This window comes from Miniopterus schreibersii (assembly GCF_964146895.1).
Source record: "Miniopterus schreibersii genome assembly, chromosome: 2".
Lineage (NCBI taxonomy): Eukaryota > Metazoa > Chordata > Mammalia > Chiroptera > Miniopteridae > Miniopterus > Miniopterus schreibersii.
The window spans coordinates 79,026,184-79,170,362 of NC_138102.1; the positions used below are offsets into that span (position 1 = coordinate 79,026,184).

At 38.6% G+C, this 144,179-nt stretch overlaps 1 protein-coding gene across 1 annotated transcript; it reads left to right on the forward strand.

Annotated features, from left to right (window-relative positions):
• Positions 1-589: 589 nt before the first annotated feature.
• Positions 590-96,298, forward strand: FOXO1 (forkhead box O1). Its single transcript, XM_081129104.1, has 3 exons — positions 590-1,610; positions 90,966-92,321; positions 93,043-96,298. Exons 1-2 carry the CDS (start codon positions 978-980, stop codon positions 92,301-92,303), a joined length of 1,971 nt encoding a protein of 656 aa, XP_080985230.1. The 5' UTR covers positions 590-977; the 3' UTR covers positions 92,304-92,321; positions 93,043-96,298.
• Positions 96,299-144,179: the final 47,881 nt, after the last annotated feature.

Consider the following 144,179-nt stretch of genomic DNA (forward strand, 5'->3'; position numbering starts at 1 on the left):
GCCTCCTAGCAATCAAACACTGAGAAGGCGAGAGGCTCACAGAAACACTCTAGAATTATCAGAAAATCATAACAGATTCAAAAAGAGGGAGAGATAGGAGAGAAGAGAGGGAGGGACAGAGAGAGAGAAAAAGGCAGAGCAGGAAAGCGGAGAGAGGGGAGAGAAGGAGGGAGGGAAGGAGGGAGGGAGGGAAGGAGGGAGGGAGGGAAGGAGGGAGGGGGGAGGGGGAGAGAGGGGAGGGGGAGAGAGGGGAGGGGAGGGAGGGGGAGAGAGAGGGGGAGGAAGAGAGAGAGAGAGAGAGAGGAGGAGGGAGGGGGAGAGAGAGAGAGAGAGAGAGAGAGAGAGAGAGAGAGAGAGAGAGAAGAGAGAAAAGAAAAACACCCCATTACCCCCCACCAACACTTGACTGCCTCCGGGAGGAAAACAGGCCCCTCCCAGGTCGGCTCCCACTGGCTGCCCCGGCGGCGGTGCCGCGCATTCATTGGCCGCCAGAGCTGTCAGTCAGGGGCGGGCCGGCGCGCGCGCCGCAGCGGGCGGGGGTGGCGGCAGATCCCGTAAGTCGGGCGGCCGCGTAGTAGCTGCCGCCTTTGCTGCCGCAGCCACATTCAACAGGCAGCAGCGCCGTGGTCGCGCGGCCCGAGAAAGCAAGCGGCCCGCGGCGTCCGTCAGTTTTCCGGTCCGCGGGCCCTGTCTGCAGGAGCGCGGCGCCGGTGCTGCCCGGGCCCGGCGACCCTGGCCTGCCGTCCCGTCGGTGCAGCGGACCCGGAGGAGTCTAGATATTGATGGACTCGTGAAGTTAAGTTCTGGGCTCGCGCTTCCACTTCGCTGCTCCTTCCTCCCGGTTTCCGTCCGCTTGCGGCACCGACCTCGCACCCCAATCTCGGACTGGTTCTTCGTGCCCCCTCCCCCTTGGACCCCGGTGCTGCGCTCTACCCTTTCTTGGCTCTCCTGTGGCTGGGGGAGGGGCGAGGGTCACCATGGCCGAAGCGCCCCAGGTGGTGGAGATTGACCCGGACTTCGAGCCGCTGCCGCGGCCGCGTTCGTGCACCTGGCCGCTGCCCAGGCCGGAGTTTAGCCAGTCCAACTCGGCCACCTCCAGCCCGGCGCCGTCGGGCAGCGCGGCCGCGAACTCCGACGCCGCCACGGGCCTGCCCTCGGCAGCGGCTGTCAACGCCGACTTCATGAGCAACCTGAGCCTGCTGGAGGAGAGCGGGGACTTCCAGCAGGCGCCCGGCTCTGTGGCGGCGGCGGCGGCAGCGGCGGCGGCGGTGGCGGCGGCCGCGGCCGCAGCTGCCGCCACCGGGGGGCTGTGCGGGGACTTCCAGGGCCCAGAGGCGGGCTGCCTACACCCGGCGCCGCCGCAGCCCCCGCTGTCGCAGCACCCGCCTGTGCCCCCCGCCGCTGCCGGGTCGCTTGCTGGGCAGCCGCGCAAGAGCAGCTCGTCCCGGCGCAACGCGTGGGGCAATCTGTCCTATGCCGACCTCATCACCAAGGCCATCGAGAGCTCTGCGGAGAAGCGGCTCACGCTGTCGCAGATCTACGAGTGGATGGTCAAGAGTGTACCCTACTTCAAGGATAAGGGCGACAGCAACAGTTCGGCGGGCTGGAAGGTGAGTTGTCACGGGGCTCATGGCCAGACAGGGAAGAGGGTATGCGGGGACCCCCACCTGCGCCTGAGGTCTCGGTGGGGCACATGAGGAGAGGCTGTGCAAGTTTGCTTGCTCTAAAAGTGCAAGGCGTGCGTGCAGGGTTGATGTGGGTGGTGAGTTTGCCTGGGACAGATACAAGTGTTCGCGCGCTCAAGTGAGAGGAGTGGAACGGGGAGCGGGCTCGTGAGAAAAGTACGCCAAGAAGTGGACATCAGAGCAGGCGGAAAAGTTTGCCAGTGAAAGGAGAAGGTTCACTGGGAGCTGCTCCCTCATCCACAGCCCACGCGGACTTTTGCGACTGCACCTTAACCTCCTGAGGGGGTGAGGACCGCTCCTTATGGACCCTAGCGCGCGACCTCCCAGCCTTGGGCTGTGTTGGGAGCCGTTTCCGTCACGCTGGGCGGGTATGGGCCCAGCGAGGGGCCTCGGAACCCTGCCGGCAGGGAACTAGGCTTGCTAGTAGAGAGGATAGACCCGGCGCGAGCCTGCCTATGGGGGTTGGCCTCGCAGTTTTTGGAGGACCGTGTGCATTTTGCTTTGTTTTGATTTTATCCGGAGTCGCCTTGAGTACAGGGAACCGGGCGCGTCGAGCCCGAAGTAGCGCATCCGACAAGTGCAATGTGGTGGCCACCGCCTGCGGAGCGGTGGTACCAGGCTGCCGGACGCGAGTTAAAGTTCAAGTGTGACCCTTGGCAGGGGCGGAGGCAGAAGCTGGCGACAGCCTGGGAGGGGCTGAGGGCGCAGGAAGCGAGAACCTTTAAAGAGCCAGCGCCGCTTACGGCCCCGCCGCGGTATAGCGCGGCTAGCACTTCCCTACGCTAGGAAGTGCCTCTCACACTTCGAATCGCCCAGGGTCCCAAGCCTTTAACCAGGCACGGAGAGGCTACCTGGGGTGACCCGGACTGGGACGTGTGTGCCTTTTCTCTCCCTTTGTCACCTCAGTGTTACCACCGACCAAGAAAGTATAGATCCGAGAGCCTCATCCTGACTGTGCAGGCAACATAATGAAGATAATCATAATCTTAATGTACAGCATAATCTTTGCTGCGCAATTGTTACACCAAGGTGGTTTTACATACATTGCCATCCCTGTGGTTATTGTGTGTCAAAAAAGCTAAGTTATTCACTTCGTGTTGAAGTTCCTGGAGAAGGAAACAGGATTTTATTTTTTCCAAAGTGTGTTTTAAAGTAAAATAATCACTTAAAACTTCATTATTAGGCATCCATGCAATTTACCAAGTGTTTCAAAAAGGAGTAAAGTACCTCCTTAGTAGGTTTACAGTTGTGAGTACTCAAAACACAGTTTACTCTTCTGTTATTATTTACTAATTGTATTATTTTCCATATGAACAACGGTAAGCCTACTTTTGTCCCACCCTGTATTCTTTTAAGTCACAAAATCAGGATTGTCTGCCAAATCCAATTTCACTTACCCTTTGAATTTAACTGGTTACTTACTCATTTTTCCGTACTACTTGAGCTATGATAAAGCATTTGCCACTAAGGTTTTGTGTGTTTTTTTGCCATTTAAAGCACAGGGTGTACTTACACCATTCTTTTACGTCTTTGGAAATGGATACAACAACCTATTTAAGCTTGCTGGAGTGCCTTTCTTTAAAGGCAGAGAAAGGCAAAGTTTTGGGATTATTTTTAGTTTTGCCTCTCAAATGGTCTTTAAGTCAGAGTATTATTATTAAACTAGGAATATAACTTAAAGTTTTAAGCTTTAGTGCTTAGTTAAAAAAAAAAGATAAATCCAAATCATCCCTTAACCGTTTTTATTAGGTTCTTGTTCTAATTTTCTTTCTTCAAGTGCAATTATAATTTTATCATTTTAAAAAATTTACTTACCAGAGGTAGCAGATCTATTAAGTATTAGTTAGGATTATCTGTCCAGATTTGAAGGCCCAGTGGCAGGTCCCAGTAGAAACCTAGTGGGGCTTTGGAAGGGACCAGACTGCCATTCTCAAGTGAGTAAGTGTTTCAGGTGTAATCAAGAGTCAGTTGGTGCAAGTCAGATTACAGCAAGTGCATTTTCACTTTGAGTAAAAGGGTATTTTAAGAAGAAAAGAAACAATATGAAGTGTTCTAACTCATAACTAGTCTTCTGGTTAGAGTTTTCATAAAACTGAGTTACTTGTTAAAACCAAGTTTCACTCAGATCTGAAAGATTCTCCTGTTTTAAATATTCACAAAAGGGAGAAATTCGGTTCTAAAATGCAAATCAACCCAAACTTAACTGTTTTAGGACTGAGGAGAGGCTGCTTAGGAACACGTAAGTATTTCCTGTGATTTACTATTGGGAATTAGATTGAATCTTTAATTAAATATAATTTCTTGTGCTTTACTTCCTACGGCCTGCCTGAGAATTTGAAAGTAATTTGCATGGACAAAGTAGTTGGGAAGCTGTTAAAGAGCTCAAAAACTTCTAGTTCCTTAAATACTGGTTATGTTTTTGAGACATGCATTTTGTATTTGTAGGGATGGTACCTTAAATCATCTTTACACTTGTTTAGCGTTGGTTAGAACTGTCATAAGGCTACAACAAAGTAGAAGGTAAAGCTTTTAGAAAACCCGGGATCTTTTAAACCATGTACAGTATTTATAAATAGTGAAACTTCATTCCCATTACCTGTTTTTTTCAAATAGAAAGCTTTTTAGAGTTTGGGAAGTAAAGTGTGAATTCTGACTTTTTTTTTTTGGTAAATGGCAATTTTGAATTGGCTCTTGTTTTTTATTTTGATATTATTTGCAGTACTTAATTAGGTTAAAAGAATGCTTCAACAAGGCTCAACACATGTTAAAGAAAAATTTAAATTGTATTAAGAAGTAGCTCAGATATTCTTTATTTTGGAATGAAGTTTCTTTAATTTAGTCTGTGAAGTGAGGGTGCACTTTCTTGCATTTTAAAATAAATATTCTGTAATTTGGGTTTTCAAGCTGTAGGTGAGTAGTTTAATTAGCCACAGAGATCCCATGGAAGGAAGATGGCTGCTTTCTTGCTGCACAGTCACATTTGACTTAAAGAATCCTTGGTGAAGCCACTTCTAGTTTGTTTGTTACTGAAATTACCTTAAGGAAAACCTTTTTTTACAGTTGAGTGAAAATTTCAATATATACATTTGAAGGGAGCATGAGAATTAAAATTGGGTAATGATTATGCAGCCAAGTATATCTTATTTGCTAAAGACTGAAAATTGTCTGGAACTGATGTAAACATGTCATGATGAACTATTTTGTTCAGAAATTCTAAAATAGATGCCAAGTATAAATATCTTAAGTGAGACTCATAAGAACTTTATTTTTATTTTACGTATTATTATTTTTTTTAATCCTCACCCGAGGATATTTTTCTCCATTACTTTTCAGAGAAAGTGGAAGGTGGAGAGAGAGAGAGAAACTTTGTAGTGAGAGAGAAACATTGATTGGTTGCCTCCCACACACGCCTGGAGATCCAGCCTGCAACCAAGGTACTTGCCCTTGGCTAGAACCAAATCTGGGACCCTTCAGTCTCCTGTCCGACACTCTAACCACTGAGCCAAACTGGCTAGGGCATTTTGCTAAAGTTTTTGTGGCAAACTTGGGGAGATGTGTCAGGAGGGGTGGCTTCTATTTTTGAGTGATACTGAGCTTTTCAAAATCTTTTAAGTGCAAACATTTGAATATTGGAAAGAAAGGTTTAAAAGTTCTCATGTAAACTTTAAAAAAGATTAAAGTTTTTGGATCCCTTTCCATAATTACTGAAAGGCTATCACATTGGCAGTGGACACAAATATCGCTAGTTATGCACTGCACAGGGAATCTGAGCTTACATTGGAAATGAAGATGAGAGGAGATAATACTCAGTGGTTAGTTAGAATCCCCAAGGGGCTGGAAAAGTTTTTCCTGTCCTTGTGCTGTTCATCCAGACTCCTAAACTGCAATCCATCCATCCTCCCTCCCCTCCCCCCTCCCGTTTTCCCCCTCCCCTCCTCTTTTTTCATTTATTACCTTGAGAGAAAGAGACATCAATTTACTGTTCCACTTATTTTATGTATTCATTCATTGGTTGTTTCTTGTATTATGTGTCCTGACCTGGGATAGATACCACAACCTTGGTGTATCCAGACGACGCTTTAACCTGGCTTGGGCCTGCATGACTTTCTCAGAGCAGCTATCTGTATTCGCCTGGAATTCCTTTTGGAAGCCTGAACTATTTGTATTTTTCTGGAACACTCTGCCCTTGGAAACTACCCAGTACCCTGGCATCATGGGAATTTACTTGGCTGGTTTTTTTTTTGGTCAGTGTGTGCTGTAACTTTGGTGCTTCCTGGAATCCTCTTGGACAGGCAGCATATAAACCCCATGGTGATTGGAGAGAGCAAAGGAGTTTGCAAATGTAGGGAGCATCAGTGAGCAGAGAGATTTAGTCCTGTTTCTCTGCAGTTTAAGATTTGCCTTGGCCCTCATAGGAACAATTTGCAGAGATTTGCCCAAACCTGGGACCTCCCTTGGGGTCAGGTAACCATCTTTTTTCTGTGGATATAAAATTCTGAAGTTGGTGTGGTTCTCATTTGTGAAACAGAGAGGACCAGATGAACTTGAAAAATGTTTATTTTGGTGTCTAAGGGATGTAGGTTTGTATTTCAATGGATATATGATATACAAATGTACTAAAGTGGGGAAGAATTCTCCCTTTTTGCTAATTCCTGATAAGGATAACAAAACTGGTCAGTGGCACAGAAATTCTTTGCAGAGAATTATTTCTTGTTATTTGTGGTCTTCTAAGGAACATATGAAACAAAATAATACATTTTTGTACATTGGCAACTTCTTACTGTTCCATCTTTTAGAAAAACCCGTTTTTTACTGGTATTTCATTTTACTTTGCTTAGTCTTACCGTTTATCAACCTACCTGTGGGTTAAAGCACTGTAAATACCGAGTCTTGGGTTGAGTTCTTGCCACTTGGAAGGCATTTGGGCCGCCTTCCTTTTTTAAATTTCTTTTTTGTTTGTCGTCTGTCATGTAGCTTTGATACAAGCTAAAGAAAATAAAGTTTTTTATCTTTATTGTTGAAAGTATTACAGATGTCCCCCTTTTTTCGCCCATTGACCCCCTCTACCCCACTCCTGCCCCCTCCCCAGACTTTCACTGCACTATTGCCTGTGTCCATGGGTTATGCATAGATGCATATAAGTTGTTTGGTTAATCCTCCCCCCCCCCCCCCATTTATGTCAGTCTGTTCCATGCTTCAGTGTCTCTGGTCTATTTTGTTCATCAGTTTATTTTGTTCATTAGATCCCACATATGAGTGAGATCATGTGATACTTGTGTTTCTCTGACTGGCTTATTTCGCTTAGCATAATACTCTCCAAGGTCCCTCCATGCTGTCTCAAAGGGTAAGAGATACTTCTTTGTTACGGCTGCATAGTATTCCAATGTGTAAATGTACTACAGTTTTTTTATGCATTCATCTAATGATGGGTACTTAGGCTGTTTCTAGATCTTAGCTATTGTAAATTGTGCTATGAACATAGGGGTGCATATGTTCTTTTTGATTGGTGATTGTGGCTTCTTGATGTAAAACCAAATAAAATTAGAATGCTATATCTGCAACAACTTTTCAGCTTATTATTTAGTAGTTTTCACCTTAATGCATTACTTAAGGACATAAATTCAACATGTGCCCTTTATTTCAGGCTGTATTCATTACAGAAAAAAAATAAAGTGAGACAGCTGTGTGATAAGCTTCTGTAGTCCTAAATTCTGTCTTTTCGATGATTGCCGAAGCTGCACTCTTTATGGTCAGTTAATCACAAAGGCTGGCGAGGGAGTGTTTGATTCTTCCCCTTTCTCATTTTCTGTTGACCATCCCCTTTGTAGAAATATTTTCTTGTCTTGGACTCTGTTACATTGTATTATCCTGATCCTCATCCATCATTCTGACTTCTCTGATTGGTTTACTCATGATTTTTCCTTTTCCTGTGCTCAGTCATTAGTATACCTTGGGACTAATTGTGATCTTTTCCCCTGGTCCTTTCCTTTTTTTTTTTTTTAAATACGTGAAGATATTTTTTCCATTGCTTTTCAGAGAGAATGGGAGAGAGAAAAAAAAAACATTGATTTGAGAGAGACACACCGATTGGTTGCTTCCTGTATGAGCCCCAACCAGGGCTGGAATCGAGGCTGCAACCGAGGTACGTGCCTTTGGCCAGAATCGAACCCCAGACCCTTCAGTCTACGAGCCAACACTCTAATCACTGAGCCAAACCTGCTAGGGCTCTGGTTCTTTTTTAGATGACTTACCCCTCTATTGTTCTATGTCTCAGGTATCTAAAGGCGATAAGTGTCCTACTTTTACCTCAAATTCAACATGTCTAAACCCAAGCATACTACATTTCCTCTTCCTCTCAGATGAGGTTCCTGTCTTGAGTTCCCCGGTTTGGTTAATGGTCTACTTGGCTTTTTGTCTAGTTTTCAAACCTGGATGTCCTCTTCACTCTTCTTATGGGTTCAGTGTCCCCCAGTCTGTTAACTCTGCTTTCTTAAAGTTTCTTGAGACTTTCCCATCCTAGCCTCCAACCATTCCCCTATGTTAGTTCTTTTTAGCTCTTTTTTTTTTTTCTGTTAATCCTCACCCTAGGATATTTTTTCCATTGCTTTTTGGAGAGAGTAGAAGGGAGGGAGGGGGAGACAGAGAGGGGCACATTGATTGGTTTGGTACCCTTTGATCCTGGAGCCTAATGCTCTAACCACTGAGCCCAAACTGCCAGGGCCCCTAGGTTAGCACTTAATTCGGGCCTAACCCATTTTGTCCCCCAAATTTGGATCATCTGTGCTTCTACTGGAAATTCCACAAATTTTGCTTAGTCTTCAGTGTGCAAGTTAGTTCCACCAACTTTTATTCTTGGCTTATGCTGAAAAGTAGTTTTGCTTTCCCTAAGTGAATGCCTGCTAAACTCTTAATTCATGCTGCTGTATATTATAATATAGCTTAAATGTGTGCATGTTTTAGTGTCTTAGTTATATTGTAAATATATGGTTGGGGGAAAATTTTTTCTTAAAATATGTGCCTTTTATATTTCAGCTTCCTGTGTGTTCTACATGATCATAATCTATATTATGTGAACATAATTTTATTACTATAACTAAAGAACAGTGATGTTATTTTAAAGAGATGGTCAAAGTATTTTTTCCTGTTTGTTGAATGATTATGGTGTATAAGATGTATAAATGCATTTGAATGACAGAAAAATTATTCAAACTTGGATCCTTTAGGGAAGATTAGATGTGACATGTAAATAACTATGATTCGTGATAGAAAGGGTTTAAATGCTTTTGAAAAAAATGGACTTCTGTGTTGGTCATTGAGGTTAGCCTCTCCCAAGATTTCATTATAAAATTTTTCATACTTTCAGCAAAATTGAAAGAATTCTACGTTGAACACCCATATACCTCCCACCTGGTTTTGCTACTACCATTTTGTTATACTTGCCTTATCATATTCATGGGCACATCCATCTTTCTATCCATTAGTCCATCTTTTTATTTATTTATTTATTTATTTATTTATTTATTTATTTATTTATTTATTTATTTATTTATTTTAGGGAGAAGAAGAGGGAGAGAGAAAGAGAGAGGGAGAAACATTTATGTGAGAGGGAAACATCGATTGGCTGCCTCCTGCTCAAGCCCCAATTGGGGATTGAACCCGCAATCTGGGTATGTGCCCTGACCCGGAATCAAACCCACAACCTTTTGGTGTATGGAATGACACTCCAACCAACTAAGCCATACTGGCCATGGCAGTCCGTCTTATTTTTTAAATTTATTTTTGGAATGATGGACTGTCATTCATAAAGACATGAAAATAGGGGAATGTCAGTTTCTCTTAGTGATGGATACATAAATACAGAACATTTGAAAAGTATAGGTAGGAAAGTCTTCTCAAACTGAACTTGGACTTTATTATGAAAGTAATATTGTGTTGTAAGACCAAATTTTTCTATGAAATTATATCTTTGTTTTTGTAATATAAGAAATTATAAAAATAGGATTAAATTTTTAGTTTTTTTAAGTGTAACTTAGAAACACCGTCATGTGTAAACATAGAGCCATGGAATACATTTTAAAGCAGTAGTGTACTGCATTTTAAAAAATTTTATTTTTCAATTATAGTTTACATTCAATATTACTTGGAAGTATACTGCATTTGATTTAAAACTGACATAGAATTTGGTAATACATGAAACAGATTACATAGTTGATTGGATATGAATAGTAGATATTTGCAAAATATTTAGCTATTTGCTTGGTGTTTCTTTAAAATTAACTTTCATGCCCTAGGAGCAGAGTGATTCACAGAAAGAAAGATCACTATTAAACATAATTCTTGTTTTTTTTTGAAAAATGAGAATTTCTGAAGTTGAATTTAGCAATCTCAAAATATACTTAGGGTAATTGTGAAAATTATTTAAATTTTAAAATATCTTTTTAAGTCAGTATATCAGTTTTAATATTGCATTAGCTAAATATTAGATATCCTTGATATAATAGATCTTTATCCACTAACCCAAGTATGTGAATAAAGGAGGTTATATTAAGATGCTTCAGTGGATGGAGAAGAGGTTAAATTTGGGTAGGCTAAACCCAAAATTGATGCCAAGCAAACACACATAACTGACTTATTCAGAATACTTGGAGTGAGTCTGACTAGCTTATAGGGAACTCTTTTACTATAATGGTTATACCTGTAGTAGCAAACTACATTTTATCTAAAAGGTACTGTGCCTAGGGTTGGGGGACAGTGAAACAAAAGTAGACTGAATAGCCGATTATTGTAAGGTTTTATTGAATGTGTAAGTTATCTTCCACATGGGCAAAATAGCTTTCTAAGCACACTTGCTAATGATATGAGGGTAAACTAGCCAAACCAACTAGGAAACTGTGGACTTGGCTAATCTAATTTTTTCCCATTATTGTTTGTAGATCGAGTAAAGTTCAAATTGCAGCTTGTCTTTGCTCTTTTCATGAGAGAAATGAAATCTAAAACATCATCCTTCAACTTGTGTCTCATCTTGGTTCTAATGTTGAAGGGGAGAAGTGTAGGGTCTTATCTCCCTCTGGGAGGAGAGGCAGAAGTCAATTTGTAGATCCCTGGGAAGACAGGTTATTTCTCCCATGGGAGCTTGTCCCTACTAAGTCACATGAGTTCTTTAATTCTTGGATAGTGGATGGCACATTTGTCTTCTCAGAAGAGAATGCCATCTCTAAAGCTGTGGCTCATTTTTCTGCACTGCAGCATCTGTGACCTGGGATGTGCTTCAACAAGCCCTGTTCTGTTCCTCTTACTCACCTCTGCAAGCCACATGTATGGAAATCTTGAGGCTGCTACCTTTTTTGAGTGTGACTTGGTTTCATCATCTCTGTATATTGAGACCTAAAACAAAAACACTTTTCTGCTATGATTAATTTTCCCTCCAGATGATATTTGTCTTAATTCAGTGTCTTTCTTTGTGTGCCTTAAGTTACAGAACTGCTGCCCAATTCATCTGATTAAAACAAAGCTGTGATGAGTAAGGAGGGGGGAAATTTAATTAAGCATCAGGGTTGAGAAAAAATGTTTTTCTGTTTAGAACCGTCATCCTGAAGTTGTTACCGAGTTGCCTTTCCACTGCTGGTGAGGGGCCTCATTGGTTTGCTGATTTAAACATTTGAAAGTAGCTAAGGGAACCTGGCATCAGGAAGGGGAGGGGACCTCAGTGGTTGCATCTTTGTAACAACAGTAAAAAAGTCTCAAAGAGCACGATGATCTCTAAGTCTTATTTGGACTCTAGCCTGGAGGAGGAAGAGGAGAACCAGTTTAGATTATGTGGAAAGATAAAGAAGATCTTGTCAGTAGCTTGTTATTTCTCCAATAGTTATCTGAGGCCTGGAGGCACTTATACATCCTCAGTCCCCCCTCCTCCCCTCATTCCAATCCATTTCCTTTTTTAATCTAGAAAATAAGTGCTTTTCCTCCACCAGTATCATGCCCCCGTAGTCTTGTGTGAGGTGGATTTAGGGAAGATCTATCTTGTCTGAGTGAGAAATCTCTGCAGACAGAGTGGGAGGGAGGGTCTTTATCTTTGCAGTGATGGTGATGAGGGAGAGAGTGGAAAGAGAGGGCTTACCCTTCATTTTGCATCTGAAAAGAAATGCATTTGGATTTTAAATTGAATTTGCAGAGATAAATTATAATTGGATTACATAATTCCTAGGCTTGTAAATATTGTGCCCTTCAAAGCTTGAAAACAAAACCACAGTATTTGGGGATGGTCTATACAAATAAATATCAAATACCTCAGACTGTTTGGTTGCGTGGAAGCAAGGTCAAACAAACTGGTTTTTGCATATGGTTTAGCTAGAGACTCTTATTTTGGCAGATTCTTGGGTAGTGACCATCAAATGTGGATTTTATTGTACTAATTTGACAGGAAAGGAGTATTTTTCAGCTCTTCTCATATAACCTTAAGTGTAGGATTGCATTAAGGGAAGTGCATTAAAATAGGTGCACTCACCACAATTTTAAAAAATTTATCTTTATTGTTGAAAGTACTACAGATGTCTCCTTCCTTCCATTGATCCCCTCAGGCAAATCTGCCCCCCCCCACCTTCCCCATACTATATTGTCTGTGTCCATGGGTTATGCATTTATGCCTATAAATTCTTTGATTAATCTCTCTCCTTCCACTCCCCCACCCCCACCTTCCCTCTGAGATTCCTCAATCTGTTCGATGCTTCTGTCTCTGGATCTATTTTGTTCATCAGCTTATTTTGTTCATTATATTCCACATATGAGTGAGATCATGTCACTCACCACAATTTGTATCATAGATGATACAGCTTCTTGTTTCTGTGAGGCTTAATTTACAGAATCACTAATTTGTCACACCAGTGAGGGTTCAGTGTCAAGTTTCAGCCAGTGGTTCTGTGATTTGAATAGAGGAGAAACCCAGTTACCTTTAGGGAAGTATTACATCACCTGTCTGCAGCAGGGGACCTCCCTCTCTGCAGGGGGCTGAGGTGGAGGTAGCAGAGGGGTACTTGAAAAACTTGTAACACTATCAACTGAAGTTGTTTGTGTCCTCAGCACCAAGCTGTGAGCATTTCTCTAAATTTTTTCTAATCCTTTTCTCTGGATGGGTAGATATGCATGCCATCATGACATTTGCATACAATGAATGTGAAAGCTTCCTTGGGACATCCTACTTTTATGTAATCTCTGACAATTGATCTTTCTCCTTCAATCTTTGAGAATTTAACTTTCTCTTTAGTGGCTCATGATATGTGCATACATTGAATGTGAAAGATTCCTATACTCTTATCCTCTTCTGTTACCTGTGTGTCCAAGGTGGTTTCTTGAGCCCTTTTAGAAGTCATGAAATAGAATTATGTAGTGCCTGGATTTCTAGTTATTTATATATAGATGTGTGTATGGGTACATATGTATGTACTTTATATGTAATATATTAATATACAGGGTGGTGCAAAAGTAGGTTTACAGTTCGTATAGAAAATAATACAGAAATTAATAAAAAACAATACAAGAATGAACTCTGTGTTTCGTGTACTCACAACTGTAAACCTTCTTTTGCCGTACTCTGTTTTTATTTATGCGCATTTGTATTAACTAACATGCAGGCTATGGATTATGATATAATACTGACTTAAACACAGTATTTGATGGCTTTATATTTTATTTTTTATTATTTTTTAAGTCCTCACCTAAGGATAGTTTTTTCATTGCTTTTCAGAGAGAGTAGGAAGGGAGGGCGGGAGGAAGGGGGGGGGCATTGATGTGAGAGAGACATTGATTGGTTGCCTCCTGCATGTGCCCTGACCATGTGGAGCCTGCAACTGAGGCATGTGCCCCTTGATGGGAATCAAACTGGGGACCCTTCAGCTCGTGGGCCGATGCTCTAACCACTGAGCCAAACCTGCCAGAGCAATGGCTTTACATTTTAGAACAGACCATCAAAATGGTTTTGATTGCTATTTTTCTTTTCTTCTGAAGTACTTGAGATAATTTAAAAATTAATGTTAAGGAAATTTATTAGGGTTAAAAATTTCTGTAATTAGGCATGTGTTGATGCTGTTCACATCCTTGTTTTGTTTTGGTTTTGTAATGGATACCTCAGCTGTGATCACATTGCTCTGTAGTAGTTCTGTAATACTGTATTCCAGTATTGCTGGGATGTTTTTTCAGGGTGTTTTATATTTCTTGAAATGCCATTTTAACACTTTTGATAATGACAAAACATACGGTAAAGTAAATAAGTAAAAGGAAAGCAGAATTCAGATTATTAAAAAAAGTTAAAAACACTGTTTTCACAAACTTCAAGAATTGCCCTGCCTGCAATAGTCCCTCACCGTCTGTCACTGCCCTTTCAGAGGTGGCCCTTGTTTATGATCTGAATTTCTCACTATGGTGGCTAACTCAGGAGTATTTCTATAAATTTTTTTAAAAAATATGTTTTTATTGATTTAAGAGAGAGGAAGGGGGAGAGAAAGATAGAAACGTCAATGATGAGAGAGTCATTGATCCGTTGCCTCCTGCACACCCCTGACTGGGGATTCAGCCCGCAGCCAGGGCATGCGCCCTGACTGGAAATTGAACCTCGATCTCCTGGATCCTAGGTCGATGCTCAACCTCTGAGCCAGGCCCAGCCAGGTGAAGTAAGTATTTTTAAAGCAATCTGTTCAGTTTAGTTGAGTTTCAAACCTATTAATGAGTAGTTTGAATATTAAAGTTTGCCATTTCATTCCTTAGTGTGATTGCTTTATTTTAAGCTAAAGGTGAAGGATGTGGGAGCTATAGAATAAAATGGAGAGAATTTTATATTGATATACAGATGTAGCTCATATTTATGCTGAGTGCTTTTTCTCTACTAACTATGGGCTGGTGAATGTTTGAAGTTAATTTCAGAATTCATTACCTTTTGTTTGTATACCTTAGAAATTGTATTGCTAAGAAAAAAATTAAAAATAATTATTGTGTCATGTGTTCCCATTGAACATTGTAAATGTTCAAAGTGTATAACATTGTAAATGTGTATAACACAAGATGTGTTCTATCAGATGTTGAATGTATTCATAAAAATACCCTACTTAATTTCTTTCGTGATGAAATTGTGGAGTCATTTTAATTAAAGACAAGTTGTTTTTTGATGGCTATGACTCTTAGACTAACCATGACTTCCACCTTTTATATAAAAGGCAAGAATAGAAAAGGAAAACTCTTTAAATCAAAGAACCCGTGAGCTGAGATCTACTCCTATTGGCAACTCAGGGCCTCCAATGAAGCCTCGTTTACACTCCCCACCCACATTTGTGTTTCAAATATCTTTTAAGCCTGGGAGGAAAAAGTAATGAAGTCCGATGGCTAAAATGAAAACTTAAAAATAGTTCAGATTCTATGGTAATGAATGCATCTAAAGGGTTCCTATCATGACTAAATTGTTTGTGATCCTTAACTGTGAACACACCCCTAGAATTTAAAATGGAGACTCCCTCACCCCCTTTAGTTCCTTTCTTTATTAAGCTTACTAGTGTCCATTTCAGGAACTCACTTAAAAAAGTGCTATTGAATTTCATTAAGCAAACTGCATGGCCTGCCTTTTGCAAAAAACTCATCACTTTTGGTGATTTGCACCTGCTCTCTCAGGCTGCTATCTTGTTACTGTGGCCTGAAAGAAGTTAGCAGCCACCTTCCAGAAGGACCTGCATAGGACACGTAACATCATGATCTCACTGATAAGAGCAAAATGACTTGTTCAGACCACATTTATTGTGCAAAGGAACTTGAAAGTTACTAGGACAGCATACCTGTGTAGACTTACAAACTTCGGAATTTAATGCTCCTTCTAAGATTGATTGATTGATTGATTGATTGATTGATTGATTTATTATTATGTCTTGATTTCAGAGAGAGGAAGGGAGAGGGAGAGAGAGATAGAAACATCAATGATGAGAGAGCCATTGATTGGCTGCCTCCTGCATGCCCCCTACTGGGGTTTGAGCCCCAAACCCGGGTATGTGCCCTGACTGGGAATTGAATCTCGATCTCTGGGATCATAGGTTGATGCTCAAACGCTGAGCCACACCGGCCAGGCTCCTTCCATGTTTTTTATTAGGTTATAGCTTTTGGATTTTAGTTACTTATTCTGGCTATAAATATGTTAATAGTATTTTTGTTTGGTCAAATATGGGGCATGACTTTTGACATCTTAGTTGGCTATGCCTGGGAATCTGACAGCCTTCAATTTAAATGGAATTCTCTTGCTTTGTTTCCTGTGATAGTGTGGGAAATACACATTTGGCTGCTTCAACCAGAGGTGGAGGAAGACAGGAAATAAGTAAAATTGGAACACACAGAGGGTATTAATTATTTCTGCTGGGTGTGGTTTAATTGGCATGCTTTTTATTGGAGTCTGAACCTACTAAAGTAGTTAATGCAGAATACTAAGAAAATGCTATAATATTTAGTTTTGTTTTCTTTGATCTGGACATGACTAGCTTGACATTTTAGGGCCTTTGAAACTGTTTTGAATTTAAGTACACATGGTAGAAAGAACTAAACTCCTTGTCATGCCTTTCTGTGATGCTTTTACCAGTCCTAAGTATGCCATCAGCAGCAGAGAAAGCTGCTTCTCACTTCTCCCATGAGGGAGGAGAGGATTTTGCTGCTACTGACTAAAAGTTTACATGTGTGATTCTGTTTCCTGAATCTAATCAGAACCACCATAAAAAATTACCCCTTTTGAATTGTCATGAAATTCAGGTATCTAAAATCTGATATAGAATGAAATTCTTTTTTTTTCTTTTTTTTTTTTAATATATCTTTATTGATTTCAGAGAGAGGAGAGAGAGAGATAGAAACATCAATGAGAGAGAGTCATTGATCAAGCCTGCAACCTGGGCATGTGCCCTGACTGGGAATCGAACCCCGATTGCCTGGATCCTAGGTCGATGCTTAACCACTGAGCCACACCCGGCTGGGCTTAAATATATCTTTTTATTGATTTCAGAGAGAGGAAAGGAGAGGGAGAGAGAGAGATAGAAACATCAATGATGAGAGAGTCATCGATCAAGCGCGCAACCCGGGCATGTGCCCTGACTGGGAATCGAACCCTGATCGCCTGGATCCTAGGTCGACGCTCAACCACTGAGCCATGCCCGGCTGGGCTAGAATGAAATCTTAAAGTCAGTTTTATAATATTTCCCTTTTAAAGGACACAAAAGTCAACTTTTGCTTTAACTGCTTTAAACAGAAAATCATGATTCCCTTGCCTCCCAACTCACTCATAGACTTGCTTTTTGTTCATTAGTTGGTGTTTTTTAAAATTTCCCATCTAAGGCTAATACCCAGGGTACATTAGTTAAAAATGTAGGCTGTAGCCTTATCTGTTTTGTTCTCAGTTATCCACTAATTGTAGAATGCCACGTGTAACCTTCTGTGCTTTTGAGAGTACACATCTAAATGGCTCCTATTTAAGGGCACTTACTTTTGATCATCTCCTATATTCCTCCCTACTTTTTCAACTCCTTTGCTTTTTACTCCTAATTTTTAGCCCCCTCATTTAAAATATTTGGTTTAAATCAATTTCTCCCATATGTTAATATAAATTAGGTGAAAAGTTCCTTTAAAGGTCATTGCTGGTCACTGGTGTGTTCTGCTCTATTGCAGCAACCCTGTTGTGTTTACTACTGCCATTGGGAATGGTCGCTGAATTACTAGTAGATCTAATCCCGTCTAGAAGTTTACATGGAGAAGATTTACTGTCTGACAAGTTGCTCGTATAGGAGTTATCTTAAAGTGCTGGCATTCCGCTTTATTTCCTAGTTCTTGGGTTTTGGCTCAAGGGCTAAGTTTATTTGTGTAATAGAAGGTATGAAAAATTGTGCAGTTTTGAAACAAATTTTAAAACTACCTCCACCTCCTGATATAGGAACCATTTGGAGATTTTGAGAACCCACTGCTAAAAGTTTATTTCTGTATTGAGCCTATGTTCACCTATTATTCCTTTTGTCCCACATTCCTGGCTTGCTTCTGGTTCTGAGTTTGGGAGCTACATTGAATTAGCTTATTTCCCCTTCAGGTACATGAAGCCAATTCCCATCATTAATCTTTTCCTAGGTAACCAGTTCTAAGTCCTTAATGAACCCTTCAGGGCACTAAGTTTTCTATATGTTATCAAAACCCAGAACCCCAAAGAGAGTCTGTTGTGGATGGGGAATGGCCAGTGAAGTACACAGAGGGGTGGTAGTACCCTGCTGTGCTTGCTTCTCGGACAGCATGCTTCTGGTAGTGTCCCTTGAGAAATCCTGTGCTAGCTTTTGGATGCTGTGTCACCCTTTGACGTAGAAGAGAGGTAAGAGAAATCAGGGCCAGTAAGGCCTGTGTGGATTGTAACCAGTGTTTGGAGGATGGTAGTACTGTGCTTCACACTGGGCATGAGCAAGCTACAAGTCCCACATTGAGCAAGGCCCATAAAGAGGAAATCTACGAGGGAGTGTGACTGAGGGGAGTAAACTAAATGGAAGCATCTCTGTATTGTAGCCTTGTAAGCTAAAAACCTGTAAGTATGTGTTTGCCTGTCTTGAAAGGTATTTTTATTAACTTTGGTTTGTACTGGTAGTAGACAGGGAAATGAAGGAAACACCTTTTCTGGTGTTGGATCATCTTAATGTATAGATATAAATTTCCATTGAATCTACACTCACAAATCCATCCCATTTTGTGATGTGTAGTTAACCTATATTTGGCTTTTGGGAGGAGAGAACTATACCAAGGTGCAAGATGAGTAATTATAGCCATATCAGCATTATTCTGGGTATATAATGTCATCAGCTGTTCTCATAGAGCTAAAAAAGTGTCTGTACTTTTCATTGGTGAATTGTGAACTCTCTTTTTAGCCCAGGGGTAGGGAACCTTTTTTCTGTCAAGGGCCATTTGGATATTTATACCATCATTCGCAGGCCATACAAAATTATCAACTTAAAAATTAGCTATGAAAAAAAAGCTCCTAGATTTATTGAATTTTGAGTCCCGCCTGCAGTTGCCTTGGTAGGGCCAGACCAAATGATTTTGTAGGGCTTATACAGCCCGTGTGCCATACGTTCCCCACTCCTGCCTAGTCTAGTTTAGCAAATTCTGCAACCTTACCACTCCATCTGTGTTCATTGTGGAAATTATTAACTTTGAGACTGGTGATACTGACTGACCTCACATTTTAAAGAGTTCGTTTTAATTTCTGGCCTAGGACTAGAGTAGTCTCTATATTAGTAACAGGAGTTAAAACCAAAGGGCTTATGAGTTTGTGCTTTAATAAGGATGAAAGAGAATGCTGTCCCTGTATTTTGGGTGAATAATTCCATAGACAGACATTTTATCTGTTGATTACATAGATTCGATCCAGTCAAACCAGGCTTTTTGGAGTTGAGATCTCCAATACTAAGGGCTATACGCTCCTATAAACCACTTGGAAAGCACCTGAGCTGATGCTGAATGTGTAACTTGGTACATTTCTTGAGGCTCAGTGGATCTTATGTCATGAATGTTTCACCCACTCCACTGGGTTTGGCCCTCACCCACTCTTTGGCTTCTAGTTGGTTGTTCTTTCATCCTCCCATTTCATTTGTCCCTCCCAGTAACTTTTTCCTAGGCAGCAAAGTCCCTATTCTCCTTGTTGGTCAGCATGAAAGCTTTATCTACTTGGCTGCCCTTGGGGTGAGCTGAGATGGGAAAGGATGAGTATTCTGTCTTAATCACAGAATGATGGGGATGAGTATGTCAGTTTCCTCTGTCTCAATTTCCCCACCTATGATTTTGGTCAGTGATAATTGGCTAGCCAGTGCCAGTGTCTACAAAGCATTAGAGATCCTTGGTAGATGTATATTCTCTCACACCCCTGGGAGGATGCCCCTTAGATCAGTAGGGTGTTCCAGAACTGATATTGGGGTCATTTCAGAACTATCAGACTTGTCTGTAGTATTTGCTTTTTATAATACCCTTATAAACTAGCTCAGATCTGTAATTTTGCAGTAAATATTAGGAGTCCTGGATTCATTTTCTAGATTGGTAACCTTGTAAGTCATGTTTAGAGAAGTCATGTCACTGCTGTACTAGCTTCTTCATCTGTAAACTGGGGTTAATGATACTATTGGGAAGTACTCGTAGGGCAAGTTGAGGTGCTCAGAGCAGGAAGCTGTATAATTATGCCATAATATACATTTTAGCATTAGCCAGTGCTAAATACTTAGACTTAAATAGTTGGACTTAAAATTCAGAGTTGTTCGGCCCTGGCCAGTGTGGCTCAGTTGGTTGGAGTGTCTTCCTGTACACCTGAAGGTGGCTAGTTTGATCCCCCATCTGCGTGCATGTGGGAGGCAACTGATAGATATTTCTCTCTCACATTGATGTTTCTCTCTCTCTCCCTTCCCCTCTCTAAAATCAATAATAATAATAATAATAATATTAATAATATATTCACAGTAGTTGGGCTTTCATTTTTTGTTTATGAGCTTGATTATATGGAATATTTTTAGATAAAAAAACATGAATCAGAATCAAAGAGAGAGCCAAAACACCAAACTAGATCTAACTTTCCTATTATTTCTGCAGCAGGTTGGATAAGGGCATTCTGGAAGACTTGTCTTATGTTTTGGAAGAACTTCTGGTGATTTGGAAAGATACCTGGCTATGTGAAAAGGCGGAATATAGAATTGTATGTAAACTGATTCAATCCTGTGAAATATCTGGAAGAAGATATCCCCAAATATTAGTGGTAGATTGTTTTTGGATTGTATAAATATGGGTAATTTGCCTGTTGTTTATAGTTTGCCTTTTTACATTTTCAACCAACAAATAACTTTTATTAGAAGCACTAAGGTTTTTGAAATGAAAATCAAGTTTGTGGTTTTTTGCCCTTTCCTCCTTGAGAGAATATTGGATTCAAGCAAGTGTTGATTAGTTATACTGTTAAAGGGAAGAGAGGAGGACTGGAGTTAGACTTTATATTATTTCATCGCATGAACATATAAGGTAAATATCATTACTATCCCCATTCTTACGTGAGGCAACTGAAGCACAAAGTTAAATAATTTGCCCAACATCACACAGTAAGTGATGGAACCAAGATGCCAGTGGGTTTTTATTATAGATCTCAGACTCTTAACCACTTCACTTTGCTACATCAGAGAGATGATTATCTTTGGAATCTTGGAAAAAAATTGGACTTTAAATTTAAGTTGGAAATACAAAGGTAAAATTAACCAGTAGATAATCAGTTAGTTAACAGAATCTAAACAATCAATGCACATACTGACAATGCTAAGGCAGACATTTTGCTGGCTTGTCTAGCTAGTTAACTAGACTATTAAAGATGAAAAATGACTTTGATAGAGTCCTTGGGTTAGTGAATTTTCTTGTGTTCTGAGGAGGAATACATTTGTGATGATGATTAATGAGCAGTTGGGAGGAGTGGAGTCAAGTGGCCCAGTCATGGCTCACAGTGTGGCAAAAAGGAGTTGCCCCATGCTTTCCTCACCAGCTAAATGGTGGGCTCTATATTGTTTCACTCTAGGCTCTGTTACCCCTCCACTTAACTGCTTAGAAGGAGGAAAAGTACTTGCTTTCACAGGGAGATGGATTTAGCCTCTCGATGCTGTAGGGGTTGGCAAATAGAACAAATACTGGTCCCATTTGGACAGAAAAGACTGTTCTTGGTGAGGGTAAGCTTCAAGAAGGCTACTGAGCCCTTACTTAAGGGACAAGAATGAGGTAATGTTCTTCAGCTGTCATCCAGAGTTTATGAAGCTGTTCAGTCTTGCCATTTGGAAGTATCTCCACTGCGTGGATAGGAAACGGAGGCCAAGGGAGGCCATGTGACTTGCTCCAGACCTCCATCCTGGAATTGGTGGGAGTTGTGGGATGCCAAAGCCCCTTCTTGCTAACATCAGTTGGCATGGTTAACTCGGAGGATTCCCCTTGCTGAGAGAGAGGCTTTGGCTTTGCTTTTAAAGAAGCATGAAGAGGAGAGTAATGTGATTCAGAGGCATAACCAATGTCACTCCAATAAATTCAATAAAATTTTTAAAAAGTCATGTTAGCCTACAGTGATTCTTTCAACTGTTTTTGCATATGTTGCTTGTATGAAGTGGTGGCACGTTAGATTTTTCCTGAACAAGTAGTTCCTAATGGTTAGAGTTTGTGACATTTTAGCATGGGATTATGTAGAGGGTTATTAATATTTGTTTTATTAAAGTAGTGAACTTTCCGTTTATGTAAGGCTTCTTGGGGCAGTAGCATTTAGAACCTAGAGTATTGTCATCAAATCCGTTCAAGCTTGTTGAACTTAGCAGAACTTTGGATAAGTTAACATTAAATACTGGTTTTGTCATCCGTAAAATGAGAATAGTCCTTCTGGGCTTGTTGTGAGGGCTAAGAGATTGGGGTTTGCCTTGTAAGAAGATAAAGCTTACTCTGGCTCCCTGTCTTTGGTCCATTTTATCTGCAGAGATTTTTCAGATAGAAGGGATAGGGAGAGGGGGACAAAGAGAGAGAGAGGGAGAAAGAGAGAGAAAGATCAATGTGAGAGCAAAACATGAATCTGTGAGAGCATTTTGCTGCCTTCTGCACACTCCCTACTGGGGATGGAGCCTACAATCCGGGCATGTGCCCTGATGGGGAATTGAACCAGCAACCTTTCAGTGCATGAAGTGACGCTCATCCAACTGAGCCACACTGGTTAGGCTGGACTGTTAGCTCTTTAGGGCAGAATTCTTTCCTTCTCTTCCCTGGTCCCCAGAAACACCTGAGTGTAGTACCTCTGATAATGGGCATGAAACAGACATTTAGAAAGAAAATAGCACATGACATTTTTCTTGAGGATGTAAAAACAATTTATTTCATATTATGTCTTCCTTATATCACTTTAATATTCCTTTGTAAATGATGGTGATCATATTCATGTTCTTATTTGGCTTCACATGTTTTTCTAGGGCAACCTTTTAAACTACCGAGTCCTTAAGCGATGTGTTTCACTGTTATCATTGTACTAACCTAAGCTAAATTCCTAAAATTAGAAAGGAAGAGAATCTTCCTCAGTGTTCGGCTATTCTCTACCACTGAACCATGCTGATAGAAAAACACATTTCAAGAATTAAAACACACAGTTAAAGTGGGCAGACATATATCATTGTTAAGTAATGGAGTGGGTAAAAATGTGTATTGCAACTTGGAAATGACCCTAATGTGTGGTTTCAAAATATTTATTCTCATTTGTAGTTAATTTACATATAAACATAAAAATTTTTCTGGTAGTACAGGTTATCTGAACCAAAGATTTGATAGTTAATTTCATAAAGTTAAAAGTTGCTGAGGAGTGGTTAAGAGCTTGGGTTTTGGCAGTCACATTGTAATGGTCGAATTCTGTCTGTAGTACTTAGCAACTTTGTCACTTGGACCATAGACGTCACTGTGCTATAAAAAATGTAAATAGTTTTTTACAAGTAAGAATTTAGTAAAATATGAAATGTTTTAGTGCAGTGTTTGGCATGTAGGAAGTGTTTTATAAGTGCATAGAACAGAGTATGTAAAAGGAAGAAAATATGAGAATGACATTTTTTGAGTTGGTTAAAATTTGATAGCTAGGAAGACTCAGGTCAAAAATGAAATCCCACCTTGGGCCTGTTGTAAGATTTTACGCTAGCATCAGTATCCACTGCTTACTGCCACTGCTGGTAGAAGGGCGGCTAACTGTGTAGTTGGGAATCTTTACATTTGATTTTTGTATCTAGACTTCTTTCACTTATGAGTGAAATTCTTATCTATGCGTGCTTCCTAATCTATAAATTGGGGTAATAATGATTGAAGGTTGCTATGAGAACTATATGAGCTAATACACGTAAAGAACAGTGCCTGACACATAGTAAGTGCTCAAGAAAGTCATTGTTTATAATTACTGTCATTTATTCAGCTTGTACTTAATGCCAGATATTGTGCGAGGCTTGTTGTAGGTGCTATTTCATTCTCACAGCAACCTTTAAAGATAAATATCATCAGGAGACCCAAAGTTAGAAGAACTTGCCCAGGATTATATAGCTTGTTGTGGCAGTTGTAAGTGGGAGGAGTTTAACTGACCCCATTGCTTTTTCCAAAGATGTGAGCTCCTGTGAACCTGTGAGATGCGTATATTGGGTCCCCAGGGAGGGGCAGCAGTTAAAGCACAGTGCATCTGAATGGCCAGGACCACTCTCAGACCCTCGAGAATGGATATAGGGTAGGCCTTCAATGGAGGACCAAGGACTGGTGAAGCCATCACCTTTGTCAGAAGGGGTATGCTTGATGGCTGGAGGCCCTTCCTACAGAAGGGACTAGCTGTGACCTACTGTAGGCGGCAGTGATCAGAGGTGAGAAATCTAGTCCAAGGTATTGCCCAGACATGACGTCTTCTAGATTTTCATATATATACAAATACTCTGCCAGAACTGTTGTACAAATATTTTCATATAGTCTTCACAGGGTATTTGTTCAAGGATTATAAACCTCAAAAATTTCTCTGGTGTTTGACAAACAGATTATGAAGCCTGAGTAAAAACAAAACTGACTGTGGTGATTTCTTTATTCCTGAATATGTAAAATGCCTCCTCCTCCTTCCACGGATTGCAATATTAAACTGTAAATTAAGTCTTAAAAGTTGCCTTGTGTGTTAAAGGACTTTTGATTAGAAACACTTAATTTAAAAATTTCCTACATATTAAAAGAAGTTTGTAATGGTTTTGTGAAGCTGCAGGTATTTAGTAGCCTACAGAAAAATTCTTATCATCTTGAATTCACAACTTTTTCCTAGGTATTGAGAAAACAATTTGTCAGAATCAATATTTTTCTAAACTTTTCTTTTGGTTACTTTATGTGGAATTGGGCTGAAAGGGTCTTCTATAAGCATTTCTGATGCCTGTTACTTCATTTTAGGCAGATAGAACAATGCCAGGTGCCCCATAAAGTAAATGATTTATATACTTAATTGATTGTGACCCATAAATGTTGTGAGTAGGTTTAGAGGCTTAAATTTTAGTGAATGATGCTAAATTGATGTTGAATTTCTAGTTTTTGTTTTTGTTTTTTTAAAGAAATTAAGACCAAAGCCATTTTTCTTAGTAATATACCTAGAGTGACTTATAAATTATACATTTCCCCCTGCAGCTTCTTAAGGTTATATTCAGTTTATTGAACATGGGACTGCTCATTTGTTGATGTCTAAGTATAGCAAGACAATTACATATGCTTGTATGTGGTTGTATAGACATGAAACAGTTAATTGCTGAGTCTTCTGAAAATTAGTCCAACAACAAAGCAAGGCTTTGTGGTGTCACTGGGAAAATTCTAAGGGGACTTTGCCACCGTCACTTTTATTAGAAAAGTGAAGCTTCTTTAAGTTTCACTGTAAAATTACATAGCTATGGGATATCAAGCTTTGGTATCCTATCACATACCTATTTGTTATGTGGGTAAACAGTTTGATGTTCAAGAGCTATTGTCAGGTCCTAGATTGCAAAGGAAACTTTTCATAATTACTTTAATAGTGAGGGTTTTTACTTGGTGCAGTACTTTGTAACCTTTTTTTTTTTTTTTAACCTCAAGTGCTTGGCATAGTATGTTTAACAGGCATGTCTACAGATGTGTGCCTGGGTTAGTGTTACCAAGGGGGCTGCTGAGGGAAGTTTAGTTCCTATAATTGATTATAAGGAGAGTTGTGAGTTCTTTTCTTTGCCATTCAGAGAGTTACTGTGGCTAAGGTATCTTTTAGGTATGGAATGGATATCCATATTCATATTTTTTTCATAATAGCTTTATTGAGTTATACTTTACATACCATTCAGTTAACCCATTTAAAGAGTACAATTCAGTGCTTTTTGGTATATTTAGAGTTGTGCAACCATCACCACAATCAGTTTTAGAACATTTTCATTACTTTCCCCCTCACCCCACAACCCCCCCCCCCCAAAAAAAAAACAAAACAAAACTAACCATTGCCAGTCACTCCTCATTGCTCCCTTCCTTCCTGCCCTAGGCCACTATTTATCTACTTTCTGTCTTTATGGATTTGCCTATTCTGGGCATTTCATATAAACAGAATCATATAAAATGCAATCTTTTGTGACTGGTTTTCACTTAGCGTAACATTTTCAAGGTTCATTCATGTTGTAGCATGAGACAGTATTTCATTCCTATTTGTTGTCAAATAGTATTCCATTGTATGGATATACTACATTTTATTTATTCATTTATTAGTTGATAAGGATTTAGGTTGTTTATACTTTTTGACTCATGAATAATGTTGCTAAGATCATTCATGTACAGTTTTTTGTGTTTTTTTTTGCATGCATGTGTGTGTGTATATGTATATATATTTATTTCATTACTTTTGGCTAAGAGTGAAATTGCAGGGTCATATGGTAACTCCATACTTAATCTTTTGAGGAACTGCCAAACTGTTTTCCAAAGTGGCTGTACCATTTTATATTTCTATCAGGAGGCTATGAGGATTCTAATTTCTCCATATTCCTGACGACATTTGTTACTGTCTGTTCTATTTTAACCATCGTAGTGGTTATGAAGTGGTATCTCATTGTGGTTTGTTTTCCATTTTTCTGATGGCAGATGATGTTGAGCATCTTTTAATGTGCTTATTGGCCATTTGTATGTTGGATAAATATCTTTCAGATCTTTTACCCAGTGTTTAATTACACTATTTCATTTTAATTATTGAGATTTAAGAGTTCTTTATATATTCTAGATATAAGTCTCTATCATATGATTTGCAAATAATTTCTGCCATTCTGTGGATTGGCTTTTCACTTTCTTGGTGGTGGTTTCTTTTTCTTATTTTTCCTTAAGTTCGAAAATACACATGAATTTACCATCTTAACCATTTAAAAATATGTTTTTATTGATTTGAGAGAGAGAGACATCGATGTGTAAGAGAAACATTGATCGATTGCCTCCTGCTTGCACCCCGACTAGGTATCAAACCCACAACCTGAGTATGTGTCCTGACGGGGAATTGAACCAGGAACTTTTCATTACATGGGATGATGCTCAGCCAACTGAGCCACACCAGCCAGGGCATCTTAACCATTTTTAAGTCTATAGTTTAATAGCATTAAGTACTGTCACCATCCATGTCCAGAATTCCTTTCATCTTGTAAAACTGAAACTCTTTACCATTGAGTGATAACTCCAATATCCCCCTATCTCCAGTCCCTGGTAACTACCATTCTACTTTCTGTCTCTGAATTTGACTGTTCTAGATACCTCATAAGTGGAGTCCTATAGTATTTGTCCCTTTGTGACTGATTTATTTCACTTAGCATAATGTCTTCAAGTAGATATAGCATATAACAATTTTCTTTTTTAAGGCTGACTAATATTCCGTTGTATGTATATACCACATTTTGTTTATTTATTCACCCATTAATGGACACTTGAGTTGCTTCCAATTTTTGGCTACGGTGTACTGCTGCTATGAACATGGATGTAGAAATGGTGGTGGTATTCATTGAAGTACAAAAGTTTGCAGTTTTGATGAAGTCCAATCTACTTATTTTTTCCTTTCATTGCTTGTGTTTTTGGTGTCACGTCTAAGAGACTGTTGCCTAATCCAAGGTTACAAAGATTTATGGTGACATTTTCTTCTAAGAGTTTAATGGCATTAGTTTTTACATTTAGGTCTTTGATCCTTTTGAGTTACTTTTGGCATATAGTGTGAGGTCACATTCATCTTTTGTGGTATGGTTGTTCTAAACTTATCCTTCAGCTGTTAGGTCTGCTTTGGTTATGCTGCGAAATTGGAGCATAAATCTTTTTAGCAGGGATCCCTTTACCAGCACAGCCCTTATTCACCACAATGCTGCTACTCCCACCTTCAATAGGACCCCAGGCACTGCTTCTTTTGGCCCCACAGGCTTGAGAACTCTGCAGCAAATACTTTGACAATGATTATTTTTGCATCTTCTTTGTTTTCCTTTATTCATTATAGTGGTTTCATTCTTTCTCACTTACCCTCTCACATTAGTAAGGCTCTTTGGGAATCAGAAGTCACACCTATGTGGAGACATTGCCTCTTCTGTTCTCATTCTTAACCACATTCCAGCTGAGTGGTGCCAGGAGGGAATCTTGATGTTGTACCTTAAGACAGCTTCCCTTCCATTTGAGAAATTTAAAAGATTTAAACATAACAAAGTGTTGTTGCCAAAAGCATGTAGCCTTCACAATACTTAAAGGGGAAATTTTTTTAGGCACTTTTCTTGTTTACCACACCAATCATTAAATGGCAAGCCTTTCCTGGTTTTCTCAATGTTGAAAAATAACTTTTGCTTTTTAGTAGGAACAAAAACAAAACCAGCATAGATTCTTTTTAAAGGATTCCCTCTGGCATGCATGTGTATATAAACTACATGCAGGTTTTCTTTATAATTAGAGATTCTCAGGGTTTCACTTCCCTTTGCTGTTTAAATTAACAGTACTTGAATTCCTAGAACAAAATGCCTAACATTTTGGCAGGTCTGGGGTTCCTGGTTTACCTCATTACATATTAAACCTTTTTTTCGTATTTTTTTGGAAGTGGAAAGGTAGAAGATATTATCATGTTTTTAAAAAGTGATGAGTGTTGTTTAGTATGTAAAAGTTTTTTGTTTTTTGTTTTAATATCTTTATTATTGAAAGTATTACAAATGCCTCCTTTTCCCCCTATTGATCCCCTTCACCCTGCACCCCCCTCCCCCTCCAGGCCTTTACCACACTATTGTCTGTGACCCTGGGATATGCATATATGCATAAAAGTTCTTTGGTTAATCTCACCCCACCCACCCATGCTTGCCTTCCCTCTGAGATTCGTCAGTCTGTTCTATGCTTCTATGGTCTCTGGATCTATTGTTCATCAGTTTATTTTGTTCATTAGATTCCACATATGAGATCATGTGATACTTCTCTTTCTCTGACTGGCTTATTTCCCTCAGCATAATACTCTCCAGGTCCCACTATGCTGTCTCAATGGGTAAGGGATCCTTCTTTTTTATAGCTGCATAGTATTCCATGGTGTGAATGTCCAAGAAGATGTTTGATATTATTTTAGTCATTTTGAACTTACAGAGACTTGTTTTGTGTTCTAACTTGTGATCTATCTTTGAGAATGTCCCATGTGCTTTTGAGAAGAATGTCTATTCTGCAGCTTTGGAGTGACATGTTCTGTAAATGTCAATTAAATCCATCTGATCTAGTGTGTCATTTAGAGTCACTGTTTCCTTGTTGATTTTTTTGTCTGGAAGATCCATCCAGTGAAGTCAATGGGGTGTTAAAATCCCCTACTATGACTGTATTGCTGTCGATCTCTCCCTTAAAGTCCTCCAGAAGTTTTGTGTTTTTTTTGTCCAGGCTGTGTGTCTTTTGTTCTGAGGTGTGTCTTTTGTAGACAGCATATACTTGGGTCATGTTTTCTTCTCCATTCAGCTACTCTGTGTCTTTTGATTGGAGTACTTAATTCATTTATATTTACGATTATTATTGATAAGTGCTTATCTATTGCCATTTTATTTCTTTATGCCTATGTTTCTCTTTCTCCCTATTTCTACTTCTTATTGCAGCAGTCCCTTTAACATTTCTTGCAATGCTGGTTTGATGGTGATAAACTCCTTTAGCCTTTTTTTGTCTTGGAAGGTCTTTATTTTACCATCTATTTTGAATGATAGACTTGCTGGATAGAGTAGTCTTCGTTTCAGATTTTTGCTTTTCATTACCTTGAATACTTTATGTTATTCCCTTCTGGCCTGTAGAATTTCTGATGAGACATCAGCTGACAGCCTTATGGGAGCTCCTTTGTAGGTAACAGATTGCTTTCCTTTTGCTGCCTTTAAGATTCTCTCTTTGTCTTGAATTTTTGGCATTTTAATTATGATGTGTCTGGGTGTGGGCCGCTTTTGGTTCTTCTTGCTTGGGACTCTCTGTGCCTCCTGAACTTGTGTGACTTTTTCCTTGACCAGGGTAGGGAAGTTTTCTGCCATTATTTCTTCAAACAGTATTCTCTAGCCCTTGCTTACTTTCTACTTCTTCTGGCAGCCCTGTGATGCAATGTGAATATTGTTATGTTTCATGTCCCACAGCTCTCTTAAACTGTCCTCTTTTTTTTTTAACCCTCAATGGAGGATTTTTTTTTTCATTGCTTTTCAGAGAGAGTGGAAGGGAGAGGCCTGGGCTGTAACTGAAAGTTCTTAGCACACTATATGTTAATGGAATTGAATGCTGAGCATGAGAAAAGCATAAACTCAGTTCTTTGTTCTTTCCAGAGCCTTCTTGACTCCTTGTTCCTATCTGCCTTCTGGGTCCTCTGGTTTCATAATGATGTACACTCACTCCCCTGGCTCTCATTTATTCACCCTGAATATCTCTCTGTAGGTTTCTCTTAAAGAACCCAGTGCTCGAGAAAGGGCCCACATGTAGCCAAATGTCCCACAGGGAAACTGGATCTCCATATGGTCTCCTCCTAGGTTTAAACTAAGGAAGGCCCACAACCAAGTATGTGAAAGGAGGGGAGGGTCTTCATATATTCATAGGTTGTGAATGAAGTTGAAGGTAGTTCAGTACCTATTGTTAGAAACCTCTTCAACGATTATGGTCTAATTGTAATTCAGTACATTGTTGAATTCAAATATTGAGCTTTTATGGTATGCAAAGCTGGCATATAAAAATGAGGTTGTTACACTTTGGGACATGGTATAACACAGGTGATTGTATTCACAAGGTACACTGTTATGATCAACATGGTAGACCATCGGTAGCCTCACAAAGAATCTATAATTAGTACTCTGAATTCAGGAGAGAGGTGAATCTGTTTCAGAGAAGGCAGCTGCGGAAACTTTGGGAAGAAGGTTGAGCCTGCTGGGCTTAGATGTTTGGAGGTATTGACACTGAACAGTGTTTTGTATTATTTCAGTTTACAAAGCACTCATACTTTCCACCTCAGTTATCTTGAACCTCAGTCACCCTGCTGGTTCCCATCAGCATCTTGTCTGTCAGTAGGCTGAAATCCCCATTTCACAGATGAGGAACTGAGCTTTTAACTGAACAGTGACTTGGTATAGCTAGAATTTGCGTCTAAATTTCATTTATCTCTTTTTCAGGAAGTAGTAGTAGCATGAACAAAAAAGCAGAAGAAAGACAAGCTCATATAATATGACGAGTTCTTCAGGATTGTGGGAAGGAATGGTGAAGAGTGCAGAACAGGGACAAGAGGGCCACACAGTTACAAGGTGTGTTGAGACAAGTTGTGAGGGAGCCCATGAAGAAGGAATCCCTCAAAGGGCTTTGAGCATATGGTTTTTTAAGAAATTGCTTTATTGAGGTATAACTGACATACGTAAACTGCACATATTGAAATTGCACAACTTGATAAGTTTTGACATTATGTATGTATTTGTGAAACATTACCACAATCAAGATAATGAACATCTATCACCATGAAAAGTTTACTCATGACCCCTCAAAGGGCTTTTTTTTTTTTTTTTAAATGTAAGAAAAACTTTTTTTTGAAATATTTTCAGCAGATAAGCTTAAAGAATAATAGGAAGAACTTCTGTACATTTTTCATCCAGATTCACCAGTTTCTAATAATTCCACATTTGCTTGTATTCTTATGCATGTGTATGTAAATTTATATAGACATACATTTATACACACTTTTTCCCAACCCATTCAAGAGTAGCTGATATAAGTGGTTGTTACTTTATTCTTTAATGTTTTCAGTGTATATTTCCTAAAAATGAGGCATTTCCTGTGTATCCATAGTACAGCTATCACATTCAGGAAATTTATCATTCATACAGCATTTTTCATTCTGTGTTCCAATTTTGTTAGCTTCCCAATATTGTTCTTAATAGCAGCTTTCTTTTTTTCTTGTACAGGATCCAGTGTAATCTCTTTTGATTTGAACAGTTCCTCAGTTTTCATCTTTTGTACACTTGACAGTTTAGAAGAATACACACACCAGCTATTTTATAGTGTCAAAAGGTGTTGTTGTTTTTTGCCCTAGCTGGTCAGCCCATGCCTGAAGCATCCTGGGTTTGATTCTGGCCAAGGGCACGCACCTCGGTTGCGGGCTTCATCCTGGCCCTTGGTTGGGGCCCATGCGGGAGGTAGTCAATCAGTGTGTCTCTCTTACATTGATGTTTCCCCCCCCCCCCAAAAAAAAAGCAAAGGAAAAAATATCCATTGAGGATAAAACAAAATGGTTTTTGAGCAGGCGGGTGGATATGACCCCTCTAGGCTTGGGGAAGATGAACAGGTGTGAGACAGATGCGGGGGTGGGGAGAGTCAGGCAATGGCCTTGTTGCTCTGATTATGAGAGGCCTAGGTGTGTGGAAGAAGTACTGACAAAATTGAAGAGGTTGTGAAACTTTAGAAGTTTTGGATCTGTGGCCAAATGAATTTCATTGCATTGCACATATTGAAGTCATCCTTGAGCACATATTGATAGCTGGAACCCTCCAAATTTACATGGAGGAAAGTTTGTCCTTTTTTTTTTTAATTGGTTTTTTTTGCAGAGAGAGAAAGGGAGAAGGGAGTGAGAGATGTAGACATCAGTTGGCTGCCTCCTGCACGCCCCGTACTGGGGATCAAGCCCACAACCTGGGTATGTGCCCTGACAGGGAATTGAACTGGTGACTTCTTGGTGCATGGGAATGACGCTCAACCAACTGAGCCACACTGGCTGGGCTTGCCCTCTGGTTTTAAGAAATTAAGGGTGATGCCAACTTGGGCAGAGTCTGGTGTACATAGTTTTGGGTCATGGGTCATTGTCTGCAAGTGAAATGCCTAGTTCCCTCAACTCTGAGAGCACATGGAGAGTTTCACGTTGAGATTGGGTTTTGAAGGACGAAAGGTATGCATGGGGTTTACAGCTTTGTTATTTAGCCTAATTATTATTTCTGTGGGCGTTTAATAGTTCACTAGGTGCATGGAGTTACCTCTGGATCTTCTCTATCTAGTAGATTCAAGAAAATTCAGGAATCTTAATTGGCATGAAATTCTTTTTATAACTGTTGTGATACAAACAACATTGCCAGGTATAGGGTAGGAAGTCTGACAGCTTTAGAAACTGTTATATTTCAGTTTTTTAAAATGAACATCACTTGTGTTCAAAAAAAGCACACTTTTTTATATTTATCATTTATATTAAGCCATCATAATGGCCTGAGATTAGTTATCTCACTGGTTCCTTTGCCAGGAGATTTGATAATACTGTGTCCTTTAAAGTTTTTACAGTGTTTTAAGTAATGGGATTGATTAGTTAAAAATACATACTATTACCAGAATATATGGTGGCTAGGCTTAAAAAAAGTTACTCTATATCAATAGAATATATTATAGAACAGATACTTTCTAAAATAGTCTTAGGTTTTAAAATAAAGAGTAGTAAAGATGAAAAAGGCTTTTTCCATGGTCCCTGGTTGGGCGTACCATTTAAACTCTCTTTTTTCAGCGTCAGCAGTTATAAAATAGAGATGATAATCTGTACTGTCCTGGATTGCTTTTGACAGTGTGCATGCTAAGGCATGTCTTCAAATGGTAATAGGAAGGTTGTTATCTCTATAACGTACCTATCACGAGCCATGTTTTGCTTTAATTTGCACTTAAACTATTTTAAAGAGGCAATTGCCTTATGTAGAATTACCACAAGATCATATAAATACTTTCTTCCTCTTTGTGAAAAATTAAACTATCTTTTTAATTGAGTCTAAGCTAATGGAGATTTAAGTATTATAAACTCTGTTTGTAGAATTTTCTGTTGGCCCACACATGGAATTTTTGCTCTTATATGGACACTTATTGAACTATATTCAGAATTTGCTGGATTTCTTGCAAAAGTAATTCATTGGCATTGGAGACTACAAGCAGTATATATTGTTGATTATCATATTTATTTCACTATCATATTTATTTTATTTAGCAGAGAGGAGATCCCTTGAGTTAAGAGTTTTTGAATGACACATTTAGTACCTAGTGATTAGTATATTTGTGCCATGTCAAATTAGTTTTAGGTCATAATAAACAGTTTATCAATACACTGCATTTATGATAGTCATGGTAATGCTTTTATTTCCTTTTTTTGTGTTTTTTGCTTGAATCTAGATTAACACACTACATTTTGTGTTTCTTTTAATTTTGTATGGTAATGCCATTGCATTAAAGCTTTACTTTATCACAATAAATAGTACTTTCATGATTTTTACTCAAATCTATCCAATTAAAACTTTATAACTAGACTTTGTTGCTTTCAAATAACATTTGAAGCCATGTTTTGTAATGGTTGGCAAAGAGCTTTAGAATTATAAACACAAGTCTTCAGTGCTGAAACTGATGTTAAATTCTAAATTTTCTACCTAATGGATTGCCAGAAGTATTCTTTGTTCTATACATAAAAAATTGTATGTATAACTCAATGAGATAGTCATTTCTATTACTGAAAATTCTCATCGAAAGTTATAATCACATGTTTCTTTACATGTTTACAAAAATGGTACTAGATGGGGAGAGTGGGTAATTCCATACACTTTGAAAACTTCTGAAAAATAATCCGGAGTGGAGTTGATAAACTTTAAAAAGTGTAAAACTCATACAGTGTCCCCTGCCATGTGCCTGGCTAACCACTGTTTAATTTATGGTGAGATGGTTACTCTGGCCCTATGATTCCCAGCCCTGCCCTTTAGTCAGAGTACCGTTCTCATAACACAATCAGTACTAGAATTTTATAAGTGATAGGATAAGGTGGGCAATATCTGGTAAGTGATATTTGGTTATTGTTCTTTTATAGTACAATTTTTAGATGTTATAAAGCAAAGCATTACTGTAGGTTCTGCTAAATTTTTATGAAGCACCTGTATGTAGTACAGTATTTCTGTATGGTCTTAGGAAGTTCATGAGTGATATATTTTTACAGTAATATTATTTGTTAACAGCTTTGCTCACACTACTGACCTGTTTTTTGTTAATGGCATTATCGTGCTATGATACAGTAACAGTTCCCAGGTACACAGAATCTTAGAATTGAGAGTAAGTCACACCCCATTTCAGCATCTCCTGCAGAGGGTACCTAGTCCTTGTTTATCTCCGTTGATGGGGAACTTCTTTGTAGTTTGTAGTCATTCTCTTCATGAAATGCACTTATTTATCAGTCTCCTTCTTAAAGTGTGCTAATAAAGAGCTTACCCAGTCCTCTAGCTATGATGTGGCCAGTTTTAAGCATAGTGGGACTTTAATTTCCTGTCATCTGGGAATTCTTTTCTAATGCAACCTAGGACCCTAATAGCTTATTCAGTATCTTTTTTACTTTGATGGTTCATATAAAGCTTGCAGTCAGCAAACATTTTTTTGACTACTTCCAAACATATTTTCCTCAGTTTCCCACATCTTTTTAAAAAATAACTGTTGAACTTTCAATTTTATCTTGAGTTTTAACCCAGAGTTCTAACTTATCACTGTAATTTAATTCTATTTTTGATTTTTCTTTTTTCATTTTGCTTCTTGTCATTGGCAAGTTTGCTGATCTGGTCTTCTGGGTATTCATATGCTACACAGAGATATACATATAGAATAAAAAAGGTTTGTTAATAAATCAGCAACAGTAAGAACTAATGCCCCCTGTGGTTCCTGCTGTCACTTAAAAAAGTCTGTGTTCATGGAGTAGCCTATCAGTGGATTAATGTCTTTACGGTTGTATATATTTTTTAATATATATTTATTGATTTCAGAGAGAGGAAAGGAGAGGGAGAGAGAGAGAGAGTTGAAACAGCAGTGATGAGTCATTGATCGGCTGCCTTCTGCACGCCCCTGACTGGGGATCGACCCTGCAACCCAGGCATGTGCCCTGACCGGGAATTGAACCATGATCGCCTGGATCCTAGGTCGATGCTCTACCACTGAGCCATGCCCGGCTGGGCTTTATGGTTGTATTTTTGATAGTTGGAGAAATGTATTTCAGTATAATGGTTGTGTTATTTTTCAGAAGTCAGTTTCCCTTTTACCTGTATTGTTTTTTAACTTTCCCATTGGAAGATTAAAGGAAAGGTGAATAAATGCAAATTAGGTTGTTTGATTTACTAGTACTCTTGATTAAAGTTATTTTTTCAGCTGAGATAACTATATAACTGCTTAACTATTAGCATACTTAAAGCCATATTAAATGATTGGCATAGGCTTAAATCTTGAATATAACTCTGGAAGCCCTGGGGAGTCTCCTCCTATCTGGGGAAATTTCTTAATGAGCACCCTTCCTCCTCCATGTTTACTTATAGCTCTAGTAATTCTTTAGGAATGAGCAAAACAGGAGGAAACCAGAGAGTAATTTTTAAAGAATTGAAATTTATCTGTAACAGTAATAACAAAGAGCTAACTTTTTTTTTTTTTTTATCACTTTGTATGCTAAGCATGGAGCTGTATACTTTCTGTGCACCATCTTCTTTCATCATCACAACAATCCTGAAATAACTATCTACTATTAACTGTTTTACAGTTGTGGAAGTGGGCTCAGGAAATAGTGAAATTATATGGAATTGGCAAAAGGCTTGGCTACCTTTGTTTAGATAGATATCTTAAAAAAATTTTTTTTTTAATGTTTTTATTGATTTTAGAGACAGGAAGGGAGAAGGAGAGAGATAGAAACATCAATAATGACAGTCATTGATTGGCTGCGTCCTGCACATCCCCCACTGGGGATTGAGTCAGAAACCTGGGCCGGTGCCCCGACTGGGAATTGAACCGTGACCTCCTGGCTCGTGGGTCTATGATCAACCACTGAGCCATGCTGACCAGGCTAGATAGATATTTTTGACTTGGGAAAGGCAAATTCACCTTTACCAGAAAAGAAAGAAACTGCCTGGGTGAGCTGGCACTGCAGGAGTGATGTGTGAACTGGGACTCGGCCAGTTCAATTAACGTTTTTTCTCCTTTTTCTTTTAAACAAACACCTTTTCTGTACGTCTCTTTACACAGTTAAGAAATTTGATATTTTTGTTTTAGAGTAAATCTTTAATGGAATATAGGCATTAAAATAAATGTCAAGTTTATTAATAAGAAGAAATTATACAAATCTGATATAATATTGTATACAAATAATCACATCATGTCAAAAAACAGCATTAATCCATCAGATATCTTTTGAGGAGAGTCCCAAACATTTGCAGACAACTCTCACAGAGTGCTCTAGGGTTTTTTAACCTTTAAAAGACGGCATTTAAAAGATAGCATCATACAAACTCCATATATTTTCCAGGATCAACTGTACAAATAATGGTTTCTGTCCTTTTGCCTGTAAAAAAGAATGTATATGCTTAGGTTTCTGAGTATTTAAGGAGTGGGAAGAAACCTGTTTTTGTACTGCTTTCTGCTGCTGGAATGCCAATGGAAATAAAAATCAAGCTTAAGTTGTAGACAGACTAATGAGACTGTTCCCTCTCTTTGAAGGAGAAATTAAGGCTTAGATATTTTAGGTAGATAATGTAGTTAATTAAAAATATCAACTGCCCTGGTCAGTGTGGCTCAGTTGGTTAGAGTGTCATCCTGTACACTGAAAGGGGAGGGTTCAATTCCTGGTCAGGGCACATACCTTGGTTGCTGGTTTGATCCCAGGTCTGGGTGCGTACGGGAGGTGACTGATCAATGTTTCTCTCCCACATTGATGTTTTTTTCTCTCTCCCTTTCTAAAATCCATTAAAAAAGCATATCCTTGGGTGAGGAGAAAAAAAAATTTGGAAAAAAAATATCAACCTGGAATCAAGTCCTGGTCTCTCTGTTTTTAAGGTTCTTAGTTTTATCTTTATTGTGCTATTATCAGATTTGTAACTCTGCTATTCAATAAAATGACATTTACTCTTCTCTCTGCCTCTGTTACCCACCAAAACAGTATCCTATAATATAGGATAACAAGGAAAGGAAGAGAGGGAGTGGGGGAGAGGGAGAGGAAGAAACATCAATCGGTTACCTTCAGTTGCTTTCCATACGTGCCCCAACCGGGGGTTGAACCTACAACCCAGGTATGTACCCCGACCAAGAGTCGAGCTGGCAGCCTTTTAGTTCACAGGACAGTGCTCAACCAACTGACCCACTCCTGTCAGGCCACCTTTCTCTAATTCCCTTATTAGTTAAGGATAGGCTGTTCCCCAAAATACTATATCTCTTTCTATCATCCCATTTGGATTCCATGCAGGGCTGAATACTTTTCTGTAATATTTTAAAGGTCTGTTCAGTTATTTAATATTTAAAGTGGCTTGGATTCAGTAAGGTAGGTGGGTGCAGGTGTCTGTGTATGTGTTTGCATGTTAGGGTAAGGGTTCTAGAGCAGAAGGGATTTCACTTGGAAAAAAAAAAGCCCTGAAAAACTCAGAATTTGTCTTAGTGTTTCTTCTAAGAATCTACCACTGCCCAGCCAGGCGTGGTTCAGCGGTTGAGCATTGACCTAGGATCCAGGAGATCACGGGTGGACTCCTGGTCGGCACATGCCTGGGTTGTGGGCTCAACCCCCCCGCGCAGGAGACAGCTGATCAATGATAATTCTCTAGTCTTTAATGTTTCTATCTCTCTCTCTCCCTCTCTCTGAAATCAATAAAGTTACAAAAAAGAAAAAGAATCTACCACCTCCACTGGCCCTTGGGGTTAGTTGCTACTCTTTCCGTCTGTTCCTTTTGTCCCTGACCCCGTTAGACTACCATATAGTGCCAGTTTATTCTTTTCATTTGGTGGGTCTCCTTTTTAGGTCTTAACTTTTATTGTGTTTCTTTGCCCTGGCATTCACCGTAACTTAGCACAGAAACAAAACTTCATCTTCTCTCTGTATTTCAGTCTGGTTCTGCCCTGATGTTAGCTTTTTATACTTAACCTCCTGTAATAAATAACATTCTTCCTTTAGCCTTTTTGTGCCACCAAGTGACTCCCCATTAGGAAATGACCTTTCTGCTGCTCCTACCTGTGACTTTATTGATTGATCTCTTGTCCTTCCCCACATGCATTTTGCCCTCTGCTCAGCCTCTTCATCTGAAATTCTTTTCCCCAGCCTCTTCCTCATATCTACATTGTCTCATCCTCAAGACTCATTTCTTCCACAGAACTTTCTACAGGTGCCTGTTTTGATTCTTGTCTTTCTATCAGTATTTCTATCTCATTCATACTTCTTCAAACATTTGCCCCTCTGTAGAGATCTCTGACTTTATTTTTGTTGTGTGTGCAGTATTCTCTTGTCTTAGTGTGGTCTACTAAAGATATTTGTGTTTCCTCCCTTTTTTTTAAATTTTAGAGAGAGGATGGGAGGGAGGGAGAGAGAGAGAGATGTGAGAGAGAAACATTGATCAGCTGCCTCCTGTACGGCAACCGGGGATGAAACCCGCAGCCTAGAGTATGTGCTCTGACTGGGAGTTGAACACACCATTTTGTGATATATGGGACAGTGCTCCAACTAACTGAGCCGCACTAGCCAGGGCTGTGTTCCATTTAAGTAAATAGTCCTAATAACTTTAAAACACTTTTGAATTCAGGATGACCGTTTTCCTTTCCCACCCAAAATAAAGTTTAATCAGTAAATTCTATCATCTATACCTTCAAAATATACCCAGATTTTCTTTCACTTCTCACCTCCTCTACTGCTACCCCTAGTCTAAGCTGTGTAATTTCTCACCTGTTTGCTGTGTCTCCTAACTGGTTTCCTCCTTTGGCCTTTTGCTTCCTTTCAGCCTGTTACCTGAAGGGCCAGAGAGATTCTTTGCTGAAAACCTTCCCCTGCTGATGCCCAGCTCCCTAAGTGTAAAAGCTGAGGTTCCTCCAATGGCTTATGAGGCTTCCCTGGCTTGATCCCCTAGTTATTTCTCTGACCTCCTTTCCCTCTTTTTCATATGCCTCTGGTCACATTGACTTCCCTGCAGGCCAAGTATCCTCCTTTCTCAGGGCTTTGGTACCATCTTTTGTCTCTGTTTGGAATGCTTTTCTCTAAGTATGTGAATGGCAGATTTCTTTCACCTCACCTCCCTTAAGCAGATGTCACCTTTTCATTTGACCTTCCCTGACAACTGTTGATAATTAATAGCCTTCCCCATCCCCAGTACATTCCACCCACCCTCCTTTCTGCTTTATTTTCTTTATAGCATTTATTGCCACCTGACCTGCATGTGTTCTGCTTGTCATCTCCCCTCTAGAGCATGGGCTCCATGAGGACAAGCATTTTGTCTGTTTTGTTCATTCCTTTGAACCCAAGACATAGTAGGTGCCCAGCAAGTGTCTGTTGCATGAATGTACTTTTTCTATACCTCCGAGTTTACTGCATGCTTTCTACCTTACTGAGGTGACTGGAGATGGTCATTGGGAACATCCCCCTTTTCAATTCTATAATGCCTTGTGGAGCTATTGAAACTTCTCTTTGTAACTGGGTGTTGATTGGTCTCCTAGCTACTTAAAAATGGTCTTCAAGCTAAGATGGAATGAGGTTCTCAGGGGAACTGTATAACAGAGTGTGTTAAATAACTGACCTTATTTTATACAAAGTTTAAATCCAGGAGGCGCTGGCTGAGGGTCTGAGGGGGTCTCTGTGCTCTGTGGATTAGCACTCTGCTTTTATCATTTTCTTTTGCCCTGATTTCTGGTTTATCTTTGTTCAGATAGTTTAAATGTTTTCTGAACAGCTGAGGTTGTTGGAAGGCTGGCCACCAGATAATGGATATTGCTAGATGTGTACTTTTTCTTTGCAGGATCCAGGGCCTGGGTCTCCCACTGATGGTGAATTCTTCCGTTGTCATTCTCAGTAACAAAACACTTTACATGAGGATTTGTTCCTCTGTTCTTAGTTTTCCTATTTGCAAAATGAAGTGGATTAGCTATATTTTCCAAGTCTTTTATAATCCCACTGACCTTGAGTTTTGTCAGCTACTTTCTGGGTAGCATGTTCAGATGAATGAAATGTGCCATCATATTGCAAGATTGTCCTTTGAAATGGAGGGCCATATTCCTGGCAGTGTGCTTGCCTTTCTAAAGTGAACTTAGTTCATAGTCGGCACATATCCTGGTGGTTATAGGTATCTAGCCTCAACATTTTCAGCCACTGGCGGAGACAGGATGGTAGGGACCAAGCATACAGCAGTTTGGCTTTTAGAAGCATCCTGGCAGGGCTGGGTGAACCTGCACTTAACCACTGGTTTCAGGTTAGTTCCTTGGGACTTTTCCAGCATTTGTCTCTGTATTGAATTTTGTTCTTATTCCTGAAACAGAGTGGCCACTGAAATCAGGAACTAGAACTGTTGGAAAATACCTTTGGAAACACTATGGTAGAAAAAAGGTAACTGCCACTAGTTCAAATACTGGGTTATGTGCTAGTTTATTTCTATTTTTTTCCTCTTAAGGAGGAGCTTGATACACTTTTTCTTCTGTCTGGCAAAGCTCTGCACAAGCTCTTAGAAAAATGAGCCATTTAATGGTACCAGCCATGAAGGCCCAACTTTAAATCCTATGAGAGCTATCCTGTCAGTCCCGGTTATGGGATCCTAATGGAAGACTATACAGCTGAAAAGCAGGGCTTCCAGACAGCAGGGAGTCAGTCAGGTGGTTCTGCTGTGGCCTGAGCTCATGTTTGTTCAACTGACCTGAATGTGCTTCCTCTTTGGGGACCTGCTTTAAATGCAGATGCTAACGCCCCACTAAGCTCAACCAAGTGAGAGGCAGGAAATTCAAATTCATAGTGCCTGTGACTTGGCCACACTGCCCACACACATATCAAACTCTTAAATCAGAGAGACTACCATATACAGTAACACTCAAATTGCAGATGAAGCCGAGTTGCTGTTGCTGTGGGAGAACTTCAACTTTGAAGTTCTAGACTTTGATGTGATTAAGTCTCAGACTTAAAGTCCCTCTGTGTGTGGTAACTCTTTTTTTCTTTAAACAGCAAACTGAAAATAAAAATTGATTTAGATTGGGGAAGGGTTAGAGAAGCAGATCATAAGGGGAGGAGGCCTCTTGCAAACCACATGTAACTAGTCACATCTTTCTGTGTCTTAAGGAAGAGAGAGATGACAGGCCACTGACCTTTTACTCTCTCTACTTCTAGCTGTTCCTCACACAGACCCTGCCCCCAACACACATGCATCCCCTCAAGAGAGGACACTTTAGACTTTGCTATGTTTCATTGACCTGTGATAATTCTAATGGAGAAGTAAGAGTTTATGTGCATTAAGTGTTCTTTTTAACCAATGTCTCAAAGTTCAAATACTTGGGATCATCTAGTAGATTTCTTAAAATTGTGGATGGTAAAAGTTTAGTTCTTGGCCCTTGTGTTGCTGATGAAAAAGGTATGGGGAAAGGGAAAACAGAGTTTGTGGGTCATTTCCTCTTTAAAATGTTGCCATTAAAATTTGAGATCAGTTGATATACCAGTAATGAAATTGACTTAAGAAAACAATAAATTTTTGTGCCTAGGCCTTTAAAATTTCTTGGCCATTGGAATTGTAGGGGTCAGCTTACTTTTTGAAAGAAATCTCCGTAGGTGTGCTTGCATCTGTGTATGTGTGTATATTTGTGTGTGGGTATGTGTAACATTTATTAAGAATCCCTTCTGATTTTTTCCTTAAGGTTGAAAACCTGAGGTATCATCCTGATACTTTTAATTTTAAAGATTCATGGGGACCCTGTAACATCTTTTTCTTCATAAACAGCACATTCTTTTGATATTTGAGTGTCTGCAATGTGCTGTGTGCCTGCCATATCCTGTGCCATTTGAGCTTTGTAGAACCTTATGGGAGAGGTGGTGAAGCCCAGATTTTGTCCATGAGACTTGAGTTCTCCACTGTGTGACAGTTAATAAATGGAAGATGGAGAATTGGAACTTCCAAGTGCAGTGCCTTCTCTGACTGGCCTCTAGGAGCCTAACTAGATAGACCCTGTCCTTGGTAATTCCTATAGCAGGCAGGGTAAAGCCTTGCCCCCAGTTTTTCATTTTTTAAACTGTTGATAACACTGGCTGTGATGGTAGGATGGAGATAGCAGGGCTCTTGAGAGTGCAGTTTTTGCCTTTTAAAACTCATTAATACTTGAAAATGAGAACACCACCACGCTGAAATACAACTTCTGTTTGCCTTTATGTGTTCTTTCCTCATTTCCTTCATTATGCTCGGGGCACAAGAAGAGTCCAGTGAGAAGGGAATGGGCAGGTAAGTCAGTGGGAACTTCTAACAGGTTTATTCCCCCCTAAGATTTTTTAATTGACGTTTAGAGAGAGGAGAAGGGAGAGGGAGAGAGAAACAGAGAAAGATTGATGTGAGAGTGAAACATCAATTGGCCACCTCTTGCATGCCCCCAACCGGGAATCGAGCCCACAACCTGGGCATGTGCTCTGACCTGGAAACGAACCCACAACCCTTTGGTGCATGGGACGATGCCCAACCAACTGAACCACACTGGCCAGGCAGGTCTTATTATCTCTCAGCACCATTTCACAGAGATAGGATGAAATGATGGCTTCATTGTCAATGTAATAAGTCAAAAGCTATGGATTTTTTTTGTTTTCAAATATACACCGAGAACCTTATATATAATTCTAAATTAATCGGTCATATCCTGAAATATATACTATATGTACTTAATATTGACTACAGTGATGATGTCTTGTTCAAACAGCTTTTATTTTTATCCCTGGCCATTGGTTAGATTGTCGGCCCATGCACCAAAGGGTGGTGGGGTTTGATTCCCTGTCGAGGGTGTGTACCTGGGTTGTAGGTTTGATCCCCAGCCTCTGGGATGTGTGTGGGAAGCAACCATTCGATGTGTCTCTCTCACATTGATGTCTCCCCCACTCTTCCTGCTCTCTCTCCCTCCCACTCTTTCTAAAAAAAATTAAAAAAAAAAAATGGAAAAAATATCCTTGGGTGGGGATTAAAAAAAATGTTACCACTACTCAACTACTTTTACTTTTAAATGTACAGAATCTACTGAAGCTCAATTTTGGGTACATTCTGAAGTGGTGTCATCAGTGGTCTTTGGAAGCCATAAGGTCACATAGAATGTGTTTAAATAGCAAGACAGAACAAACTGTTCTCTCTATACCGCTCACTCATTCTAGTTATTCTATCTGCAGACATGATGAGTTTTACAGTCTATGTGCAGTACAGATGTCATTGAATAAGGATTCATTTTAGAGAAGATGTTACTTTCCCCCTCACTTCTAGTTGAGAGCTTGTATTAATTAAGACTTGGGGTTCTGGAATGAATGCATATATTTCTGTGTAAATAAATGTAGTTTTATAAATCCTGGCAACTTTAACAAAAGATGGTGAAAGATTTTGGCTGTCATTAACAGCATTGTTAGTGGTTGACGGTTTAAATAAGCAGTACTTTATCTTGATGAAGTGAATGCATTTAATTGGTTATCTTGACCTACCAGGGTATTTGTTGGTCAAAACTTAATTTTCTTTCTGACTGTTTATATTATTTTTCCTTCTAGGTGTTAGTAAGGTATTGTTTTTATAGCTTACATTGAAAACATGCTTTTTTCCCCCCAAAGTGGATTGTAGTATAGAGCTCTGCTGATAAAAAAATAAAAATGGTAAGGCGGGATGGCTTAGTTATTTTTATATTTTCCTGTAAAAACAGCCTCAGTTAAGTGAGCCACAATGAGCCATGATGTATTTCCTCCATCAGGATGGAAAATAAGCCATTTATTATTTCAGGTCTGACTCACAGTGAACCTGCTGACACTGGGATGTTTTAAAATCATAATCATAAGGAACAGGTTAGGGCAGAAACTTGGACGCTGGGTCTAGGATTACCTGCTTATTACAGTGTTTTACAACTTGGATGCTTTAGGTTTTCTGGCACAATGTCCTAAACCTCACACACTAAATACCCCCTTGTTGTACAATTATTGCTTGCCAGTTTTAGATGGTGCCAAATAGACAGATGCCTCATCATAATTACCATTTTTTAATTTTGCTGTTATAGACATATATGTTGTTATCTCCTCTCCCTTTCCCCAGTATGCTTGTCTTCCTCCCCACTCTGTATAGTTTTAATAGCAGCACATGTGATTGCAAAGAAAATCAGTTACAGTGAATACAGTTATCAAATTTGTCATATGGTAATAGATGTGCTTCCATATCAATACATTAAAACAATAGAATTTAGTAGTGAGTCAACATAATTTTGAGGTAATTACTCATCACTAGTAAATAATATTTTGAATTTTTGACAGCAACTGTAATTCAAAGGTATCAGATTTCAGTTGGTGTGAGAGTCACAGTTACTGCTAATACTGTGTTGCATTGCCGCTTTTCATAATTGAAAGAAATGCTAAATTTCAATGAGAGGTTAGTAAAAATAAAAATATATGCTTTTTTCCCCTTACCTAAGTTTACTAAGTTCCTTGAGTTCTATCCATAGGCTCTAGGTTAAGAACCCTTGACCTTAAGGGGTTGTTTTTTCCCCCTGAAGAACATCTTCAGACATCAGTTTGAATATATGCAGATCCAGTCTTTGAAAACAGTGCTATTCTACTGGTTTTGGTTCAAAAACAGGGAGGATCGTTTAACTTTGTTTTGCTGGTCAAATGCTGGTTAACTATCTAGAGTCCGAACTGGACAAATCAACCTTTGTTTTCCCAAGATCACCAACTGTTTTGACATCAAAAGATAGGTGCCTTCAAACGTGTATTTTCTGTGGTGTTGCATAAATGGACTCACACAGGTATTCATGCATAATTTTGTACACAGACTGTGTATACTGATATATAAAATGTGGATATTGCATACTTTCAAAAGGAAGTATATCTTTTTCATTTTGTAAGACAGTAGAATAAAGAAACAAATTAACCTTGCCACCGCAGGCAGAAGGAAAATAAGCAGTGGGTTCCCAGTTTGGTATTCCACCCTCCAGGTGACTTAATTGCATCTGTATTGTCATCCAAATATAATTCAAGTCTACTGAGCTTCAGAAATTACAGAAGATGATGAAAATTAGTTAAACTAGAGTAGTTTTAACAACATTGAGCTATATGCTGGAATAAGAATATGGCTAAATTGAAGGACATTTACGTTGAGTGGACCTTTAAAAATTTTTTTAAAAATCAGTGTGTTTTAATGTTTATTCCAGTTGAGGATTTCAAAGCAGTCTTTTGAAAATCTTTAGTGCCTGCACTGAAAAATACATATATTCCTCACCTAGCTGTAGGATCCAACATATAAGCTAAAAATTGTCTTTTAACCATGTGACAGATCTTACTGCTTTGAAGGGAGAGGGTGGCATTTTGTGAGGTGATACTGAAAGAATACAGTTTTCTCCCACTTACATAATATCTGCCTTCAGAATCAGTGAAGCACTTGGATGACATTTTAATTTGGAGTCATGTTCTTTTTGGAAGATAATTCAAATAAAAGATGGCCTCGAAATTAGTAAAACGGAAATAAAAAAGAATAAGGTGATTGCTACTTTGTTTAACAGGGAGCTAATACTCTGAGGGGATACAATAGTGACAGATAACCAGAAGTGTGCATTTTTGATTTGAAGGATAAGACATTGTATCAGTTAGCTTTTGCTGTATAACAACCTCAAAATCTCAGTGTCTTACATACTTACAAGCATTTATTTTTTGCTGACACATACTATATGAAGTTGCCTGGGGCAGCTCACTTTGTTTCTCACTTTGAGGCCCAGCCTGGGTCAGATGTGCAAGTTCCTTTTAAGCCTCTGTTAGTGTCAGGTTCATTAGCATCCCATTGGCCAAAATAAGTCACATGGCCAAGCCTGAATTCAAGGAGTAGGGAAGTGCACTTTATCCAGCCAGAGGCCATGGAAAATAACTATGTGGGATCAATTGAAACCATTAATTCTATTTACCACAAGTGCTAAAAATGTTAGCAGCTGAAGAAAGCATTTGATTATGAGATTATATGGTAATAGTTGCCTTTGGTTTTTGTCATTTCCTCTGTCCCAAGGAACATCAGTTCATAATTTCATACGACTTGGGACTGAATTGAGGGGGCACCTTACTATTAGGTAATGGGCAAGAGAGGGGAAAAGAGAATGGAGTTGAGATTTGGGAGATCTGGATTTTAAATTTGGTTTAGCTGGGACCTGTTGGAAGATCCCAAGGCAGTTCACATAATTTGTCTCTCTGTCTTGGGTCATTTGTTATATAAGATGAAGATGTTGGGCTAGTGTGTCGCTGTAGTTTCTTCTACCACTAGAATTGAGATTTCATTCCCTGTCAATGCAGGTTTCATTTATTGGCCCTTCCAGTCCACCTTTATGTTGCCAAGCATCAGAAGGATGTAAAACTTGGGAAACGCCCAAGGGCAAAATAAATGCCTTTAGTAGGTAAAGGAGGTCAAATAGTGGATGAGAATAAAAGCACTGACTGTATAGGGACTTACTTTCCATGCGTGTTATAAGGAATAGTGACCACTGAAGACTGTACTTGGGCTTAGAGACTCCTCCAGTAGGCTCGGAATTCCCTGAGAGTGGAGACAGTACCTAACTTGCTCTTTCCCTCTCCCTCCTATCCATCCATCCATCCATCCATCCATCCATCCATCCATCCATCCATCCATCCATCCATTGTGCCAAGAACAGTGCTTGATATATAGCAAAGCACATTTGGAATAAATGAAGTAAGATGCCTTATGTGGGAAATTTGTGAGGGTGTAGCCTAAAAGTATCTCCAAGAAGAATGTGGGTTTTCTGGAGCTCATATTTAGTGACTAGGATGTAGTCGTTGCCTCTGGGGGTTTGCAGTGTTACATAGTCCAAGGATTTCAACATTGATATAGATATCACATACTCTGACTCCTTGCTGTGTCTCCAGCATTTTGCTAGGCACTCAGAGTGTAGGACAAGGACAAATGGTCACTGTCCTCCAGTTTTTCATTTCTTGCAGTTACAGTACCTTGTGTCTCCTTCTTTAACAGCCTGGACAAGGCACAGGGGAGACGTGCAGGAAGCAACAGTGACTTCTGGTCAGAAGGGACAGGGAAACCTCACTCATAAGAAATTTGAGGGCCCGACCGGGCATGGCTCAGAGGTTGAGCATCGACCTAGGATCCAGGCGATCAGGGTTCGATTCCCAGTCAGGGCACATGCCTGGGTTGTGGGCTCGATCAATGACTCTCTCATCATTGATGTTTCTGTCTCTCTCTCTGAAATCAATGAAGATATAAAAAAAATTTAAAAAAAAGAAAAATTTGAGGGAGGTATGGAGAGCATGTGGGAAACAAGAAATGGCACAATATATTTTGGAAGCTTAACTGCAAAGTCTGAAGAGGGGAGAGGCAGGGCGAGACACAGATGCAGAGGCAGGCAGGGTTCAGATCTCTCAGAACGTTGCATAAACTTGATCTTTACCAGATGGAAAAAGAAAGCCACCAAGGAGTTTTAAGTAGGGTCAGGGATGTGATCAGATACGCTTTTTTAGAAAGTGGGGGTGAAGGACCCTAAGATGATAATATGGCTTGGGAATGATGGAGGGACAAGGGGACACTAGCAGGTAGAGAGTCTAGCATGGACATTCACTTCCACAGCCTTGGCACCCTGTCTCCTTCCCTGTCCTTCCAAAAAATAGAGAACATGATATGTGGTCAGTTAAACTTCCTTTTCGTAAGTTGACAGAAGCTGGTATACTACTTCTGAAATGTTGCTATTCTTTAGAAGAGTCTGTTTTAGGCTAGATAGCTTCAGGTGACAGGATGGGTGTGGTATATTCTCAGTGTTGAAAGGTAAATAGTCAACTTGGTATGTTTGAAACCACCTTGGTTACTAAAGTAATAGATGTTATTTTGACTATCGCTGTGTTCGCTGTTGTCATGTTTTAATTTGATAATCTAAGGGAAAAGAGGTCAGTGCCCCTGACTAAATAGTCTGGTATTGCATGTTTTTTTGTTGTTGTTGTTTTTTTTAATCCTCACTCAACAATATATTTTCCATTGATTTTTAGAGAGTGGAAAGGAGGGGGGGAGAGACAGAGAGAGAGAAATATCGACATGAGAGAGAGACATCCATTGATTGCCTCCCACATGAACCCCAACTGAAGCCAGGGATGAACCTGAAACCGAGGTACATGCCCTTGACCGGGAATCGAACTGTGACCCTTTGATCTGAGGGCTGATGCTCTAACCACTGAGCCAAACCAGCCAGGGCAGATACTGCATGTTTTAAAAATTCTTGGGGCATACTGGTTGAAAATCACTGTTCTAGATGATTAGGTTCTTATCTACTAGCTATAAAACACTTGTCAATTTACACAGGGTGGGGCAAAAGTAGGTTTACAGTTGTGATTACTCAAAACACGGAGTTTATTCTTGTATTATTTTCCATGTGAACAACTGCAAATCCACTTTTGCCCTACCCTGTATTAAGAGACATCTTCTAGTGGTTAATGATGGCAGCACTTCTGGTATAATTTGTGGCATCTTTTTATATGTTAGTTGGTTATTTTTTGCCAGCCCTGCATCTTCACTGATCATCACTGGTGGTGTTCCTTCACTTTGTGCAGTTGATGAGGACACAACACAGCCTCTGCTTTAAGAGGCTAACAACTGATAGTTAAGTATTAAGGGCAAGTGAGTAGAGGGAAATGTAAAAGGAAGTAGCTTGGGTTTCAGGGACGAGGAAGGTCAAGTCACATTGGGTTAGAAGCACCAGGAGAAGTAGGGCCCATGCTTAAGATGAGTGCTGAAGTGTATGTAGAATTTCAGCAGACTAAGGCTGTATTCTGGGCCAGGCAGGGAAGAGATTCAAGGTGGTAGGAGCAACCTGATCAAAGGGATGGTTATGGGAGAGGGTGACATGTAGAGGCAATTGAGAACTGGAGTGTAGTTGGAATTGAATTATTGGTAATAATGCTGGAAAAGTGAAGGCTTTGTCCCCATTATTTCTACCTGAGAGTAGGGAGCTATTGATTAGGGAACTTTTTGTATGTGTATTGCTGACAGTAATACTAAAGTTTCTAATTATTTTTTTAATCTTGACCCGAGGATATGTTTAGAGAGAGAGAAAAACATCAGTCGGTTGCCTCCCTTACGTACTCTGATCAGGGTTGAACCTGTAACCTTTTGCTGTACAGGTCGACACTTCAACCAGCTGAGCCACTTGGCCAGGGCAATACTATTAAAGTTTTAAGCACCAACTATGACACTCTGGACTGCTAAGAGTTGTAACTGAGCATCTGCAAACAGATTGGAATTATCCTTAAAATATCCACTTGTTTCCTGATCAGGGAATAAAATTACATGATCAAGCAGTGAATTTTAAGTTTTATTTTTCCATGTAGTTAATTTACTCCTGTAGACATGTACTACTGACTTTTAGTATTGACCTTTTCTACTGTGTGTGGTTTTGCTGACTAAAAATGAGGACTGGATAATAGGTGATGATAAAAAATATTAATTGTCATTGGAAAATTTGAGTTGCCAATTTTGTCCACTTACAAGCATGTTAAAAGGACTTTAACTTAACTGAACATAATTTCTTTTCCTGGGATGCCTGTGCATTTCAGAGTTTTAAAAAATGTTAAATCATATTTTTTTACTTACATGATGAAGAACATTCGAACCAATTTTGTTTATTTGATTTTTAGTAAATCAAGAACTATGTACCAGTTTTTAAATTTTGGAAGCAGACCTTAGGTTTCTGTGGCATTTAACAAATGTGATTATTCATAGCAAAATCTACATTCCTGAAGCAGTTTAAAAACCAGGGGAAAATGTGTTAAGCAGGAACCAATTGGATTTTAGGAAGAAGGAGATAACTTATAGCTCTTTTGCTATCTGTGATGTTGAATAAATACACTTTTGGCTTCTGTCTGGAAAAAATAACATCTTAACGTAGTGGTGTGTAGTTTCTTCTACAAAGGACTGTTTTTAGGGATGGCAGTAATATTTACAAATATGTGAGCAAATACAGAACTGTCTGGTGTAGAGCCAATATTGCCTGTAAACGATATTTTCAAAGAAGAAAGCTTCCAGCAGAGAATAGCTTGTGATGTTTAAGTAGTGTTACCTTTTAGTCATCTGCAGTATAGATTGTGTGTCTGTTTGCCTTATTATCGATGTGGCGGGCTTGGTGTCCTTGTCTAGTATCAATATAACTCTGTCCTGAAGGCATCTGAATCCGTTCTAATGTAGGTATAAAGAACACAAAGGAAGATAAACATGTTAAGAGAACTACATACGGACTATACCATGTATTTCAAAGCCTTGGAGAATTAAAATTATCTGGCATCAAGCTAATTATGAAACGAGTTATATTCAGTCATGTGTGCACATTAATTAGTGTATACATACACAAACATACATATATAATACCACTATTCAGATTTTCCAGAAAATGGACCTGTAGGAACAAGTAACATTTAATTCTTACACATTTAAAGTGTTAATATTAGTGTTTCTTGGATGGCAAGTCTTCATTTTATTTTTTTAGTGGAAGTTGAAACAATTTAGGGTTATTCTATCACATTCAACATAAATCATTTTAAAAATCATCCTGTATGTAGTCTTGCCTCTTGCACACAGATAGTTAGGATAGTCTTATTGGTAACACCAGCATCTACGGTAGCAGCTCTCTTAGCTGACATTCGCTTCACCATTGCACACATTAACCCTTGCTCTCCATTCTCTCCATAAAAAACCCTTTGTGGCACTCTGACTGCCTAAACTACCCTCAGTACGCCAGTTCAGTTCATATTTCTCCTGGAAGTCAGTTGTGTTTTTTCAGACAAGTTTATGCAGTTGTAATTGTTTTCCCAATTAATAAAATTAAATATTAAGTGAACCTATTAAATACAATGAAATAATTATCTATAGGAAAACTAAATCGAACACTTTGGGAAAACTTAAATTGCCGATAAATTAGATGTGATCATACCCTATACAAGATGGGGAGAAAGCATGGAGAATTCTGTACTTAGATTGCTGTGCAATGGTTAGAGAGATTCCTCCACTCTGAAATCAAAATTGTAAATTTTTGGTGAGAATGCATTATGGGTTTATAAGACAGGCTAGAAATCTAGCCACAGGACCTTGCCTCAAAGGAAAGATTTTACCTTATCTCAAGCACATTTATATGTAAATTTTTAAGGTAACCGGTTAAGGCTTGTATATCATTTTAAAATATTCTGTACTTTAACCTTTTTTTTGATTACTTGACCAATTAGGGTTTTGGTCTGTATTGGATTGGATTGGATTAAATAGCAAGAATGTTTTGACCTAATCATCCTTGACATTAAGAACACTGACTACCAAAAGGCATATCTAACCTACTTTATTTGGGATACAGATTATTTCTCCTCATAACCTTATATTGAAATTATAGATTTGTCTTAGGTATGTGCTGGGAGAAGTCTAAAATGCAAATAAAAGGCATAGGCATAGTGAGAAGTTGAGAGACTTTTAAGGTTTATTGCCGGTACTTTCAATTAAAACTGAAGAAATGGCTTAGTGGTGGTGTAGCTGTTGCGTGACTGAGGAGGCTGTGAGTGGGTAAATTAGTGTGTGGAGTGTGTGCTTGTGTGTGTGGTGTTCACATCCTTACCCATCCCACACAAAGTTACTTCTTGATTGGGTCCTTGAACTCTACAGCAATTTCATGGTAGTGTGAGTAACATAAAAGAAAATTTTGCTTATCAAACAGATAAGTTTGGTAGTATGGCTTTTTTTGTTTTGCATTTGGGACCATCTTTACATGTGTCAACTAAAAAGGATATGTTGTTAATATACTCCCAAATCTCTGGCACAAATCCTGGGAAAGCTTTAAAATGTTTGGCACTCAGTGGCCAAAGGTGGTGTCTTAGGGGCTGTGTAAATTATGCCTGCTGATAGAATGCATTGTATTGGGATGAAATTAAAAGAATATTTAAAAAAAAATTCTCACTCGAGGATGTTTGCTGTTTTTTTTAAATATCTTTTTTGAAAAATTGATTTTAGAAGAAGGGAGGGGAGAGAGAAAGGGGGTCAGAGAGAGAGAGAGAGAGAGAGGGATGAAAGAGAAAAACATCAATAGGTTGCCTCCCATACACCTTGAACCTACTACCTTGGTATGTGCCCTGACTGGTAATGGAACTGGCAACCTTTTGGTGTATGGGTCGATGCTCAAACAACTGAGCCATACTGGTCAGGGCTAAAAGAACATTTTAAAAAATTTAAATGATTTCATGTAGGAAAACATGATCATTAAAAAAGCTGTATAGCAATAAGTCAAGAGACATGGACACATGCAACAGACTGATGACTCTGGAGGAAGGGATGGGGCCAGGGGTGTGTGGGAAGAGATTAACCAAAGAACTTATATGCATAGCCCATGGACACAGACAATAGTGCGGGGAAGACCTGGGGAGGAGGGGGTCACTGGGGGAACAGGGGACCATCTGTAATACTTCAACAATAAAGATAAATTTTTTTAAAAAGCTATATTAGCAGTTGAGGATCAGTATTTCTCCATGGATGTTTGAAATAATCTTTTATATTTAAACCTATGAATTTCATTGTCTTATACAGGGTGTCCCAAAAACATGTATACACACTTTAACAGCTGATATCTCAAAAGATGTTTCGTTCTTTTTAGCCAGACTAAGCTTTGAACAAAGGAAATTCATCCTAAAATGCTGCTGGAAGTTTGAAAATGCAGTTGAAGTACAAAGACTGCCTTTATAATTATTCGAAGTGTATACATTTTTTTGGGACATGGACATGTGGTATCCCCAAAAAATGTATGCACACTTTAAGATCTGATAACTCAATTTTCACTCCTTTTCAGGTTTAACTGGTTTGAAATAATGGGTGAAGCCGGACTAAGCTTTGAACAAAGAAAATTTATCCACTGGACTTTTTTATGGGGATGCATAAAAGACAAAGTTTGCGGTACAAAACCAGCAGCAGTTGTGGAATTGAGGGCCCACAAATACTGAAAGAAATTATTCTTAATAATCAAAAAATTATTATTTTGTGATTCCATTGGTTCATGTTATATCAGCAGTGCCTGGACCAGAATGGTCATCAGTTTGAAAACAGATGTTGACAAAAAAATTATTCATTCTTTTATGAATGAATCTTTTATGAAGAATCTTTGTAAATTCTTTTAAATTTTGAAAGTGAACTGTATGTTAATAAACACTTTACAATAATTCAAAGTGTATACATTGTTTTGGGATACCCTATGGTATTTGTTGTGTACATTGCTTGTGCATCTTCCCCCATCCTCCACATTTAATCCCCAAGGGATCTGTATTAATGAGTTTTATGTTTTGAACTTAAATTCTTTTTCTTGTCCTCAAAAGTGAGACTGGGGAGAAAGAAAGAAAGCTTTTCAAATTTCCTTTGAAAACTTTTGTATATTTCATATATATCTATTCCTTTAGAAAATTTCTCTGTACTATCAGGCTTAGTTTTTTGCAAGTGACTGATTTAAATGCCAGAGAATATATACAGATTCACTGTCCCTTGGTTGTTCATGTCACTGTTTCTTTACTCAGTTTCACCTTCAGAAAGTGAGGGAGAGGAAGCATAACCTACTACCTATAGTTAAGACATAGGTTGGTTATTTAATTCGTAGTTAATAAAAACAAAGTTTTAAAAATTTTATGAATTTTTTTCCTACCATAAGGGAACTGAAAATAATTTCAGAAGAAAACCAGAATTCTTGTCCTTTTTGCTAAAGATTTATGTGAATTTTCTGTGTGATTTCAGCCAATGCCTGTTGGCTCTGAAAGCTCTGTATATCTAATTTCATTATTAACAATAACATATGCACCTCCTTAGAGTTCCAGTTACCTTATTTTTAAATCTCTAATATTTGAAAATGTAGATAGGTCTTCTACGGTATTTTTTTTTTAAGATAACATGTCTAAATTGAGGATCTGTGATGATATTTCCATTTTCAAAGTATCAAATGGTGTTATTCATAAAACTATGCTTGTACAAAGATATACTTAGTTATTGCTCTTTTTCAAAAGCATAACAGAGCAAGAATAATATCTTTGAAACCATGTACCAAAAAATGCAGTCTGACAAAAGCCATTTAATCACTGAGAATTTTAATAGGAATTCCAAAATTGTATAATAGTGAATATCAGTGTTTAGTGTATTTGAGCAGTTCAGTAGATTGGCTTGTTCAGATTTGCTAGGAGATTTGGTGAGAGCAAATTTGACTCTAAATTTGTATTTATAATGAAAAATATGATCATTAAAGAAAATTTGAAAAATAGGGAAAGAGTCAGCTATATTTTTCTTTTCCTTCCAGTTTTATTGAGAAATAATTGACATCACTAAGTTTAAGGTGTACAGCATGAAGGTTTGGTTTATATATACTGTAAAATGATTACCACAGTAGTTCAGCTAACAGCCATCTTTTCAGCCATATTTAATGAAACAAAACTTACTGTTTTATCAATGCTTCCATGTTCTTTTCATTTCTTTTAAAAATTACTCCTTAATGCTATGTATAGAAGTTGCCAACTTGCTTTTTATTAATAGGGTAAGTTCAATCAGGGAATAATATAAAATATGATCATTGACAGCACAACTGGAAGTGAACTTGAACCAGTAAAAACTAGCCTCAAGTTAATGTTAAGTTCTTCTTTTAATATTATCGCCACCATATAGAGAAAACAGTCATGCCTCATCTTAAGGATTCTCATTTAATATCTCCCAAAGACTGGGTTTTAACAAATTCTGTTATTGTCATGTGGTGGAAGTTACAGTCTGGTGAAGGAAGAAGGTGAGTACAAAGAAGAAAAGCAGGGGGATTTGAGTTATAATCTCAGCCCGTGGGATAATTTAATACACAGACTGGACCCACCTCAGGCTCACGTTTCCAAACACCATTATTGCCCGGACATTGATCTCAGGTTTTTTGTTTTTCTATCTCTTTTCAGCTTTTGTTTGTAGTGGATTTCTTGAGGAAGGACCACTGTGGAATGGTTGTTAATCATTTAGAATTTAAGATGATTAGGAAGGCTAAATAAAAATACATTAGATCCAACTGGTACAGAAATTTGAATGTCCGGAGTAGTGGATTACTTTTAAATTATCATTGATGATACACAAATTATATTAGAGTCTTGAATGTGAAAAGTTCTTTTTAGGAGTAAATTAGATGGGTTGGAAGCTCCATTAACTCTTTCAGAGTACTAGGCTACTATTTAGTTTACCCAAACAGTAATTTACTAAGTTTAGCTTACCCAGACAGTAATTTGCAAAGTAATACCTTGATGATGCTAGAAAGAATTAATGAAGCTTTTGAAGTTACCTTTTATTTTCTTAGAGAATCTAATTCAACGTTTACAATGGTTGTACCTGGGAAAAGTGTCTTTAAATTGAATGACTATTGCAGGAATTGCTGCTAAATTTATGCTAGGATCTTCTGTTTTTTATACTACTATTCCTGTCCCTTTTTTGCATACTCCTTTTTCTTATGTGTGTATTCAACAAGGTTCAGTCTGGTACTTTATGCTGTTTCTTGGTGGTCTCTTTCCTCACTGGTTTCAGCCAGGTTCTTGAGTGAAAACACATAGTTTCTGGAGTTCCACTTAGTTCTTGCTGTCTTGTTGTTGTTTTTTTCTTTTTAAATTTTTATTTATTCATTGATTTTAGAGAGAGAAGGAGGGAGAGAAAGAAACATTGATTTATTGTTCAACTTATTTATGCATTCATTGATTCTTGGATGTGCCCTGACCTTGACTCGAACCAGCAAGCAACATTGGCACATTGGGCTGGTGCTCTAACCAACTGAGCTACCCAGCCAGGGCCAGTTCTTGCTGTCTTGTTCTTAGCTTCCCATATCTACACCTCCACATCTCTTCTCTTGAGCTTTAGTGTTTGTTTTTTAATTTATCTTTACTGTTGAAACTATTATAGATGTTCCCCCCCCTTTTCCCCATTGACCCCCTCCCCCCCGCACTCCCCCCCAGGCGTTCACCACACTATTGTCTGTGTCCATGGCTTATGCATATATGTATGTAAGTTCTTTGGTTAATCTCTCTCTGCCCACCCACTCACCCCTGTTTCCCTCTGAGATCCCTCAGTCTGTTCCATGCTTCTGTGTCTCTGGATCTGTTTTGTTCATGAGTTTATTTTGTTCATTAGATTCCACGTATGAGTGAGATAGATCATATGGTACTTGTCTTTCTCTGCTTGGCTTGTCTCACTTAGCATAATGCTCTCCAGGCCAGTTCTTGCTGTCTTGTTCTTCGCTTCCCATATCTCCACCTCCACACCTTTTCTCCTGAGCTTTAGTCTTAATTTGTCAGCTACCTGTTGACCAAAATGGCTATCTCACTGTTGCCTTAAACTTATCTTCCTCCCTAAAACTGGCTTTCCCTCCTGACTTCACTTTTTTGAATAGCATTACCACCATTCTTTGAGTAGTCTCATCCTGGAGCTGTGGAAAAAACTCCTCAACTCTAGCCTCCACAGTGGAGCATCAAGTTGAGGTTCCCTCAGAGTTTTGTCTCTCTCCCCTTTTCTATGGCCTTTACTGCCTCACACCTGGATCACTACCTCAGTTTGCCTCCAGTTTCCTTCATTCTACTCTAGGCAAGCTTTGCTGTCTAATTCCTTGACATACCACTTTAATTTAATCATTCATCTCCTTAGACACCTTCAGACATTCTTTACTTGTATTCAAAGCCACTCATTCTCTGAAAGGCCCATCTTTACAGCTTTCTTTCCTACAAGTTCTCTACCAGCCTACTTGTGCACTCTAAGGCACTCTCCTCTCTCCTAGTTATTTTACTCGTTCTGTTCCCCCAGCAGGACATTCCTTTTTTTCTGTCCACACTGATCCTCTACAACTATTCAATGAAAGAAGCCAGGCTCAAAAAGGTACTTTCTAGCCCGGCCGGGGCGTGGCTCAGCGGTTAAGCGTCGACCTAGGATCCAGGCGATCAGGGTTCGATTCCCGGTCAGGGCACATGCCCAAGTTGCGGGCTGCAACTGATCAGTGACTCTCTCATCACTGATGTTTCTCTCTCTCTCTCTCTCTCTCTCTCTCTCTCCCTTTCCTTTCCTCTCTCTGAAATCAATAAAGATATATTTTAAAAAAAAAAAAAAAAGGTACTTTCTACACCATTCCATTTGTGTGAATATCAGTAAACGAGCAAAACTAGTGTATGTACTAGAAGTCAGAACATTGGTTACTTGTGGGGAAGGGGCTGCTGACTGGGTGGAGCATAAGAGAGCGTCCTTCTAGGGCACTGGATCATGCACAGATGTAAAAATTCATCAAACTGCACACAGTGGGTTTCAGCAGTTGGCTATATGTAAGTCAAACTTCAAGTAAAACAGAATAAAACAGTTGTCTGCTTACAAGGCTTGTGGTAAGGCTTAAATGTGATAATATTTATAAAATGCTGATCACAGACTCTGGCATATGGGGGAAAATCTCATGTCTTTCAGTTAGATGAAAGTAGTCTTTCTCATTCTGATTGTATAGTAGATATTTCCTAAAGAATTCTGCAAATAATTTGGCCTTAGAAACAGTTTTTTAATGTTTTATTTTTCACTGGAATCTTATTGCCATGTTTATTGCTCAGTTGCTGTTGTTGATTTAATGTGGGTACCGGCTTTTATTTTTTTTTGCAGTGTACATTTTTGATTATCAATAGAAATAGTGGCAATGTGGTGTGTCGTAGAAAGTTCGTAATGGATTTAAAATCTCCCCAAAACATTGCACACATCAAAAAAAGAACTTTGAAGGGTTTTTTTTTAGAATATATCTTTATTGATTTCAGAGAGAGGAAGGAAGAGGAAGAGATAGAAACATCCATGATGGGAGAGTCATTGATTGGCTGCCTCCTGTATGCCCCGCACTGAGGATCGAGCCCGCAACCCCAGGCATGTGCCTTGACCGGGAATCGAACCGCGATCTCCTGGTTCCTAGGTAGATCGATGCTCAACCGCTGAGCCATGCCGGGCGGGGCGAGATTATTTTTAAAGTATTTACACAACAAGTTTAAGATTGGTGTTATTTCTGAGAGTATTCTAGTTACCAGGGAAGTATTCATAAATGGGACTTATGGTACAGCAGATTACAACTCAGTGTAAGGAATACTTTCTTTGTAGAGCTCTTAAATGGGCTCAAATGATTTTTTAATAATAAAACATTTTATGAGATGGTGGTTAGCAGACTTCAGTGTATATACGAATCACCTGGAAATCTTGTAGAAATGTTATAAGTTCTGACTCAGTAGGTCTGCGTGAATCCTGAGGTTCTGCATTTGTAACCAGATCTTAGTTGGTGATTCTGGTCCCTGAACCACAGTTGGAGTAGCGTGGAGTTTGGGGTATATTCAGGTTTAGAGATGTGATATTATGAAGGGCAAAACAAGAACAACTTAGCTCATAAAAATACCCCACAGATTTGGGGTGGATAGTGACTGTGTGAACCACATTTGTATAAATATTCCTGAAAGAATCCATTCAAGAAAGTATTAACTCTTCTTTTCAGGTACTGGTGCTATGTGATTTTTTTTCTATGTTAACGGGCAAGCCTGGTTGATTTCATTAGTTTGTTTTTGTTCCCTCTTGCAAATAATGCTGTATCAGTGGGAATGGTCATGATTTCAATCAGAAATTTTAGGGAACTTTAGAAATAACTCAGAACCATTTGTGAATGCCCCTTTTTAAAAAGAAAAATAGACTAAACAAAAATAACACCAACAAGACTCAGCCCTTCCCCATTTGTCACTGTATTCAATGAACAATACTTGACAGAGTAACCGTTACTGGGCTGTATATCATTTGAAGAGTATATTTCACTACTCATATTCCATATTCTCCCACTTACTGTGGGTAGATGTCCATTCCCCTTTTCTGAACTGTGACCTCTTTTATTCTGTTGTTTCTTTTTACTTGTCATATTCTAGACTCAGTAGAAGATGGTTTTATAATAATCCTGGTAGCCTTTAACCTCTGTTGTCCTGTGATTTGAAACTGAGAAAAATCCAAGTTACAAATTGAAGATGAGATCCTACACTTTGATGTTGGGGAAGCAGTGCTGTCAGAGGACTTACCCCAGAGCAGAGCCTGCCACTCCACCTGCTTCACAGTGTATCAGGAAGAATGTGGCTCTGCCTGCTCGCTCCTGGGCGAATTCCTTTCTGTTTGGGACTGAAGTACCAGACACACGCATTATTAAATTACTTAATGAAGATTTAAAAAAAAAAAAAATCTTTATTGTTGAAAGTATTACAGATGTCCCCTTTTTCCCCCCATTGACTCCTTCTACCCTGCCCCCCCCACCCCAGGCTTAATGAAGATTTTGTAGCTTACCTCTAATCTCTTTGAAAGGGACCATTCAACCTAAGAAGGATATGTGGGCAGAGATATCACACTGGTGAACAGGGGCCTCAGATGCTCCTTGGGATGAGTGCGCCAAGACTAGCTGCATCTAGTCTGCCCTGAATTGGCAGAAAAGCCATGCAAGCTCAAGGGAAGGGTCTTTGTAGGGCAAGGCGCTTTACCAATGAAAAATGTAGGGATTCGGCCTCAGCCTTGACTCTGTTGCCATTTACATTCCTACACAGGAGACCTTTTTAAAGCTGTGATTAAGGGCCTCAGATGGTAGGCTGTAGTTTACAGATCCTAATAACATTAGAGGGGCACAGGTCAAACTGATAAAAATGGGCTCCAGTGGTCTCTGTCAGAAACTGTGTGTAACTGAGTTATGTAAATGGTTAAAATAGCAGAGATTCTACCTCTTACTGGGAAGATCTTTGCTTTAGAGAATGAGAGAACTTACACAAAGGCTGGGTGGCCATGAACTTTTCTCTAATATCAAACCCTGTGAGACTTTAATGATAGTAAGAATAGCAGTCCTAAATACTTCACAGGGTTGTTATTGGGATTGATTGAGATAATATGTATTGAAAGACTATGGACTTGAAAAGCATTAATCACACTTATTTGTAAATAATGGTTTTCCTTCCTCGTGTGATCAGTACTCAACTGGCAGAGAAAGGGCAGTGCATTCCTTATACCATGCTGGGGGAGATGAATTGCATTGGCTCAGGAAGATGGAAGCAGGGGATAGGCTTTCTTCCTACTCTTTGAGGTACTGTGTTCTTTGTGATAGCTTTAGACAGAATGAGTGTGAGAGCACATAGTGGGAAGGCAGGGGGAGGATTAATTGATGAGATGGCATGGGACAGTGAAGAGAATGGCTGTACATTTTACAGTCTTTCTTTCCTGACTACCACAATGCTTAGATGAGTACGTAGAAATCGAGAATTATCAGTGATCTTTAAGAAGTGAATGTGACTTACATATGCTGCTGGTTTGAAATGTAAGCTTGCTGAAAACAGAGCCTACCCAGTGACACATATATTTAATGCAGTGCAAATTGGGATTGGTTGGCTCATTTGGAGAAGGTGATCTTAATGGTAACAGTGGTAATCTTGCCCTTGAACATTAACCTTAGTAGGTGGCTACTGTCCTCATTTTATAATTGAGGAAACTGACTTAGAAAGCTTAATTTGCCCAAGCTTACATAACCAGTAAATGGCAGGGATTTTATTTTCATCAAGATCTCCAAAGCCACATCACTTCCTAAGACTAGTTTTAAAAGTATTAGTTCTCGAATATAGGATAGCCCACAAAGACTGTAAGATAGTGTTCAGAAAGCTTACATTTCTACTAAGTCACATAAGACCACGAAAAGAAATGCTGTCAGGCATTACTACTAATAATTATTTGCCTGGGTTAGAGCAACACTGCTTGATAGTCTTGGCCCAGGCTTTTCTATAGGCTGTTAGAAAAAAGCCTCAGGATTCCTGGAAAACAACAACACAGTGCCCAATTGAGAGCAAATTGGTGTTAATTTCTTTTACATGGAAAGAAAGGTTAGTTTTCATGCAAATGAATACTTGGTTTATTTAGCCATTCAAGAGGACTTAAATCAGGTTCCATAACTCTACCAGCCTTTACTGTCCCTTTGTTGTGTGCTAAACAGAGAGACTGAAATTTTCCTCCCTAAGCCCATAGCAGTTCTGTTGTATTAAATAATCACCATGTCATATAGTGAATGCTTTTTTACTTATTTATTAGACTTGCACCCTACCCCCAAAGAAATTATGTTGACATTTCTACAGAGCCTGTCACTCACCAGAAGGAAAAACATGTCACTGTTTTGTAGCCAGCAGTCCAGGTTGTAAAGTAAACATACCTTGAAATGTGGCTTTCATATCTCATGTCTTTTATGGCCTTGCTACTTAAAGCATGGTCTTTCTACTGGGCTGGTGGCATCAGCATCTCCAGGAGCTTGTTAGAATCTCAGGCCTGATCCCAGGCATACTGAATCAGATTATGCATTTTGACAAGCCAGGGTGATTCCTGTACATGTTTAAGTATGTGAAGTACTGGGTTTTTATGGTAATCATTCCCCTCCAAGTTAATAGTTAAGCTTATTTGAGTGGAGGCTTTTTTTCTTCTCTACAAAACTTGTTTCAAGGATAAAATGTTATATTTTTAGAGGTAGGCCCTGAAGAACAGAAGTTTCAAGTATAGCTGTTTAGCATTGAGGGGCCTGTAGCCATTTCTAGGAAAGTCTGACTTATTTATTAAACCCTTAATTATTCCATCTCAGTTTTCTGTTTGTACTACGTTTGTGCTCTATTTGTTATGCAAAGCTAGTAGGGTGTTCATTTATCTGGTCCCCTAAGAGTATAAAAATCATAACCAAATTCAGAATTTATAATATATATCATGTAGATACGATTGAAGAGAGAAGCCCATTAACGATTTGTATTATCCAGATGCCGCCTTTTCCTGCTGTGCACCTTTTCTCCTGCCTTCATCTTGTGCTCTTTTGTAGAGGGGAGTGTGAGGTGAACACGTGGAAAAGTGCTGCACACGTGGCAGTTTGAACCTCTTCATTTATTGTCTATGCACCTTCCCCTCTCAGCATCTGGATTTAGGCAATCCGGACTTGATTCCTGTCACTTACTAACTTTGTGACCACGTCTGAGTTTCCTTACTCCTGAAATGGTGTTGGATTCTAATATGCCACCTTTACCAGCTTGTTTCCTCCCTGACTAGCCAGCTCTTCATGACTATGGCCACTTCTGCCCACACTTTTCATAGCCTCTCCTTTCTTTTTTCCTTCCTCCACCCTCAACTGCCCTGCCTTCTGCTGCTGGACGACTCCTGTCCTCCTCTTGTCCTCATGGACCCCCTTAAACTCTGGAAGAGCGTAGAAGTGATCAGTGTTGGGTTTTTGTGCACTATCCATTAACTGTTCAAGGAGGTGGGAGATTCCATGTTTAAGGACTCAGAGGTGAACTTGTGAATTTATTTGAATTTATATTACTGTCTACTTGATGATACAAAAATCATAACCAAAATCATAACCAAATTGTCCAGTTCTCTTGGGGCTGCTTTAAGGAGAAGACACTCCTTTATGAAATATTACATCTCCTTTCCTCCCCATTTTTACGGAGGAAGGTTTACTAAATCCTTTTCAAATTCAGAGAAGTTAGGAAATCTTGGATTATTTTACTATTGACTAATTGTGTGGGGTCGTTTTGTTTTGTTTTGTTTGTTGTCAAGTTAGCCCTTGTCTAAGGGGACCACATTAGGCAGTGCCCTGTAATGGTGACAGGGCAGCTTAAAATGTCTAATTAAATGTAAATTATATCAGAACCAATTGAGTTTCACTTGAAAGCCAATGAAACATATAATTAAGGAGCAGAGAAGGATCCAAAATACTGACTTTTTGTTATATTACATTGGGATAGATTTTACTGGAAGCCAGAGCATTCTTTATAAAGATTTGAAAAGATAGCAAACAACAAAAACCTGAAATTTTCATATTCTTTTTAAATTCTCACCTGAGGACATTGAGAGAGAGAGAGAGAAACATTGATGTGAGAGAAAACATCGATCAGTTGCCTTAAGCATGTGCCCCAACCAGGAATCGAACCCTCAACCCAGTCTTGTTTCCTGACCAGGAATGGAACTAGCAACCTTTGGGTGTACAGGACAGTGCTCAACCAACTGAGCCACTCTGGCCAGGCAAAAATTTTCCTATTCTTTACCTGTGGTATAAATATAGAACCAGCTCCTAGGTTGGGGCATTTAGTAGTTTATATTATTTATTCCCAGGGTTCAAATTTGAACTTGAAATTTTAAGCACACTATATACAGTGGTAATAGTGTTTCTTTGCAGCACATCTAATAATCTTGTTAAACTTTTTCACCTTACTTAAGTAGAAAACAGTAACATCTTGGAATGATTGTAAAGTGCTACTTGAAATGCTAGGACTTCACTGTTTTCTAATTATTCTGTTATATGGGTGACCCAAGGTTTAGTGCCTCTCCTCTCTTCTTTGAGTTTAAGCTTTTAAATGGTCTCATTCAGAATGTGTCCTTCTGTCTCACTGCTTCACTAATAAGGCAGAGCAGCCCTCCTTTACTGAAATTTGCTTCCTTTATTGAGGTTCATTTAATCAGGAGGGGGAGGGTATTCAACAAGGGGAAGAAATATTCAGCATCTCCCCAGGAGGAGGATGGAGATTTCCCCGGGGAGCTGCGTCGCCATGTTGTGTCCTTCCTGGGCTTCCCGTTTCTTTTCACAGCGGGCTGTGCGCTACAGTAAGTGTACAATGAGGCTAGGGGTTACCTTAGGTGAAATTAGTCCCATGTTGGATCACGCTGGTCTCTCCTGGTTTTAAACCGTAAATTTGGTGGGGAGTGGTCTTCCTTCTTGACAGTTTCTGTAGCTTTTATCAATTGCAGCTGTTCTGTCACATACCCTGTCTCAGATTCAATAAAATACTAATCAAGATTTTTAAAATGTTTCCTTCTATTCTTGAGACATTGTTGATGCTTTAGCAGTGTTAAGTTTTATATGCATTACTGTTCTGTAGGCTGTGAAATGATTGCTTATTAGATTGATAATAACATAAGCCATGTACTTGTTTTTTTTAAAAGCAATATGTTTTCATTGATTTTTAGAAAGAGAGGAAGAGAGGGATAGAGAGAAAGAACCATCAACAAGAGAGAGATGTCATCGATTGGCTGCCTCCTGCATGCCCCCTACTGGGGATTGAGCCCACAACCCGGGCATGTGCCCAGACCGGGAATCAAACTGGTCACCTCTGGGTTTCTGGCCCAGCACTCAACCACTGAGCCACACCAGCTGGCGCCATGTACCTTTTTTATTATGTTTAATAATGTGAGACCCAGAAATGCTCCCATATACTCTTTTAATATTTCATGCAAGATAATAGGGACCAGCCATTACTGTTAAGCAGTATGGTAATATAAGGGATTGGAAAATGGGAATTAAGATTATGCAGATTGAAAAAAGAGGGAGTAATTTAGATTCTTGACAGTTATTTAAAGTCTGGTTTCCTGACTGTGCTAAGTATTACAAACGAGTTGAAGACAGAGTTTTAGTTCTTCAGGAGCTTATTTCCAAGGCAGAGGTCACCTGATGTTACAGTTCTACTAGTAGAATTGGGGCTATTCAGAAAATATTCTTGAGGAATGTAATAATCAAGGCACCTTCTGGTTTAGTCTTTCTTGTTCCCTGCTCTCACTGCTATTAAAAAACCCAGTGTTCTTTGTTCTGGATCATTGGAATTGATCTGTTGCTTTTAAAAATTAAGGCAACTCCCTCAAAGATACTGTAGGTCTAGCTCACAAAACAAATTGTTCAGTGTGCAGGAAACAACTTTCTCTGTGTCCTGTTGTGTTTTTTTTTAAATCCTCACCTGAGGGCATGTACAGAGAAACAGAGAGAAGGGGAAAGCGAAACATTGATTGGTTGCTTTCCTTATGTGCCCGACCAGGAATCGAACCTGCAACTCTTTGGTGTATGGAACGATGCTCCAACCAACTGAGCCACCTGGCCAGGGCTTTGTCCTGAGTTTCGATAAGTTTTGTGTTTTTTTAAATGGAAGGCAGGTACACAGGTCCTCAAGTTAGTTTGTCTGGAGTTTAGTAATCTGAGAGCTGTTGGAGAAAGAGGTGAGAATAGCATGAAGAGTAAATGAAATGGGGATTGTGTACTATGGTATATACCCAGCTTGGAAGAGTAAAACGTATGTAGTGTTGAGGGATGAGGATGTCAGCTTGAGAATTCAGCAAACCTAATAATGATCTTTTTCATTTAATCTACTTTCAAAGCTTTAACTTACTTCCTAAGCTGTAGCAACCAAAGATTTCCAATAGTCATGGTTTTCAGTTATATGCTCCCAGTTTCCCTGGGAGGTAACATACAACCAGCAGCTCATGGGAGTGGTGTAAGGAGTTAGAGAAGTTGAGTAATGCCAGTGGATGTCACTCTTGTGTGCACAGCCTCCTTTTAATTGAAACTTAAAGTTTTTTCCGTAGAAGACTTGCTTAAACAATGAAGTGATTGGGAAGATGATGCAGTCACACTTAGAAATATCTGCAGTGATTCTGACAAGATAAAATATGTATACGAACCTTTTATCAAAAGTAGGGTTTTACAGATGTCACTGAATGAAAAGGCCTTCTTTATGAGCTGTTTTCATCTGATGTGCACCAGGGCAAGCTTCAGTGTTTTTGCAGAAAAGTCATCTTTCTTTTGGAGCTCTGAAGACGTCAAATCCAGGATGAAAAGTAATTTTAATTTTAAAACCTATATATGGATTCCCACAACAGCAGCCATGTCACGAATATGCAGAGACTTTTCTCATTACATCTCCTTTTTATTCCCCTAGTCAGTATGCACTAAATATTTTATACACACTAGGCACCATCCTGGGGACTAGAGACCCAGCAGAAAAGAGCATTCACAAAATTCACACCCACATGAAGTCTGAATCTTTTAAATTTTGTGCCACATACATGCATTTCCTTGTCGAAAATAAATATTAAGGAAAAGAACACATGGTGCCAACTCTGGAAGTGCATTGCCAGTAGTAGTTTCTTCTTTTTGTGTGACTTCTCCATATGAGCTACTGTCTGGACCATGTCTGGACCTAGTCATGGTGCTATATGTCTAAAAGGTGTGAGCACTAGGAAATTGTCTACATCACTGCCATCCTTCAGCAGCAAGCTACCAACATGCCCTCTTTCAAGGTGTGTGTTCTCTCTAGGATTTCTCAGTGCTCCTCCTTTTGACTTGTGGGCAGAAGGGCCTCTTTGTTTCTCAGTTGATTTGCAGAGCAGAAATGATGAACCATTTATAAAACCCTTGAGTGGGTCATCTCTGCTTGAGACTGCCAGTCCTCTTGGCCTCACTCCTCCTATATCCACCAGTCATGCTCCGCCCCTCCAGAGGTCTTCCGGAATCTAATCATTGTGTTTTTGAAATACCTAACTTAAAAACCAGAAAGGAATAAAAGGAAGAGGAGAGTAGTCATGAAATAGAAGATGATTTTACTGGCCAACTTGCACAGTGGAATGTTAAATGAAAAATTGTCATGTGCCAGGCAAAATGTTCGGTTAAATTAAGTCCACCCCACCCCCCAAGCAATTTGATTTTCTTAAAAAAGAAAAAAGCTGCAGAGTCATTAGTGCAGTTCTTGGTATGTTATTTAAACTGTAATGTCATTTCAGCATATCTCCACATCCTTGTTGTGCTTCCATTAAGAGCAAATCTGAGCCAACATAAGTTCTGGGGTTTGAGACTGCTAGGAAAACCAGTGCTGCAGAGATGAAAAACTAGACTTAATCTGTTGGATTTCTGGATATGTGCTGTCTTTGGTTCATCTTTAGATTTTGCTGGGCTATGACTTGGAACAGTTAGCATCTATCTATCTATCTATCCCGCAGAGTTGTCTTAGATCCCTCTGTTTTCTCAAATTTGGTTGGATTACTAAAATGGGGTTCTGTTTTCTTAGACTTTTTACAGGAGTTGAACCATCTTTGAAGGCCATCAGTTTACTAGAGGAGTCTGAGTCACAGAGAGGGTAAGGCTGTGCCTGAGGTCACCACGCTAATTAGTGATACCAGGTAGAGCAGGGTTTCTTGGCTGCATACTCGGTGCCCTCTCCTACACATGGTGCCTCTTCCCAACTGCTCTTTCTTCAAAGCAAACTGAAGGCAATCTTTGTCTCCATTCTGGGCCTGGACAGATGAACATTTCTCTCAAGCTTGATTTACTTTAACTCTGGAAGGGGTGGGCATTTGGATAATGGTCATTTTGGAAAGCAAGTTCTTTTAAGGGATGGTAACTGCCAGGAGACATTATGTAAGAAGGAACCCAAGAGTCTCAACAAGGAGAGGATTTCCCTTTTTGTGGCATTTAGGCCATGATGTAAATGTCTCTCATGGTGTTTTGTTTGCATCATATGAATTAAACGTCATTAGATTTTACTAGTTTAATCCAATTCCTTCTTTTGTGAAAATAAATTTTTTGTTTTTCCAAGTGGGCTTTTTGTCACTGTGTTGGAATAGTCATTCTTGGACTGAAGTGATGGCTTTTGAATCTCTGTTACATTTTTAGACTTGCTGTAGAGGTTGTAAAATAATACTGTTACTGGGAGGAGTTGGGTAAGGGACATATAAGCAGAAGGGGAGATAAGACAGAAGCTGCCATAGAAAAAAATTACAGATTTTACTAAAACTTACTTTTTCATTGCTAGTTATGGCAGAGGAGTAAAACCATTGTAACTCTTCAAGTTACTAGTATTTGTGTCTTCACATTGTTGTTTCTAAGCAGCCCTCAGACATCTGTTTCGGGTCTAGTTCAGTTATGCTCTGGTGACCAGCCGGAGTCTGACAGCTCTTTCTGTCTCGACTCCTGCCACTTCAGAACAGCTGAGCTTCCTGCACATGGGAACAATGGGACTCCTGAAAACTGTTCTAGTTTTGACATACAGAAGTGCATTTCCTCTTTTGTAACCAGACAGAATTACCGTGGTGGCTTTGAAATTTGTTCTGAAATAGAATAAATTCAGAAGATTCTGTTAATGTATTTTGATTTATTTAGGAGGCAGCAGCATTCATTATTTGACTTATGTTCATGGTTAATTAACCAAACTAGAACGTTTCCTTATTTTACAAATTGAGAATGCTGTGATAGAGTAACAAAGACCAAATATTTTACAACACAGATCCTTGAATTTGACTCTGAAATATACTATATTTTATTTTGCTTCAACTTCTGGTTATAGTGACACTTAAATACTGTTTCTATTGGCAAGTTTTGAATTTTAGGTAAATTGAAATGAAAGTGAAAGTTGTTTCTAAAAATAATACTGATTGTGTTTGTGTGAGATTTAAAAAAAAAATTTTAATTCCATGTCATTGTTGGTGAGTAAGGCCTTGATTGGTGAGAAAATACAAATTTCGTGCCAGACTTTTTTTGTTTAGAATTGATGAGAATTGGACTGCACTGTTTATGAGAATAGATAGGAATGTTTGAAGTTTCTTTTAGTGTAGAATATTCTTGCAGTCATTTCTTGATGCTCTATCTTTACTGACTGTTCAATGGGCAGTTTGCAGTCAGTGGCACTTCTAATCACTGTCTTGTTGACTCAGTTTTTGTTGTCTTTGTTAGGGACCTGTCCTTTATTCTACCATGAAAGGCTCCATTTTGAATTTTCTAGAGAAGATTTGATTGAGGACTGCTCTGATAGGCTGGTACTTTCTACCCGTGTGGGTTGAGATTAGATGGATAACTAAGAAATAAACGTGTTGCTTCCCAGCCCCCTTTCAAGTGAGGTCTTCTTAGGATGACTGTTAGACTTGGAGTAAATTTCCCCCCAAATCTTATGTATAGCCTTCACATACAAAGACGAAGATGTATTCCAAAGCTTAAAAATATATTTTTTCACTCTAGACTTTGGCATTGCTTCTGTTAGTGGAGGATTTAAAGACCTCATTTTCACTAAGTTTTTCGCTAACTCAGTGGAAAATGAAAAGGTAGGCAAGGAATTTTATTTCACTTGTGACATCACTGGGCTTATTCAGATTCAGGTGAATCAAGGCATGGTAATGTAATGCAAGCTGAGGTCCATCCTCCAGATACACCTGACTTTCCTGAGAAGTATAGATCAGGGAATTATAACCAGAGCCTTTCTAGGGAACATACTAATCATTTGGAGAAGAAAGGTGGGAGATTAGCCTGCCCTTAATCCTCCACTGTCAGTTTTGTTAGGGTAAAATTAACATTTATTTAAACCTGGGATTCTGTTTGCCTGAACCCCTAACCTTTTGTTGATTGCCTCCTGCAGTTTAGGAGATACGGCGGGTATGGAGCATAATGCAGTATTCTGTACTCTGCATTATGTAATTTGAGGGTTATTTGAAAAATCACTGTTGTATCCTAAATAAGTTTGTACGTTGACTCTCTTTTATATGGAAGACCCCATGGTTTCCTTGGAGGTTGGCTGAGGCAGCACAGAGCACATTTCTACAGCCAAATCTTAGCCATTTTCAAAGGCGGGGAAAGGATACTATGAATGTCAAAGACAGTACTTTAATTGGATGGCTTTCATAATTAATGTCTCCTTAAGTGAAGACTTGTGTTTAATTTGCCTTTCCAGACCATTTGGTAGAAATTGCAGAGGAACAAAGGAAAAACAACACATCTCAGTTGGCAGCCAGTAAAGCAGCCGTGGAAGTGCCAAGTCCTTTGTTTAAAGGTGGCTATTTTCTTCAAGCATTTGAAGATTTGGTTTTTATCTAGTGAGCTGTGCTATAGGTGCAGGACTGTCTTTGCAACTGTATTAGTAATTATTATGCTTAGTACCATTTTCTCCCTCATTCTTGAGTCTTTTAACAAAAATGACTTTTTATTTGACCAAGGTACTCAGCCTTGTAGAGGAGATGGTATTTGGATAAATGTTTATTATTATTTTTTAATTTGAAGGGGAATGTTGAAAGTTCATGTAAACAACTATTTGGCTTACCTGGACATTTCCATCATTTTTGTGTTCCTGCCTCTTGTGGATAATCGACCATTTACTACATGTTGATGCCTGGAGAACTTCTCATTCTGGTCTGCTCGCCCTCTTTTTCTTCATTGTTCTGAGCCCTTTTTAGGCAGAGGAGGTTCAGGCAGGTACACGTGCTATTGGCAAGGAGGTGGTTGAAAAAATATGGAATAATGAGCCATATTGGATTCAGCAGTTTAGCATTGGTGCAGTGGGTAGTTATTCTTGGAGCCCCAGTTTGACAATTGCCGTGCAGAAACCCATCTGTGCTGCTGGTTGCCAACATTTCTGGTACAAATATTGTCATTTGCTCTTGAGGCAATCTGCTATTTCAGTCCTAGACACAGTTTTTGTAATATGCTGGGCAAAATAGTAGAGAAAAAATATCTTAAGTGGTGGTATAATCTTCAGTTTAAAAACACTTTAGCAATGTTTCTAGTAGAGGATTGTTCAGCGTGTCTCCTTTCCTCCTTTCCTTGGCTGTAAACATAATCTAAATTCATTTTTACTCACTTGTCTGAGCGGTGGTTTCCTTGTGCTGGCTCTGCACCCACCCAAGGGAAAGATGGAGGGATAGTTAGAAGGCTGAAGTAATATTTCTTTTTTTAAAAACATGTTTTTTGTTGATTTTAGAGACACAGGAAGGGAGAAGGAGAAAGGTGGGGGGGAGAGAAACATCAATGTGAGAGAAAAGCATTGATTGGTTGCCTCCTGTACTCACTCTGACCCCAGGGGACTGAACCCGAAACCTGGGCATGTGCCCTGACCAGGAATCGAACTGCTGACCTTTCCATGCACTGGAAGATGCTCCAACCAACTGAGCCACACCAGCCAGAGCAGTAATAATATTTCTTTAAAATCGCACCCTGTGAAGCCCTGGCCTGTCAGGGTGCGTGTGGAGGCAACCCATCAGTGTCTGTCTGTCTGTCCTGCTCTCCCTCTTCCTCACTCTAAAATCAATAAAAAAGGAAAGAAACAAAATTTATTTTAAAAAATTATAGCCTGTGAAAATTTAGTGTGCCACATTCCATCTGTTGATAAGAAAGTAACTTGCTTAGAAGTTACTTGGTTTTTAAAAATGTTGTCAAACGTAGTACCACACAACCTTTCTTATCCCGCATCCTTCCCTGTTCCAGGCAGCGAGAGTCACATCTGCCACGCATGGCACGTATGTTGCCTGTGCAGAAGTAGGAGCTCCCTGAAGGCTATGTGATATCTCCAGAAATCCTGGCGATGGAGCTGTGCTACCCTTTTATTGGGCTTTGTCCTGAAGCCTTTGCTGGAGAGGAAAAGCTTGTCCTTTAGGAAGTTGTACATTTCTTTCTGTTTCAGTGGCTTTCTCATTTTCCCCCCAGCCTAATGCATAGAAAGAAATCCATTTTACAGTATGACTCATGTACTTGTGCACACGATACAAGTTTACAAAATAGTACTGCACTTTTATGTGAGATATGCTCTATTTTTAAAAAATACCAGTCTCAACTCTCTAGATTGACTATTTTATGGATTGTGATCTAGAGCTTTTACCCTGAGGGCTTTCTCACATTTATTCTGTTTAGACCTTCATGTCATGGCAACAGGCTTGGAGTTAGAAGAGGTGGATGTGTCCATGTATAGAAGACAGGCCCACAGGCAGAGAGAGGAGGGAATTCACAGTTCACTTGGACACACACTGAAGGATTTGGGCTGAACTAAGAATCTTTGGATTTGTCTCCCAACATGGAACTAGTTAAAAGCTGTGTACTAAAGTAAACCTTCTCAAAAGATGTTTAATGTGATGTGAGCCCTGATGTGACAGATTAGCCAGGATAGTTTTGCACTTACCTGGACATCTTTGTCATTTAGATTTTGGTTTCAACCCTTGATAACTTAGCAGCTGCTAGGATCCACTTTGCTGAGTGGGGTTTCATGCTCCCTTCCACATTAACCTGAGTTACGTTCACCTGACCTCTGCTCAGCTGTCTGCAGAATATTTGTTCCCATGAAAAAGTACACTTCACTGTTCATTTTCTCAGAGCAAATTGTGAAGTCCACCTCCACACTGGAGGCAGATGGGTTGTCAGAAATGTAAAGAAATTTTAGGTGATACCAAGACATTTCATAAGAAATTATTGCCCTTTCTCTACAAATTAGGACAGTTAAAGCATTTCTGATCAGACTGCAGTGGTGTTCCTCTCACCAAGTCCCTGACTGGCCTCTTGGTATCTGGAGCAATGGTCTTGTAAAGACTCCATTGTGAAGTCGGCTGTGTGTGTATCTAAAGGAAATACTATATATTAAAGGGGAAAGCGGGGGAGGAAAATTCCAGGAAATTGAAAGGTGAGGTTGACACGTCCTCATTCACTAATGATGCTTTTGTTTTTCTTTCTGAAAAACAATGATGATTTAAAAATTGATCTAAGAATAAACTGTGCTTTATCCATAACTTTATAATTATTTTATTTAAATGTTTTTCTTGATTTTAGGGAGTGAGGAAGGGAGAGAGAGAAACATGGATCAGCCTACCCCACCCTCACCCCCACCCAACATGCACCTACCCCACCCCCTGACTGGACCAGTTACCAGGGAGTAAACCCACAACCTAGTCATGTGCCCTGGCCAGGAATCAAACCAGTGACCCCTTGGTGCATGGGACAGTGCTCAACCGACTGAGCCACACTGGCTAGGGCTATAATTATTTCAAACATCGCTTCCTTAACCATTTATTAGATAACATCATGCTAGGAAGTTGCCTTTTATTATATGGTGTTAATGACCCAAAATACCACTAATAGTATTTCTCAAACTTGCCTGTAATATGATATTAGAGTATTCTGGGACTTCACCCTCACCTTCTGTTGAAACAGAATCTATCTGGAATAACTCAGTTGAGCTTTTTTTCTTAGAATTGGACATGAAGCTCTATTCCAGGTCTTCCCAAACCTGGTGACCCTCAATATATCATGACTATTTTATACAGATCTCTGGGCCCACCACTCCATACCTGTTGAGACCTAATCTCAGAGCTAAGGGCTTCAGTGTTTTTGTTTTCAACAAACTTCCTAGAAGATTCTGATCATTAGTCTGGAGTAGTAAGCACCCATTTATTCAAACTCCTTCAGGAAAGGGAAATTTTGATTTGATATGCATGGTTATTGGGCTAGATAGTAGCAAATCAAGAAATCCTCTTATATTGATTTGCTCAAGTAATATTTATGTCTCAGGTACTGACTAAGTAGGTGAGTGTGGGCAGTTTCAAGATGACTGAGCAGGGTTTCTGCCCTTGAAGAGCACGAATTGTTACTCACCATTTCTCAAAGGATGATCATGTTGGGGATGGTGGTGACATGAGAATCATTTGGGGAGCTTTTTTAACCTGTATACAGTGCTACCCCAGCTATCAGATGGGCATGTACCTGTGTGGCGGAGTCAGAAAGTATAGAGTGCCAACTCTTCTTCTTCCCTGGTTAACAGCTGGCCATCCACCTTTTGTTTTTCTGTTCGAACTTCATTATGAAGTATTCCAAACATCTAAAAAAGCACAGAGACACAAGCCACCACCTGGTTTTAACAAATATCACCCATCTGGCTATAATTCCAAAGGTAGTTATTAATTGCAGAGTTGCTGTGTTGGAGGGCTCCTTTTTCCTTCTAGAAGTCTGTCCACTGGCTGGGCTAAAATATTAATTCAGCTCCATAAACCCTACATAGTAACTTTCCCCTTTAAAATTCACGTAAGTGTTGTCAATTAACGTAGGTATCACCTGCAACCTTTTTTAAAGTTAGTATTATGTTTTTGAGATTTATCCATTGTTTTTACATGATGCGACATCGCCCTAAATTTAACAGTAAAATCAGGAAATTGAAGCCAGACACCTTGAAAACCTTCTTAATGGAAAAAAATGCAAGAAGATGTGGGTGGGAGAGTTTCTGTTGAATTTTTAATATAGGACATTGCCATTTTTGGGAAAATAAGTTGGTTTTAATCATGCACTATTTTTAAATTGTCCATTATCAGCTTAATGAGAATTAATTGCATTTGTATGAAAGAAAAGTTACTTGTTTTTATTTACTGTGGGTGTAGTTTATTGCAGTTTGGTCCAAACAGGTGAAAGTTAAGATTTGTGGCATAAAACAGGAAACAGATGGGGACTAATTAAAGTTCTGTTGATGATAAAAGGATGACTGATCAAGGAGCAGGTGGTTTCCCAATTTAAACACAGTTTGTACTACGTATGAGTACAGCCCTCTGCAAGTTTTTATGCTTATCTTTCAAAGATGAAGGAATGTGTTTCAGCAACAGTGTGAAGGCTGTTGTGCTCTATTTTTGTTCACCTTTTTGCCTTCAAGCAATGTCTCTTCAGGGTTTATCCAAGATAAGCGGAGGGATCACAAAACCAGCTAAGATTTTCAGTGGTGCTCCATCTACTTTAGACAGTTACTAAGCCCTGGAAAAGCCTAAATCTCTTTCTGCATTCTTCAAGAAAGTGCCCAAACATTTGATTTTATTTGTATTTTTTCTGTTTCTTCCAACACCTTCTCTTGATGGGTTTTAAAATGTTGGTGTGCAGGCCATAACCCATGAAGGCCCATGTCTACCTGACTGAAGTGCTTTGTATACATGTGTATAGGTGAGTGCTAAGAGGTGCTGTGGCAGTGACCTGACATGAAGTGTCTTTGAGCTTCTGGCTGAACTTCTTTTGCTTGATTGTGCCCTGGATGACTTTCACCTTCAAATGACAGCATCTTTTGTTGCTACTGCTAATAATGATTGGATAAACATTAAGACCAAGTGCCCTGAATGTGTTTTGCCTAAAGATCATACCAGTACTGGGTTCTTTTGGAATTTGTGCAGGGAGGTAACATGAGATTTGTCTTGCCTGCAGTCAAGCAAGACGTTTGCTCGACATTTTGTATGGTATAAGGGCTTCGTGTGATTATCTCATTTTATCATTGTAAAAGCCCTTTGAAGTGGCAACTAGTACCCCCATTTTGCAGATGAGGCGATTAAAGCATAGGGAGGTTAAGTGACTCAGCCAGCGTCACACATTTGCTAAGTGTTAGGACTGGGTTTGAATCCAGGTTTGTCTGAAAACAAGCCCATGTTCCTCGGCTGCTATACTCTACTCTTTTCTGTAAAACTATTGTTTTTCACTTCCTGATTAAGGAAAGTGCTGTCGTTTCCTGGAAAAACAAAAACATTAGGATATAATTTGAACTTCATCTTATATTTGTATGTGTGTTTGTAAGTATGTATGTATGTATATGTGGATGTGTATCATATGGTACTGGTCCTGGCACTTGGTAGGAAATCAGTTTTATTATCACTTTTAATGAATGCATGAAAGAGGAAAATGCATAGGTTTTTTGTTTGTTCCCCCAAAGGAAGTAGCTTCATTCTAATTATAAAAGTTATACATGCTCTTTTTTCAATAACAGCAAAAAAGACAGCACACAAAGATGAACTAGAAAGTGAAAATTCCCATTACCTTCACTCAGAGACAACATCATTATATTTATTAGGATTGTCTTGTAAAAGAAATAACTGATTATATAGACATCTTGTAACTGGTAATAAAGGGCATCATTTGTATTAGCTACAAATAGAGTACACGAGAGGTGTTAGGGACATCATAATTGACATTCATTGTCAGATGTTGTATGGAAACTTTGCAATCCTAGATGCTGCTTTTTCCCTATCTGGTTCTATGCTAGTTCTACTTATTATGCTAATGGAGAGAACCTACCTGTGCGCAGGTTCTGCAGCCCCCAGGCTCCTCATCCCCCAGGCTGTATTTCTATGACTCTAGAACCTGTTCCCCTGCTCACATCCTGGCTCTTACAGAGTGAGAAGTGGTGTCACAGCCAAAGCTAGAGTATTTTCCTGACCTAGGAGAAGTCTCAGGATTCTTACTCTTTTTTCTATTGTGTTGTCTTCTAAGCAAATCAACCCACAACACTTTTCTGTCTTTTCGTCCCCTTCTCTTCTTCCTGCACCTTGTTTGGCTACCTCCCTTTCACAAAAGCATACAGGGAGGTGGCCATGGGGAATCCTTGTGATCATGTCATTGTCAGCAATTCAACAGGAGCTTTATGAGGTAGGAATTTTTAACCAGAACGCAGGAAAGTTCTCAACCAACAGGATTCGCATTCTAGGACCAGTTGTGAGTGTTGTTAGGTAAAGATCGGTAGCCAGAGTGACAGCTGCACTGTTTGGCAAGGATGAACTTAAGAAATTTGGACCCAGAACAGCATGCTGCCGCATCGTTGCAGGTGTTTGACAAGGCACACTCCCTGAGTGAGGCTGGCTGCAGCAACACCCCTCTTCCCAGCTTTTCTTTACTGTTCAGCTTTGCTTGCATTTGTTGCTCTCAGTAGATTGGCTGATGATGGGGGTTGGGCAGGAGAGGTTGGTGGTAAATGTTCAAGTGGCAGATTCGGAATTCATCCCATTAATCACCTCTCCTTCCTTTTAGCAGAGGTAGAATTTCTTAACCAAACTCTTATTTTGAAGTAAATTGTTCCAACCAGGCAGAAATGATAGGTTATATTTTGCATTGAAATCTCAAACCAAGAAAGCAAGCCAAACTTTTTAGAACTGATAATGGACATTATACTTGATAATTTCTCTTTTTTCTTCCTTTCCTTCTCCCTCCCTCCTTCCTTTCCCAAAGAATCTATACTTGCTTTCCCCCTTACCTAAGCTAAGCCGTTCTAAGAGTTAAGTGTTGATCAAAAGTTCACATATGACATTTTAAAATCCAGAAGATAGAAAAATGAGTTAATAGAAGTACTGTGTTTGGTTTTGTGTGTTTTGGTGGGAGAATGACCTGATCCCCGTAGGAGAAAGTGCTATGAAATAGATGGGAAAGTTAATGACCTACGGTTTGATTTCTCCTAGCACGTATTCCTCAGCTGTCCTCCAGAAGAGTGATCAAACAATTAGACTTTGTGACCTATCTTTACCAAATGTTTAAACCATCTGCTACTCTTTTTTATTTGCTGGTAACTTGTGACTTTTAAACTTGGTTGTAAGTTGCATAGCACTAACTTATTTTGTGACAGAAAGGGAAAGAAGGTAGATAGAGGCCCGGGCATCTGGACTGTGGAGGAAGAAAGGTGAGGATGGGATTTATACCTATAATCATGTAGGTATAAACAAATTCTGATGGGATAATCAGCCATTAAAAATTAAGTTCCTAAGATTTAGACCTGTTTGTGTGTGTGTGTGTGTGTGTGTTGGAGGGAGTGCTGTCTGTGGAATTATGGGGGGGAGCCAAATGTCATCTCAGTTTATCCTCACACCAGTGAAGTAGAGCCATTGGGTCAATCAGTCCTGGTCCAGGATCTCATAAACACCAGAGTACTGACTACTTGACTAACTCATGAGTAGTTTGTTATAGCTTTATCTGAGTTTCTGTTGAACCGCGCATGGATACATTGCAGGGCATTATTTCCTTTAATTTCCCTTTTGCTGTTTTGAAAAAACAACCTGAAAGATGTTATGGTTAAGCCTAGACAATGACCTCAAGAAACAAAAATAAACCTTTGAAAAAGCAAGAACTGAATTTGTTTGCCAAATGTTGTAAATGATGGATAAAGTATGAAAAAACATGAAGGAAGAGTTTTAAAATTTGTTTTAGAAACAAATGGTCACTGCTCAGTATCCTGCCCTCCTCTAATTATGAAAAAAAATCAGAGATTATGCCATGAGTTTCAAAACAACTGAGTAGTATTCAAGTCATGAGACAAAAACAAACAGCTGCTTTAATAGAAAACCCTGTGATTTTTTTCAGGGGGGTAGATAACATTTCTCAGGGACATTAAGCTCTCCGAAAAAGCTGCAGCAGCATCCTGTTGAGAGGATGGAGCTTAAGGACGCCTCTCTAGGTTGGCAAGAAGCAGACCAAAAGATGGCACCTCCCTCAGATGTTTTTGCTTATCAACAAAAATTTATTTGCATAGTAATACAGACGCCTCCACATTTAATTTTTTAAAATAAATTTACTTGCTCTATTTTTAATGTTTTTATGGATTTCAGAGTGAGGAAGGGAGAGGGAGAGAGAGAGAGAAACATCAATGATGAGAGAGAATCATTTATCAGCTGCCTCCTGCATGCCCCTTATTGGGGCTTGAGCCTGAAACCCGGGCATGTTGTGCCCTGACCGGGAATCAAACTGTTACCTCCTGGTTCATAGATCATGCTCAACCACTGAGCCACGCTGGCTGGGCCACATTTAAATTTTTGAATAGTGAAAAATATCTGCTTTCCAAGCAGAGCGCAAACTCTCCTCTCCCACCATCTCATGGGAAGACAGGTAGGTGCTTTCCTCTATGTACCAGGTTATAACTTTATTCTGATATTTCAGTTGCTCTCCTGTGGGTGGCATGCAGGATACAATACGTGCTCCTATCTTGTTTTTTCAAGTTCCCTCCGACCTTATTCCCCCTCTTTCTATGTCTGAATTCAAATGCAGTCACACTTACCTCTTCTTTCTTCTCTAGACATGTCTTCGTACTGCTTTTAAAACATTTTTTTCCACAAATACTAATAGCTAATCTTTATTGAGCACTCCACACACTGAGCATTTAGTTCAGTGATTTAATAAGATAAATATTCTAAAATTACATGCTACTCCAGCTTAATTTATAGCTACTTTGAGGACTAAAATGGTTATCCATTATATTCAATATATTGTCTTAATGAATTCTTTGAAGGAAATGTGTCATGGACTTTTTAAAAGTGGTTAAAATATGAAACATCTTATTTTGGGAAGAGCTTGTAGGGTTGCCCTAAAGAATGATTGTTTCAAACTTTGTTCAACCACTAACAATTCTCCGTTACAGTTTTATCTAGGTTGTCAGAATTCAACTAAATTTCTTGTCTTAGTAATAAAAAAGACAGTAAATTAATATTAAACACTGATCATAGTTGTTTATATATCTTCAGTAATAGGGCTAACAACAACTAGAAAATCTTGCTTTTGTTCCAAAATATCAGCAATTTCTAGAATTCTCTAATATATTTGAAATTGTTAGCATCTTTTACATTTTTAATATGCCTCTGTAGTTTCCAAACATAGTCTCATTTTAGTCTTCACAATGCTTCTTTGGGTTATCTAGTGGTAAGGGGGACATCATCTAAGTTGCTGAGATTCATAAATGGAATAAATGACCTAACTTGGAGAGAATACAAGATCTTGACTTCTTGGAAGTCCCTCAATACTGAACCTTATTGACATGCATAATATTAAGAAAGTGGAGAAAAGGCACCTGTGAATAAACTAATACACATATTGTGGTAGAAATTGTAGCTGTGGTTCAGAGTATCCTTGAATGCAGTAGTTTGGAAGAGATACAAAACATTTGTACTGCCTGCAAGAATTCAGCCACAATGGTTGCTTTTCATAGTTCCCTTTTGGAGGAAAGAGTGATAACACTGAAAACAGTGGCCATGAAAGGAATTTAATGTGTACTACTACTAACTATGGTCTTGAGTGAAAATTTCTAACTTTCCATTGATTTGAATCCTAAAAAATGGTTTATTTAATCATTTATTCATCCTTCCTTTGCTTAATTTTACTCTAAATATTTAAGATAGTGCTAACTGTATGAAATTCTCTTTGTTCTTTCAACTCAAAACAATAAATGTATTGTGTGCAACCAGTGCATTTAAAAATGATATAACTACCAAAAGTAGCTGTGAGGTTGTTGTCTTTGGAGATTTATAAACTTAGTCTTGTACTTTTAATTCTCGGCTACACTATTGTTGATGTTTCCAAAGAGGACATGAATTCAAACTGTAGCATTAGAATAAAAAGTTTAATACAAGTAAAATATTCCAGATGGTAAGATTTGCTAATCACTCAAGTGAGGATCCTTTTTATCCTGACTTTGTCTCTTTCTCTCTGGAATATAGACTAGTCTAGCCCTGGGACTGAGCTCAAAAATAATGGAACCCAAAAGATTTGTAGCGGAATATACCCAGGTCATCTAAATATGGTTTTAGGGCCAACTCAACTTGGAGCCTTCCGGCATCCTCTGAGCCCAGGATGATCTTGGCATGAAGCACATTCTCCCAGGGTGGCCTTGGTCTTGACTAGAGACCTGATTTAGGCTGCAAGTCCTGTGGGCAACAGTAGCATAATATGCTTCCTTCCAGTAGAGTGTCATTGACAACAGAGCAGTGAGGGGACACTTCTCAGGCTCCTTCTCTGTTCAGTTGATGCAGTTCTCAAGCAGGTGAAAATGCTGTTCACAGTGCTTACATTGGGGAGGAAACTTGGTCTTACAAATAAGCACAGCGCACCATATTTTTGTGAGAGTCCGTGGACAAATGGTGCTTGTGAAGTTTAATTAAGTGTAGGCCTCAGATACAGACTGTCTTTATTGGTAGGAAAGTGTGGTTTTAGGGTGGACACATATGGAAAACCTTGAGCTCATGATATTTGTAGGCTTTTAGGTAACCTAATGAAAGCTGAATTTCTGAAACATTTGTTTGGGGTTCTTTGGAGTCCCTGAAGTGGGCTCCTGACGGAGTCTTAGTTGTTTGGAAGGAAGGTGTGGTGAGTAGAGCAGTAGAGCTATTACAGGCATACCCCATTTTATTTCACTTAGCTTTATTGTGTTTTGCAGATACTACATTTTTTACAAATGGAAGGTTTGTGGCAACCCCGTGTTGAGCAAATCTGTTGGTGCTATTTTCCCAACAGGCTCAGACAGCATTTTTTAGCAATAAAGTATTTTAAATTTAGGTATATACATTGTTTAGACATAATGTTATTTCACACTTAATGGTATAGTGTAAATGTAATTTTTAACTTTTATATGCACTGGGAAGCAACAAGTTGTTGTGACTCACTTTACTGTGATATTTGCTTTATTATGGTGGTTTGGGTCGGCCAGTGAATTTTTATAGCTATTTGACATGGGACCAGCTCTTAAGAATTCTGGTGAGGTTACCCTAAAACAGTGTATACTAAGCAATCACAAATTATTGTTTCATTAGGCTTCTTAGCCAGAATAATGGACAAACAAGCTGGTTTCAAGATTCTGTTCCACTAAGAAAACTACATCACAAATAATATGTAATTTAGAGTATTACATTTGTATTGCAATTTGCTCTTCTTTTTGTAACCTGGATTTATTGTATATGAGTTCCAAAACAGAAGAAAACACACATAAACCTAGACTTTGTACTTTTTAATTCTGTTTACTGAGAGTAACAGTTCTTGGTAAATAGATTATGCATTTGGTAGATTCATTTTCCCTAGATTTTCCAGACAGTAAGTACATCCTACAGGTAGGATATTCTTGAGATTTTAATCTAAGTTTCAGTGTTCTTGACTTTGAATATATGTTCATGAAAGCTTTTCATTGACTCTTATAAATTGTTTGGGCACACACCATGAGTAAACATTTACCTAACATGAACAGGTTTCATGGGCTCATTACTGGCAAAATACTTTAAAATTCACTTTAGTCTTCCAATAACTGTAGAAAACGTTAAAATTGATCAAACTATTGATATGCTGTGTTTTATTTTATGCCTAATTTAAGTTCTTCATCAGAAGAGAGTAAATCCTAATATGTTGTTTGTTTTTTCTATTTTGTTTTTACTCATTTTTCTGATAGCCGAATACATCAGGTAGTAAATTGCATTGTAAAGAGGTGCATTTATAGAGCCATTGAAGATTAGAGAAATGGTATGACCAGAAAATAGACAAAGATTTTCATTAGGAAACAGCAGAATCACATCAGCAACAAATGGGTTTCCTCTTATTATTTTGCTATGGTGAGTGAGGCCTTATGTGTCTGAGGTAGTCACCAGGCAAGAGCAGCAAAAAAAGAGTCCATATTCTGGGCAGCTAATTAAATAGAAGTGTCAGAAAGGATAGGCTCCTTTTGGTCATCAGATGGGCAGGGTGGGGAGTTGTGGCTCTCTGCTCTGGACTTGCCGCAGTGCCTGGTCTCTGCTTCCCAGAGAAAGGAGGTAAAGCAGGTTAAAGGGTCACCAAGGATGCTTGCGTGCTGCTGTACAGAAACTAAGCTCCACTTGGGAATCCTTAGTAGCCTACAGTACCCTTAAAAAAAAAATTTTTTTTAAAGAATTTTAGGTAAAGGAAATTTAGTCTGTGTATCCACCATTGGGACCTATTAGCCAGGCTTGATGACACTCACTTTAGAAGTTGGTCTTGTTGGCTTGTTATGGTAATGTCAGGCCCAAGTATATGACAGTGTGAGGTAGTCTCTGTTTCCAGACTTAAACAGGAGCTGACATTAGCAACTTTTATGGAGGTTATAGAAGGAAAGTAATTAAGATAAATGACTCATGGCCTGGAAGAAGGGAAGATGCTTGTATCTGAGGTTTCAACCTCACCTGGATTGTTTTTGGGTTTTGTCTCTTAGGGTTCCTAGTTTCTGATAGACAGTGTGTAAAACAGCACATGGCACTGAATGGTATAGGAAAGACTTCCATTTTCACATTCTGAAAATTAAGGGCTTTGCCCTTCCTTTCATGAAATGGTAGCTTTCTTTGAAATGGGTTTTCCTATGGAACACAGAAGGGAAATCACTGTGCTTCTTTTTAATTATGACCTTCTGAGAAGCAAAAGCTTGGGATCATTTTAATATCATTAAGTGATTTTTCTGTTTCTTAAATTCTCTATATATGAGGTTACTGGCTGATAGGTGACTGAAATATTTTGGCGTTTGGCTAATATGAGAGCTTATTAAAGATCAAACTGTGTAGTGTTGCCTATTTTTCCCTCACAGGGTTTCTTACTTGCCCCTCCTTGGCTAGGTGTTTGTTTTCTAATACCACAGTCCCATTCACTTGCAACTCATTTCTTTACCAGTATGTTATTGAAATCCCCCACCTCTTTGGCTTTGCTCTTTGTGAAGTGAAGGGTGGTGGGTAACTAGTGTGTGAGAAGAAATGAGAAAGAACATCATTCTAACAATAATTGCATCATTCTGGATATAATCTGTCATCAGTCAATTGGTATATCTCCCTCTTGAATAACTTTTCAGATACACATGTATTCTAGCATAGGTCACCCAAAAAGTTAATAGATCATGCAACTTAAATGACCAAACTTTTAAATGTAAAATCTTAAGAGGAGAAACAATTTTTGTGTAAAAGAAGGATTGCAGCTCAGTTGGGAGGACATAAAACAAGCCTGAGGAAGGCTAGCTGCCTGTTAAACAGGAAGTTTATGATGAATAGTGTTTAATCAAGTTGTAACCATTCATGATGGCTTAAAAATTCCTGTTTATATACCCCTTTACTGTCTATCACTAAATAACCAACCTTTATTTCCTCAGCTTTGTGCCAGGTGATGGGCACTTGCCATGTATATTATACCTATCATTCCCTAGCAATCCTCTGTAACATTCATTTCTGTTTTATAGATGTCAAGACTGAGGCTGAGTGAGAACAAGTGACTCACTCAGAGTGACCCCACAGTCAGTCTGACCTTGGGTTCCACCTCCCTATGTGCCTCCCCCAAATACAAAGGTTCTTGTGGCACTTTAGAGTTCTTACATTTGTCTTCTTGGTATTGTTTTACATAAGCACATAATCTCCCCCATGCCTTTTTTTTTTTAAGTAGAAGCTGCTTTAATGTAGTTGTAGTCTCCTTCTTTTAGAATGATCTGAATCATAGATAAAGCTTTTTAGAGCTAAATGTGTATCTATACCCTTTAGAGAATCTATAGCTAGGAATTGGTTTGGTAGGGGGAGGAACATTGCATGTTCTTGATTCTTGTTTTACATTCTTCTAGGAATAAAGCCCCTTGTGGTTCTGCTTTTTGTAAATGAACACACATAAGCTTTTTATCTGCATTTTAATCTTTCTGAACTCTGTCTTTTCTAATATAAAATGAGGGTGTTAGGCCAGATGACCTCCAGCTCGAAAGTGTTACGAGGCTGCAAGACCTCGTCTACAGCCCTGGAATGACTGGAGTAGCACGAGTCCTCAGTGCAACTAGGGTGTGGAGACCGGTCTTTGGGATCATTGATGTTTGGGCAAGAAGGACAGGTTTCTGGAAATTGAAATCAATCTTATGAAAGGAAAGCTGAATGTTGGGGCCTAATGTGTAAGCTTTTGTAGGTTAGCTATTTACAGCTGAACTTACAACACTTTTAAAAGTTGAATTTATATGCTGTCCATTGACATCACTTGTAAAAAGAACTATTGGCAAAAGGTCACGTCTTCTTTGTTTGCATGCAAAATGGATTATTTTGCAAAGTTGTTTTATTAGCAACTCTAATGGGTACTCTGTTGACTAGAGATTATTCCTACTTTCTCCTTAGTTTGTTTTCATTTGTAGAAGTGCAGGAAGAGATGGTGTAAAAGAAAGGAAGCAGGAGGAGCGAGTAAAGTTCATACACAGAGTTACACAAAACAATTGCATACATTGACAAAGTTCACAGAAATTAGATAAAATGCTTCTGGAAAAACCTAGGTTTGCTAGCATTTTGAAAGAATCTGTACAATTTCCAGACCACCAAATTCATTTAGTCATGTGTTACAGTGTCTTAGAAATTGTTTTGTTTGACTTGGTGAATGTTGCTTACATCCACCCTCTCCCAGGACCACGGGCAACTCTAAGCTGTGGTGGCCCGTGGGTAGCTTTCCATTTTCCTTGTGGGTTCCCATAGCCTCTTTACACAACTTTCTCCAGGGCAGTGTTCACATCTGAAATTCACACTTCAGCTGCTGCCCACAAAGAGCAACCATCAGAATTAAAAGCAAATTATATTTTTAAAACTTATTACTCATTGAGGCAGAAAAGAACTTTCGTAAACTAATATTTGTAAACAGAATTATTTCTGCTCCCATAAGATGCACACATGTAACCTCAGTCTTCTTAATGATGGCAAAGCCAAGGAGCTTGTTTTCCAGCTGGTAGGGGTTGCATGCAGAGTCTTAAAACCTTGGTGTGTGTTCTAGATGGACAGTTCATTTTCTGAGCCTCAGTTTCCCTTTTCTGAAACGGGGCCAATAACACCTGCCTTATATGGGGCTCCTTCAAGGGTGGAATGAGATAATATGTTGAAAGCAGTTTGTAAACTCTGTAAAATAATACAGATATAAAGTTTGAAGGCCAGGGGTTCATGAGCAGGATGTGTTCAGGTTAAGTGATGGTTTTATTTTATTTTGGTTAAACACAGAGACCAGAGAAGTCTTAGTACTGCTAAGCAGAAAGAAAAGTGGAGCACAGCAGTGATGGGCAGACCCATGGCTGAGAGGTGGTGATCTCCACTTACAGCAGTGAATAGGCTAGATGGAGCCTAGCTGCAGTTCAGGCCAGAAGAATAGGATTCAGGAGGGTCGGAGTCCAGGGAAACCCAGGGTAATGAGCAGTGTCATGGCATGGGAAGAGAGGAGAGGTGCAAACCCAGGGCTGGACCAGGCCATTTCTAAAACCCAGGACTGGGAGGCCAAAGAGTTTGTTAGACTTGACTCTAGGGCTAGTTGTGTCTCCTTGGATTTTTTTGTTGGAGTTTCTAGTCTGCTAGAAGTCTCCTATAATAAGACTAGTGGCCTTAAATGTGTTTGTAAAAATTATATACCCTTTCGGTATTACATTTATTCATTTATACTATACCAGTATATTGTGTATATTATATAACACATTTGCAAATATAAATTTTTTAAAAATGAGGTAAAAACAAGTAAATGAAAGGTATAAAGATTTCTTCTTACACTTTAATGGCTGGCTGATTATTGCTTTAGACAGTGGTGGGTGCTAAGAGCATCCTGGTGGGGGGTGAGGTTCCTATCCTGTTCCCTCAGGTTCTCTAGGGGGCCAGCTTCTCTAGCAAGGCAGATGGCGGACCACCAGATCTCAGTCGTCACCATCTCCCCCAGAGATGCCAGACTGTGGCCTGTTGAAGTAGCCCTGCTCACTGGCCACTTCTTCCCTGTCACACACTGACTGCATCCAGAGAGCCCACAGCTGTGTATGATGCCCACACACAAGGCTCTGCAGCAACACCTTAAAAAGACTTTAGAATTCTGATAACACTGACCGGCAAGTATGTTCACAGAAGAGCTTTAGTATCTGAATTCCTATGTTAACATCTGAGAAACCCCCAAACTGGTCTATTTTTCTAGTAACTAACATGTAAAAGCCTCATGTTAGTAGAAACAGTGCAAAGGTATGATTATAAAGAAGTGAGACTAATGTTTATAATCTAGATAAGTCTCTAAAATGTAGACATGTTATTTTATAGATGCCATCATGCTAATAATAACAACATCAGCTAATATTGATTGAGGTAAGCACTTAACATGTGTTATCTCATTTAATCTTCACAACAGCCCCGTAAATGTAGGACCTGTTAATCCATTCAACAGATACTTGAGTGCCTTCTTGGTGATGGAGCTGTGAGGATACAGTGTACAAGAAGACAGACCAGGTCCCTGAGTTCATGCAGCTTACAGTGTAGTGGGGAGCCACACATGCCCCCAAGGGACCAGACATAGCAGAATCATAATTATGGTGAGTAAACAAGGTCCTTTGTTAGAGAGCTGCAGGATGGGTTGGCATTATCAGGAAATGCTTCTGGAAGGAAGGGACACTTGGGCTGAGACTGAGGTTGGTGGGGGGTGTGTGTGTGACCTTTGGTGGGAAAAAGTTGGTGCTCCTGGATAGTCCTTTGTGCATTAATTTCTGTCTTGAGTGTGTGTTTAGGTAGACCTGTTCCCTAGGTAGATCATAAACCACATAGAGGGCAGAATCTGTGTCTAATTCCTTCTTTTGTCCTTTGCTACACATAGCAGAAAATAGGTCCCATTAAATGTTACTTGGTATGAATTGGTACATGGATGGATGGATAAAAAGTGTGTAAGACATTACATCTTCCCTGTACTGTTTGGGGATGTTAATCAACAGTCATTGACTGTATCTTGTGTTTAGAGCATTTTAGGGGATTTGAGATTAGGAAATAAAAACAAACTTTAGCCCTGTGCCCTTTAAGGAGCTTGGAATCCAGTCTGTAGAGTACATAAAACAGAACACCTGAGAGTTAGAAACACCCAGCAGAGCAGATTGAACAAGCAAGTGCATGTCATGTCCAGGAGACCCCTTCACTCACGTGATCCATGGAGTTTATTGGATCAGGATTCCCAAGAAGAATGTACTGCACTGCTTGGAGTGGCCAAGCATGCAGATGGCAGGGTAGAGTCGGGGAGCAGGTTGCAGAGGGAGATATGTTCAGAGGAAAGAAAGCCAGCTCTGCGTTAGCAGAAAGCTGGGGCTGCAGAGAAATACAGCTAGTGGAGAGGAAATTTGCTGACTTTCCTTTTTCTTTAATGGTGTTATGCAGAAACTCAGGATTTGGGTAAGTGGTTTGCAGTGCATGAGTTTTCTGTCCTCACATCCTGCCTCTTTCCTCACAAAATAGTTGTCATAGTTCAAGAACTGACTATCTCAGAGCACTGACAGTGCATTGTGGTTCTGCTGCATGGTTCCATGGATGAACCACACTTTCCTCTGGCCTTGGCCATGTCCGGCAGAGACTTGCAGACATAACATCATTAAATAGCAACACATATTTTTTTTACAAGATTTACCTATTCAACACCCCCACCCCCATTCCCCCATTCCCCTGGAAATCATAGCTTCTTTAATGTCCTGCTGGCTGTGTGAAAAACAGGAATTTATGTAACAAGCCCTGCACAGAAAACCTTTTCCTGTTCGGAAAATTTTTTTTTAATTGTTGGCAAAGTTAGGAGACAGCTCTATTACTCAAAGAGCGACCTCAAATGTCCTCTTAGAAAAATATGTAGCATAATGTTGTGATAAGGGATTGCTGTGGGACCTTTTTTTTTTTTTTTTTTTGTAAGTCTGATTAGTGAGTTAATGTATGTCCCATCTGAGTTAGTGAATGCTTCCTGAATTTTTGAAAAATATTTCATCATCTTGTATTCTGCAGTCTTATTAAAAATGTCCCCCAATTGCAGTTGCAAATGATCTGATCCAATTATAAATGTTGGGGAGCTACACCACCCCCTCCCCTAGTCAGTGAAGACAGCCAGGAAGTTATACTGTCTAAGAAGATCTTCCCACTTTATCATTAACTAAATGTGACACGGGCAGGAGTAAGGCTTCCTTTTCTCTGGAGATTTCTTCATTGTAGCTTGTGTGTGTGTCTGTTGTGTTCAAAGAACAAGGTAGTCATCATGGAATATTGTGCAAATGCCCAGACTTTGAGAACATGTCACAGGGTCAGAGTACTTAACTCCATTCTGGTCAACCCCAGGGACAGACTTGCTTCTTTAAGGAGGAATTTGGAACTTATTTTGCTGGTGTTGCTTGGCCCAGCAGATGAGGCTGTGACTGTGGGATCATGTATGTGTAAAACCTTCCCATACGGTGCATGGGAATAAAATAGGATGTTAGGGAAACATAGTAGTTAGCCTCTTTTAGGAAGTCTTGAGTTTGAGGACAGATCCTTAGGTGGAAAGGAAGAGGAAAGTCTTAGGAACAAAGAACTCTCACTGTCATTCACTTGACACACCTGCCCAGCAACCAGGCTGAAGACCCTGTTCAGGGCCGTTTCTGACCCGCACTCTCTTTGTGCCCTGGCAGAAGGGCTTGTCACATAGTTGCTGTGTTGCAACCCTTGGGTGGAATGTAGTACAGAGGGTCAGAGGGCATTTTGAAATGTGAGTTTCTCAGCCCTGACTGTCCAGTCTCATTCTGACTTTTAAATCTCCTTTTAGAAAGTGAAAGTTTCCCCCATTCTGTTTTCTACCTTCTTTTAGTGAGAAAAAACCCCCACCATGAGTTGATGGTTTGTGTTGGAGCTATGGCTTCGTCCTGCCATACACAGCCTTTGTTCTGGTGCAGTGATTGGCATATTGATGGCATGAGGATGTGGACATTGTGGCTAAATCCTGAGGTGACCACAAATCTAGCCAGGGCCTTTTCTTGGTCAGGGAGAGGGGTGACAGGTCCACGGGGCTCTGTCAGCTGGGCCCTGTGCTCAGCCCTGCTCCCTGTGTCCTAGGACACTTGGAGAATCTCGCTCCTGGACTTGGGTTTAGGGCCCTGACGACAGACACTGCTCAATGAGCAGGTAGTGAGAGTCTACTTTGTGCTCTGTTCTGTGCTGGAGACAAAAAGCTGTAAGACAAAGACCTCTGTCTCAGGAGCCCACTTTTCCTTCTCCGTATGTCCCAGAAGCTCTTTGGATGCTGGCAGTCTTACTGTGTGTCCAGTAGGGAAGTCAATTTGGGGCTTCCTTGTTTGCAGTTTGGCTTGACTGTTTCTACTGGAACTTGAGACTATCTCCAGCTCTGTTCTGTGTGTTTGGAGTTGTGGGTTTATGTTTGTAATACCCCCGCCCACACCCTAGTGAATAGGAGGAAGGGAACAGGGCTTAGACGGGTGAAAACTTGTGTCTCTAAAGTTGGGATCTAATACATTCTTCTTGGTGACTCTTACCATGTACCAGACACCATTGAGCATTTTTTATTCCATAGCGGCCAAGCAATTTCATGAGGTTATGTAGCTAGTGAGTAGCAGAGTCACCTAAATGCTCAAAGAAGGTTAATTTTTTTTCTCTCTACTAATTGTCCTAGGGGTATACGTGGCACAGTTCAGCCATGAAGCTATACTTAGCAGGTTGAAGCCTCAAGCTGTTTGTACTCTCCACTTCTTGCTCCCCTCCCAGGTTGTCTTTCTGGACAGAGAATAACTTCTGATGTAGTGTCCTTGGGTTAGTTGGTGTATAACTACTGCTTATTTGGGGGAGAAAGGGATAGCAAATAACACTTGAATTTAAATTTTTCTTCTTTGGGAGAGTAGTTCAACTTTCTAAAATTAAAAAAAAAAAAAAAGGCCTAGTTTTTTCTTATATTCACCTGTATTTTCCTAATGTACTTTAAGGGTTTAAATGAATTTAAGTCTTAGAGTTTTCAGGCTTTTAATTTTTGACTAAGAAAAAATGCTGCTTCATTTCTTTCTTTTCCATAATCATGTAGGCCCAGCAATGCAAAACTTCTCACTTTGAGTAAATGGCATATGTGCAGTCTTAAAGAGAATTGGCAGTAGATTTAAGGGCGATAGAATGGAAAGAGTTTTTTATAGCACTTTGTTAGGAAGTACTATTTGCATAGCACTGACTGTAACTAAAAATTTAAGTGGTTTTAAAGCCAGTTTCTGTAATTTCCCTATAAAATATACTTATATAAAAGAAGGTATTTTTAATCATATTTAATTTTGTTTCCTTATCAAGATACAGGTACTATTTTTAAGATAATATTTTTCCTATACTGGTTTGAGCTGTTTTGTAGTGGGTTTCAGAACCGCTCTGACTGTATGGGTTGAAATCTGTTCTTCCATGTAGTTGGAGAAGTACTATATTTCTAACATGATATTTTGCTTTACAGAATTCAATTCGTCATAATCTGTCCCTGCACAGCAAGTTCATCCGTGTGCAGAATGAAGGAACTGGAAAAAGTTCTTGGTGGATGCTCAACCCAGAGGGAGGCAAGAGCGGAAAATCTCCCAGGAGAAGAGCTGCGTCCATGGACAACAACAGTAAATTTTCTAAGAGCCGAGGCCGAGCGGCCAAGAAAAAAGCATCCCTCCAGTCTGGTCCAGAAGGTGCTGGGGACAGCCCAGGGTCTCAGTTTTCTAAATGGCCTGCCAGCCCTGGCTCTCACAGCAATGATGACTTTGATAACTGGAGTACATTTCGCCCTCGAACTAGCTCAAATGCTAGTACTATTAGTGGGAGGCTTTCTCCCATTATGACGGAACAGGATGATCTTGGAGATGGAGATGTGCATTCAATGGTATACCCACCCTCTGCTGCAAAGATGGCTTCTACTCTGCCCAGTTTGTCAGAGATAAGCAATCCCGAAAACATGGAAAACCTTTTGGATAATCTCAATCTCCTGTCATCGCCACCATCATTAACTGTTTCAACCCAGTCTTCACCTGGCACCATGATGCAACAGACACCATGCTACTCTTTTGCACCGCCAAACACCAGTCTGAATTCACCCAGTCCAAACTACCAAAAATATACCTATGGCCAATCCAACATGAGCCCCTTGCCCCAGATGTCAATGCAAACACTTCAGGACAATAAATCAAGCTATGGAGGTATGAATCAGTATAACTGTGCACCAGGACTCTTGAAGGAATTACTTACTTCTGACTCGCCTCCCCATAATGACATTATGGCACCAGTTGATCCTGGGGTGGCCCAACCTAATAGCCGGGTCCTGGGCCAGAATGTGTTGATGGGCCCTAATTCGGTCATGCCAGGCTATGGCAGCCAGGCATCTCATAACAAAATGATGAATCCCAGCTCCCATACCCACCCTGGACATGCTCAGCCAACATCTGTAGTTAATGGGCGTGCCTTGCCCCACGCGGTTAACACCATGCCCCACACCTCCGGTATGAACCGCCTGGCCCCAGTGAAGACAGCTTTACAAGTGCCTCTGCCCCATCCCATGCAGATGAACACCCTTGGGGGCTACTCTTCAGTGAGCAGCTGCAACGGCTATGGCAGAATGGGCATTCTCCACCAGGAGAAGCTCCCAAGTGACTTGGATGGCATGTTTATAGAGCGTTTGGACTGTGACATGGAGTCCATCATTCGGAATGACCTCATGGATGGAGATACATTGGATTTTAATTTTGACAATGTGTTGCCCAACCAAAGCTTCCCACACAGTGTCAAGACGACGACACATAGCTGGGTGTCAGGCTAAGAGTGAGTTAGTGAGCAGGTAAGATCACCCCACTAGCAGAAGACCTGCAAACAGAACTTAAAAGGGGGGAACACTGTAACTTGCCATCTATCTTCCATGGTTAGGACTTTTTTTTTTCTTAATCCTCACCGGAGGATAGTTTTTCAGAGAGAGTGGAAGGGGGAGAGAGAGAGAGAGAGAAACATCGATATGAGAGAGACACATTGATTGGTTGCCTTCCACACGTATCCCGACTGCAGCAGAGGCCAGGGATCTAGCCTGCAACGGAGGTACGTGCCCTTGGCTGGAATTGAACCTGGGACCCTTCAGTCCAGCAGCTGACACTCTAACCACTGAGCCAAACCAGCTAGGGCCATTGTGACTTTTTAAAGGTCAACTAGCTACCTCTTGTGGAGAGGCATCTTTTATTATTCATTCTTCACCCCTTTTATAGCTTACAAATTTTTCTTTTGAGTTTAAACATGGAACCTTCCTGTAACTGTTTTAAAGATTTTCTTTTAACAGTTAGGTGGCTACATCTTTTTTAGTAGCTCTTTAGTAAATGAATACATTTGATGTAAATCAAATGATGAAGGGTTTTTAAAGTGGAATTCCCCCCATTGAATGATTTCAGAGCTGTTTGAGAAAGTTCTAGCAATTCCCCTCCCCCCAGTATTTCACTAATATGTTAAGTTGCATTGATTTTAAGTTGGCTATTTCCTTTTAATTTTGTGTGTGTGTGTGTTTGTTTTTTCCTTAGGCTACACTTAGAAGTATTTCAGATTGTCTGACAGCAGGAACTGAGAGAAGTCCAAAGATGTCCTTCATCCCATCTTTTCATTTTCTTGATTAAAACAAAAAACAACAAAACGTTTTTTTTTTCCTTTCGTCAGACTTGGCAGCGAAGACACTTTTCCTGTACAGGATGTTTGCCCAATGTTTGCAGGTTATGTGCTGCTGTAGATAAGGACTGTGCCATTGGAAATTTCATTACAATCAAGTGCCAAACTCTCACTACACCATATAACTGCAGAAAAGACTTTCGGATCCTGGTGTGCTTTTAAGTTTTATATATAAGCAGTAGCTGCAGAATTATATTTGTGTGTGTGTGTGCTTTTTTAAAAATATCCATTTGGTCCAAGGAAAGTTTATACTCTTTTTGTAATACTGTGATGGTCTCATGTCCTTGATAAGTTAAACTTTTGTTTGTACTACCTGTGTTCTGCTGAACTAACGAGTCACAGAGAACCAAGCTCTCCATTCTGCACCTTCATTGAACAGCTTTGGACCTGTTCATTTTGCCATATAATTCACATGAGAACCAATAATCTGTCATCAATCTGCTGACTTAATGGACTTGTCAAACTCTTTTGGAAAAAGAGTAAACCCCAGCCTTGTACAGGTCTTTTCTATTGTTTTGTTTGTTTATTTTGTTATTTGCAAATTTGTACAAACATATAAATGGTTCTAATTTCCAGATAAATGATTTTTGATGTTATTGTTGGGACTTGAGATCATTTTTGGAATAGATATTGAACTGTAATGTTTTCTTAAAACTAGAGTCTACTTTGTTACAGTATGCTTGTAAATTTGTAGAATTCCAGATATTTGAGACAACATCCATAATTTTCATTTTGTATTTTAACTGGATTAGTACTAATTTTGTATGTGCTTAACTGGTTTGTACACTTTGGGATGTTGCTTGGTGATGTTTCTGACTAATCTTAAAATCATTGTAACTAGTACTTGCATACTCAATGTTCCTGGCCCTATTTTGGCAGGAGAGTGATGTATAGTTAAGGACATTTTGTGTTTCATGTTTAGGAGAACTTGATACGTTTTTATGTATGTATTTTAAAGAAATTACACCTGCTATTACTTTGTGAACTAAACATACTGCATAGCATTGAGTCTTCTGATAGTTACCTGTCTGCTTGTCCTGGCAGTTAGTCCTGTGACCCCTTGTAATGTTTGTAGATCAGAAAGGGAGATCTGCATCTAAAACTACTCCTTTCTCAAACTGGGGGTTTTGATCAACAACCATTTTAAGTTGAGCTTCAACAAAAGTTTTCCCTCATAATTCTGTGCTCTTGTTTTTGTCTAGATGGAAGTTGGTTTTATAGCTCTGCCTTGAAGGGTTATGTCAACACTCACACTTCATTGCTCTTTCCCTCTGTCCTGCAGATTACGTAGCACACTATGGAGAGTAAGTTGGGGCGGGATGGTGATGGTGGGGGGATTACAAATGAGACTTAAGTGATTTGTAGAATGCTTTGTGTTCGTGAGGGTACAGATGGCTACCAAATGGAAAAGAACCTGTTTAAAAATTGGGGCAATTAATTTGAAAATCAACAAGTCAGCTGTAAGTTATATACTTGAATTCATTTTTTAAAAGCCTTTGCATAAGTTAAGTATTGCTTTAGCATTTTAGCAACCTAAACTGTAATTCTGATCATTAAGTTTTAATATTTTCCAGTTACCTGTAACTGACAGACCAAGTTAATTGGCTTTGTGTCCCACTTATAGCATTGGTATTTTCAAGTCATGTGGATGCCTGAAGTCAGCAAAATAAAACAAACAGCTGAACAAAAATGTTCCTCTTGCCTGCTTGAAAAGGCTCTGATTTCTATGTACTTAGCCCAAATCACATTTGCTTTGTCTTGTCTGTGAATTACATCTCTGTTGGCTTGGTTTTTCCTATTTGTCTAACAAGAACATAAGTGTCCCTGATAGATTTCTTACAGGAGGCCAGCTCTGTGGCAAACTTCCCACTGTAACTTGTATTATTTTGAAAATTCATTAAACAACCGCCTCTCTAACCATCTTCATTCTTGGACACTCCAAAATATGTCTGGTTTTAGAAATCCTAGTTTCTCTCAGCAGTGCCTCTGCATATGGAACAGAACTTGTTGGTGCAGAGTACTCTTCTTTCTGTTACTACTTCTACCACTTCTACTCCCATGTCATTACACAGGAGCTCAGAGACAGCAGCAGCTAATATCACTATAGTATCTTATTGCTTCATAGTGTGACTTTAAAAAAGGTGTTTCTTCCTCCCACGTCTGTGTAAATAGCTTTTTTTTTTTCCCTTTAAATTTTTCTTCATGTTGAAATTCTGACATGAATCCTGGTAGCTAGCTCTCTGGAGTACAGTTAACTCCAGTGAAAGGCACCTTGTCTATTTTGAAAACATTATGTGACCTCTGGTGATTCTTTTTTGTACGAATACTGACTAGTTTCTAGAGTAAATTAGTATATCAGTTATTGTACATGATTGCTTTGTGAAATGTGCAAATGATATCACCTATGCAGCTTTGTTTGATTTATTTTTCCCTGGTTTGTACTGTTATTAAAAGCATATTGTATTATAGAGCTATTCAGATATTTTAAGTATAAAGTATTGTTTCTGTAATATAGGTGTATGGAATATATTTAGGTAATAGACACATTACATGGAAAATTCTACTTTGACAAACTGACAAAGTCTAAATTAGCAAATGTTATATCCCTGCGAGCAGTAAATCAATGGAACATCCCAAGAAGAGAAGGACACTTAAAATGAAACAGTTCTCCAAAGGTATATAATTTAGACTTGTTCAACTACTGGATATATGTTACCTATTCCCACGAAATTTTTACATTCACTTCTTAAGAGTTCTTAATTTATAACTGACTTTTAAATGAGAAGTTTCTCTTTTGGTTTTAGTTTGGGAGTAATCATTCAGTAAAAAAATGCAGTGCGGTTTATGCAAACAAAGCTGCCGGGTGTGACTCTTGGCCTCCTCCTTGAGGGTGGTGCCCAGCCTGGCAGTGTGGCCAGGTGTGGCCATGAAAGTCATGCCAGGACGTAGTCATGCCCTCCTGCATTTTGCTACTAGAGTTTAGTAACAGTGCAGATTCCATGTTCCTGTTTCAATACTCTGAGAAGTGCCTGATGATGCTGATGTACTTACACAAGAACAATCTTTGCTATTATTGTATAAAGCCATAAATGTACATAAATTATGTTTAAATTGTTTGGTGTCTTTCTTTTCTAATTGTGCAGAATAAGCTCTTTATTATGATTTAAAAAAACGTTTTGCTGTCATTTGAGTTCATCCCTTTCAGCCGCGGTGCCATGGTTTATTCACATCGGTGTTTCCTTGGGAGGCTGTGGGGAGCAGCCTCTGATCAGACCATAGCCTCCTAGAGTTAAGAACAGGTAAAATTCCTGGTAACGAACAGCCCTGGAGTGTAGGTACTTCATCTTTGGAAAGTCGGAAACCATAATCTGGTACAGTAATTACTGGGCAATTAAGTCTCATGTCAGAACTGACGGTACTGAAGGCAAAAGCACCTAAAAGGGCAAGTTAGGAGGGTCCTGGCTGGGAGATCACTGAGCAGGCACTGGGTGGTGTGGAGAGAAATGGCTTTCCAAGGCCACAGGTACTCCTATCACCACCACACCTTTCTGAAGGAGGAGCATTGCTTTCTCCTTTTAAGTGGCTACAGATGAGAGGTTTTATATATTTACTGTTTTCACAGAATGTCCTAAGGAATGAGCTAGGATTAGATTAATGATAAAAATGCATTTTTAAAGCAGGATGAAGGCCAGACGACTCCCGACTCTTACCAGGCAAGTAAATATCTGAATGAGCTGGAGTAGCAACAAGGAGAAATAGGTTATTCTTCTGTTTACCATAAGGTCAGTCCAACCTTCAGGTTTTTTCCCCCCTTCCACCAGTGTAACCCCTTTCTTTAAAAGACATGATAGAAGCCCAGTGTGTAGAACTGATAAAACCATATACTCTCAGACCTTCACTTCTGCATGGATCACTTTGAAAACTGCTGATGTAGTCCAAAAGCAGAAAAAACCTTGATTATACTGCCAGAACTCAAACTAGCAGGCTCCTTTCATGACCCTCTTTGCATATACATGAAATCATGCATCCAATGTCATTTATTAAGGTCTGTTTCCAAGTTTTACATCACTTGATAAGAGCAAGCAACACAGAAGGAAGGATTTTCTGATAGATTCTATGGGTGGAGCTTAAGGGAGAGGGAGAGGATTCCTTCCTTGGACAGTATTTAGGCCCCTACTGTGACCAGAGAGCCAAGAAGAATCAGGATGTGTACCTAAGATTGTTTCTTGTCTTGTGAACCAGCCACACTGAAGGACTTTGCCTTGGCTATTGTTTCTCCATCTTTGGGCTGACCTAACTGATGATGCTAGTTAAACTTAGACTGGTTGGTGTGGTTAGGTAAGTGGAAGGCTGTTCCAAGAGATACAATCACACTAAGTGTCAGCTGAACCTGTTTCATTTGTTAGTGCTAATGGGGCCATGAGCCTGTAGCTGGGCTGGGCCTCTAAAATGAGGGTGTATTCTTGGTGAATTTCCTTATTCTAATTTACTAAATTATTTTGGTGTAAAAATGATACTGGTGATAACTGAAATACATGGACTCAGTTTTAGTAACTAGCAAATGAGTGAAGTTTCTGTGGCATGGAAATGGAAGTGTATGCTGGCATGAAGGAAGGAGGGAGGCAGGTAGTCCTGGGTGGTAGTAGGGAATGTGAAATGGAGACAGCCGAAGTATCTGGATCTTTTGACTAGAAGCTACAGAGTGGCAAGGCCATATAAAAGTTCAAAAGAGAGCTTTAAGTTTTTGCAATTGGCAGGGAGAGGCAGCTTTCTGTGCAGCCCCCTCGCTTTGGCAATATGTCTGAGAGGAGGAAGCTCCTTACTGAGAAGACATTTCATTTGTTACAGGAAGAAGGAAAAGAGATTGGGGCCTTCTTTTCTTAGCTTGACTAGTGGCAGGACACTGTCTTCCCTCTGCTCCCTGTCACCATATGAACTCAAAGGCTGAAGGAAATATCTTGGCATTAGTACCTTTGTCAAGTCCGTGTCTTCCAAAAGTGAAAGTCTTGTTTGCACTGGAAGCCAATAGTGTTAAGTAGAGATTTACATACTCCAGGAAGAAAGAGCAACATTATGAGGGCTTCTTACTCATTACTTACATGTCTGTCTTTTCATGAGCTTCAATCCCAGTCAACTTTGAGAATCCCTGTGAAACTTAAAGGTTACCTAGGATAGATACCATGTAGGATTCTTATACTTGTTTGAGTTTCTGCAAACATTCTTGGGGTTGTAACAGTACTTAAATAGCCCCAGCAAGATGACCAGAGATGAGACAGCTGTTTAGAATAGGGTTCACAGTGGGCAATTTTAAACTAGATTTTTCCCCTCTGATGAGTTAGATGGGAGGTCCATTTTTCATTTTAGTGCTTGGTTCCAGAACAAGCCAGAGGTGCCCACTGCGTAATTCCTGCTGGCGGCAGGGACACATGGGTTTTAGCAAAGACATGAGTTCTGTTGATTAGGCCATGGTCTCCTCACAGAGAAGGGAAGTTGAGGATAACTTCTGTTACCTGGTTAGATGTGAGATTAGAGGATGAGGTAATGTCTGCAAATGGCTTCCTATGTACAGATTAATAGTGTCAATGTAGGTAATAGTAGCCCTTGGGGATTCGTTTCCTTCGTGGGGTTCCTGGATAGTCAGCATTTCCCTGCAGGATAAGAGGGAGAGCTGGTTGGTTCACTTTCATAATTTTCCTGCATTCTCATGTGCAGTTCTTTAGCTCTTATGTCTGGGAGCATGTAGACAGTTGACTAGGCCCAAACTCCAAGAGAGTTGGCAGGCCTCTCTTTTCTTGGTACTGTACAGGTATTTAGTAAGTTGTAAACACATTATACAGGGGTGGGCAAAAGTAGGGTGTACGGTTGTGAGTACACAAAAGCTTATTCCTGTATTATTATTAATGATTGTATTATTTGTATTACAACTGTAAACCTACTTTTGCCCACCCCTGTGTGCCCAAAACAAATCAGTATTTATTTCCCAAGAAGTTTTTTGTGGACCTATCCTAAGAAAATTTAGAGATCTTTTAGACCTTGACCTCACCCTAGTCATGTTTACCTAGTAGACTGTGGAGGATGCCAACTCCATGTGCCCTTTTTAGGTTGACTTGTAAGATACAGGGAGAGGAGAGGGAAAGACCAATGTTGAGGGTGCTACAGTGGTATGTTGGAACCCAGTTGGCCGATTTATAGGAGCTGATGGTTAAATTTGAAGGAATTTTATGAGTCGATTTTAAATACCACCATTATTTACAATTAAATTAGATAAACTTACTATTAAGTAAGTTATAGTTAAAAAACAAAGGTAGTAAATACTCAAAACCAATCACAACCTAATGTACTACGTTTTACTGTTGTCTGCTCTTGAGGTATTATTAATCTATGGTGAGATGGCCATACATTAAGTCCTCAGTTAACATTGTTGATAGGTTCTGCGAATGTAAGCAAAATGACATGTAACGAAACCGATTTTACCGTAGACTAATTGATACAAATAAGACTTAAGTTCCTGTGGCCTCTCATCAACATGATAACGAAACGATGCTATTTGAGGACCTGTTGTATAATGATGCGCCACTGTTGGTGCTGAAGCCGAATAGTTTTCGTTTAATACAGTTTATACAAGGGTGACCTCAGTTAAATATGTTGAGAAAATAAATGTATTGAGAGAAGAGTGGGTTGGGATACAAGTTATTTGTTAAATCGTGGCTGAATTGCCACCACTACCACCACCACATGTTGGCTACAGATAAAAGTTTGGCAAAAATCAGTGAAAGTATTCTGTGAGAATTCATTGGCCTGATTGAATTCACTAAGAGTATTGTATATTATTTGTAAATTGTATATCACACATCCTTTATATCAGTAAATGTGTAATAAGTGTTTGTATGTATATACAGGCATGCATAACTCCCACAGAGCAGGTTAAACATTTACCAGTATAGCACTACTTGGGTATAATGAAGGCATTAAACGACTGGTGATTTGAGTGATGTAGAGGAACAGGTAGAATGGAAATAAGGCAGTGAGAACAGGAAGTAGCAATGTCCAGGCTGTGGTTACAGCAGCAGGTGACTGGGAAGCAGTGAGGTTTGGAGAGGAACTCTCAAATTCAATACCAAAGCCTTAATTTGGGGAGAAACCAGGAGGCAGGTTGCAGGTAGATGTCAGTGACTGGTAAGGGTGGGTATACAGTGAAGTAGCTGGATGCCCTAAGCATGATCAGAGGTTTTTTTGAAACATGATGGGTGGAAGAGGAAGATTCTGGAGTTGGAAAAGGAATGCAAAAGGATGCGAGTTCTACTTTCAAGACTTAGGGTTTGTCAAATGGAAATAATTACACTTTATTACTGGAGTTACTGGGGGAATTAATGACCCCAGTTAAGACCCTATTATAATGTCTAGTTCCATAGAAAGAGCTCAAAAAAAAGGGGTGACTAAACATTTTGTTGTGCCCAAGACAGACTTGGGCAAAATGTTTTCCAGCACAATTAATGGATGCTCTTCTCATTCTGAAGTGTTTGGGTTTGGTTGGTTAATTATATGTTCACCCTACGAGCAAATGACTACTTTTCAGTTAATTACTTCCTAGAGCCCTCACCTCTCAGTGGACATACCAAGAGCCCCCAGTGGGCAATAGAACTCAGGCCCCTCTGGAAGAAGCTGTCTCTCTCTGGAGAGTTATTCTAAAATGTTAGCCCGGTGTCTCAATAACATAGATTAGAGCTTTATCTATGGCATACAAGGGCCTTCCCAACCTTCCTTTGCATTCTTGTCTCCTCCACTTTATGCACCAGTCACACCTGACAGCCATTGACTTTTATGCTTCCAGCCTTTTCACGCGCTGGAAGTTTTGTCTGGAATGCTGTTTTCCTTAACGAGGTACAGCTCAAAAGGGTCCTCTGCCCTTCAAACCAGCACCAGCTCCTCGTATTGGAGTAGTTACTTGCACACATAGGCTAATTGAGTTTCAGGTCTCCAAATGCAAACATGTAGCCAAATACAGGCATGTAGCCAAAATAATAATTCTCAATAGTCCTCCTAAGGCAGCCCTATGGCCATCCTACTTAAGAACTTAAGAGCTAGGCCTGACTAATTTGGATCATCACCAAACTCCCAGTGAGCCTAAAGTAACTGGCCAGTGCACTTGACCACTGTACACAGCCGAAGGCATTCCTCTTTGGTGAGCCAGTCTGCGCCTGCCAACATTCCAACAAATTAAAAGCAGACCAAGAAGCCCAAGGTATTTTGACAAGTCTGGAGCTGCTATTCCATTTCTTCAACCAAGGAAAGTTCAAAGGTAAGAAAGGGGATATGGCCAATGATGAAATGCCTAAAAGGGATTATTGGCTTTCCTTCTAGCCAGCCAGTCATCCCCACCGGCCGCATAATCCTCTTTCCATATAGCTCTCCTCTGCGCAGAGGCCAGAACCAATTCCTTTGGCCTAGCTCCTATCTCCCAAATTAACAAGCCTGAAATGCCAGTTTGTTAGCTTACCTCCTGAAGGGTTGCATGTCTATAGATACAGTTAGGTTGTGCCAAACTGCAGTCATTAAAAAAAAAAAAAGGCAGTTTAAAAAAAGGCAGTTGGTCACCCTCAGTTGCTTATTTGTTTTCACAGAAATCTGAGAAGGACGTAAACTTTGTCATTTGTAACTTTGCTTTAATGTTGTGCCATTGGATTGTCTCCAAATGGGATTGGATAAAATATGTGGATTTTGCATTCTGGTTTTTAAACATTATTTTAAAATTAATTTGACATATTCAAATTTTTGAAATAAAATATTTTGAAAGGAAGGTAATTATTCTCCTTTACAAGACAATTTTTTTTCCTATTTCAATTCACCACACCTACCAAAACAATGATTTGGTAAAAAGGAGACATTTTCTGAAGCCAGGCAATTTTGTTTAGAAATTCTTGTGAAGTTGTGACAAAACGTACTCTGAATAGAAATTTTTATTTTTCTCGTAAATGTATCCTATGAGATCTCAAAAGTTCTTAGAGCCCTAGGGGCTATATTTTAAAGTAGTATTACCTTTAAGGTTTCAGCTCCCTTCCAACTCCCTTTTTCTGTCTTAATTCGTATTCCATTATAAGCATGAATTATTTTCAAAACCCTAGATAGCTGAAAGCATTTGACAGCTGTATGGAATCTCATGTAACCATCATGTGCCTTTTATTTGGAAACAACAATTGTCTTTTGAAGAAAATCACATGATTAAAAAAATAGATGACTAGCAATAATTCTGTTGTCACGTGGTTACTGGCAGGAATAGGGCTAGGGAGGAGGACATAAAATTGCATTTTGGATCCCTCATCCACACCAATCTGCAAACCTTCCTGGAGTAAATAATTTCCTTTGTCATTTCTGGGTAACTAAGAAAAGGCTTCAGAATGTTTCCAGAACTGGGCATTATATTGTGTAATACTTTTGGAGTTCAAGTTACCTTTCTTTGCACAAAGAGTTGGCTCAAAAACCCAGCCATCTTCCCCTTGCTGGATCTGAGTGTCAGAGAAACTGATGTGAATTGAGTGAATGAAAATTCAGTCTTTAATATGGACAATAATACTCCCTCTGGGATTAGAACTTCTTAATATACTTGACCTCAAAAAGAAGTTTGAATAAGCTTTGGGTCTCAAAGATTTAAGTGTCTTGAAATGAAACTTGCCTCTGTCTCAGATGTCCCCGCCTGGGAAGAGAGCTGCAGGCTTGCCGTGGAGGGTGAGTTTGCTAACGTGGGTGAGGGGAAGGCCTCCTGTCACCTTTTAGAGTCCAGAGAGTAAATGTCCCAAATACGAAATGTTTGAAAGCAAGGCTGGTCATTGACCAGTACAAAGAAAGTGTTGGAATAGAGTATTTCTCTGTGAAATGACCTGATGGTTTTTCCAGGGCAGTTCTAAATAAGACTTGTGGAGGAAGAACTATGATTAAGAAAAGTGGATGGGTTATTAGGAAAGGCTTTTTATTCAAAAGGTTTTGTGATTGTAGTAGCACTTTCCATGTGTAATACCTTCCATGAAAAGATACCAAGTATTTGCCAATGCTAGTTCCTCAGTCTCCCTTGGAATTAAAAAGAGCAGAGCAGACCCACTCTAAGGGAAAATGCCCTCTGAGTGGGGGATCACTTCCTGGGAGGAAATGAAGCACAATGCTTCTCTAAGTGCGAGCTACTGATTATGGGTAACAGAATTATTTGGGAAGATTTGTAAAAATGCAACTTCTAGGTCTCCTCCCCAGACCAACAGATTCGGAATCTGGGATAGGGGTGTATGATAGCTGAAAAATCTTCATTTTAATTATTCCAGCAGATTTTTATGGACACAAGTTTGAGAACCGCCACCAAACTTTGGAGATGCTGTAACATTTACTGCTATTCATTCTTCACCCATTCATTCATTCATTCATTCATTCAATTAAACATCTACTGAGCACTTACTATATTCCAGGCCCTCTGCAGAGTGGGAAGACTTCTGTGTGACAGGCACATTATCCACCCTCGTGAGGCTTTCAGTCTCCTCTTTTCAGACAGGTCAGTGAGGTTTACCAGAAAGGTGCCATGGAGTATAGTCTGCTTGGATCAGATAAATACTGGGCTGATAACTGGCCTGAAACTCTAAAATTTCCATCATTCATCAGAACCTTTACCTGCCTAAACTGCTGTGAGTGCTAAGTGAACTGGCTTAAAGATTGGCCTCCTGACCGCTCTGTGCTTACACACTGAGGCCTGTTTTGGCCTCTTTCCAGCACCAGGATCAATCCCTGAATAACACTGTGGAGCGGCACTAAGCAGCTTCAGCTAAGAGGCAGACCTGGAACACAGTTGACTTCATCCATAGTGACCAAATGGCTGAGCTAAATGCATCCAGGTATGAGGAAAATAACTTTGTCCCTGAAGAGTCTGTTTTCCATTGGAAATGAGGCCTTTTTTTTTTTCTTTAGCTGCAGGACAGAAGCAGCTTATCTTGTAAGATCTCTGGGGAACATAAGCTGGACCCACTTCCACTGAGATGAGCTTACCATATGGAGCTTTATGGTCCAGGCTGGGCAGGCACCACCTTGGGCCAAACCTGTTGCAGCTCCAGGGTAGGGAGCCTCTTCCAGCCTTGCTGAGTGGCAGCAGCCAGTCTGAGCTGCCCTGGGGCAGCGTCACACACTCCTTCATGATAATGCATTGACACTTCATTTGGGTGATGTCCTTAGGCTGAGCTCTGTTCCACACTAGGAAACTTTTTGGATCACTGGAAGTTGCTGCTCCTGTGGATGCCTGGATTTTTTCTATTTTGTTTGGTAAGTGACCTCAAAAGTAGGACATCAATATCTGTTGCAAAAAGAACCATACCCAGCCCGGCCGGGCGTGGCTCAGCGGTTGAGCGTCGGCCTAGGATCCAGGCGATTGGGGTTCGATTCCCGGTCAGGGCACATGCCCGGGTTGTGGGCTCAATCAATGACTCTCTCATCATTGATGTTTCTGTCTCTCTCTCTCTCCTTCTCCTTTCCTCTCTCTGAAATCAATAAAGATATATTTAAAAAAAAAAAAAAAAGAACAATATCCAGTTTCACCTGACCTTTTCTGATGACTCAGGGTCATCACAAGAGTACCTGTGACTGAGCCAAGTTGTTGTCCAGAGATGTCATTAGGGCTCTGTCTCTGTTGTTAGACACTTTTTCACTTTCTCTTTCCCTCTTTCCTTCCCTTCCTCTCTCCCTTTTCTCTTTCTACCAGCTCTTTATCATGGAAAATTTTAAACATAAGCAAAAGCAGGAAGAATAAAAAGTACAATGGGCCTCCACATACTCATCACCCAGGCTAAATAACTATCAACTCATGGCCAAACTCGTTCCATGTATTTTTACCCTTAACACTAGGTTATTTGAAGAAAACCCCAGGTACCATAATTTCATTTGTTAAAAACTGTGTGTGTCCATATACAATTACATAGATAAGAATCCTTTTAGGTTTAAAATATTTTTAGTGACTCAATTTACATATATTCAGATCTTCCGAACTTAAGTGGACTATTCAGTCAGCTTGACCTTTGCATATCAAGGCTCATCATATTTTTATCATTTCTTCCCTTTGTGCCCCTTCTCAGCCAGTTCGCTGCATGGAGAAGCAACCATTGATCTGATTTCTAGTGCTGCTGGTTATTTTTGCCCATTCTAGAATTCATATCAATGGAATCCTATACTGTACCTTTTTGCTCCTGGCTTCTTTCACTCAGTATTATTTTTGAAATTCATCAGTTTTGTTGTTTGTGTCAGTAGTTTGGTCTCTTTTATTTTTGAGTAGTATTTTATTGTATGGATATGTCAGTTGGTTGATCCATTTTTCTGTTGATAGGCATCTGGGCTGTTTCCAGTTTTTGACTAGTATGAATAAAGCTGCTGTAAATATTTGTGTACAAGTTTGTTTTTTTTTTATGTGGACATATACTTTTATTTCTCTTGAGTAAATACCTAGGTATGGAAGTATAGGATCTTGGTATATTTAACTTTTTAAGAAAAAGCCAAGTGGTTTTCCAAAAATCAGTACAGCACTCCCATTACAGCACTCCCACCAGCAATGTATGAGACTTCTGGTTGTTCCATATTCTCTCCAAAATTTAGTAATTTTCATCTTTTTTTAAAAAAATATATTTTTTTAAAAATTGATTTTAGAGAGGCAGGGAGAGGGAGAGAGAGAGAAACATCGATTGGTTGCCTCCTGTATTCACCCTGACTGGGGATCAAACCTGCAACCTGGGTTTGTCCCTGACCAAGAATCAAACCCTTGACCCTTCGGTGCAGGGGACAATGTTCCCACCAACCGAGCCACACCGGTCAGGGCAGTATTTTTCTTTTTAATTTAAGCCATTCTAGTGTATGTAGTGGTATTTCATTATGACTTTAATTTGCATTTCTCTGATGACTAATGATGGTGAACCCTTTTTTTATGTGCTTATTGGACATTTCTATGTCTTTTGTGAAGTGTCTATTCAACTATTTTATCTATTCTTTAAAAAAATTTTTTTTAAGATTTAATTTTTTAATTTTTATTTTTATTGAATTTTTTTAGAGAGAGAGGAAGAGCAAAAGAGAGAGAGAAACATCGATGTGAGAGTGAAACATCAATCGGCGGCCTCCTGCACGCCACTGCTGGGGACTGAGCACGAAACCTGGGCATGAGCCCTGACTGGGAATTGAACCCGAAACCTTTTGGTGCACAGGATGATGCCCAACCATCTAAGCCACACCGGCCAGGACTATTTTATCTATTTTTTAATTGGATTGTTTGTCTTTATCATTGAGGTGTAGGAAGTCTTTATATATTCCAGATACAAGGTATAAGTGTTGTCCTATCTCTCTATCACTATCTATCTATCTATCATCTATCTATCATCTATCTATCTATCTATCTATCTATCTATCTATCTATCTATCTATCTATCTATCTATCATCTATCTATCTATCTATCATCTATCTATCATCTATCTATCTATCTATCTATCTATCTATCTATCTATCTATCTATCTATATCTATCTATCATCTATCTATCATCTATCTATCTACCTATCATCTATCTATCTATCTATCATCTATCTATCTATCTATCTATCTATCTATCTATCTATCTATCTATCTATATCTATCTATCTATCTATCTATCTATCTATCATCTATCATCTATCTATCTATCTATCTATCATCTATCTATCATCTATCTATCTATCTATCTATATCTATCTATCATCATCTATCATCTATCTATCTCTATCTATCTATCTATCTATCTATCTATCTATCTATCTATCTATCTATCATCTATCTATCTATCTATCTATCTATCTATCTATCTATCATCTATCTATCTATCTATCATCTATCTATCTATCATCTATCTATCTATCTATCTATCTATCTATCTATCTATCTATCTATCTATCTATCATCTATCATCTATCTATATCTATCTATCTATCTATCTATCTATCTATCTATCTATCTATCATCTATCTATCTATCTATCTATCTATCTATCTATCTATCTATATCTATCTATATCTATCATCTATCTATCATCTATCTATATCTATCTATCTATCTATCATCTATCTATCTATCTATCTATATCTATCTATCTATCTATCTATCATCTATCTATCATCTATCTATCTATATCTATCTATCTATCATCTATCTATCTATCTATCTATCTATCTATCTATCTATCTATCTATCTATCTATCTATCTATCTATCATCTATCTATCTATCATCTATCTATCTATCTATCTATCATCTATCTATCTATCTATCTATCATCTATCTATCTATCTATCTATCATCATCTATCTATCTATCATCTATCATCTATCTATCTATCTATTATCTATCTATCTATCATCTATCTATATCATCTATCTATCTATCTATCATCTATTGTCATCTGTCCATCCATCCAGATAAAGTTGTTGCACATAGTTCTCCCAGTTTGTTATTTATTTTCTGGATATTGTCTTTTGATGAATAAGTTTTGATGAAGCTTAACTTATTTTTCCTTTTATGGTTTGTGCTTTCTGTGCCTTCACCAATAATCTTTACCTACCCCTGCATTCTCTTATGTTTTCTTTTAATCACTTTGCTGTTTATATATGAGATCAACAACAACAAAAACATAAGCACAATACCATTATCACCCATAAAGAATAAAAAATTATTAATATGATCAAATATCCATTCAGCACAATGTTCAAATATTTTCAGTTTTTTTCTAACTTTTTCTAGTTTGTATATTCAAATAAGAACCCAAATAACATTTATATATTGCAGTTTTTAATATGTCTCTAAGAATCTTTTTTTACACTCTTTTAAAGAAACTGGGTCATTTGTCTTGTAGAGTGCCCCACAGTTTGAATTGTGCAGATTGTATTTTTTATTGATTTTAGAGAGAGAGAGGAAGAGAGAGTGAGAGAAACATCAATTTGTTGCTCCACCCATCCATACATTCATTGGTTGCTTCCTGCATGTGCTCCGACCAGGGATCGAACCCATAACCTTGGCGCATCCAGATGACACACTAACTAACTGAGCCATACAACCAGGGCCAGATTGTATTTTCTTGGTGTCATTTAGTATTTTTCTCATCCTTCATATCTCCTGAAAGCTAGTGGTTAGGTCTAGAGGCATGATCATATTTAGGATCAATTTTTGTTGAGAATACTTCATAATATTTTGTAAAAACATAGCAGGGAAGTACATGGTGTTCGATTGTCTCTCTCTTGTATGTTGCTAGCAGACATTGATAATCATTGTATTATATTAGGGCAATAAAATAATGACATTCTAATACTGTCATTTCTTCTAAATTTATTAGCTGAAAACTTGTATGAAGCATGTTCTCTGAAACAATTATTTGGATACCCTGTGGACTTTATCTTGAATAGTCCCAGCAATGCCAGTGTTTTTAGAGTTATTAATCTGCTTTGTATCACTAGTTTTAAGTTTTCCCCACTGCATTAGGCTGATGTTGTTGCTTATTAACATTTACAACAACAACAATAATAATCATTATATGCTGAGCACTTTGGGGGTAGGTTCTAACCTAAGCACTCAATGTATTTCCCTAATAAGATACTCTAAGGTAGAAATTATTACTCTTAGATCTTCATGGCTTTCACCATAAGATAACAGGTTTATCTAATGATCTCTAATCTACTTTTGTATGGGTTTCATCTAAGACACTGTCTCCACTATGGATATGTGGAAGACTTTCCTCCTCCTCCTCCTCTAACTTTTTAGATTTGACAAGATTAATACCATTAATCTTTCTCTGTGTGAAAAATAAGAACTCAAGATAAACACATATAGTAGGATGTTGACTATTCCCATTAAAGTTGGCTACAGCATGAGTAATCCCAACTCTGGGTGCTTACTGATTCTAGCCAAAAATTTAAACAGATCTTTTGTTCCTTACAAAAGCTCCATTTCCTCCTTGGTAGAATGGGAAAAATAATAGTGGATCGTGACTTGTTGCCAAAGAGGCGTTTCCAACTATAGACCAGTTGGAGACAGCTTGGGACGTGGTGGGGTCTGTAATGGCTTCCAAATAAATACAGAACAGCATCCCAGAGAATACACCCTTCCTGGTGAGAGTCCGATTTTTTCTTCTTCATGGCTTCGTGTCTTTTGAGAGGAAATGATCTAAGTGACTGGATGTTTGAAGGAAATTATTAAGCAGAATACTTAAAATTGGCTTTGACTTGAAAGAAGAAAGTGTTTAAGAGTTGAAAGACAGTTGAGCTCATACCGCACAGTGGTCCTTTTTACAGAGAAGCACACCATACAGATGGCTCATAGGCAGAGAGGTTTGCATTCGATTTCTCAGTTGGAGGAGGGGGATTATTTCTTCCATATCAGGCTGCTTGTGACTCCTGCTTCCGAGCCCTTAATTCTATTCCATAAAAATATCGTCCACATGCCCAGCAGCTTCCATGCCTTTGCACATGTAACTCAGCTGTAAGATAATCTATTTTCCCTCAAAACCTTACTGATAATTATTGTTGGTTTTCTGAAGGTACAGATATGTTCAGTAAAAGTTGACTTGCTTCCACTGTTTTAAGTGGGGAATTCTGTTTTACGTAAAATGATTATACATCCCAAGATAACCTCAATTTATGCTTGTTGCTCGTTGTAATTATTAATGGTAAAATTAATAATTATTAATAATTCACTTTCAAAAGTGCTCTACTTTGGATGATAAATCATGTGGTCACCCTATTTATACTTAAAACAAAAGTTACACATTCCCTTTCTTGGACCCAGGGCATGAAATGGTGTAAGTGTGCTCAAGGGGAGAATGAAGATAAGTCAGCAGGTTGAGCAAAAGGCCTCCTGGCTCCTCCTGGATAAATTCATGACTGTCCCCCTCTGATATGGTCAATGAGACGGAGAATGCCACCTTATTATTTTCCAGACTTGTTACTTTTGATAACTAAGAAACATTGTTTTTCATCTGCCGTCACTCTAAGTCAATGGTGATGCAGCTACTTACAAGCTATTTTAACAAGAATATAGCAACCACCATGTCTCACGTTAGCCAATCCACATGGGTCTGCATTGCGGTCCTGCAGAAGGAGGCCAGATGTTCATGGCTGGGTATAATACTCTGGAGCTTTTGTCTGACAACTGAAAACAATATTAAGAGTGTGTTATGACTGAGGATGCTGTTCCCCTTAGATAGGTATCTCAGTACTCTGGGTATGATAGTAGACCAGCATAGTCCAGACCAGCCCAGTGGCAAGGAAAATTCAGCTTGATTTGAAACACAAACAAAAACAATCTAAGATCTACTCATAAGAGTCCTATATAGTATTAGCTTGAATCAGAAGTAACAAAACATAGCTAAAATAACCAAGCATTTTGCCGAATAGTGACTCTGGAACTCAAATACGGAGAAGCAGATAAAGAGTTGAGTTCACAAGTAAGTTCATCTTAGCTACCCCTGTCAGATATTCATAATTATTCATGAACTACTCTGCTCATCATTCATATGTTTTTCTCACATGTAAGAATAAAGATAAATGGTCTGAGAACATTTTTAAAACTAAAATGTGTAAATATTAAGTATTATTATTGAGAATCAACTGTATTTGTATTGTGGGAACAAAAAACCAGTAATACACAATTCTTATTTTCAAAAAACTTATAATCTAGTAATGCAAAACACAGCAACCCACTAGAACTAAAGCAACAAAATAAATAATGGTACTATTAATATTTAATATAATTTATATCTACTACATTATACATAATTTATAACAAATACAATTTCATACAATTATGTGATCTTTATATAAATAAAGATCTCTATAGAATTATATTTAACATTAATTTTTATATAAAATAAATACCCTTGAGTTCATAATGATAAGTATAAATGATTGGAATAAATATGTGAAGAGGGGAACAAGTCTTCCTTATGGAAAAATTCTTTTAAAAAAATTTTTATCTTTCAATTACGATTGACATACAACATATTATTTTCAGGTGTACAGCTTAGTGATTAAACATTTACAAAAAGTTCTAATGAACAAATCCAGAAGGAATGAAGGAAATAAAGATCACCATTAGAATATCATAGTAATAATTGCTGCAAGGAGATCCACTGATGAATGGTAAGCTAGATGGTAAAAGTTTAAGAAGAAACAGAATATTTACATAAGCTCAACGTATCTCTCGCCAGATATTTTCTAACTATAAGAAGGGAAATAATGGGATTATAGTGAGGGTTCCTGGCAGATACCACCTTAGCCAAGTGATCGAGGTTGACGCCACTAATAATAAGACATATTGACATCAGTTACTTGTGGACATGCTGCTCTGAGAAGGGTGCCTCCCATCTGTGGTATTCTTGCTGAAAATGAATACTAATGTTAACCTAAAAGTGCCAAGGTCATAAAAGACAAGGAAACACAGAGGAACTGTCCCAGATTGGAGAATACTAAGGAAACATGATGATTAAACACATGAGGGATCCTGGATTGGATCTTAACAGAACGAGAGGACGTTGGTGGAAAAACTGGTGAAATCCAAATAAAGCCTGTAGTTTAGGTGTCATACCACTGTTAATTTCATGGTTTTGATTATTGTACAATGGTTATATAAGTAGTTGGCATTAGGTAAAATTGTATGAAGCATTTTCAAAAACTTTATATTACTTTAACAACTCTTCTGTATGCCTAAATTATCTCAAGATTAAAAAAATTATCTAAGAGTAAAAAATAAGTTCCACAAAATGTTTGTAAGTGAAGTTGATTCATAGTTCACCCCCACTGGACTGGCGGATGGAATTAACTACCCCCCAGGGTGTGAGTTGTAGACCTGGAATGGTGAACCGGGAGTCAGGAGTGCCTTCTTGGGCAGGGGAGCATTTAGCTGGGCCTCAAAGGCCAGGGGAATTTTGCTATGCCGGCTTGGGCAGAGTAGGTGAGGTTTTAAGGTGTACTGACTTGTAGAGATCTGGACCAAAGTGCAAAGGCAGGAAAGGGCAGGAAAAGAGTGTGTGGTCAGGTCTGGCTAGAGGTCAACAGCCTTGAAGAGGGATGCTGGAGCCCAGGTTCCTCATTGCAGCAGAAGTGTGGGAGCTGGAAACCAGGCCAGTCATTGAGAACACTCTTTGAGCACCCACTTGGGATTTCACTCACTGAAGCAGCCAGGGACACAGAGTTTGAACCTGTTCCCATTGCTTTGAAAGCAGCTAAGGGTGTGTGGGAACAAATGGTGTCTTTTTTAAGGCCTTTGTGGAAGCTGAGGCCTCAGTAAGGGAATGACAAGGAGACCACTAAGTGCATAGAGGCAGGCTAGGATTCCCAACCCACAAGGGCATTTATTCTGTGAATACAGATCACTTGGGAAGCAGGTATGGCCTCCTTGGCTACTGTGTGCTCTGTGCTCTCTTGTGGTACAAGGATTCCTCTTGTGACATGGAATCTTACCTGCTCAGAGAGAAATTAATCTTCTTGTCAGACTCTTTCACTTTCTGGGAACTAGCTCCTTGGCCCACTGGGGCCAGGGGTGGTCAGGGAAACTTCTTTGGGTACATTGAACGTCTGGAGTATCCCACAAAATGTGGGATACTGTCTGTAAAGCAGGCTGGGATTCGGGCATGAATGTTCCTCTGAAGAATCCTGTGTTCTTATGTCATGGCTGGACAGACCTCACCGGGCCTGTTGGCTCTCCCTTTTCCTTTACTACCAAGTGGTGTCAGGAGATTTGGGGAACTTCTGACTCATCTTAGCAAGTGACTCTGGTCATTCTGCTGAGAAGCCCTGTCCTAAGGGAAGAGGCAAAGGTAGTCTAGTAGGTGCTGGCAGGCCCTGGGATGACAAGCTCAAATAGGACTTTATGGCTGAGTGTGACAGAAATCATAACACATGATCCTGGGGTGCAGGGCAGTGCTGGCTGGGAGGGTATTTGGCCCGGCTTGTGTGTGAACAGTCGGACAACCACTATAAAGCTAAGCAGCTGTGAGGTTTATCAGGTAACACAGGACTTTTGGACTTAGGTTAACCCTGGGGTCTGGAGACTAGAACTTCAGCTTTAAAGAATTCAAGCAATAAGACAGCGCTTACTTAGATAAGTAAACACTTAAAGCTGTCTGCATATTCAGTTCTCGAGACTCTGCTGAGAGCAGTCCTTCCGTTAATTAATTTTCTGAAGAAATGGACTTTAGAGGTACTGCCATATTCTTCTTTCTGGGAGTTAACCTCTAGATGCCAGATAAATATCCCCTTGATCTTCTGTAGCCTAATGTTTTCACTTGGGCCCATTGTGTACAATAAAGCTAAACCCTTCACGACGAGTCCGCAGCAAAGCTAGGAAGGGGGATTAGCACAGCCTTTGCTCTCCTGCCTCTTTGTAACTGTGAGAGGAATTCATGAAATCCTGGGCATTCGTAGAGACCTAAGAAATTGTGTCCCGACACAAATGCAGTCTCGGCCTCTCTGTGTTCGGGGTGGGGAGCTGTGAGGCAGTTGGAAGGAGTGGTTGGAGGGCTGGGATCTGTTCTCAGACTCAGCGTTAAATCCTGGCTCCTCCTCATAACAGTTATGTAACCTTGGGCAAGTGCCCTCACTGAGCTGAGCCTTTCTTCCCTCCCTGACAAAATGAGATCAACACCTCCTTTTCCGGATGGTTGTGAGGCCTAACCAACACAGTGACTGTAAGCCCCCTGCACATGCTGGGCCCCGAGTGCAGCCTCAGGCCGTGCTAGCTTCTCCCACTACTACTATGGGGCTTTCTTTTCACCTTAGTAACGAGGAAGATATGACCATCTTCATTTTCAAGGGAGGAGGTCGAGGTGAAGCAGCTTGGCCAAGAATGCAGAGGCGAGGTCTGTCTGACTCTCCATCCAGGCTCTTTGCATTGCGCCAGGCCCACTCTGGAGGCCCTCGGATGGGGTGCCTGTGTGGGCTCCCAAGAGACTTCTGCAGACTTTTGAAGCTCTTTTAAACGTCTTCACCACTGCAGAAGCCTCGCTGGAAAAATCTGTTCATCAGACATGTGCCCTGCCAGGTCATCCAGCAGCCCAAGTGCTTTATTTAAATTTTTTTTTGCCAGTGAAACAAGCTACAAGTTACATCTTCAGTTCAATTTCCCACAAGCCTTGGTGTTAGGAACAATCATTACAGCTATTTTTGGTTAAAATGTCTTATGTTCCAAGCAGGGTGCTAAAAGCATCACTTGCATTATCTCATTTAACCCCTACATCAACCCTGAGAGGAAGGTGTTTTTACTGCTATTTCCCTGACAAGGAGTCTAGGGTTAGAAAAGGTAAGAATTTATTACAGCTTGTTGAACAGACCCCATCTGTCCGCTGGTCACATTCTTTACCACCACATTGTGTTGCCTAATTCAGACAAATACAGAGGAAACATTAATGTTTTTTTAAAATGAGTGTCTAGGGCAAGTGACTGATAGGCATGTTCAGATATGGAAAAACACATTTCACCTGAGCCAGGTGTAACCCAACACAGGCCATGCCTTATGCAGCTCCTGAGAGGTGAAGATGATTTAATGCACTAACATTTACAGATGTAACGGCATCCCCCAAACTCTTCTGGAACTGATGACTCTAAGACAAATAACCCAGGATTCAAGAAAAAAAAGGGGATTGGAATGGAACAAATTGTAAAAACCAATGAGCAACCATTACGCAGAGCTCTGGTGAGACTGTTAGACTTTGCAGGGCTATTTTACCAAATTCTGTGGCAACAGCACACTTCCACTGGGAATCTTCTTGCTGTAACACTACTCATGAATGTGTAAGTTCTGACTTTCATTAAACAACGTAAAGTATTTTACTTTAAAAGGAAGCCATTTAATGGGTCTGGCGATCTTACTTCACCATCTTGATTCTAGTAAATGATATGACATGTGTGTGAGGCACTGGAACGTTCGTAAACCACGAGTGAAACATTCTCAAATCATTGCTCAGTAGTTCAACTCCCATTTGTGCGGTAAAGCCCATGTATTGGTGATTGGTTGCCGGTTTTGTCGCAGCATCCCTGGGGGGGGGAAGCAGTGGTTTCACACTTTATATAGTTTGAAGAAGCGGGACCTGAGTTATAGTGTTGTTATTTATATGCCATCTATTACCACAAGGCATTTGCATTGGTATCAAAGTGAGAACCATTTGGTATTCTAAGGTTGAATTTGAATATGAAAAGCAGGATAAATGCTTAATATTTTTTTGCTTTAGTTACCATTTTTTCAAAATAATGAGTTAATTCCCCAGCATCCTGCAAAGGCAACCATTGAGTTTTGTTCTGTTTTTTTTGTTTTTTGTTTTTTTAGTGTCATTATAAAAGTCAGAGATTTAAACATACTGGAAGGGTTTCAATTGATCGTGGTTATTATCCTCCTTCATTATTAACTGTTTCATTTTGGCTGATTGGAATCTAATCAACTGGCACCTCCATTTTTTGGACATAATTCCCAGTAGTTATTGGTAGCTTCTTTTCTTTGTGGTTTGACAAAAATTTCTAGGTTTATCTGGTACATTTTGTGCCACAGATCTGGAATCAATCATTTCTTCACGGAGTACTTGTTCCTTCAGTGGAAAACTGTATTCAGAAGCCATAGTCAAGATTCTGGGAGACTCACTAGTACTGGATAGGTCATTTATCCCTACAATTTTTAGTGGACAAAACTACAAAAAATAAGATAAAATACATCATTAATTTATTCTGTTACTTCCTAGTCAAACTCAGGACCATAGGTTTTTTATTTAACCTAATTGCCTGTACATTTGTATCTCCTTCCTCCACACTGAAAATTCTCATTTTCAACTACACCAATATAACCTCATATTTGCTTTATCAACATAGCAGTTTTAGAACAACTATACCAGCACTATAACAAATAATATGCTTACTGAAAACAATTTAAGCTTTTTAAAAGTTTCCTTTCCTTTTCAGGGTTATTCTAACTAAGGGATGATATTTTGTTAATATTCACTGAGTTTTAAAGCCACTTGGAAATAATCTCTCTGTGTGGTTATTCCATTACATAAATTTATGTGCTTTACTTTACTTTCAATTTTTAGAAAGTACTTTTTTCTTTGTTTAACAGCTTTATTGAGGTTTAATTTACACATCATAAATTCACCCATTTTAAGTGTGCAATTAAATACTTTTTAGTAAAGTTATAGAATTGTACAACCAACATCAGTTTCCAATTTTGAATATTTCTATCACCCCCAAAAGATTCTTTGTCCCAGTTTACAGTCAATGCTCAGGCCCAGACAAACACTATTTTGCTTTCTGGTTTTATAAATTTCTTTTATGTGGATATTTCAAATAAATGGAATCATTACATAGTCTTTTGCATCTGGCTCTTTTCACTTAGCATAGTGTTTTTAATGTACATCCATGTTGTAGACCTCATCAGTAGTTTGTTCCTTTTTATTGCTGAAGAGTATTCCATTGTGTAGATATGACACATTTTGTGTATCCATGTGCCAGCTGAGAGATATTTGGATTGTTTTCAGCTTTTGCCCATTATGAATAATGCTGCTATGAACATTCTCATACAAGTCTTTATATGAACCTGTGTTTTAATTTCTCTTGAGCAGATACCTAGATGTGGAATTGCTAGGTTATATGGTAAGTTTATATAGAACTTTTAAGAAACCATTTTAAGAACCTCTCAAACTGTTTTCCAAAATGGTTAAACCATTTCACACTCCCACCAGCAATGTATGCGGAGTTCTGTTTTTCCACATCTGTGCCAACATTTGCTTTGCCTTGTTCCAAATCTGTCTTTTTGATTATAGCCATTTTATTGGGTGTAAGTACTTTCTCATTTTAGCTTTAACTTGCATTTCTTTAATAGTGATCATCTTTTCAAGTACTTATTGGCCATTTGCATATTCTCTTTGGTGAAATGTCTATTTAAATATTTTGCCTAATTTTAGAAATTGGGCTTTCATCTTATTGTGTTTCCTAAATTCTTTATATAGTCTGGATAAAAATCCTTTGTTGGATATATGATTTGCAAATATTTTCTTCCAGAGTAGGGCTTGCCTTTTCATTTTTAAATGGTGTCTTTTGAAATACAAAAGGTTTAAAATTTGATAAAGTCGAATTTAATAATTCTTTTAAGGATCATACTTTAAGTGTGATTTCTAAATCTTTGCTCACCCCAGAGAAATGTAGATTTCTTCTTATGTTTCCTTCCAGAAGTTTTAGTTCTTATATTTAGGTCTTAGATCCATTTTTGAGTTAATTTTTATATGAGGTGGGGTCTAAATTAATCTTTTTATGTCCTAGCACCATTTATTGAAAAGTCTCTCTTTCCCCATTGAATTGCCTTGGTGTTTTTATTGAAAATCAATTGACAATAAACATAAAAATTTATTTCTTGACTCTTAATTCTCCTTCATTCATCTATATGCCTGTCTTTTACACTATACTTCAATGTTTGCACTAGTGCCACATTTGGCTATTATAACTTTATAGTAACTATTGAAATCAGGAGATATAAGTCTTCAATTTCCTTATTCTTTTTCAAAATTGTTTTGGCTACTCTAGGTCCTTTGCATTTCCATATAAAATTTAGAATCAGTTTATTGATTTCTGCAAAAACATCTGTTGTGATTTTGGTAGGGTTTGCGTTATATCTAAGATGAATAGCATTTTTTTCAAGTAAACGTAAAACATTCTACAGGATAGATCATATGTTAGGCAACAAAACAAATCTTAATAAATTCATATCAAGCATCTTTTCTGACCACAATGATGTTAAACTTGAAATCAGTTATAATGTGGAGATTAAATAGCATGCTTCTGATCAACCAATGGGGTCAAAGAATAATAAAAAGAGAAATAAAAAATATTTTGAGATAAATGAAAACAGAAACACAACATACCAAAACTTATGGGATGCAGCAAAAGCAATTCTAAGAGGGTAGTTTATAGTGATAAATGCCTACATTAAGATAAAAGAAAGAGCTCAAATAAACAACCCACCTTTGTACCTCAAGGAACTAAAAGAGAAGAACAAACTAAGCCCAAACAAAGCCAGCAAACTAAACTAGCTTAGAAAGAAGGAAATAACAAAGATCAGAGAAAAACTAAATGAAATAGAAAATAAGATAATAGAAAAAAATCAATGCAACTAAGAACTGGTATTTTGAAAAGATAAAATAGACAAACCTTTAGCTGGACTTGACAAGAAAAATATTCAAATAAATAAAATTAGAAATGTAAAAGGAGACATTACAATTGATACCACAATAAATACAAGGGACTGTTAACAGACTACTATAAATACAATACAACCAACAAATTGGACAACCTAAAAGGAATGGATAAGTTCCTAGAAACCTACAACCAACAAAGACTGAGTCATGAAAAAGGAAAAGAAAATTTGAACAGCCTAATTACTAGTAAGGAGATTGATTCTATAATTAAAAACCTTCCAACCCCAAAAAGTCCAGAACCAGATGGCTTCACTGGGGAATTCTACCAAACATTCAAAGAAGAATGTTCGAAGATGAAATGAGATATCATTTCATCTCAAACACTTCTAAAAATAAAATAGAAGGGCTCTGCCAGCATGGCTCAGTGGTTGAGCATGGACCCATGAACTTAGAGATCAGGGTTCGATTCCTGGCCAGGGCACATGCCCGGGTTGCAGGCTCAATCACCAGTAGGGGGCATGCAGGAGGCAACCGATCAATGATTCTCTCTCATCACTGATGTTTCTATCCCTCTCCCTCTCCCTTCCTCTCTTTGAAATCAATAAAAACATAAAAAAAAAAAAAAATAGAAGGGACATTTGCAAACTCATTTTCTGAAACTAGTATTACCCTGATACTATAGACAAAGACATCACAAGAAAAAAATATTACAGGCCAGTATCCCTGATGAGCATGGGAGCAAACTCCTCAACAAAATGTTAGCAAACTGAATTCAACAATACATTAAAAGGATTGTACACCATGATCAAATGGGATTTATTCCAGGGGTGCAAGGATGGTTCAATCTCACAAATCAATAAATGTGATACACATTTTTGCCACTTCTAGTCAACATAGTACTAAAAGTTTTAGCAAGAAAAATTAGGCAAGAAAAAAGGCATTAAAATTGGAAAGAAGAAGTGAAATGGTCTCTATTTGCAGATAACATGATATTATATGTCAAGAAAGCCTTAAATATTCCACCAAAAAACCTGTTAGAACTAACAAAATAATTCAGTAAAGTTGCAGGACATAAAATCAGTATACAAAAATTAGTTGCATTTCTATACAACAACAATGAATATCAGAAAGAGAAATTAAGAAAACAATCCCATTTGCAATAGCATCAAAAAAATTAACATACTTTGGAATAATTTTAATGAAGGAGGTAAAAGTTCTGTATATTGAAAACTATAAGATGTTAATGAAAGAAATTAAAGAAGAGAAATAAATAGATCTTCTGTATTCATAGGTAGGAAGAATTAGTTGCTAAAATGGCCATACTACCAAAAGTGTCTACAGATTCAATACAATTCCTATCAAAATACCAATGACATTTTTTCACAGAAATAGAAAAAACAATGCAAAATTTTTATGGAACTACAAAAATTAGCCAAAGCAATCATGAGAAAGAGGAACAAAGCTGGAGGTACCACAATTCCTGATTTCAAGCAACATTATAAAGCTGTAATAATCTAAACAGTATGGTATCAGCATAAAAAGAGACACACAGATCAATGGAATGGAATAAAGAACCCATAATCAATTAATTTACAACAAAGAAACCAAAAAAAGACAATGGGGAAGGGATAATCTCTTCAATAAGTGGAGCTGGGAAAACCGGATAGCTACAATAGAATGAAAATAGGCCCTCGGACTGAAGGGTCGGAGGTTGAGTTTCAGCCAAGGGCACGTACCTCAGTTGCAGGCTGGATCCCTGGCCCTGGCTGTGTGTGGAAGGCAACCAATTAATGTGTTTCTCTCATGTCGGTGTTTCTCTCTCTCTCTCTCTCTCTGAAAAAGCAATGGAAAAAATATCCTTGGGTGAGGATTAAAAAAAAAGAGAGAAAAAAAAGAAAAAGAAACTGGACCTCCATTACATCAGACACACAGTCAACTCAAAATGGATCAAAGACTTGCATGTAAGACCTGACACCATAAAACTCCTAGAAGGAAACAGAAATGCCCTGGCCAGTGTAGCTCAGTTGTTGGGTGTCATCCCATGCACTAAAGTGTTGCAGGTTCAATTTCTGGTCAGAGCATGTGCCTAGGTTAGGGTTTTGATCCCCAGGGGAATGCAGGAGCCAGCCAATTGATGTTTCGCTCTCACATAGATGTTTCTCTCTCTCCCTCTCCCTTCCTCTCTCTCTAAAAATCAATAAAAAAATCTTTTAAAAAAATAGAGAAGGTAAGCTTCTTGACATTGACCTTGGTAATTTTTTTTTGGCTTTGACACCAAATGCAAAGGCAACAAAAGCAAAATTAAACAAGTGGGACTACATCAATAAAAAACTGCACAAAATGAAAAGGCAACCTATGGAATAATAGAAAATATTTGCAAATCACATATCCTATAAGGTATTAATATCCAAGATATACAAAAAATTTATACAACTCAATAGCAAAATAAATGAGTAAACAAATATATAATCCAATTAAAAATGGGCAGAGGACCAAAATAGACACTTTTCCAAAGAAGACATACAAATGGCCAATAGATACATGAAAAGGTGTTTAACATTACTAGTCATCTGGGAAATGTAAATGAAAACAGCAGTGAGTTATCATTTCACATCTATTAGAATGTCTATATCAAGTTGAGAGATAAATGTTGACAAGAATGTGGAGGAAAGGGAACCCTTGTGCACTGTTGGTGGGAATGTAAACTGGTACAACCACTATGGAAAACACTATGGAAGTTCCTCAAAAAATTAAAAATAGAACTACCATATGATTTAGCAATCACACTCTGTGTATATTCCAAAGGAAATGAAATCGTTATCTCCAAGAGATATCTTCACTAAAGCATTGTTCACAACAGCCAATGTATGGAAACAGTTTAAGTGTCTGTTGATGGATAAAGAAATGTGATGTTATATATAGATATATAGATATTTCTATATATACAATGAATGTTATTCATCCTCAAAAAAGAAGAAATCTTGACGTGACAATATGGATGAAATTGGAGGGCATTATGCTCAATGAAATAAGCTAGACAAAGAAAGACAAATACTGCATGATATCATTTATATGTAAAATTTAAAAAAAAATAAATGAAGTTGAACTCATAGAAATAGAGTAGAAAAGTGGTTTCCAGGGTCTGGGGGTAAATAAGGAGAGGTGAAGTAAGGAGAGGCTGGTAAAGGGTACACACTTTCAGTTATAATATGAATAAGGTCTGTGAATCTAATGTATAACATGGTACCTATAGTTGGTAGCACTCTATTGCATCATTGAAATATGCTAAAAGAGTAGAACTTAAATGTTCTACTCAAAGTAAAAAATATGTGAGGTGATGAATGTGTTAATTAACTCAATGGGGAGAGACCTTTTCAGAATGTATACGTATATCAAGTCATCACATTGTACATGTTAAATATCTTAGAGTTTTAACCAACTGGGCACTGGGTGTGCTTGTTTCCTCTGGTGTGTCATTACTTCCTTCAGCCAATCAAGGAAATATATTGTGTATACTAACCATTGTATATAAATATACCAATAAATGATTCTATATGTGTCAATCCGTTACCACCCAGATTATTCCAGCCTCCTCCCCTTGCTTGCCTGTAACCTCCCATTATAACAGTGAAAAACCTGGCTTCCACCATCCACCATTCATTTACTTAATTGTTCAGTTTCAGTATACATGTGTAGCAGTATCAGAATTATTAACCTGTACCTTTATCAAGTAGATTATGGTGCTTATATATAATTTATTTTGCCTTTAATTTTACAGATTCCACTTATTTGCAATGTTACTTGGATAGTAAATTTCTCCCACACCTCATTCAGTGAGGTCATTGCATACATTTATGGTAGATAGTTTTATCACATCTTGAATTTATACTGGTGTTCTCCAGTCTCCTAAATTATGTTTTTTAAGTTTGCCTGCATTAAGGCTTACCTTTGCTATTAAGTTCAATGGGTTTTGATAAATGCAAAGTTATATATCCACAATTACTGTATCATACAGTATAGTTCACCACCCTAAAAAAAATTCCCCTATGCATCACCTATTAATTTTTCTTCTCTTACTCTGCACTCCAAGCAACAATTGATCTTTTATTATTGCTATCATCTTGCCATTTTCAGACTAGCTTCTTTTACATAGCAATATGAATTTAAGATTCATCCATGTCTTTTTGTGGTTTGATAGTTCATTTCTTTTTATGACTGACTAATATTTCATTGACTAATACTTCATTGTATGGATATACAAAAGTTTGTACATTCACCCATTGAAAGACATTCTGGCTGCTTCCAGTTTTTCATGATTATGAACAAAACTGGTATAAATATTCATATGCACATTTTTGTGTGGATATGTTTTCTCGTCAGTTTGGTAAATATCTAAGGATGTGAATTCTGGATTGCTTGGTAAGACTATGTTTTTGTAAGAAAGCGCCAAACTGTTTTTCAAAAAGGCTGTACCATTTGCATTTCTAACAGCAGTGAATGAGAGTTACTGTTGTTCTATATCCTTATCAGCAATCACTTTAGATTTTAAAAGAAATGTTAACCATTCTGATAAGTGTGTAGTGGTATCTTGTTTTAACTTGTAATTCTCTAATGACAAATATTGTTAAACATATTTTCATTTCCTTATTTGCCATCTATATACCTACTTGGTTGAGGTGTCTGTTCAAATGTTCTGTTCATTTTTTTCAAAAATTTCTTTTTTATTGAATTTATTGGGGTTACATTGGCTAATAAAGTTATATAGGTTTCAGCTGTACAATTTTATAACACATCATCTGTACACTGTATGGTGTGTTCACCACCCCAAGTCAAGTCCCCATCCATCACCACTTATCCCCCTTATATACCCTCTCCTACCTCCTCCCACCCCCTTTCCCTCTTGTTACCACCATTTGGTTGACATATAAGCCCTTTATCAAATATGTTTTGCAAATATTTTCTCCCAGTCTGTAATTTTTCTTCAGATATTCTTAATAGCGTGTTTCACTGAAGTTTTAAACTTTAATAAAGTCAAATTTATCATTTTTTTTCTTACATGGGTCATGCTTTTTGGTTGTACCTAAAAGCTCATTGCTGAGTGGTGCAGACCAGGGGAGGGGTTGCAGGGGCTGAGTGGATGTAGGCAAAGGGGGGGGGAGGGATGGGGAACATCTGTAATAGTGTCAACAATAAAATTGAAAACAAAACCTCATTGCTAAATCCAAGATCACCTACATTTTCTCCTATGTTTTCTTCTAGCAGTTTTTGACTATTGCATTTCACATTCTGTCTATAATTTCTTTTAAGTTAATTTTGTGAAGTGCATAAAACCTATGTCTAGGTCTGTGTTTTTGTATATGAATGTCCAATTTTTCTAGCACCGTTTGTTGAAAAGACTCTTTTTTCCATTGAATTACCTTTGCTCCGTTGTCAAAAATCAGTTGATTTTATTTGTGTCGGTCTATTTCTGATCCTTCTAGTTGGTTCCATTGATGTGTGTGTCTTTTAAAAATTTTTTATTAAGTCCTGAGGGAGAAGGGAGAGCAGCTCACAGGAGGACTCTGCAAGAATAAGACTCTTGGGGACTGTTGTTTGGGAACTGGAGGAAACGCTGAAAACCTCTGCTGGGGGCTGGGCAGGCAAAGGGCCCACCAGAATGTGTCCTTAATCGAACCTACTGGGCCCAGGCTGCTGAAACGGCCCATACAGAAAAGGCAACAGGCTAAAATCAATCTGAAGCTGCAGCAGGACAGAGCCTGGGGAGCCAGAATCAGAGGACAAGGTAGGGACTGAGGAGCTGGCTGTAGAGCAGAGACTAACTCCCGCAGAGTGAGTGCCTGACAGTGACACCTCTAAGGGTAGTGATACCCTGGGCTACACTAGCCACCCTGCAGTGTACAGACTCTACAGAAGACTCTGGAGCAAGACCAGGCAACTACATGGTTGCAAAATAGCTAAGAAGAGGAGGTGGTCCACGGAGAGTCTCAGATCAACCATCTACCTAAGGACACCAGAGCCAGACCTAGATGGCTCCTCACATTGGGGTGATACACAAGTACCTCCCAGGAGAACTGAAATCACAAAAAACAGTGACCCTCAGACAACATAAGTTGCCCAGAAGAAACGTACCTTTTTCTCAGCTGTTTTTTTTGTTTTGTTTGTTTTTTTTGGTTTTTGGGTTTTTTTTGTTTGTTTTTTATTTGTGGGTTTGTTTATTTTTTCCTCTTTTTTCCTTAGGAAGAAGAGAAAGGGGAGAAAATTTGGTTTTTTTTCTTTTTTAAATTTTATAAAAAAATCTTTTTTTTCTTCTTCTTCTTTTAAAATTTTTTTTTAAACATTTTTTTAACCAATTTTTTTTTTTCAATAAAAGAATTTTGACTTCCTTAGCTTCTTTGTGGTTTTGTTTTGGTTATTTCCTTTGTTTTGTTTTATCCTTGCTTCTACTGTCAAGACTTTCTTGATATCCCAGCTTAACGACTGGGACTTTATCATTATAACCAAGTTTATTGCTTTCCTCTATAGTTTCCCCCAAATCTCTTACCAGACTCCCTGCATGCCTGGGCTTTATCTCTCTCTCTCCTCTCAATCCATTGGCATAATTTTTTCTTCTTTTTCTTCTTTCTTTTTCTACTTTTCTTTCATTCTTTCATTTTGCCCCCTTCTGTTTTCCTGTCCAATTGTTAGTTTATATTATTCTCTTTATTGTATTTTTGTTTTCTCATTTTCAACTATTATCCTATTCCTATTCTCTCCCTTAATTTTGTGCTGGCCCTTCTTTCAGAATCTTTTCTCTGCTTCTTTTATCTCCCAGTAGCTTCTCTATTTTTTACATTTTTAGTTTATTATTATTTTCTAAATTTTCACCAGTATTAACAACAATATACACGTCTGGGCTCCACTGGACCCATAAGACAAAATCCCATCCCACAAGACCGAGACACAGCAAATATATCTAATATATAGATATGAGCACTAAGACCTACCAAAATAGGGAGACAAAGAAACAACCCCCAAATTAAAGAAAAGGAAACATCTCCAGAAAAAGACGTTGATGAGATGGAGTTAAGCAAGTTATCAGAAATGGAGTTTAGAGTATGGATGATGAAGATGTTCAAGGAACTTAAGAAGACTATAGATGATAAGATCGAGAACCTTAGTGAAAACATGAAAAAAGAGATACATACCATAAATACAACTCAGACAGAGATAAAGAATGCTGTATCTGATATCAATAATGCACTGGAAGGAATTAAAAGCAGGCTCAATGAAGCAGAGGATAGAATAAGTGACTTAGAAGACGAAGTAGAGAAAATCACACAATCAGAGCAGCAAAAAGAAAAAACACTTAAAAAGCATGAGGACAGTCTAAGGGAGCTTTGGGACAACATAAAGCGAAACAACATTCGCATTATAGGAAAGCCAGAGGGGGAGGAACGAGAGCAAGGGATAGAGAAGTTGGTAGAGGAAAGAATTATAGAAAACTTCCCTAGGCTGGCGAAGGAGAAAGCCATACAAGTTCAGGAAGCACAGAGGGTTCCAAACAAGAGGGACTCAAAGAGACCCACTCCGAGACACATCATAATTAAAATGGCAAATGTCAAGGACAAAGAGAAAATATTAAGGGCTACAAGAGAGAGACAAGCAGTGACCTACAAGGGAACCCCCATAGAGCTGACAGCTGATTTCTCAACAGAGACTCTTCAGGCCAGAAGGGAGTGGCATGAAGTTCTTCAAGTAATGAAAAGCAAGAACATGCAACCAAGATTGCTTTATCCAGCAAGGCTATCATTTAAATTTGAAGGTGAAATAAAAGCTTCCCAGACAAAAAAAGGCTAAAAGAGTTCAGTACCACCACACCAGCATTGCAAGAAATGCTAAAAGAACTGCTTTAAGAAAAAGAAGAAATAGTGAGAGAAAGGTACATCAGCATAAAGAGGGAAAATGGCATTAAATAAGTTGATATCAATAGTAACCTTAAATGTAAATGGAATAAATGGTCGAATCAAAAGACAAAGGGTAGCTGAATGGATAAGAAAACAGGACCCAAATATATGCTGTCTACAAGAGACCCACCTGAGAGCAAAAGACTCACACAGGCTAAAAGTGAAGGAATGGAGTAAAATATTCCATGCAAATGGAAAGGAAAAGAAGGCTGGAGTAGCAATTCTTATTTCTGGCAAAACAGACTTCAAAATGAAGACCATAATGAGAGATAAAGATGGTCACTACATATTACTAAAGGGATCAATCCAACAGGAGGAAATAACCCTTATGAACATTTATGCACCCAATACAGGAGCACCTAAATATATAAAAAATCTCTTGGGGGACTTCAAAGGTGAGATTGACAGCAACACAATCATAGTGGGGGACTTTCACACCCCACTGTCAGCATTGGACAGATCATCAAGACAAAAATCAACAGGGAAACACATACCTTAAATGAATCACTAGACATAATGGATTTAATTGACATTTATAGAACATTTCACCCCAAAGCAGCAGAATACACATTCTTCTCAAGTGCACATGAAACATTCTCAAAAATAGACCACATGTCAGGGCACAAGGCAAGTCTCTACAAATATAAGAAGACTGAAATCATATCAAGCATCTTCTCGGATCACAATGCCATGAAACTAGAAATCAACCACTATAAAAAAAAACTCAAAAATATTCAAACACATGGAGGCTAAATAGCATGTTATTAAACAATGAATGGGTTACCAAGGAGATCAAGGAAGAAATCAAACACTTCATGGAAAGTAACAAAAATGAACAGACAACAACCCAAAACCTATGGGACACAGCGAAAGCAGTCTTGAGAAGAAAATTCATATCATTACAGGCCTATCTCAAGAAACAAGAAAAAGATCTAATGAACCATCTAACAGAACAACTAAAAGAACTAGAACGAGAACAGCAAGAAAAGCCCCAAGGAAGTAGAAGGAAGGAAATAATAAAAATCAGATCAGAGATTAATGACATAGAGACTAAAAAAACAATACAAAAAATCAATGAAACCAAGAGCTGGTTTTTTGAAAAGGTAAATAAAATTGATGCACTTTTAGCCAGACTCACGAAGAAACAAAGAGAGAGGACCCAAATAAATAAAATCAGAAATGAAAGAGGCGATATAACAACTGATCCAACAGAAATACAAAGGATTGTAAGAAAATATTATGAGCAACTATATGCCAACAAATTGAACAACATGGGGGAAATGGACAAATTCCTAGAAGCATACAACCTTCCAAAGCTGAATCAAGAAGAGGCAGAAAACCTGAATAGGCCAATAACAACTAATGAAATTGAAGCAGTAACCAAAAAACTCCCAGCAAACAAAAGTCCTGGACCAGATGGATTTACAGGCGAGTTTTACCAAACATTCAAAGAAGAATTAACACTTATTCTATTCAAACTATTCCAGAAAATTCAAGAGGAGGGAAAACTCCCAAATTCTTTTTATGAGACCAGCATCACCCTAATCCTAAAACCAGATAAAGATACTACAAAGAAAGAAAATTACAGGCCAATATCCCTGATGAACATAGATGCTAAAGTCCTCACTAAAATACTAGCAAACAGGATCCAGCAATACATTAAAAAGATCATACATCATGACCAAGTGGGATTTATTCCGGGGATGCAAGGCTGGTACAACATCCGCAAATCAATAAATGTGATACATCACATAAACAAAATGAAGGACAAAAATCATATGATCATATCAATAGATGCAGAAAAAGCATTAGACAAAATCCAGCACCGATTTCTGATAAAGACTCTCAGCAAAGTGGGAATAGAGGGATCATACCTCAACATAGTAAAGGCCATATACGACAGACCTACAGCCAAGATCATACTCAATGGGCAAAAACTAAAACCATTTCCATTAAAAACCGGAACAAGACATGAATGCCCATTTTCACCACTCTTATTCAACATAATACTGGAAGTCCTTGCCATAGCCATCAGACAGGAGGAAAACATAAAAGGTATCCAAATTGGAAAGGAGGAAGTAAAACTGTCATTATTTGCAGATGACATGATACTGTACATAGAAAACCCTAAAGACTCCATCAAAATACTATTAGATTTGATAAATGAATTTGGCAAGGTAGCTGGATACAAAATCAACAACTGGAAATCAATGGCATTCTTATACACCAACAATGAACTTTCAGAGAGAGAAACTAAAAAAGCAATACCATTTACCATTGCAACTAAAAAAATAAGATACCTAGGAATAAACTTAACCAAGGATGTAAAAGACCTGTACTCAGAAAACTATGTGACACTGAAAAAAGAAATAGAGGAAGATTTAAACAAGTGGAAGAAGATACCATGCTCATGGATTGGAATAATTAATATCATTAAAATGTCTTTACTACCCAAAGCAATTTATAAATTTAATGCAATTTCTATGAAAATACCAACAGTATATTTCACAGACCTAGAACAAACATTTTGAAAATTTATATGGAACCAAAAAAGACCCCGAATAGCTGCAGCCATCTTGAGAAAAAAGAACGGAATGGGAGGGATCACATTACCAGACTTCAAACTATATTACAAAGCCACTGTAATCAAAACGGCCTGGTATTGGTACAACAACAGGTATATAGATCAATGGAACAGAACAGAGACCCCAGAAATAGACCCACACCATTATGGTCAGTTAATATTTGACAAAGGAGGCAAGAGTATCCAATGGAGTAAGGACAGTCTCTTCAATAAGTGGTGCTGGGAAAATTGGACAGATACATGCAAAAGAATGAAACTAGACCACCAACTTTCACCATACACAAAAATAAACTCAGAATGGATAAAAGACTTCAATGTAAGTCACAAAAACCATAAAAATCCTGGAAGAAAACATAGGCAGTAAAGTCCCAGACAGGCCACGTAGTGGACTTGTCACTGATACGTCTCCTAGGGCAAGAGAAACAAAGGAAAAAATAAACATATGGGACTACATCAAACTAAAAAGCTTCTGCACAGCAAAAGAAAACAGCCTCAAAATACAAAGAAACCCCACGGTCTGGGAAAACATATTTGCCAAGGATGAATCTGATAAGGGGCTAATTTCCAAAGTGTACAAAGAACTCATAGCACTCAGCAAGAGGAAGACAAACAACCCAATTAAGAAATGGGCAAAGGACTTAAATAGACACTTCTCCAAAGAGGACACGGATGGCCAAGAGACATGTGAGAAAATGCTCGACGTCGATAATCATCCAAGAGATGCAAATTAAAACCACAATGAGGCATCACTTCACACCTGTCAGAATGGCTGCCATCAACAAATCAACAAACAACATGTGCTGGCGAGTGTGTGGAGAAAGGGGAACCCTAGGACACTGCTGGTGGGAATGCAGACTGGTGCAACCACTATGGAAAACAGTATGGAGCTTCCTCAAAAAATTAAAAATGGAGCTGCCGTTTTACCCAGTGATTCCACTCCTAGGAATGTATCCTAAGAATCCTGAAACATTCATCAGAAAGGATATATGTACCCCAATGTTCATAGCAGCACAGTTTACAGTAGCTAAGATCTGGAAACAGCCCAAGTGCCCATCAGTAGATGAGTGGATAGAAAAGCTGTGGGACATTTACACCATGGAATACTACGCAGCTGTAAAGAAGAAGAATCTCGTACCCTTTGGGACAGTATGGATGGACCTGGAGAATATTATGCTAAGTGAAATAAGCCAGGCAGCGAAAGACAAACATCACATGATCTCGCTTATACGTGGAATCTAAAGAACTTAATAAACTGATGAGCAGAATAGATTCAATGACATGGAAGCATAGATGAGACTGATGAATGTCAGAGGGATGGAGGAGGGCAGGTGGGTGGAGGGGGAGAGAGTAACCAAAGAATTTATGTGCATATATACACAACCCAAGAACATGGACAATGGTGGGGAGAAGGACTGGGGAGGGGGAAGGAACGGGGTGGAAAGGGTCATTCAGGAGAAAAAGGGACATCTGTAATATTTTAAAGAATAAAAAAATAAAATAAAAAAATAATAAAACAAAAAAAATTATTTTTTTGCCAATACCATGCTGTCTTCATTTCAGTAGCTTTAGAATAAGGCTTGAAATCAGACAGTGTGAGTCTTCCACATTTGTCCTTCTTCAATATGGTGGTTGCTATTCCAAGTCTTTGCCTTCCATATAAACTTTAGAAACATTTTGTTAATATCTACAAAAAAATTACTCGGGTTTTTTATTCAGAGTGCATTGAATCTATAGATCAAATCAGGAAGAATTTTCATCTTAACAATACTGAGTCTTCCAATTCATGATGCAGAATATCTCTCCACTATTTTTATCTTCTTTGATTTCTTCCATCAGAGTTTTGTAGTTTTTCTGAATAGGGATCATGCACATATTTGGTTAGATTTATACCTGTTTCTTTTTTGGGCAGGGGTGTATTTTTGTAGATAGTTGGTTTTTTTAAATTCTCACCAGAGGATATATTTTTTCCATTGCTTTTCAGAGAAAGTGGAAGAGAGATGAGAGAGAGGGAGAGAATCATCAATGTGAGAGAGACAAACTGATTGGTTGCCTCTTGCACTTGCCCCAACTAGGGCCAGGGATCGAGCCTGCAACTGAGGTACATGTCCTGGACTGGAATCAAACCCGAGACCCTTCAGTCCACAGGCGGACGGTCTAACCACCGAGTAAAACTGGCTAGGGCAGTAGATAGTATTTTTTTTTAAACTTTAAATTCCAGTTGTTAATTGATGGAGAGCAATTGACTTTTCTGCATTAAGCTTGTATGTTTCAAACTTGGTATATTCGATTATTAGTTGTAAAAGATTTTTGGTGATTCTTCAGGATTTTCTACATAGACAATCATGTCATCTGTGAACAAGGACAGTTTCATTTTTCTTCAAAAATCTATACACCTTTTATTTCCTTTTCTTATCTTGTTACACTAGCTAAGACTTCTAGTATGATACTGATTATGAGTTTTGAGGGGAACATTCTTATCTTCTTCCCAATCCTTGGGAACTTAGCTATTATATTAAATATAATAGCTGCAGGGGTTTTTGTAGATGCTCTTTATCAAGCTGAGGAAGTTTGCTTATGCAGGGTGGGGCAAAAGCAGGTTTACAGTTGTTCATATGGAAAATATTTTAATAATTAATAAATAATGATACAAGAATAAACTATTTCTCATACTTACAACTGTAAACATACTTTTGCCACACCTTGTATTCCTAATTTGCTGAAGGTTTTTTTAATGATTGAGTGTTGGATTTTGTCAAATGCTCTTTTTCTCCATCAATTAAAATCAAATATTTATTCTTTGGCTCTTTGATGTGGCAGAGTACACTGACTGATTTTTGAATGCTGAAACAGCCGTGTGTGTCTGGAAGAAATCTCACTGGGTTGTGGAGTATAGTTCTTTTTTTAAATTATTGGACAGTTTGCTAATATTTTGTCAGGATTTTGTGCCTGTATTCATGAGAGTATAGGTCGTAGTTTTATTTTCTTGTAATATCTTTATCTGGTTTTGCTATTAAGGTGATCCTGGACTCATACACTGAGTGAGGAAGTATTCCTTCTGCTTCTATTTTCTGGAAGAGATTGTGGAAAATTAATATAATTTCTTCCTTAAATGTTTGGTAGAATTCACCAGTGAAATCATTTGGGTCTGATGATTTCTTTTTAGGAAGGTTATTAATTATTTATTCAATTTATTTTATAGATATAGGCCATATTCAGATTATCTATTTCTCCTTGTGCCAGTTTTGTTAGTTTGTATGTTCAAAGGAATTGGTCCTTTTCATCTATGTTATCAACTTTATAGGCATAGAATTTTATATAATATTCTTTTATTCCTTTTAATGTCCATGGAATCAGTAGTGTTGATTCTCACCTTTAAAACTTAATTTTCAAATTACAGTTGATGTACAATATTACATTTAGTTTCAGTTGTATAGGATAGTGATTAGACATTTACATACCTTACAAAGTGATCACCCAATAAGTCTGGTACCCATCTGACATTATACATAATTATTATAATATTATTAACTATATTCCCTATGTTGTACTTTACATCCCTGTGACTATTTTTATAAGTGACATTTTGTACTTTTTTTTTTAATCCTTACCTGAAGATAGTTTTTCCATTGCTTTTCAGAGAGAGTGGAAGGGAGAGAGAGAGACAGAGAGAAATATCGATGTGAGAGAGGCACATCAATTGGTTGCCTTCCACATGCACTCCACCAGGGCAGGGGATCGATCCTGCAACCAAGTTATGTGCCCTTGACTGGAATCGAACCTGGGACCCTTCAGTCCTCAGGCTGACGCTCTAACCACTGAGCAAAACCAGCTAGGGTGACATTTTGTACTTTTTAATCCCTTTCACCTGTTTTACTCTCCCAACCCCCCTCCAATCTAGCAATCATCAATTTGAACTCTGCATCTAGGAATTTGTTTATTTTGTTTTTTTAGAGTCCACATATAAGTGAAAGCATATGATTTTTTCTTTCTCTGTGTGACTTGCTTCACTTAGCATAATACCCTCTATGTCCATCCATGTTGCAAATGTTAAAATTTCTTTTTTATAGCTTAGTAATATTCCATTGTATATATGTACCACTTCTTTATCCATTCGTCTATTAATGACGCTTAGGTTGCTTCCATATCTTGGCTATTATAAATAATGCTGTCATGAATATAGGGCTGCATATACCTTTTAAAATTATTGTTTTTAGTTTCTTTGAATATATGCCCAGTAGTGGAATTGCTGGGTCATAAGGTAGTTCTATTTTCAATTTTTTAAGGAACCTCCAGACTGTTTTCCATAATGGCTGTATGGCTGTACCAATTTACGATCCCACAGACAGTGCATGAGGGTTCTCTTTTCTCCACATTCTCACTAACACTTGTTTGTTGACTTAATGATGATAATCATTCTGACAGATATGAGATGATAACTCATTGTGGTTTTAACTTGTATTTCCCTGATGTTTAGTGATGTTGAGATTCTTTTCATATATCTGTTGGCCATCTGTATGTCCTCTTTGATTCTCACCATTTTAAATGGACTTCTAAATATTATCATCAGTAGTTATAAAGAATATAACTTCTGGATATTGTGAGGAGTTTTACTTTTGTTGAAAATTTAATTATGTTACTTTTTAAAGTGTATCTAATGGAATCTAAATACCATATTAATTTGATACCATCATCAACTCATCCATTTAAAAACTATAAATAAGCTTATCTTTAACTGTTGGAAATATTGCATTATTTCTTTTTCTGCTTGTACTTGTTTTTCCAGTTCAGAATTTTATCTTATTATGACATATTGGGCTTGAAAACCTTAATACTTTTTTATAACATAAAAAAGAAAATTTTTATTGTAAGTACATCTTGTTTTTAAATAGACTTAATTCAAATGTCTATGGCTGAATATGACTTATTGCCTGATATATAAGATTGAACATTAATCCTGCTACTACTGTTTTTTATTTTTATAGGTGCAAGTGCTAAAAATTCTTGTCTGCATACATAAAGAGATAAAAGTGGGAAAGTTCTCTTAGAGCAATGCCACTCAATCTCTGAACTCCTTCTGAGTTAAATGCCAAAAATCACTTGGTGATCTTTCATCAAAAATTATTTTTAGATAACTATAGTGAATAACTTTATTAGGAACTCCTTCCATTTTTATAAAAGTAATGAACTAAAAAACTACTTGAATTACAAGGAGATATTTTATTTAGTCATTAGTGTCATGCACTTTCTCAAACACAACCTCAACATTTCAAATAGACCTTTCCCTGACAAACTAGAGGTTTTGCATGAACATTCTATCATTATAAGACTTTGGATGAGAGAGAAGTAAATATTTCTTTTATAAATTGAGAGAAGGATCTGTTTTGAAAGAGGATGTGAGAAGAGGGAACTTGTAAGATACTTGACCCTAGTCATAGTGTTGAACAAATTTAGAAAAGAATGCAGGTAGAACTTGAGGCTCTGAAAAGTTTCCCCCTTAACACTATATAAGTGTCTGGGTAGTTCTTGGAAAGATTTGTGTATCCGGGGTCATATAACCCATTTTTAAGACCCTTCTATGGAAAAGATAGGAAGGCATACTTAAAAAATGGCAATTGATAAGAGACCTGAAAGAAGTGAGAGTGGAACCATGTAACAGTCTGGGGGAAGAGCCTGTCAGGCAGCAGTAACTTCAAAAGCAAAGGGCTTGAGGTAGGAGTGAGCTTGGAATGTTCTGGAAATAACAAGGTCAGCGTTAGTTGTTATGGAGTGAATGAGGGAAAAGGTAGGATAAGAGGTCAGAGAGGCAATCAGCAGCATGTTAGGTCTTGCAGTACAAGGTAGGAATTTGGGATTATATTCTTAGAGTGGCTCCCCACTGGAGGGTTTTGAGCCCAGGGGGTGGGGTGGTGGTCGTGACATGACTTAACTTTTGTTTTTAAAAGGCTTACACTGGCTGCTGTGTTATTATATAGAAGTATTGTTGTCTTTGTCATCTGGATAGTTTTGCTAACAACTCTTTCTGGGTTCACAACTGTGGATGACAGTTTTAACTGCATATGCTTGTAAAAATAATCTGACTCTTGAGTAATTTTGGCTGCCAACTTGGTCTGAGTGTGGTTTTCTTAGATTTATTGGCCTCAGAACTCTTGTAATAAAGAGGGAGCTACCTCCTTTCTGGCTGTCACCTCATTGCACTTGAGCAATAAATGTTGGGGTTTGGAAGTCAGATAAGTGCACTAGGGTCTCAGCTGATGACTTGCAGATCATAGGATCACAGTCCCCAGGAAAACAGACTCTGAAACTCAGGTTTTTGTGAGAGAACTTTATTGGGGAGTGCTCTCACAGACATTACCTGTTGTGGATAAGTGGATTGGGACTGGATAGAAGGAGATGCTGGATTGTGATGCAGTTGCAACAGAACACTCAGCCATCCTAAAAGAGGATGGCCCTTTAGAGTTTTCTCAAATGAGATGTGAGGCCCAGGCTTTAATACTGTTCACATCAACTAGTAAACGGTTGTGGGTACCCCTTAGAAGAGGGATGTGAACTTGGGCCAAGGTTAGTTTCTGGGAAGGGACTCAGCTGTGAGACATCAGCAGCCAAACTCGAAGCAACTTGGGGAATGCGTCCCAATCTTGAAGGGGGTACCTGGTGGCATAACGCTATCCACTACAGGTGATTAACTGGAAGAGCCCTTGAGAGATCATTATTCCCATTCTAGATACCACCACTTTGAAGCTAAAGAAAGTGAGGCCCAAAAGGTATACAAATATAGTTTATCTATTAACTAATTTTCTCTTGTGTTAATTACAATACACAAAATAACTTCAACACTTATGCTTTATTCCTAAAGTAGGGAGAATAGAAAACTTATTCTTTTTAAAAATATTTTATTGATTTCTAGAGAAAGAGTAATGGAGAGAGAGAAACATTGATGTGCAACATTGATTGGCTGCCTCCTGTATGCCCCAAACCAAGGATCGAGCTTGCAACCTGGACATGTGCCCTGATTGGGAATCAAACCTCTTGGTGCACAGGACAATGCCAAACCAACTGAGCCACACTACCCAGGGCTAGAAAACTTATTCTTAATTTTAAAAAGTATTTTCAGACTTCCTTTAAGATGGCGGAATAGGTAAATGCTGTGGTTGCCTCTTTCCATGATCACATTAAACTTGCAACTAAATTATAGAACAACCACCATTGAAAGCCAGATGAAGACTAGCTGAACAGAATTCCTATAACTAAAAATATAAAAGAGAAACCATGTGGAGACTGATAGGAGGGGCAGAGACTTGGAATGGGCAGGTTTCACACCAACCTGTGGTGATTAAGAATCAGGAGGGATATCTCAACTGCAGAGATCCTCCCAAAGAGCAAGGGGTCCAAGCCCCATACCAGGCTCCCCACAGTACCAGTACTGGGAAGAGGAGCCCCCATAAGATCTGACTGTGTCAACCAGAGAGGATTGTTTACCAAGAAAGACTAAGAGCTGTAAGAGAATGAGACATGCTCTAAATGGTCTGCATACAAACTCACTTACTCTAAGCTCCAACACAGGGGAAGTAGCCCAGAAAGTACCAGGGACATATAGGGAGGAACTAAATTGACTAAATTCAGGGCAGTGGCTGGAATGGTAGGAGTTGGGGCCACTCTCTCTAAGGAAGGAAGCACTGGCAGATGCTATTGTTCCTTTGTGGAGCTCTTCTCCCACCCAGCTGGCCTGCTAAGATGGTCACCAAGTCTGTGTTCTTCATTAACCTTGCTAACACCATTTACCCAACCTTGGTGATTCCCTGTGACCCCACCTAACTCAACTCACTCACCTAGCCTGAGCTTTTTCTGGTGGCTCCTCTAAATAAACAACCTGTCTTGGCTTATGCTGTGTACTTCCCAAATCTCTCAAAGGTCTAAATTTCAAAAAAACCAGTGACCAACCTTGGTGTACCTTGTAGCTCTTGCTAAGTGGCCCAAGCCCAGCACAAAAGGAGAATGATCTCAACTTGCATTATAACTCCCACCAGGTGGCTCTATGCCAGGCATAAGTGGTGACCAGTTTAGCTTGGAATGTAGCTTCAACAAACTGGCCAAAGCCCCAGTACAAGTGACAGCTGGCCTTGACTTACATCATGGTGCCCACCAAAGGATCCCAAGCTCAGAAAAAGTGGCAGCCAGCCTCAGTTCACAGCATAACCTTCCTCATGTGCCTCCAAGTCCAGCACCTGTGGTAACTAACTGAAGATCACTTTGTAGTTTCTACCAAGTGACACCATTCCCAGAGTAAGCAGCAGCTGACATTGGCTTGCACTAGAGACCCTTCTGAGAGGCTCTAAACCCAAGACACCTGTGGGCAGTTTCAGACCACATCAGAGCACTACCCAACCAGTTCCACAAATAACACACCCAAAGGACAGGCTTGGTTGGCACCAGAGCCTCATTAAAGTGACTCCTGCTTCATGGGGTCAACCCTCACACAATAGCTCATTTGCTGTAGTCATGGCAGCCCTTGCAAAAAGTCAGCCTGAAGGTCTACCCCATCCACTGATGTACCAACAACAATCGAGGTCCAGCTACAACAGGAGGGCAAAAACAACCCACACAGGGAGCCCGTGCCACTTGGTCCCACAGGACACCTACATAAGGCCACTCTATCACAAGCAAGAGATGTAACATATATACCTAATAAAAGACAGGGAGGCAGCCAAAATGAAGAGACAAAAACATCCCAAATGAAAGAACAGGACAAAACTCCATAGAAAGAACTAAATGAAAGATAAGCAATCTACCAGATAGAGAGTTCAAAACACTGTTTATTAAGGATGCCCAATGAATTTAGGGGCAGAATAAATAAACTCTGTGAGAACTTCAAGAAAGACATAGGAAACATGAAAAAAGAGATAGGAACTATAAAAAAGAACCAGTCAGAAATGAAGAATAAAATAACATAAATGAAGAATACATTAGAGGGGAAAAAAGAAGCAAGAAAAAAAAAAAGAAAAAAAAAATACACTAGAGGGAATCAACAGCTGATTAGATGAAGCAGAGGACCCAATCAGTGACCTGGAAGAAATGTCACAAAAAGCACTGAATTAAGACAGCAAAAAGAAAAATGAATAAAGAAAATGAGGATAGTTTAAGGTACTTCTGGGACAATATCAAGCATACCAACATTCACATGAGAGGGGAAAAGAGAGGGAGCAAGGGATTGAAGACCTATTTGAAGAAATAATGATGAAAAACTTCCCTGACCTGACAAAGGAAATAGACATACAAGTCAGGGAAGTGCAGAGTTCCAAACAAGATAAACACAAAGAGGTCTGCAGCAAAATACATCATAATTAAAATGCCAAAGTTTAACGAGAATCTTAAAAGTAACAAGAGAAAAGCTGTTAGTTACCAAAAGGGAGAGCCCATACTGCTGTCAGCTGATTTCTCAAAGAAACTATTCAGGCTGGAAGGAGACGGCACAAAATATTCAAAGTGATGAAAGGCAAAGACCTACAACCAGGATCACTGCATCCAGCAAGGCTATCCTTTAGAATCAAAGGAGAGAGAGTTTCCCTGACAAGAAAAAGATAAAAGAGATCATCACCACTAAACCAAAGCTATAAGGGAGATCTTTAAGAAGAAAAGAAAAGATAAAAAGTATAAATTAGAAAATATAGGAAAGAATAAAATGCTCACAAAGGCAAACACTTAGTAAAAGCAGTAGATTAACCAAGTACAAAGCTAGTACAAAGGTTAAAATATAAAAGTAAGAAGATTGTGATAATTACAACAATAAATTAAGGGATACACACAAACACATATGCATAAAAGAAGTGAAAAATAATGACAAAAATGTAGTGAAATGTAATCGAACTTTAAATATAGTTCTATGTAATAGAACTATAATAGAATTTGTAATAGAAATGTAATAGAACTTGAGTGATTGTCAACTTAACATAGACTGCTACAAACAGCCTGGTACATATGAAGCACATGGTACCACAAACTAAAAGCTTTTAAGAGATATACAAGAAATAAAGAGAAAGGAATCCAAATACAACACTATAGAAAGTCATCAACATATGAGAGGAGAGAGCAAGAGAATAAGAAGGGAACAGACAACAAATACAAAAAATTTCAGAAAACAATTAATAAAATGGCAATAACTACATACCTATACATAATTACTACATATCCATAATTACTTTAATTGTAAATAGACTAAATGCTGCAATCAAAAGACATAGGGTGGCTGACTAAATGAATTTAAAAACAAGATCCATATATATGCTGCCTACCAAAGACCCACTTCAGATCTAAAGACATTACACAGACTGAAAGCAAAGGAATAGGAAAAGATATTTCATGCAAGTAGAAATGAAAAAAAGAAAAGCTGTGGTAGCAATACTTATGTCAGATAGAATAAACTAAAACAAAAGCTGTACAAGAGACGAAGAAAGGCATTTCATAATGATGAAGGGATCAATCCAACAAGAGAAACATAACTCTTGTAAACATCTACACACCCAATGTTGGAGCACCTAAATTTATAAAGCAAATATTAATGGACATAAAAGGAGAGATTGACAGTAGTACAGTAATAGTAAGGGATTTTATATCCCATTGACATAATGGGTAGATTATCTAGACAGAAAAACAAGGAAATAGCGGCCTATGTGTAATGACACATTAAATCAAATGGACTTATTTGATATTTTTAGAACATTTCACCCAGAAGCAGCAGAATATACATTCTTTTAAAGAGCACATAGAACATCTTTTCTTTTCTTTTTTTAATCCTCACCCAAGAACATGTTTCCATTGATTTAGGAGAGAGAGGAAGGGGGGGGGCAAGTGAGAGAGACATCAATATGAGAGAGAAATATCAATTGATTGCCTTCATTATGTTCCCTGACCAGGGATCAAACCCACAACTTGGGTATGTTCTCTGACTGGGAATTGAACCTGCTACCTTCTAGCATACAGAATGATGCTTCAACCAACTGAGACACACTGGCCAGGACTGGAACATTTTCCTGGACTGACCACATGTTAGGCCATAAAACTAGTCTCAATAAATTTATGATTGAAATCTTATCAAGCATCATCTCTAATTAAAATAGCGTGAATGTAGAAATCAATTACAAGAAGAAAACTGAAAACCACACAAACACATGGAGGCTAAATAACATGCTACTAAATAGTGAATGGGTTAACAATGAGCTCAAAGAAGAAATCAAAAGATACCTTTGGACAAATGAGAACAAAAATACAACTCAAAATCTATGGGACACAGCCAAAGCAGTTTTAAGAGGGAAATTCATAGTAATGCAGGCTTATCTTGAGAAACAAGAAAAATCTCAAATAAACGATCTTACCTTACACCTACAGGAACTAGCAAAAGAAGAACAAACAAAGCCCAAAGTAAGTAGAAGAAAGGAAATAATAAATATCAGAGTGGAAATAAACAAAATAGTGTCAAAAAAAGATAATATCAAAGAAACCAAGAACTGGTTCTTTGAAAAGATAAAAAATGATAGCCAGTCTCATTAAGACAAAAAGAGTGATGGTCCAAATAAATAAAATCAGAAGTGATAGAGGAAACTACCAACATCACAGAAATACATAGGATTATAAGAAAATACTATGAATTATATGCCAGCAAATTAAACAGTCTAGAAGAAATGGATAAATTTTTAGAAACATATGATCTTCCAATACTGAATAAGGAAGAAACAAAATTTGAACAGACTGATAACTACTAACCAAATCAAATCAGTAATCAAAAAGCTCCCAACAAACAAAAGTCTTGTATCAGATGGCTTCACCAGTGAATTTTAGCAAACATTCAAAGAAGAATTAATACCTATCCTTCTCAAACTATTCCAAAAAATTGTAGAGGAGCGAAGGCTTCCCAAACTCATTTTATGAGGCCAGCATTATCCTGATAACAAAACCAGACAAAGATAACAAAAAAAAATTATAGGCCAATACCCTTGATGAACGTAGATGCAAAAATTCTCAACAAAATATTTTCAAACTGAATTCAGCAATACATTTAAAACATTATACACCATTATCAAGTGGGATTTATTCCTGGGATGTAAATTTGGTTTAATATCTGCAAATCAATTATTGTGATATAGCACATAAACTAAATGAAAGATAAAAATTATATAATCATATCAATAGATGTGGAAAAACATCTACTTGATAAAATCCAACATCCATTTATGATAAAAACTCTCAGCAAAGTAGGAATAGAGGGAACATACCTCAACATGATAAAGGCCATATATGACAGACCCACAGTTAATATCATAATCAATGGTGAAAAGCCAAAAGTTTTTTCTTAAAAATCAGGAACAAGACAGGGATCTCTAAATTTACTACTTTTATTCAACATAGTATTGTAATTCCTAGCCAAAGCAATCAGATAAGAAAAATAAATAAAAGGCAGCCAATTTGAAAGAAAGAAAACTGTCATTATTTGCAGATGACATACTGCTATATAGAAAACTCTAAAAATTTCACCAAAAATCTATTAGAACTGATAAATGAATTCCATGAAGTAGAAGAATATATAAAATTAATGTACAGAAATTGATTGTACTTTTATGCAGTAATAATGAACTATCAGAAAGAGAAATGAAGAAAACAATCCCTTTTACAGTTGCATCTAAAAGAAAAAGATACCTGGGAATAAATTTAACCAAGAAGGCAAAATATCTGTTCTCAGAAAACTATGAAATTAAAGAAAGAAATTGAAGAAGATACAAATAAATGAAAGGACATATGTTCATGGCTAGGAAAAATTAACATTGTTAAAATGTCCATAATAGTCAAAGCAATGTAGTTATTCAATACAATCCCTATCAAAATACCAATGGCCTAGAAAACTCCTAGAACAAAACATAGACAGTAAAATCTCTGACATTTCTCTAAGCAATAATTTTTCTGATATATCTCCTTAGGCAAGAGAAACAAAACAAAAAATAAACAAGTGGGACTACATCAAAGTAAAAAGTTTTTACACAGCAAAGGAAACCATCAATGAAACAAAAAGACCACCTACTGAATTGAAGAAGATATTTGCCAATGATACATCCAATAAAGGGTTAATATCCAAAATTTATAAGTAACTCACACAACTTAACATAAAAAATACAAATAATTTAGTCAAAAAATCTGCAGAGGACCTGAACTGACACTTCTCTACAGAGGACATACAGTTGACCTATGAAAAGATGCTCAATGTCACTAATCATCAGAGAAGTGCAAATTAAAACCACAATGAGATATCAGGTCACATCTGTTGGAGTTTCTATAATCAGTAAATCAAAGCAAGTGTTGATGAGGATGTGGAGAAAAGGGAACCCTTATGCACTGCCGTGGGCATATGGATTGGTGCAGCCACTATGAAAAACAGTATGGAGGCTCCTCAAAAAAATTAAAAATGGGACTGTCTTATGACCCAGCAGTTCTACTTTGGTTAATGTCTGAAGAAACCCAAAACACTAATTTGAAAGAATATATGCATCCCTATGTTCATTGCAGTGTTATTTACAATAGCCAAGATATGGAAGCAACCCAAGTGCCCATTAATAGATGAGTGGATAAAAAAAGTTGTGGTACATATATATACAATGGAATATTACTTGGCCAGATAAAAGAATGAGACAACATGGATGGACCCAGAGGGTATTATGCTAAGTGAAATATGTCAATCAGAAAAACACACACAACAATATCATATAATTTCACTTATACATGGAATCTAAAGAACAAATTAAACAAACAAACAAAATAAGAACAAACTCATAGATACAGAGAACAGATTGATGGTTGCCAAAGGAAAGGGGGTTTGGAGGGCTGGGTGAAAAAGAAGGGATTAGGAAATACAAATTGGTAGTTACAAAATAGTCATGGGTATGTAATATACAGCATAGGGAATATAGTCAGCAATATTGCATTACTATGTTTAGTGCTAGGTGGGTACTGAACTTATCAGGGTGATCACTTCATAAGTTTTCTAAATGTCTAACCACTATGCGTACACTTGAGACTAATGCAAAATAATATTGCATGTAGAGTGTAATTGGAAAATAAAATTTAAAAGTGAATTATTTAAAAAATACTAACAGCATTTTTTTGTAGAACTAAAAAGCCAACATACCATCTTAAAATTTAAATGGTACCCAAAAGGATCCTGAATGGCAACCTTGAGAAAGAAGAACAAATTTGGAGATACTACACTACCTGATATCAAATTATACTACAAGTCTATAGTACTCAAAACAGCATAATACTGGCATCAAAACAGAAAAATAGATTAATGGAGCAGAATAGAACCTAGAAATAATCCCATGCTTATTTGGCCAATTAAAGTATGAGAAAGGAGGCAAGAACATATAATGGCATAAAGGTAGTCTCTTCTATAAATGGTGTTGGGAAATCTGAGCAGATACATTAAAAAGTGAAATTACCAATTTCTTATACCATATACAAAAAACCCCCTCAAAAATGGGTTAAACACTTAAATGTAAGACCCCAAACCCTGAAACTTCTAGAAAAGAACATAAGCAGTAAACGTTTTGACATCACTCTTAGGAATATTTATTTGGATATATCTCCTTGGGCAAGGGAAACAAAATAAAAAATTAAAAAAATGGGACTACATCAAACTAAAATTTTTTTTTCAGCAAAGGAAATCGTCAACAAAATGAAAAGACAACCTACTGAATGGGAGAAGTTATTTGCTAGTGATACATCAACAAGTGATTAATATCCAAAATATATAAGGAACTCATACAGCTTAACATAAAAAAGCCAAATTGCCCTGGCTGGTTTGGCTCAGTGGTTAGAACATTGGCCCAAGGAATGAAAGGTCCTGGGCTTCATTCTTGCCAAGGGCATGTACCTTGCTTTCAGGCTTGATCACCAGCCTCAGTCTGGGTGAGCAGGGGAGGCAACCAATCCATGTGTCTCACTTTGATCTCTCTCTCTCTCTCTCTCTCTCTCTCTCTCTCTCTCTCTCTCCCTCTCTCTCTCTCTCCCTCTCTCCCTCTCTTGCTCTCTCTCTCCCCTTTTCACTCTCTCTGAAAAGCAATGGGAAAAATATCCTCGGGCGAGGATTAAAACAAATGAACAAAAACAACACTTAATCCAATTAAAAATGGGCAGAGGACCTGAATAGACATTTCTCCAAAGAGGACATACCAATAGCCAATAGACAAATGAAAAGATGCTCAATGTCACTAATCACCAGGGAAATGCAAATTAAAATCTCAAAGAG

What these genes read in the sequence shown, in the direction of transcription:
- FOXO1 (XM_081129104.1), top strand. Translation starts at nt 978, where the DNA reads ATGGCCGAAGCGCCCCAGGTGGTGGAGATTGACCCGGACTTCGAGCCG. An exon ending in ACAGTTCGGCGGGCTGGAAG is followed by an intron (nt 1,611 to 90,965) that starts GTGAGTTGTCAC and finishes TTTGCTTTACAG; the next exon opens with AATTCAATTCGTCATAATCT.